Genomic DNA, 122,136 nt, shown 5'->3' with positions numbered 1-122,136 from the left:
CCGAATCACTATGCAAATATTTCCATAAATAGTTGATAGAAGACGATTGAAAACGTTGATTACATAATGAAATAATTACATGAAGAATATTTAATTCACTTTTTGTTCATCATCAGAATTAATTTTTTACATAACGAAAGAACAAAACTAAAATAGAATACAAATTTTCTTCATTTCCAATTGAAAATCTTTTGCATTCTTTATGAAAAAATCATTCTTCAGAGTTTCTTACAGGTTTCTTACAAATTCATGTAATTTACATGATTTTTCATAGGTAAATTACATGATGTAATATACGTAACTTTGATGTAATTTACATGGTCGAGTTTCTTACGTACCAACCCAGATTACAACATAACCTCACTTCTTTGAATTGAATGAGACTTTGATGCGAAATAAAAAATGTTGTGTACAATGTTTGGAGCAGATTTTTTGTGTTTGAATTATTGTTGTATGAATTTATCAGTAAACAAAAAATCTGCCTTAAAGCTTGAACGAAAAGTGAAGCGATTTTTATTCTTGTTATCGGCGTGCAGATATTGTGATGTGTATCAAATGAAGTTAAAACAAATTGATATTTTGAATATTGGCCTTAATGTGCACCTACAATTCCATTATCTGACATGAAGCTTGTATAGTAAGTACTTTGTTCAACAGCTCTTGGTCTATAATATTGGTGAAAGCAAATTTTGTGTGAGTATTATTTTAACTACCAATCGATTCCTCCTCTCAAATATTTGCAACAACAAAAAAAAAGAAGAAAAAAACATTCTTCAGAGGTCGTTCTACGGATCGTTGTATTACTTTCTTCTTTGTATTGCAGCTCGATGGAAAGTTTGACACCTCCATTTTACTATAGCAAATTTGCATCACAAGTAATATTGTGAATTAAGTTATCGTATATCAAATTCAAAAGAAAGTTTCCGTTGAATGAATAAAAGATTAGACAAAGCTTGAAAGCGGAATTTGTGATGATTAACTAATTGTGCATTTTAAAAATTGAATTTGTTAGATTAATTGGTTTAAAATGTATACAATTAAAAATTTTGGTCGTCAAAAAAAAGCAACAATTGACAGACACTTGGCAAACCTAATTGAATTTCTTTATGTGGCCACTTAGAATCGAAATGTTATTTTTCTTATCCCAAATGTGATACACAAACGGGTGATCAGCAAAGAACCAAGGAAGTCCACTTATTGAATGGACACGGGAGGCTTTGAAATATATTAGTTCAATATTAAAGTTAGTAAAATGACTTTCTGATTATTCAAGTGAAAGTAGTCAAAAATGTTGCTTGAATTCACCTGTAGCTGCGGCAGCCTCAGTTTGTTCTTCATTTATCTCAATAAAAGCTTTATGAATAACTTCGGCGATACAAAGTTGTTGTTTTGTATCAAGTATTCCATTCAAATCCCGTCCAAGTATAAACATTGCAGTCATCCCTAACTAAATGCATAAAATAACATTGATTGACTTTCAAATATTGGTGAAATTAAGATGTGTTTGGAAAGTTTTGAGACTTTTTCAGTCGTATGCAATTTAAACAACAAACACACAAAGTGAGAATTCCTCTTTATGGTCGTTTACTTCATTCATTAAACTACCGAGAATAAAATTTACATCGCACTTAATGAGCCGTTGTCTATGATTTTTCGCAGTATGACTTGAACCTTCATCAACATGCTCTGGACGACAGATATGTCAATTTCCTTCAACTTTTGTTTGATTCTTCCCGTCAACTGTTGCTCCGTTTTGGCTTCTCAGCCATTCTCGTACACCTTACGCTTGAGAACGGATCAAAAATGTTCGATTGGACGTGCCTGTGGAACGTTTGGTGGATTGTCCTCTTTCGGTACAAATGGAATTTTTTGTTGAGTGAGCCAATTCAACGTTTTTTTCGAGTAATGACTGCTTGCAAGATCAGGCCAAAACATGATTTTGTCTCGAGCGTGTTTTTTTTCAATAAACAACTTCAATTTGGGCAAGCATTGGCTGATATAAATGTCAGAATTGATCGCTTGGGCTTTATTTGGTCGAATAACTGGCACTGATACACCTTTCGATGACACCAACACCTTAGGCTCAAATTTTAATTTGCCGCCATATTTAACACTGTCTGGTGTCGCTCCAATGTTATCAGTGTAATAGCCATCATTCCCACTTAATTCAGGTGCGAAAATGTGAAGTATGATTCATCATCCAAAATGACGAACTTTCCATTTGCAAAGTGTTTGCGACGAAGTGCACGACAACATTTTGGTATTTTTTCGAGCTGCTGGGCTGTATATTGTGGTGCATGCTTACGTTTTCAGTAGAAAATATTGTTTTTCTTCAGAATGGTATGGACTGTCAAATTTGAAATTCCAAATTTTCGCGATAATTGCCGTGTTGATTGACCAACCTTGTTTTTGGCACTTGACAGCAGACTTTTCGTTGCTCTGGAACTCAGTTTTGGTGGACGACCCGATTTATTTTTATTTTCCGGTAGTTTACCTTCCCGACAATCCTTGATCACACGAAAAATGGTTGCACGTGGCATTGGCTTGTCTTTGAACACTCGAAGAATTTCGTTTGTACTTAGCCGTCCAAAAAAGTTTGCGACAGACTTGCGCAAATCCAGTTTATACGCCATCACGAATGAATTTTTCTGAATGGTTTGTGTTCGACAGTTCAGTTGCAGTGCCGTTAAGTCTGTTGTGTGCATTGGATGACATTTGCGTATTTGTTTATGCATCGCAATAATCGCCTGAATATCTAGGGGAATATCACGCTTCTAAATCTTGTGAGATTTTTGAGATATTTGAAATAAACATTAGTTGTATGACATATTTTCGAATATTTCGAATAAATAAATCAGATTTTTGTGGATTTTAGAGATATTTGAGATTTTTTGCATTAAATCCGAAAAAATACAATTAAATATCATTCATAATCACAAAAATCCACAATATTCTGCCGTATTCACAAATATCCACCATATTTCATACGACAGATTCTTAGAGATAAATTTGAATTTTTTTGAAATATTTAAAATAATTTAAGCGTGATATTCCCCTAGCTGAATATAGTCTCAAAACTTTCCGAACACATCTTATATCAATTGATATTGCAATAATTCAATTCAGTACATACATTTTTCAGAATATCATTCAAATGTATTGCACTTTCCACTTCGAATTTTGGAATTTCGACATTGATTTTTTCAATACTCATTTCATCAAATATTTTCTTTAGATCGTAATATTTCAAGCGAGCTTCTAATGCAGTCAATCCGGTCCGACTTTTAGGTAAAATAATTAAAAATGTAAAATTTGAGTTGTTATAACCCATTTCCAGTGCTGAAGCATCCAAATCTTTCAGATCAAATGCAACATTATATTCCATTCTCTTCATATGCAATGAGTCAACCAAAACGGAATCAGTTTCGCTCAAATAAAACCTAATTTGATACGGATTATTTCTAACAAATGTATGTCGCCATTTGCTTTTCAAATATATGGCGTTTAATAAATAGACCCTTGTCATTGGATTCAGCTTGTCTGGATTCACAATCTCCCCGACGAGAAATTTGCGGAATATCGCATTGCGACTGTTCTACGTATAGTCGCAATACGAAAAAGTCCGTCGAACGCAGCCAACTTCTCGTTGGTTGTACGAAGTTTCAAGTCGAAATGTCACACTCGATCCAGTTACAACTTCACATTTATCGCAGCGCGAATAGTCGCAGGGTATTCAGCGATAACATTTTGCGGCAACTTTTATTGTGGATACCTATTCGCATTGCGAGCATCCGCACTCAAAAACGGATATGCGACGGATAGTCGACGTACACATATTTTACCGCAAATTTCTCGTCGGGCTCCTTAATTTTTTGTTTTGTTTTTTGTTCAACAAAACTATTGATGATTTGCGCGGTTTCATTTGATGCTGCAAAATTCACCGATTCAATCCTAGATAAAAATTTCTTTATGACCACTTCTTCAAAATCTCTCTTCACCTGATATCCTTGCATTACATAAATTTGATTTACAATCAATAATTCCGATTCGCCGGCACTTTTGCGAATTAATTGATCCAATTCGTGGAATTGATCAGCTACAACTGTCTTATTGCTGTTCAAGTACAATCCGTTTCTTAACTCATCGAAAGTTCTTCCAGTGGTCCCTTGTGAGAGAAGCGTGAGCCCCATCGACATGCAGAATGGCGAAATGATCATATTTCCATCTCCAGCTGTCGATTGAGCGCATTGCTTTAAAAACATATTTATGAAATTGTTTATTGTTAATCAATGCCGTATATTGAATATATATCAAAGTTAACCTGATAAATATCTCCTGAGAATTTGGACATGCCCTGTATTAACTCTTCTACTTGAACCTTTGATGTAGCTTTTCAACAGAATATGAGTGGCAGTAGTAAAAAGAGCACTAAAAAGAAATATATAAGGCGCTTTCGAAGATATATTCATCTATTGTACATAGAATTTTGATTTATTTTCTACACTTACTCGTTTCGAATCGGAATTGTAAAATCCTATAGCATATACTGAAATAATTTCCGTGAATCAAGAAAAAATTCTTTAAAACAAATTTTGCATTTTAGAATAGTTTGTATTTGTATTCATTTTCTAATAAAACTCATTATTGCTAGTGATTGGATAAAATACAACTAACATAAAATAGTTGATTACAAAAACGACTAAAAACATGACAAAAACGACTACAAATGTGACAAATTCATCTAAAACAATGTTTTTAAAGTGACAAAAACGCCTAAAATTTGCCATTTTTTCAACATTTTGTTAAATGTGACAAAATCAACTAAAACGAAAATTTCCGAAAAAATTCCAAAATTGACTAAAACGTTGTTTTGAGGAAATCGTCATTTAAAATGACGAAATCATCTAAAATCCTGACAATTTAACAAAACCATCTAAATAGAAATTTTAAGGGAATGAGTCCAGATGCGTTGTAATTTGTTCTCAACAAATCGTTATTTATTTATTCGAATGATTTTCGATTACATTCGTTCAAGAGCTGCTGCGGATTGTTTTGACCGACCACGTGGTGGCTTTTTTTGATGAAATTCGTGGGTTGGCATCAGCTGGCACCGAAGTTTTCTTCAAAAGCAGTGGTATTCCGATTACATGCTTGCATGTAACATTCTTCATAAAATGAGGACATGTGGAAGTTGAATTCTTCCAATCATAATTTCCAAGGCAAATTTTGTACACGCGTGTATGAATGTACTTCATTGCAATATACATCAAAGTTCTCAATGAATGTATGAGAGTGTTCCCATGTCGACTTAAGCTCGAACAGGACAAGTCCTATGATACATTTTAATCACTTAGCTGCAGCGATAAACGTGGCTTGTCAGTTTCTACTGAGCCCAACTGTACTAAAAATATGTTATCCTCTAGCTGCAATCAAATTATTAACTTCAGTTGCCGTCTGAACACTTTGAATAAAAGTCCAGTCATGTTTTGAGTAAGTGCGATTTTCTACTATGACCTCGTTTCCATCAGGTTGCTGAAAGTTTTCAAAATCAATGTCACCGAAATGAAGAGAGAACGAATCGTGGTCGTTCAAATGAATCGACTGTTGAAAGATCTACCGAAAACTGTTCCATTAAAATAGAAATTTTACGTCTCCGTTTAGCAGGCAATGGGAAAGTACAAAAGAAATAAATTACGGCAACAAATGAAACACCATTACTCTGATACGTCATTCAAAAAAATTCTTTGATGATTTAGTCATTTTAAATTACAATTTTCTTAAAACGACATTTCAATCAATTTTGTGGTTTTTATCGAAAATTTTCATTTTAGATGATTTTCTCTCTTTTTTTAGACGAATTTGTCAGGAAATTATCAAAACTACATGCAACTATACTTATGTGTCATATGTTTGTTAATGCACACAATTCCCGCACACTGTTTTGAGTAATTTAATCTAACGTTTATTGAAACGATTGTGTACAATGTACGTCACATTTTTGTCCAAAAAATAATTTCATTACAGAAGTACGACGTTGAAACAGAGTCAAATTCAAGAAACCGAGCCGATGAATCGATAGTAGGGAACGAAACAAGCGAATGCATGATCGAAAAAAGTGTCCATGGTGCGTCTAACCATGTATATTTTTTAGATATTCACATTTTTGTCCAAAAACCTCCTTGCCGTCGGTAAGCTACCGACAAACAAATTAAGCTGCTGAAAAGTGAAAGAAAATTGAAACAACCCGGTCGTTTGGTTTTTATTTGGGTAATATTTTTGTATTTAAAGACAATTAATTGAATGTACAGTTATTTACTTGTTGGAATGGAGTTGCGCATCTGTTGCAATCTTAATAAAATAAATAGCCTTTTATGAATGGAACTGGCTCATAATAACACCACTTCTTCATCTTCGTTTTGGTTTTTTTTTAAATCTGGTACACTAACAAGATGTAGCACAATATTTCAAATGTCCATCTTCATTTTGGCTCGAAAATATTCCTGTTATAATAGTTTTTTTTTTATTTTGTTTAATTTATTTATTTTTTGGTTTGTTAGTTATAAAACTAAATATGCTTAAATAATGTAATTGTTGCCGTTTATTTATTTATTTTTCTTGTATAATTTAAATGTTTATCTCATTTTTGTTGAAAAAACATTGTCATCATTTAATTACAATTTTGCTCTCATTTGTTATTATGGTTTGGTTGGTTGAAGGTCGCAGCAAATTTTCTTCTTTTTTTCTCATTTTTAGTTTGGTTTTGTGTCGTACATTTTGGTTGTTGCCATTATAGAAACAGAGAAATCGAAATTTTTAAAAAAAAATCAAGACAATTTTCTTTCATTATTTGTTGTTCATTTTGAGTTGTGAAAAAATTGTGTATAATTAAGTTATAATAATCTGTTAAGTTGTTGTTGTTGTTGTTTTCTCGCACGCATTTTAGGCATAACGGTAAATGTGTATGAATGGTTTGGTGTTCGTTTTTTTGTTTGTTATAATAGTAATGACAGTAAAATGTCATATTTCATCATACAATGGAACCTAATAATTATCTAATATGCTTTTTTTGTGATTTACTTGTATGTCGTGTGTCCCAGTGTAAGTAAGCAAAGCAAAGCGCAAATCTATATATAAATGCAATGTGTCTCTGCTGGATCTGCCTCGATTTATCTTTTTCTCGCAGCTGAATGCGAATCGAACACTGTGCTGTCTTATGAGACATTATTCCAGGCAGATTTATTTTTTTCTTCTCATTTGTTAATAAATTGTTGATTGCGGTTTGATTTTCTCTAAAATTCTAGCGAATAATCCGCTAATATGAAATATTTGACATGATTTTGACATTGAATGTGTATAAGCTTGTGTCGTTTTGCAAATTGATACACTCTTATTGTGGTGAAGCCATCGAATGTGTGTATGTATGTATTTGAGAGTGACAATGATTTAAGCATAGCGTTTTCACGTGAAGAACATGTCACAATTTGATGAATGCCATTGATCAAACTGCGATTTTTAGGTGAACAATACACATCGAATTTTGCAACGAGAAAATTCGGGAAAGAAAATCGATTACACGATTTGCACTCACTGTGGAAATGAATGCACGACGAGGATCACTTTAAATGAACATGTGGGAGAACATTTTAGATCATTTCATTCAGATCACAATATTTACCATTTTTAATCATCTGAGATCATTTTAGATCACTTTAGATTGAATCAAAGAAAATAAGATCATTTAAATGGTGTAAATTTATATTGATTTGATATCGATCAAGTTGGATACAATTTTTGATAACTTACGAATTTTTTCATCATTTTTTATCTGTTTTCAATGATAGAGACCATCGAATTCTTGAAAGAAATCTTTGAATTTTTGGAAGATATCAGCCAAGCAAAAGAGAATCAGTTTTTAAGCCAAGCTGTTTGTGTTGGTCCTTTGAAGATCTAAATCATATATTTAGATCTATTTGAATTTCAGTTGGATCTAATTTTGTTTCATTAAAGATCTAATTTGGTTGATCTGCCCTTTTTTGATCTAAGATCACTGATCGCTGATCTTCCTAAGAAGAAGGTGATCTTCGTCATAAAAATGTGAAAATTCTAAACTTAACAGCTTTAAATATGTATTTTAGTTCATTGTTGTTGTTGTTGTTCTTTGGTTCATTTTAATTTTTCTGATTGAAAAGCCAATGTTCAATCTCCCATTGGGATTCTCCCAACAAAGAGAATTCCCTTTGCAAACTTGTTCATCTTTGCAGCCAGTTGCAATTTTCTGTACAAAATTCAATGCATTTCTGTGTATGGGTTTTGTGAATTGTAAAATGCATTTGTCATATTTCCACCAATCTAAACCGTGTGAAAAACAACGGAAATGATTCGTGCATTCAGTGTTTGAAGGTTTCAACTTGAAACTGTTGCGTTCATATTGCGTAAATTGTGTGCTCTTCTTAATGTGAATTGTGCCCCCCTTTCAATGTATAATTGGTTGAAGGGTGTGTTTGTTTTGTGGTTGCTGTTGTTGTTGTTGTTTAAATTCAATTCGGACGTAACGTTTTTCTTAAAATGTTAGATAATTAATCCGTAGTGTGTGTCGTACGTGATCTTTATTGTACTTGTTGTATTTTGATGAGTTCATTGGAATGGAATGCATTGGAGATTTGGACTGGCATTTTCTAAATGCGATTTTATTAGAAAATAGAAGAAGAGTCAAACTAAAATGTAGACTTATTTGGTAAGATTGTTGTTGTTGCCCACGTGTGTGTGTTTGTGTGGCTACGTATATCATGTTTTATTCATTTTTTCTGTTGTTGTATTTATGTGTAAATAAGATTTAGAGATAATTTATTTTCATGTGTTTATAACCTCTTTTGCTCGAGTTGTGTGAAAAGACGGTGTCAAAAAGAACTTGATATTGAGACTGTGACTGAGCAAACACTTTCAATTTGGTATGAATTAAGCGAGGCGACAACTAATGTTGCAAAAATAAAAAAAAAACCTGATGAAATTGATGACACATTCGAAATTTGGCTTTGATTCAATCAAATGGACTGGTTTGTGTGTGTGTTTTATTTTAATTGTCTAGTATAAATTAGAGAGATAGTAAAACGTCTCATTGTCGTCTAAATGTTTATTTATCTAAAAAAGGACATGCATGCGTCATGATGTTTGACAATGGGTCTGTTTTTATTCTGTTTATATCATTTCTACAAAATATCCTAAATAGAAATGGATGGATCTAATCATGTTCGACGTGAGATTTAATTTTTTTTTTTGGTTTAAATTTTTTCTTTCCATAAATTGTTATGCATTCTCCATTGTTTTGTGTGTGTGTGTGTTTGGCTCATTCGATATAATTTCCAATAATAACAACCACAGGACGTAAATTGAGTCGGTATTGCTGGGAAAATTCTTTCCGCATCAGTTCTCATTTCTTATTTTTTTTTGGATGATATTTTGTTGTTTAACAATGGACAGTAGTAAATAACGATTTGCAATTGCTTATTTTCTTCTTCTCTTTCTCTCTTTCTGGGGGGGACGTTTTGAAAACGAGCTTTTTCTTAGCTTTACCTATATGTCTACGGGCGGCTAATCACTTAATCTCATGCCACAAACGGTTTTTTTTACCTTGTTTGTTTTACTAACATTTGCCTCAACATCAAACACTCCGTCGAATTGTTTGGCATTTTCGTTCAATTCGAACAATCCAATAAATTATGAATCATTTCAATCTTTTTTTTCATTGCACATGTTTAATATGAATGAACTTTCACATTTGCAATGTGAATGAACGAAAATGATTCATTCAATCCTATATGGCTTCATAGAATTTTATGTGACAGTCAATTTTCACAAGTGCTTATCGAACCAAAAGAAAAAAAAAACGTTTTTGTGTTGAAAACAATTACAGTATTTGTTGTGCCTTACTTTGCCCTTCACTATGACTCAACCCTAATCTACATAGAATAAAGATAGACTTAACAATTCAGAATGGCAATTCATGGGTTTGATACTTTACACGGTAACGCATTTTTTCGTATAAAAATGCTTTTTTTCTCTTTATTTTGTGATGACATTCATGCATTTTTCATTCAATTACACACTGCAAGGTGGTAGAGAATGCCGTTGTTATGGGATTCAAAACGTTGTTATGGGATAGCATTTCAACGTACATAGTTGTCATAGATCATTGTGTTAATGTTCGTTTGCCTTCAGGAAGATCGGACTTTTTCTTTGATTCTTTGGAAAAATTCATCTTTACTTACGATCTTGAGGGAAAAACACAAATTTATCCTAAGACATTTTACCATTCAAAATTATTTTCCTTTCAAAGATCAAATTTTCTCTAGAAAATAATTCGGAAAGTTCTTTTTCTCGTTTTTCCTTTCACAAATGCCACAAATAACTTTTTCATGAACTGTGAACTAGGCTCGAAAGAATGAAAGAAAGAATTCAAGTGGATCGAAGTTGATTTTTTCTTCAAGAGGATCGACGTTGACTTTATCTTCACATTTGGAAATCGATGAATTTAATCATTTTTGGAAAATTATTAACCAATGGTTAGCTTCCAGACTTGGTCTGGGCGAGAAATTACTTTACTACTCTGCACTTTCTAATTGGCGGTTAAAAAATGAGCTTTAAAGTCAAAATTCAAATTGACTTACAGTGTGCCATTCTAAATATCTTGCTGTGTGTAATTGAATTGAGATCGATTGCATCTTTCGTAGCATAAAAGCAGAATACTCTCGAGGTATGAATGGGAGGACCAAAAGAGAACTGGCTTGAAAGATTTAATTTTGGAAAAAGATGGATGGAGGCTTCATCATAAAGCATACTTGAAAGAGGATCAGAACATAGAGTCACCCATGAATCCTTATTCTAATCAGAATTCCGTTTATAAGCGAAAAAAAACTTGTAAGCCTGAAACTAAAAAGCTACAAGAAGGTGGCGCTGAAGAAAACACCAAACATTTCCTTTTCGATGAATTTTTGTTGAAGAAAATTAGAAAAAAACCGCATTCAAAATCAACTTTACCAAATACTGATTTAAGGCCAAAAGTTTCTTCTTTCATCATTCCTTCCTGGGTATCAACTTGATACTATCAAGCACGAATTTAATCAACTCAAAAAGTTGTACGTTCACCTTAAAAAGAAAAACGTTGCAAAAAGGTAAAGTAATTGTTAAAAATTGGTAACTTCCATTTTCTACCTTTGTTATTTCAATTTTATCTTAGCATCATTGGTAATGTATCAAGTAATAAATTAGCCGGTTCATAGAAAATTGTTCTTACGGTAACTAAAAATGTGCATAAATTTGTGTATGATTAAAAAAGATCATGAGTCTGCTTGTCTACGAAGTGAAAGTCACCCTATTTCATTTTTATTTTCTAAATACGTTCAATATTTATGAAAACCATTGGAACTTTTCGCCATAAAGCCATTTGAACTGATTATTAAGTCTATTGAAGGGAAAGAAAAATCGAAGCGAAAAAACAGTAAGTGCGTCAACGATTGTGATAATTGTAGCGAGATGACGAAGGATAGTGTAAATATCATCATTGCATTTGCAAACGATGAGTTCATCGTATATGTCCTAACATTAATTTCCCACCAAGGAAACGACTACATTAAACATAACATCATTTATCCACCCACCGAACATTTTCTTTTTCATCATGACTCATAGTTGTATGGTGCGCGAGCATGTTTCTTCATTGAGAGAATGAAAATTGATTGGATTTGAAATGCATCTTATTATTCGAGTATATTTTTGTTTGTTTCATTCTTCTTCAGCCACTACATGGAACATGTAGAGTCTAAAATTTATGTTATGCAACAGTTTCAAAGGCATATCTTCGGCAGAAAGATGTGCAAAAATAGATAATTAAATGCTAAAAATAGTAGTTATATGTTTAATTTCAAGGAGGGGCTGGAAAGGACCTAATGAAAACAATACAATGTAAAAAATGCAACCGAAAAGGGAAAGAAAACCAATCAAAAATAAAAAAAAAACAAAGCAATTTCAAAAAAAATGGAATGTTGTTTATAATACAAATTGTCAATGTACAATGTCAAATCAAAAAGGCGAACATAAATTGCTCCCAAAGGGACGAACAGAAGAGAAGAAAATCTCCAAAATGATACATTTATATAAAAAAAATAAGGCAAGAGGCGTGCTTTTTTCGCCGCAATTTTTTCTCTCTCTCTCTCTCACTCTCACTCTCACTCTCTCTCTGTGTATGTGTGTGTTCTTATTCTAAAGGCCAAAAAAAAATCTAGAACATAAAAGATTATCAATTCTGATTTATCCCTCTTATTTCCAATTTCATAAAATATTCCTTCTTTTTCATCATTTTTTTTTTTCATTCTTTCTTTCGTCTCATTTTAATTTCTAAAAAAAATTCAGTTTTGCATTACTTTTTCCTAAACACACACATATATTTTCTTCTTGTTTACTTTATTGCTATCGATCAAAATGAATTAAATAATTTTGAATTTCTTCTTCATTCAATCTTCTCCTTCGTTCAATTCGTTCTCGTGTGTGTTTCATTTTTTTTTCAGTTTCGTCTTTTCTTTCTTCTCATATTTGGACAGTAGTAGTTTTACCAGTAAATTAGAATTTACTGCTCAGTAATCTATATATACAAACATGCATAATTTATTAACACCTAATAAATGTAACAAATCATCTAAAAAAAAATCGTATTCCATATTTGTTGCTCTTTTTGTTTTAGCGAAAAAAAGAAATGAAATATTGATTTTTTTAAAAATCCAACTAAATTCATGGAACCGAAGAAAAAAAAATTAACTAAAACTCCCTAAATTGGTACAATAAAAAAAAAGAAGATTTCTGCAGATCGATCGATGATATGGTGTGCATACGACGATCGTCTGTAACAGCACATTTTGTCTTTAAAACGTTTGTAAGCACTAGTTTTTTTTTTCTATCATTAGTACCATCCTGCACCGATACAATGAGTGATTTTTGCTTGCATTTCTTCATACATGGTGAAATTCGCACAGTTTCAGTTTGCATTTGGATTGACAATCAGTCAATCTGTCAGTATTAATGAATTTTTTGAGTTTAGTAACATCAATAAAATTGACACCCATAGAATGAAAGATAACTTATGAGTTCTTTATCCATAACTGAAACGGAAAAAAAACTTAGAGCAAAGAAGAGACAAATAAAGTTGCGATCAAAAGTGATACAACTCAGCATTGAGCAGAAAAGATGTTTTTTGCATTTTTCGCGCTACTGGAAAGAGATAGCGACTATGTGTCTTCGGTTTATTTGTAGCTCTTTTTGTTTTCTACAGTAGCGAGAAAAATGCAAAAAACAACGTCTTTTCCGCTCAATGCTAAGTTGTATCACTTTTGCTTGCAACTTTATTTGTCTCTTCTTTGCTCTAAGTTTTTCTCCGTCTCAGTTATAGATAAAGAGCCCATAAGTACTTCTTTTGTTTTGTTTTGGGTGTCATTTTTTTCTCTCATTTTTTCAGTGATTTTCGTCATTTGAAGGATTTTTTTGATTTTCCAAAATTTTTGAATGAAATTGAATTTTTGAAGACAAACATTTCAAATGAAATCAAATATTTTCAAAAATGTCATACTTTTCATTTGCACTGTGCGAATTTCTCATAATTTTCTTAAACCGAAAAAAGTCGAAATAATTTCGAAATAAGTCGAAATAAATCGTCAATATTTTGTTTTTAAAACTAACAAAACTGAACTGAATTTTCATTTTGTGTTGCACGGAAAGAGATATTTTTAAAAAAAAGTTGATATAAATTACCCTAATTAAACTAAAATCACACTTTGACACCGAAAGCGTTAAAATTCTACTTTCACATAATAATCTTAAATGTGTACAGTTTGTTATTTTGTTATGTCAGTATTTTTTTTATCTATCAGCATTTTGTCCACAGCAAGCGCATTGTCATCAACATAAAGTGTAGTGATTATGTCTAGATGTTAATAGTAAAAAAAAGGTAAATTGGGCTCGGAATTAATAAACCAACAAAAAGACAAATTGGTGTGACAAAAAGTGGATACAATCAGACGAATTTGGTTGGAATTTCGAGAAATGGTGTGTCATTTATCTTAAACGTAATTTTTGTTGCAAAATGCTCTAGTAAAATATATGTGTTTTTTTTATCAATAGACAGAGACCAAACAGAAAAAAAAATCAGACAGATCGGCACCAAAATCAATAGAACGATATGCTTTAATTTATTACTTTTAGGTTTCTACTTTTTTCTTGCTTTTTTGCCATTTTTTCATTATTATTTTTTCCTTCTCAATTTTCAGCATTTTTCTCCCTTTTTGCACTACACCACACGCATGTAGCGATACTTAATTCCCTTACTCATGCTTCTCTAATAGTTAGTATTGCATATAATTTGTTTGTGTTGAATTTACGTTTTGTTGTTGTTCACTTTTGTGCTCATCATACGCCCAATTACATATCTCTTACTTGCATTTTAACACTTTACAACATTTAGGTTTTTTTCTCTTTCTCTTTCACCACTTCAGTTTCATTGGTGCAGATGAATTAGTTTGTGTTCATTTGTATGTATGTGTTTTTGTGTGTGTGTGGTTTTTCTCTTTTAATTTCTAGTATTTCCATTTGCGATTCGTCAGCTTTGGAGACGAAATGTTCCCACTTTGCATTGATTTCGATTTGATCATTGGACGACGACTGATTTTTCGACCGGACGGCGGACGATCAGCGGTTGATGGATGCGTTAGACCGGTATCAATGTCATGGGAACATTTCCGATACAATCACTTGCGCGGCGTCCCAACTGTGTTCAACGAATCACCTCGGCTCTTTGAACGTGTCAACGAATTTTCACGCTCTGAAATGAAGACAGATTTGATTTAGTGATGGGACAAAATACAAAATTTTCACACATTTTCTTTCGATTGCAAAGCATTACCTTTGGCGAGTTTTTCCGCTTTATAGGCTCGCATGGCTTTGCCACGTTTGTCTTGAATCAGTTTATCGCCTCGAATGAAGATGCCGTGCTTGGGTTTGCAGGAAAAGTATTGAATATTTTGAACAGTACCATCGTTTTTGCCCATGGGTGTGTCGAGTTCAACGCCAATCCAGGTGCCGCTCTGCGAGAAAAGAATGTATTTTTATTAATCGAATCCAAGTTTAAATCGATTTTTTTCAATAATCATTGGAAATATTGAAATTTTTAATTAAAATGCCTCATGAAAAGGTTCAAGGAATTTGAACAAAAATGAAATTTTTTCCAACTAAAACCGACTTGGATCATTTATCAAACTGAGTGCCTACCGAAAAATGCGTTGGTCCAATGAAGCTAATGACACCACTGTGATTGTATGGCCGAATGAGAACGGATTCATTGAGTGCGATCCAGTCGGGCAATGGGGCTTCGGTTTGTGATGTGGTCATTTCGTTGGAATCGGAATCGTTGTTGGTGGCTGCCGTTTTTGCATCATCATCAATGTACTTTGGTGTGATTGTGGTTGTCAATGTCTGATTATGATTATCACTGTTTGGTGTGCTGAGAATGTTTTGATTGTTATCGTCATCGAGAATGATTATATTTTTATTTTCGTCGTTTTGCTGCTGTTGAGTGATTGTGCATTTGTGTATCGTTTTGTCGATTGCATTTTCCGACGGTGATTCATTGGCCGAAACGGGCGTTGGTGTGTCTTTCATGAATGGGTTGAAGCGCTTTTGACCACTGCCCGGTGTGTATGGCGTTGTTGTCAGTTGGGAATTTTGTTTGGGCGGCGATGAACCGGTGCGATCGAAATCTAGAAAAATATAATGTCCATAAATCAAGTTTGATGAAAAGATTGTCGGAGAATTGTGTTTTTTTTTTGGCTCAAAATTTCGATTTTGGGATTTCTCTGCTCGGAGGCTGATCAAGATCTAATTCTAGAGATTGATCGGATCAGTCTGATCCAAATCCAAAAGAATCTTTTGCCTCAAAAACAATCGAATTATTGATTCCAAAACATCAATTTCATCACGTAAAAAGCAATTAACGATCAAACTTACCTGGAGTTTCATCAACACTCATCGAGCGAAGCGACAAAGCATCATCGTTTGTGAGATTGCTGTTACTGACAGCCTGCAATAGAAAAGACGGGGTTTTAGCATTTTGAAAGGAAAATTCGTCGAAAAATTCCAAAAATAGACTCTCAAAAAGGTAAATAACGAAGTGTGTACCTGTGATCCATATCCACTGGACGTGGATGAGGTCATGCTGGGCGTGCCAGATGCTTGTTTATTCGAGGCGTTTGTCGCGTTTTTTCGCACGTTTTTTGTCACATTATTTGTGATGCTCGTTGAACTGCACATCGATTGGTAACTGCTGCCGATGTCTCGTAATGAGCCCATCGTTTTTGATGTGGGAAAACGGGATTTCAATGGTGGCTTTCGAACGGCACTCTCATCAAACTGATTCAATTCCGAGTCGCTGTAGTTCTCTTCAACCTCTTCGGTTAATGTGTGCCGTGACGATGGCTCTTCGTGCAGCGTTGTCATTCTTAAACCAAGTTTACCGCTCGCCGGCGATGCTAAATAAATCAAAAGAATGCGGTTAGGGATATTTCTGAAAAAAAATTGCTAAATTTACACACAAAGTGGCTAAACTATGACATGTAATCTATGGGGAGTCTATAGTAGAAACCCTATAATAGGGTACAATTCATGCAATTGTGTCACAAAAAATAATTTTTGTCAGAAAATTGTCTTGACTCAAGACTCTTGAGTAACAATTCTCCTACATAAGAAAACTCTACTTCTTCTAAAGAAAATAAAACATTTCAACAAGAAAAGACATTGTTTCAACATATTTAAATGGTTGTTTGTAGAAAGGTATATACTTGTTCCGTCGAATAACATACGTTTTGAGGACGTTTGTTGTAGACGCAGTGAATTCAAATTTAAATTTAGATTCAAGAATGTTGGTCGAGCTGCATGATCCAATGTTAAGTGTAAGCATGTTGTGAGAAATTTATTACAGGTATTCATTAGTGTCAGGTATTCATTGGATAAGAAAAAGTGGAAAATATTTATTTCGAGCTGTGGGCTCATTCAAAAACGAATCAATCTCATTCAAAAATTTGGCGAATATTTCACCAGAATAAAAAGGAATTATCGATTTTTTCTACCAATTCTGGGGAATGCGACATAAGAGTTGGGCAAATGTTCAGTCGATCATGGCGAAAATGAGTTTTTTGAATGGAAATTCAAATTTTTCTTCCATGGTTTGTTCAAACTATCTTTTTTTTTAATTCGTTATTCGTATTCTTCGGTTCTAGGACCGAAAAATTTGATTTCTATTGTTTATATATATTGTGTATTTGTTAGCAAGTTTTTCATCCGAAATTTCAAAAACATTTAATTTTTCTTCGAAAATTTACAAAAATTGTCAGCAAAATTGCCCAAATTTCAAATTTACACGGGCGATGATGTCATTTCATTTGGCCATGTACCGTCCATTTACCCAGAATCCTTGTCATTCTACCGCTACACACTGAGGGTTTACCCTCGCTACACACTCAGGCATAATGAAACTGAAAAAGCGTTATAAAAAAAGACTATTCGAAGCATTGAAAAGTGCATGCACTACATCTAAACGGCTAAAAATCACAAGGTTGCTGCAACAGCAATATACCACAGGCGATCCTGGTGGCACCGATTGTAATGTCTTGAAAAATACATTGTAACACATGGGATTTTACTATCGGTGCCACAAGGTGTCGCTAGTGGTGTATGCTCTTGCAGCAACGGTGTGCTAAAAATCTTGTGTAATTCTGAAATTTAAAGAAAAAAATGCAGCGATGAAATGCGACGAGGAATGAAAAAAAAAACTGATCGTGCTGTAATTCTCATCTATCTCGAGCTTTGCGAAAAAATTACGATTCAAGCCGAAAAACGGTGCCCAATAAAATGCATGCATGAACGAAAAAAAAAAGAAAAACTCAACGAAAAAAATGGCATGCGAAATGATTTTGAAACAATTTTGATGCAGTTTTTTTTTTCAAAATTTAATTCAAGTCAAGCCTCTATGTTCATTGTTTTTTTTTTCTTCTTGTATTTGTACAAAAAAAAGATCATTCTCTTCAAGTATCTAACATTTACGTATCCCGTTCAATTTCTTTCAAAGTCAAAAAGGTGAAACGGAAAACCGAAAGAAAAATCGAAATAAAAAACGTCAACAGAAAAGAGCGTGAGTGAAAGAGACAGAGACAGAGAGCGTCCGTAAACGGTGTGAAACAAGAGTCAAAGGATAAAAGGAAAAACAAATTAAACAACGAGTTCAAGTATAAAAAGCTAAACACAAAACTGAGAAATCATTCCATCGCTAGGGAAATGTTTGTTGAAAAGAGAGAAAAAAAGAACAAATGATGTCCGATTTAGGTAAACAAAATGTTGAGTAGCAAAATCATTGTTGAACAGAAAAAAAAGTAGAGTCGTTATTTTGCAAAAAGAAAAGAGGAAGAGACAAAGAAAATGACCGGGTTCGAATTGCCGAAAAAATACGGTTTTTTTTCCTCAAAGACAAAAACATTGTTTACGCCTAAGTTGGAATTATTTTTTTTTGGTTTTGTTTTGTTTTGTTTGATTTGTTGTTTTTTTTTTGTAGTTCGATTTGATGTTTACCTGACAGGATAGAGCCTTGACGATTTACAACGGAAATACAACGAGAACGAGTTTGATATGCGTTTGTATGAAAAATTTTGAATGGAAAAATATAAATTAGATATACAACAGATTTTTTTAGTTCAAAAAAACATTGATCTCGAATGTTTATTGCGTTTTTTGTAGATTAGTTTAGTTTTAAACGGAAAAAACACAACAAAAAGCCAGAAAAACATAAGGCCGAGAACAAACGAACGAACGAAATCAAAAGACCAAAAACAAAAATTATATATTGTCTTATATTTAATCCAGTATTGTTGTTTTTTTTTATCGAGAGATCCGATGAGCTTATTCCATCAATCAGTTCTTCTTAATTAACGTTCAAACATTGCCGATCTCAACATCAATGGCTTGCAAAAGCCTTATGGCTGCTTGATTCGAAAGGAAGGAGTATGAATTCTTCTTGCACAAACAAGCACAAATTTGAACAGCCAAGTTCTTAGCCAAAGTTTTGGTCAAATTGGCTACCGATTTGACACTTCTTTTAAGAAAAATTAAATATTTTGCTCATTCGACAGTTGATGTTGGTTTTATCAAGTTTCGCTTGCGAGTTTATTTGCAAAACGTTTTATACAAGCTAAAAAAAACTTTTCTAATGGCGTTCGCCTATACTTTCATCCAAAAACTTGTTCCGATCTTTCAATGAAGCCTTTAAAATCAGCCGCATTGATCTGTAGCTGGAAGCTATCAATTTTTGTTCTTATTGTTCATTTAATCAAGGATCAAAATCGAAAATTTTGTATGGAAAATCAGGCGCGTGGGATTAATGCGGTTCATTCGGTTTTGTAAATTCAAAATGACTCACTGACTTAGTAAATTAGAAATGACTCATTGGCTTATTTAGCAAAAATCGTGGAAATTTCTCAAAAAATAGTTAAAATCTCCCTGTATTCATATCGGTGTTTGCGTGTTTTAGTTCTGTTGCTAAAGGTGCCGCCTCTGATAGGATGATGAATATTGTTCAAAATTAAACGTCAAATGATCCGTATTATTGCTTTAAAGGCACCTTGGAAATGGTGGCTTAAGAAATCAATCTTGATGTTCGGGAATATTTTTATTCAGTAGGAAATTAATTGGGATTTGTAGAAAAGCTTTCGTCATACAAAGGGATATTGCAACTTTTTTTGACCAGAAAAAACGCAATCTTACGTCGTGCCCGTAAATTATTTTACTGTACATTTAGATGGTAGAGCTTGAACAAAAGTTCGACACTATGCATAAACTTGGAGAGAGCTTGATAAACTTGATGAAATACATATATTTTATGGTCGTTGCAATACGCCTTTGTCGTCATAGGTTAAAAAAAGCATTTTATTCAGTTCTGTTTCATCTAATGTGTGAGTTTGGCATCGTCGTTAGGGTAAAAAAAGTAGATTTTTCTTGTTTTATTCTGCCAATATTGTTCGGTTCTTTTTTCTCCTCCACTTGAGTGCTTCACTTGAATGCTTGACTCAAGCATTGCTTGACTATCTCCATTGTGGGTGCTGAACGAAACTGCCGATTCAATGATTCAGATGAGTTGAATGTAAAGTTAAGACTGTGATGAGGACTGTTATAGTCAATGAGAAGTGATTATTTATGAGAATGTAGTGAAAAAAAATTGATGAAAATTCCAAATGAAACAACGAAAAGAAAACAAGATGAATTGGCCGAATCATTTGAGCTACATATTCGTGTCAAACGAAAAAGAAATTCATCGATCGATTGCAAAGAGTTGAGGGTTATGAATGAAGTGGTGCGTGTATTCGTTTGGATGATATTGCACGATCGTGTAAAGTTCATGTTTTTTGGTTTAAAATCCATCGACTGCGAGCAATAAAAACACAGAAATGAATCGTGAGAAAAAAAGTTGTTAATGAATTTTTGCATGGCTAACGGCTACGTATTGAGAATGATCTATTGAGTCGGGTATAAGTATAGTTGCAGTGTGGGTGGTCATTTGCTCCAAAAATAAGTTCTAAGAATGCAATTTGTGTATTGTTTTCAATCAAATTTCGTTTTTCATTATTAGTTCGCTATATGAGGGGGAATTGATTATATGTTTTGGTAAATAAAAAGGTTTTCAAACTTGCGTTGCGAGTTTATATAAAATATAGGGCTATTCATTGGATTATATAGTATCGATAAATATTATGTGTGTGTGAGAGAGAATAAAATTGCAATGCAACTGTTCGACCTAGCTTCAGCCAAATGGAATCGATTTTTTTTTTAGTTGTTGTCAAATAAACCGATGGATTTGTTGTTATTCGGCGCTGATTCGGCAATGTATTAATCTCATGGTGGCACTCACATAACCAATTGTCACCTAATTTTGAACGTTTGACCGTTTTTCGATTGCATCGAATTCAAACTCAGTCAATTTTCAATTCGAGGCGATGCGATTTTAGGCGATTCCATATCCAATTCGATTCAATTTTCAATTTTCAATTTCACCCATTTAGTTTTGCCCATTTCCAATTCCAATCCAATTTCCAATTTTGTGCAATTCAATTTCTCGAATTTCAATTTTTAAAAAAATGAGCCAGAGGAAGGTCGATTGGTCTATGTTAGTGTTTCGGTTGTGTGGGATTTTAAATCGATTGGCAAATACAATTTTGTATATGAATTTCTTAACATTTTTTTATTTGTAAGCTGATCAATATCAACTTGAGACCAATAGGATGAAAGAAATTCGCCATGAATAACAATAAAATCCATTGGAACTACTGCGTTTTGCTGTTGGAGGTGGGGGTATTATATACTGAAAGATAAAACATTATTGCAGAAAACTTGTGCAAATCCATGTCAATCACAATTCAGATTGAATACAGCGTTACAGCCGCCAGCGGTATAATAATGTTTCATCTTTCCTCTTGAGAAATTGAGCGAACTAGATCAGTTGATTAATATATGATGTTTTGTTTTATTAAAAAGGATTTGGTTTTCGATTCCATTGAAAAATGATGTTTCGGTTATAAGCCATTTTCAGAAAGAGAAACAAACTGCAAAAAGGATTTAAGCAACAAAACAACAATAAAATATATATGTAAATGTTTGAACGCAAGCTAAATTCGCTGAAGCAGATATTTATGTAAATGGACAAACAGTCAACTGTTAATTATATATGATTTGGTTTTTTTTAAAGTTATATAATAAAGAGAAGACATATATATCGGTTTAAAATTGAAATTCTAAACTTAAAACGTGTTTTTTTTCTTCAAAAATGATTATAGATTTGTAAAACAATAATCAGAAGGATGGATGATTGAATCATCATCATCCTCGATTTTTTTATGATCCTTGTGCTTAACATCAATTCTTTGTAATTTGGCAAACGATTTTGTCGGAAAAAAATGATCTTATGCAAGAATCGATGTAAACACAGTGTTTTTGCCCAAATTCGGATTGAGTTTTTTTTTCTCGTGCGAATGTTTCTTCTTTGCGATCGTCTTAACGTCAAATGATCTACTTTCCTCACGCAATTTTGGTGGGAGTGACGGTGATCATCTTAGGAAAATATGGGAGTTTACAGCTCAAAGGAGTCATTTTGAAACTGGCAACGCAATTTTCCCTTTGCAGTTAATTAGAAAAAAAAATTTAAAATCAGGTTAGGATCGTTTTTCTAGATCACTATTAGACCACTTTTAGATCATTATTTAAACCATTTGCCAAGATCTTTTGTCAAGATCTCTTTTTTAGTTAAATTTTAAGCTATTTTTTCATCTTTTTCAAGATCATTCTTCAAACTCATTTTATAGATCATTTTTTGTGATCATTTTTCCACCAAAAAGACGAATTTCCAAGACTGTTGATCGCATCGAAACATTCACAACAATTTTGATAAATAGAATTTACCATCGAAAAATAAAATACTCACAAAAGTAATAAAATATTCTTTTTATATCCAATCACAAATAGAAAAATGAATAAAAGAAACAAAGAATTGACAACGAAAAATGAATGACTTTTTTTGGTCGTGATCGAATTTGTTCAAAACGGAAAAGTGAAAATGAAAATTTCCGTAATGTTGTATGAAAAAAAAAATCAGTTGAAGCTTTTGAACACTTACCGATTCCATACTGTTTTGATGATCCGCTAACCGATTCATCGTTCATGCCTTTGCCACCGCTATAACCGTGACCTAAACCGAAAATGAAGCAAAAAAGCGATAAAAATTGGACAAATGTTTGGAAATCGAAGTAAAATGACATGATACGCGTTCATATTTTGATTTAAAATTCCGAGCATTTATCGAAGGATCCCTCCTTAATAAATAGCTTCTTTTTTTTTGTAAAGGAATAAGGATCGTTAGAAGTGATAAGGGATAATTTCCCCTTTTAATTTAAATTTTTATATTTAATTGATAGGAAGTTTATTGAAACAATGGGTAAATTGAACGATTTAAGTTGGGCATTCGTGAAGAGCAAAAAATTTTTTGTCACAATAGAAACTCAAGGAAAAACTCAATTCCAAAAAAAGTGACCGCACTCCAATCTTTACCTTGAAACGAGATGAACATGTCACGTCCTTGATTGAGAACGGATCGTGATAGCGCCAAGTCGCTTTCATTGAGGTCAACAAACGATTCGGAGCGTCCGGTATTGATGAGCGATTCCATCGATGCATCGAAACGCATAATCTAAGTGAATGAAATAGAGAGGGTAACACTGTATTAAAATCCGCCTCGTTAAAATGGCTGGCACGGAATATCGCGCCAAATCGTGACCGAGCACAATATGCGAGAAAATTGAGAGGTATAAAAAAAAAGGTTGACAACAAAAAGCGATTATCAATCTGAATGAATTAGAGCTAAAAAGGTATACCAAGAGCAAAACCAAATGTCCATATATATGTATTAAAACAGATCTCGACAAACAAAAAACTAAAGTGAAAAGTGCTTAGGTTGGTTTTTATTTTTCAACAAAATTAGTACAAAATTCATAAAATAATGAGAGAAATGAAAAAAAAAATTAACAAGTACTTACTCCAATATTGTGTGTTGTGTCTTTTACAGCCTTTTTTATATATTGCAAATGATTTTTTTAGTTTGATTTTAGTATATGGTTTTGGTTTAGTTGTGATATTAGAATATGTGTATATACGTGCGAAGAATGGCAGCATATGGTTTTTTTAGTGCAAGATTTTCACAAAAATCGAAAGGCAGAAAGAGTTAAGAAAAAAAATATATGATTTAATTAAAAGAAGATTCTATTTTTTTTTTCGTTAAAAGATTGATTTTGAAAAAATGGTTAGTAAATAGTAAATATTTTGCAACAAATCCAATGGCTTTGTAAATTAGTCACACTCAAATCAAAAACCCTGTTGTTAGCGTGAATTAATTCTATGTTTCGTTATTTTCGTGAAAGCAAATGAGTGAAAACGCTAGTTTCATATGCGAAAATGAATTTTAAAGCGATTAAAATCAAAACGAAAGTTCTTTTTTTTTCTTCTCTCGAGTGAATTGCAATTGTGTCGGTGTGTGTGTGTGTGATAACACCACTCATGACATTGTTAGAAATGGAAATACACACATAAATAGAAACATGAATAAAAATGAACAATTTGAAGCCATTGCTTTATTGCATTGAAAAAAAAAGAGAAAAAAAAAACAAATATTTGAATAAGAAACATGGTATGGCTGCACGCAACCCAACCACATATACCTGCGAGAAATTTGGTACGCTGACGGTCTTTCGCATTGACAATGATTGACTTTGGCTTTGTTCCAGCTCTTTGATTGCAACACTTTGACGCAAACGGTCTAACGTTAATATACTCTCCACCGCTGACACTCCGCGCGTGTATTTCTCTGTTGGTTTTTCGGGAGGGATGAGAGAATAATTTTTTCGATTAGTTTTTTGTTTGCCAATTTTTGCATTTTTTTAAAAATAATTTTTTGGATCTTTTTATAGATTTTTGTAGGGTAATGTTGTAATGACTGGGCCACCCAATCGATAATCCTATTCATAATAGAGAAAAAAAAACCAACCGATATAAGTTTCTCCATCGCATGCGGAGTTATCTTCACCGCTGGCAGCCAATTGAGCCAATGATTCACGGTCTTCCAGTTCTTCGGATGCTTTTGGTATGTTAGACACCACCTCATATGTGACGCCAGTTTGTGTAATATTTAAATCGGCTCGGCCCAACCATTTGGATTTTTTCAACCGTTCCGTGATACTTTGTCGCTTATAAATATTCAAACTAATTCGCTTGCGAAGGACCAAATCCATTGGTGCGGGGTGTGATAAGCGTACGGTAGTTTTCAAAATTAAATATACCCGTTCATTAGCTGCAATGCAAAACAAAGAAAAAAAATTGTAACAATTTAGTTCATTAGCAAAACGCAATCATCCGCAATCGAAACACAAACAAATGGTGGGAAAAAAAGTAGCACGCATGTGGGCCGAATTGGATTCATTACCTTCGGTAACGCGATTGAGTGCTTGGCTATCGTGCATTGATGAATCCCAGCTGACAATGGCACACACATCCTTGTCCAAATGCTGTAGAATTTGCAATGTGTAGAATTTGTTGCCGTGCTCTTTGGGTAAAATGGAGTTGATTCCGGCAATCGGCACCTCCTCATTCGAATTTTGTGCACTCATATCATCGGCTAGAAGTGGGGAAAGAGGAAAAGAAGAGAAAAAATTGGTGCATTTTACTAGAAGAACAATGGCAAAAACTATGAATAATTCAGCAACATGTTTAAAAAAAACGATTTAGATTGAGCGCATTAGAAAGGTCGATTTCGCGTGACCTTTAGCCGTGACCCTGGCTAAAATCAACCTTAATCAATTTGCGTCAAACTGACTGCAACCGTGCAACAACAACCGCAATACTAAACCGAGATCCAAAACGACTCCGGCAAAGCACTGCGATCAAAAGGTTAAACGATAGCCAAACTCACCATTGAGATCTAAGAATAAAACTGGAACATGTGGTTCCATTCCGTGTGGCGGACACCAATTGGCCGGTGCACCGGGTATACCACAACCAGCGGCTGGAACAAGCACCGAATTCCGTTCTTCCGTCAACGAAATCCATTGATGCACCAAACTTAATTCACGTTCACGTTCCTCTTCCGTTTTGTCCTCTTTATTAATCAGCTTCTGTATCTGTTGATCCAAATACTTACGACGTCGGCCCAATGCTTCGCTCCATTTTTCACGTAGCACCGTCAAATCTTCCTCTTGATACGAATCCATTGGTTTTTGTAGCTTTGACCGTACGGTCACACTGCCAACGGCAATATTCAAAATTGATTGGCAAATAATGGGTAATGTGCCGGAATTTTGTACGGGCTTAACGCGCACTTGAATGCGTCGCTGTTGTCCTTGTCGCAATTGATAAATGCCACCCGTTAGCACATCCGTACGATTGGTAACTTCGACCGGTGTATATTCACCGTTATCGTTGAGCTCATGGATTTCCACCCAGATTTCAATTTTACGCGACAATTCAGCCCATCGATCAACCAGTGATCGTGCTTTGGCTTGTTGCTGTTCCACTTCCCAGCCTTTATTACGTGAAAAACCGGCCGAACGATGGCCCCATACCTCAATCGAGAGTGCACCCTCGGAACAATGCTCCAGAAATTCTTCATTTATATTAACCGTATATTCTTGGGTATGATCAAAATTGAAGGTCATATTTTGATTGTGACGCGGTGCTTCGGAATTTACCACCGGCACCACCGTTTCTTGATGATTCCAAAATGTGTACTGACAAAATACGAAATTCGATAGTGACAACGGCAAACCGGTAGCTTGTTTTATTGTTATGCGACACGATACTTGATTGTTGGTCGAATCATTCATGTAGTCATCGTCACGATAGTCAGACGATGAATCCGATGCCGTTTCACACATTCGATCTTGTGGCAATTGACCGGCCGTTCGACTGATTTCCAACTGTAAACGACCCGCCACTTCACCTTGCTGACTTATTATTGGCGTATGATAGTCCAGTTTGACGTCATGGAACAACACATCCAGGAATATATTCGCAACACCAATCAAATTGTGCTTCTCTTGCGATTCATAAAATGGATCCAACGCTTTTATCGATTCATCGTCCTGTGTGAGGGGAGAGGAAAGGAATGAAATTGTTTAGAATTAGCGAACGTGTTGATTGGATTTAGCAGGCGAAAAAAAAGAACGAGGCGTAAATTCTTTCAGATTTTTATACCATTGTGCTTTCAAGCAGTAGTGGAGAAGTTACATACTCAAATACACTGTACTTCAGTACTATTGATTGCTAAATAATCATGGCAGCTCCATATTATTGCAAAAACCACAAATGGTATAAAGTCTTCACACGTTCTTTGATCAAAATTCAACGTTATTCGAATGAAACCATGTATTCGATAATCGATCTTCGACCAAAATCAAATTTCGATTAAAATCAAATGTTTTTGATTCGAAACCTAGTTAATTCAAATCATAAAACACAATCAAACAACTTGAAATTCTACAAAACGTTTAAGCATATAAAAAAGTACGATTTAAAATCGATGACAACACATTTAAACGAAAATGAAACTCAGAATAAGGCAAAACAAAAGTCAAAAAGCGGGTGAAATGGGTTACATATCCATCTCTCTACATAATATAGGGTAGCAAAACAACAGAAACATTTGAGCCAAACCAAGTAAAAAACGGAACAGAAACGATTGTTGTAACAAATATTCATTGAGAGTCTCAATTTGGAGACTATAATTTGTACCTCGTCGTCGTCATTATCCACACGAGGATCCACGATAGGCTTTTTTTAGCATGATAGGGGAAAAAGAGTGATTTAAGTAGAGATTATTAGTTTTGAAACGTTTATTTGTTTATTTCGGAAAAAAGTGTTAGTTTGCATCAACTATCGCAATTGCGATAGTCGATGGATTGAGAATGAGTCAACGGGTGCGTAGCCATCATTTTTCTACTTACACGTCCGCTAATCAATCGTTCTTTGTATTCTTGGTACATATCTCTCATGTCAACTAATTTATTTTCTAATTTTTCCATGCTCCACACTTGGCTGCCCGAATTCACGCGTCGCACCAAAATGGCCGGTTCACTGACGAAAGCTCCGCGCTGAAAACGATCGAATGAAAATGAGATTTTAATTAAAGAGAACGGAAAAAACAATAAAAAGTGAAAAGAAAACCTCCCAAGGAAAAAGCGAGTTTTTTTTGGAGCAAACTTTGCTCAGAAAATCAAGCTCACGGGAAAGAAACATGCGTTTTAAAATCAAGATCAAGGTTAATCCCACTGTATCTCACTTACTCTTCGATTGGGGCTAAGATTAGCCGGTGGAATTTGCAGTGTAACACTAAATTTGGTTTGTTTTTCCATTTCTTCGGCAAGTACGTTGGCCTCTTGTACGAGTGCATTGGCGCGTACAATGTCAGCCTTGAGTTGACCGAGCGAACGTCGAAACATTTCATCGCGTTCTTGTGCCCATTTTTCCATGCGTATTTGTGTCGTCGGTGTACTGGCCACTTTGCCCACTTTCAACGGATCATATGGTATATATGGAGCGTATGGGGTGGTTGGTGATAAAATGTTACGCAATTTTTGAAATTGACGCTCATATTCGAGACGCTGTTGTTCTAATGCCGTTTGTTTGTCCTCTTCGTGTTGTCGTTCCAGCTCTTCGATGGCTGCCTGAATTGGATCGTTGCTCATTTCATTTTGCATCAGTTCTTCGCGTGCAAATTCATAATCAATTGTTTGTGCTGGTGTTTGTGGTTCGGATGAATGATTCGGTCCGTTGGTTGCGGTTTTTGGGCAATTTACACGGAAAAAATGATGATTACCCCATAGGATACGGTCACCGTGTCGTAATGGTGTTTTCGATGTAACCGCCGATCCATTAACAAATGAACGTGCATTATTTATTGGCTCCATGAATAGGCTACCATCTTCAATGGTCAATGTACAGTGTTCATCTTGAATGCCCAATCCGTTGAGTTCAATATCAGGCTGTGGTATGGTACTACTTCGGCCACCGACCAATGTGTGATCCTTCAAGTAATACACCAATAGCTCATTCAACGATGGATCTGCATTCAAATTCACCAAATAGAATTTATTCTTTTCCACTTGAATGCCACTCGCCTGAACGCTTATGCCCATTTTCTCCAGCGCTTGTTGACGCTCATTTTGAATTCGTTCCGTTTTTACCAGTTTCTCTTCCCACGTTTGTGACACTGTGAATTGAAAAAAGAGAAAAGAGAAGAAAATATGAGTGATTTCATCAATGCTGTAACGAAGTGCGTCATGACAATAGACATGTCTGTGCATGAACAGTATTAGTCAACACAGTAGCAGTCAATATTACGTACAGCAATAAATGCCATTCTCGTTTCATACTTTTACCGAAACTGACAGTACATTTTTATTTGGTGTTCGGATGAAAAAGCAAATCAATCATCGCAATGAATAATTCAACTAAAAGGCACACAATAAAACTATCGCACCCCAAATCGGTGGCCAATACAAAATCAGCTGGAATTGAACCACAAGAGACAATCGAATTTTAATCATCCGACGATGAAAGCAATGACAACGATGCAAAGAAGTTGCGTTTACAGGTTGAGCCAACTGAAACATATGGTAAGAAGACTTGAACTAATACAATTATGAGAAACAAGTACGGAAAAAAATGCGGAGAGAAATTTCGATTGGGTAAAGAGAAATATGAGAGAACGAATTGATTTTTCATAATTTATTTGTCAATTTTTCAGTGATTGTTGCCACTAAAGAGCTGCGTATCGTGCAATCAAAGCAAAGCGTCGCAAAGACAACCAAGTAGGTGTTCATGATCCGATGTACACAAAGCTAGTTGAATCGATCGATTCCGAAACGTATCCGAACAATGTCGAATGTACCGTCTTGCGCAACATGAAAATTTCACCAACTATTGCCGAGGCTTGCATTTATTCTGCGTTGAAAGATCGTCCCAATGGTGTTGAAATTCGCAAGCGATTGTGTATAGCACGTTCAGAAATAGTAACCAATCAGGATGCAATCGATATATTGCAAACACTTCAAGATGAAAAAGATCTCGGTGAATTCATACTCGAGCGCATGCAGAAAGAAAACATCGCAGAGGCAGATCGTGATGTTATCAAAAAAGCAACTGAAGTTATTTCTCTTCCACGTACGGCGAAGGATGCAAAAGAGCAGAACATTGCTCCAGTATTCTGTTTGGTTTGCAAGAGAAATGGATAGAGAAAGGAATTGAGTTGTCTGAAATACATTTCAGAACATTTCAAACTGAATATAAATGATGGACAACACAGAGATTTGTATTTGCAAAATTATGGTGAAAGACACCAAACGGACGGTGAAACATTCCGCATGAAGTTGGTCAGTCAACCACCACCTGAACAAACACCAATAACTGCGAAACAATTCGAATGCAACCAGTGCAAAACAAAGTTTCGAAAATAAAGGAAACTTAAAACGTCACGTGCAAGGAGCCCACGACAAGATCAAGTACGGATGTCAACTTTGTGACCAGCAATTTACTCAGCAAAGCAATCTTGATAGACATGTTACCGAAAAACACAGCAACCAGAAGAAGAAATTCAAATGTACTGAATATAGTTATGAGACATGTCGCAAAGATCACATGGATAAACACATAAAGTCACACGTCCGAATATCAAAGGTCAACGCAACAACTGGTCGCGTGCAGAAATTCCAGTGTTTCATCTGTCGACGCAAGACAACAACCACGAAAGTTTTAAAGCAACATTACAAATATTGTCATTAATTAACAAAACTTAAATAAATTGGTATTAGGTTTACCTTGTTTCATGAGATTTTCACTTTCCGCCAATTTATCGTGAATGTCAATGTCACCGACCGGTGAACCAGTTGCATGTTTTAACATCTCACGCAATGCTTCCACTTCCATCCGTAGTTCGCGAATGATGCGAGCATTTGGATCCTCGTTGATAACAGCATGATTGACAATTCGCTTCGCACGATCCGCATATCTAACGACACAAATTTAGAGGAGAAATAAAAGTCAGTAAAATCAAAAAAGACCTTCTTTGGCCAGAAAGGTATTTTTTATGCAAAAAAAAATGAGTCTTCTTCTGTGAAAAAGACTTTTTTTTCCCTCGGAGAATGAAAAATATCCAATTTTCTCAATGGAAAAAATGTAAAACTTTCAGGATAATATGAAATTTTCGTTTACCTCAACGTGGACAGTGTTTCTTCGTAGTTATCGGCGGCTGGTGAGATCGTTGCAACCATGACAGTTCGTGAGTTACCGCCCAAATTATCCTTGAGTAGCCACGTGAGTACTGAATCTCGATACGGTACGAATTTATCGTTGCGCCCTTTTCCGCCCGATGCATCGGCCAATTTGGATATCACAAGGCCGAGCGTTGTAAGCGATTTATTGATGTTTGAGCCCTCTTTCAGCCGATCACCGACCGCACCAGTTTTCACCGCTCGTTCGCTGCCAGCCAAATCGACCAATGACATTCGCGCGACTTTTTCACCCGTTACACCGGATCTTCGATCGCAAATCGTTTGCGTTAGCACCACCGAGAAAACGGCATGCGATCGTGATGATTCGGCATTCATATTGGTTGCAGCTACCGTACGCGATTTATTACCCTCGGTCATTAAATTGTCAATATCTTCGAATGCGGTGACCGCTAATTGTGACAAACCATCCACATAGGGCCCGAGTAAATTATGTTCACGCACCCGTAACGATTGCTTATTTGGCTTTGGATCCAGCAGATCGTGCACTTTTTCATTATAAATTTCCATATACGATACTTCCACTTTATACGACAAATCCTGTGTTTGTTTGGTTGAAATTGAGTAGAAAAGCTCATCACATAATCTTGGTATGATTCCTTTATTATCTTGTGAACCCATCATCGTGTACGATTTACCAGAACCTGTTTTTAGTTGAAACATTTTTTTAGTTTTTCGTTTTTGGTTTTAAAAGTTTTGTCGAATTTATGGTAAAGTCATTAGAATTGATATTAAACAATTGACTTTATATGGTGTTTCTATTAATAATGAATCTATTTCATTCCATGGTACACATTGTACTGCAGAAGAATTAGATTCCACGTTTCGAAATGATAAACTCGTTCTTTTGAAACACGTTTCTTTGTGGAAATTAGATTCGAATAGACAAATAAAAGACGAATAATGCATTTTCTTCATCGACACGAATCCTTTTGTCCATATTTTTACTAAATATATTCCAAATTTGTCCATTTTTCAAGGCCCTTGAATCAAGAGAGCATTTCAAAACAGCGAATTGAATCATCATTTATTCGACGACACATTTTCAAATTCAAATCACGTCTTACATACGATAAATATTCAATGATTGACAATCATTGATTGTAGAGTTTTCTTCCAGAAATTTACCTGTCTGTCCGTACGCAAATATGCACGCATTGTATCCTTGGAATGCATTCTCCAAAATATCACGGCCAAGCGAATTGAATACATGCTCCTGCGATGCAAAATGTGGCGCATCCTTGTCCGTTGAATAAAAGCAATGATCGAATGCAAATGTTTTTGGCTGTTTTCTGTGTTTGTCACGCAACGCGGTGACATGAAAGTAAAGAAAAGAAGACGTGTTCGTTAATCATTTAATTTTTGACATGTAATAAGTTATAACTAATATCAATTATCGTTAATAGTTCATCATTTTCTTGGCTATAATATGCTAGTTACTAGCAGCTAGTAGCTTACTATCAAACATTTCATCTTCAAAAATGATCAAAAAAATCCAAATGAATACAGTGGGCCATCGGAAATTACAACATTCAAAAATTAGAAGAAACAACATACATTCAAAAGAGGTTCTAATTTCAGAGGATCTAATGCATTGCTCGATTGACAAACTACTTCTTATTTCCGAGCGCTCGCTGTAATAATTCTATGAATGATTTTAATTTTTTTCATCGTTGAGAAAAATCAAACTAGCAAAATTGGACAAATTCAAACAAGCAGTAATTTTTCTTGATAAAGAGTGGAATGTGAAATTCCTATCACTCTGCCCATTTCGCATCCACGCATAAACATTTTTTTTATCCTTCTTCTTCTTCTTCTTCTCTTTCTTTTCACGTTGAACTGAGTGGAAGTTACAATCAACAGGTCAACATTTTTGAGAAGAGTCGATTCATAATCTGTTTTTCGTATTAAAAACCCATAAAACGAGCTTGGAAATTGTTCAACATAGAAAAGAAAAATGAATTTCATAGAAAACTAAAGGTTTTTCAAGTCAAATTTCGAATAATTTCTCGTTTCGGGTTTGATGAAATAAAGAATTGATCCGGAAATCAATGGATTACGTAGAATAAAAATAACCTCCGATGTTATTATTGTGTCTGTATTTCTGTATTTCTCGATTTCATGGCTTTCAGGATGGAGATTTTTAAAAGGTGTGTCCAGAAAAGTTGTTGCTTGTCTCAAAAACTCAAACTTTTCCGAAACTTTCAAACATTTTCAAACATATTTACTTATCAGAAATCTTTTAGGCAATCTCTAACCCATAAAGAACAAAGTTACAACATACAGGAACTAAAAAAGTCGTCGTAGATCACTTTTTTCCTAAACGATTCAAATAAAATATTAAATTCGTTAAATGAGAATGTCAGAAAAACTATCGTTTTCAATTGTTTTTAAGTCAAATTCTTAATTTTTCCATTTTTCTAGCTAAAAGTAGGGAAAAATCGATATTTTTTTTATTTTTTCAAGGAACAACAAACTCATTCCCCTACTAAAAAAATATCGTTGTGGCTTTGAAAACATTCCAAAAAATGTTTATTTTTCCTGAAATCCAGCAAAAATACTTGAAAACTGGAATTCCAACGAATTTATGTTCAATAAAAATGCCCATTTTTCAGCAATTTGTAAAGTTAATCACCCGTCATAGAATGTCTCGGTGCTTAATCAATCGCAAATCGTAATTCTTATCAAAATGTTAGTCAAATCAGCGAACAAGGTGTTCTAAATGTTAAACACGTTGCTTCGTTATTTTATTATTATTGATTGTGTTTGATAAATTAAACATTTCTTGCTAAAAATGATGTTAATCTCGTCGAAATAAAGACCCAATAAAAACACAATCACGGCCATGCCAATTAAATTGGTGTGCATTCTAATCGTTTATGTGCTGTTTTTGTTGTTGTTGTTGTTGTTTCGTCTCATTTTTATGTTGTTTACAAAATGCAAACTGCATGAAAGGTTCAATGAAACGGTGCGTGGCACGAAAAGCAATGCAGTCGTTTGTGCTGTGGTCGATTTAATTAGTGTGCGAATGCCGATTCGCATAATGCGATTAAAGTGATTCATGGAAATAACGTCTCTTTGGGAGAGAAAGAGATTGTGGAAATATGTTCCGTGTGAGGCATTTGTTTTTCTCGCTTGAGATAATTAACGATTATTTTTTTTCTGCGTTGTTGCTGCGAGACTAAACGATGTGAACGAAGCCTAAACTGAAGCTGTGATGTAAATGAACAGAACGAAAATTTGTGCGTATTTTAATTTCGGGCCTATGGTTTAAAGTACGGCGTGTGTGAATGAATGAGTGTCAAAAATGTAGGCCTAAGTACGCAGAGAACGAAATGAATGTGTGTTTGTTCTGTTTCTATCTGTGTTTCTCTTTCTCTCTTTCTCATTCACACAGACGAATCTCTTTGAATGAGTATGTGTGCGCTTTGGATTCCTAATGATGTCTGAACGTGTATTTGAAGTGATGCAAGCGTATGCGTGAGTGTGTATGACTTGTGATTGTATGTTTTTATACTACATTACATTTTTTTTTGCTTCTATCTTCTCGCGAAATTTGTATCATCGTTTTTGTTGGTTTCGCGTGGATATTACGCGCCAAATGAATGCCACGGATAAAATCATCATCAAGATAGATGTGTTTTTGCCGATTGAAAAAAAAAATGCAAATTGAACGTTGGCCAGCCAATTTCGTGAGAAAGAGCATTTTAAATATGAATAGAGAATCAAGAAATGAATGAACAAGTGATCCTTCTCAAGAAAAAACAAGGGAATCACATATTCAAATGGGTGCCTAATATTTATATGGTTCTATTTCTTGGTAACAAAACAACGACAAAAAGGTAGCTCCAGAGTCCACATTTGACTATGTTTTCTTTATATTCCTTCAATTTGAAAATGTTTCTTTGACCCCGAGTTTATGGTCTGTACATGAGTTCTAATCGGTTTTTTTCTCCGAATTCATAAAACATAATCGCTGATGTTTGACTACAAAGCGAGAAAGAGCATTGGTTTGGAAGAGAGAAAAAAGTTGAATAGCATAGCTTCAAGTTTTGGCATGGAGTTTAGGGAATCGCTTTGAAGTTTTTGGCAACCGAGAATCGGCTTGATGATATGGAGCAACAGTCAGAAATGTTTGATTTTAAATCGAATCGAATCGATATTTCAAAATTCCGTGTAATATGAACGCAATAAACGGAAAAAACCGATGATAATCAAATTAGGTGTATTTTTTTAGAGAAAAAAAAACCAAACAGATTAAGAATCGTAAAGAAAAAAAGGCCGAGCACATTTTCAACATTGTTCGAAATGTGAACGAGGAAGCGAGAAAGGGAGTGTTGGTCGGTCGGTCGGTCGGTCGCACGACGCTCATTTTCTGTGTGTATGTGTCAGTTTTGCGTGCAAAGTATGTGTGCGCGTAGACAAAGCAAAGGAAATGATTCAAACAGAGAGATTGTGTGTGATTTTCGAATGAAAATCGTCGTCGCTCGAAAACAAGGGTTCGAAAACAAAGAGAGAGAGAGAGAGAGAGAGAGAGAGAGAGAGTGAGCGAACGCATTTGATACTAAAAAATTTACTCTCTTTTATTTTTGTGTTTTGTTGTTGTTACGTTGGTATGGAAGCAGCGTCATAAACGTACGCCACCCATACCAATCGAATGCGCATTCGTTTGCCTCTCTGTGCCTCATTGAATGTCTCTCCCTCGTTTGTATGTTCAATTCCAATTTGGTTGTCGTTGTGTGAGTGAATGTGTGTGTTGGGTACAAGTACGTACGCGCGGCGTGTGTAAAAATATCTTTGGTGTGTTGAATGAAGTAGAAGAAGACGACGACGACGACAAAAAAAAATATATCGTATTATTGAAGATCGGTTGTAGGCTATTCGGTGTGTGTGGATGTATGTGTGCGCCATTCTTTGTCACTCATTCGGTTTGCCGTCAATTCAAATTTTTTTTTTCTTCCGAAAAAGCATTCGACTGTGAGTCGTTTGATTCGCTTCGCTTTTTTTACTCTCTTTCTCTCTGTCTCTCGTTTTCCGATTCCCGTATATACGTATTATTTTGGGCTAGCAATCGTAGTTCGATGTGCAAGAGACAAATACGACACTATTCGCATCTAGCATTATTTTTCGGTCACGGTGTGTATGTATGTAAGTGAGTGTCTGCGTTTGTATCGGTCTGTGTGTGTGTGTGTATTCGTGTGTTCGCACAACTCCATTCAATTTTGAAGCACGACGAATAGCAAGCAATGTTCAATCGAGTAACATCTGGAAAGTGAATAACATCTTTACAACAAAACGCGTAGGTTGAGTGATTTTAACATCTTTTCACATCACTCGTAAAATAAGATCATCTAAGAACAGCGAGAGTCCGGGATAAGGATATATACCATTCTAACAACAAATATTCTTTGAAAAAAAGAACAAAAAACAGCTTTTTTTTTGCAAACAACCGAAAAAAAACAAATTTTTTTTTGAGAGAATATGGCTGACACCGAAAAGGCACCAGAACAACAACAAGCCCCAGCCAAAACCGAGGGCACCAACAATGATAACGCTTCAAATCCACCAGCAGCGGAAGAGCAAAAGCCCAAGCAAATCATTGGTGAGTTTTAATCGAACACAAAAAAAAAAAAAAATTAAAATCCACCCCAGAAAAGCGAAAATAATAACCGAAATTCAATTAGACACCGAGAGAGAGAGAGAGAGAAAAGCACACACATGCATCGTAAAAGAATTGTGTGGTTGAGAATCGAAAAATTCATTTTGTTTTTGTGATTGATCAGTCGATGTGTCCTAGACAATAAAATGCCAAGCCAAGCAAAGCAAAGCAATGAACCGAGAAAAAAAAACCAAACTACGCGCATTTTCAAGTTCCAGCAAATCGAAGAAGAGAGCGAGAGACGCACTCTCATTCTCCGAATCAACAAAACGAAAACTTTCGCATCCATCCAAAATGTTTCAATAGAAATTCGTGCATCATTTAGTTTTTTTGTTCTTCGTACATTTTTTTCTTTCGCGCGTGTATTCTGAAATAATTTTGACTCGTTGACATGCTTTGATGTTGATTTAATCAAATCAAAAGTGTGAGCACTAATCATTCTCATACTTTTTCGTTTGCTTTCATCGTGCACATCTTCATGCTCGACGGTTGTGAGTGTGTTTTTCTTTCTACGTTGCTTTGCATCGTGTGTCTTGATGGGAAAATTCGACAAAAGTTTCAACTTGCCATGCCTTCAATGAAGGCGCATGAATGAGAGACAAAACACCCGAAATGGATGTTAAACTCATTTCCATGATGAAATTTGTTGGATTTTTTTTTTCTTTTTCTCTCCAAAATGATGCCAAAACGAATCGTTCAGAAAAGAAAACAGTGTGTTTAATTAGAGATGAGAGGAAGAAAAAATGAAGAACGAAGCAGCGATTAGTGAAGAATTTCGTGTTTAGAAATGGAACGTGCACGCGATGCGCGCCTCGATACGTCGTAGTTCAGAATCATGGCACATTGAAAAATGATCGACCAACGAACGGCAAAGAAAAGAAAAAGAAAAAAAATTCTAGTTTCTGCAGTTCATCGTTTCGAATTTCGTCCATTTCATTCGTTTCATGTGTACGGACTGGAATCGATTGAAAATATTGAAAATATGTGTTTATTAGCTGTTAACGGAAATAGTTGCCGAAAATTTCAATGGAAATTCATTTCGTTCATGGATGAAAAAAAAGCGATTGAAAAAACGCCACAGCCATAAGAACTTGAAGTGCACGTGAATGAACGAAAGAGAAATATCGATGAGACGAACAAAAAAGCCGGTAGCCATTTTGAATGCGAATAGTACACACATTTTTATCGTTCAGCATGGCGTACGATGTGTTCCTCTATTACACACCAGAAAGACGAACGAACGAACCAAAAAAATAAAATACGTTGCTCGTTCGTTCTCTCTCTAAGTACTAAAAATTCTACACACACTCTCTCTCTCTCTCTCTCTCTCTCTCTCTCTCGTGAGTAGTTCTTCATTCGCGCGCACCGCTGCCTCTCTGTTTTGCTCGCTCACTCGCTTCGTCGTGTCGTTTGTGCTGTGTGTGTTGCTGTGCTTCTTCTTTTTCATTATGGTATTACACTACGCTCGTGGAGTAAAAACACACTTGCACGCGAGAACAACAGAGACGATGGCTTACAAGTGAGAATGAGAGATAGAGAGAGAGCGGTACAATAAGTGCGGCAATGTATGGAAGAGAGCAAGAGAGAAAAGGAGATCATGACAACGACGACGACGATGTCGCCTTGGAAGCATGTGTATAATTTGGTTAAAACCTCGAAATTTAATACTGAATGACAAATATATGCATGGAAATTACTAGGAATATTTGTCATTAATAACATTTTTTTGTTGTTATTAGATTTCGAGTGTATTTTTTTTACGTGTGCGTGTCGTGCGTGTGTGTGATGGGGTGAATGTGAGAAAGTTGAGGAATCGTAGAAACACCATAAAAAAAACCAAAGAACACACCAAATATTCATGAACAATTCATAGACACACAATAGATAGATAGAACAAACAACAACAACACCAAGCCCTGACTATAATATATGCATGCGATGATTCGTGCCGATCGAAAATTCAATTTCTATTACGCATCATATTCATTTCAATTGGCCATTGGTTGATTTTGTTTCACTGTTTGGCGACCCGATGAATTGCTTGCATTTATAATTGTGTTGTTTGCATTTTTCTCTTTCCCAATATATGTTTATCGCCATGTGATTGAGGAGTGGAGAGAGAGAGAGAAAAAAAAAACGATGAACGCGAAGAGAGATAAGTCACATTGAGTGACTGAAAAAAAGGCAATGAGAAATGTGTGCAAGAGAAAGCAAGCCACTGAGAGAGTCACCACAAAATAGAGAGCACAAGGAGCGAGCACATTTCATGAAATTCTTTTATATCGATAAAAACAACAACAACTGCAACAAAAACACAAACGCCGCAAGTGTATGAGAGACGATATTGGCATTTCTAATTCTAGAAAATGTGTGTGTTTTCTCTCTGTCTCCTTGCCTCGGCTGACCGTATCGAGTGATTTTCGACGTTTCATCGTTTTTGGAGTTGGATGAACAAGAGAAATGACTTGCGAAAAATTGATCACACTATCAAATTTTGCTCCATTTTTTCTCCGAAGATGACGACGAGTTTGTTTTAGCCGTTGTTTGTTGTCGATTGGGGCGAAACGGCGATTCATTTTCATTGAATTTATGAACAGAAATCATTTCAAGGTCCTCTCAATGATGATTTTCATGATGAATGACAGAGCACAAAATGCACACGAATTTCGAAAAGCAAGTTTTTCATTAATCATTCAACCCCCGAAATCACAAAAAATAGAATCGAAATGAAAATGAAATAGAACGGCTTTTTTTTTTTAAAATGCCGATGACATCATCTCATCGATCACAATTTGTGTTTGTGTGTTGGTCGAATATAGTTTTTCTCTTGCTCATTCGACCAACCAACCGACTGAACGCTAAAATGCGCTCGTCTCAACGATGCACGACCAATTCACGCGCGTTTTTTCTCTCTCTCTCTCTCTCTCTCTCTTTGTCAGCACACAAATATCCATCCAATCGATGTGTGTATACAATGGACGAGAAATGTAGTTTATTCTAAATATAGATAGTTGGGCGTGCATGTGAATCGCGCGCGCGACTCAACCAACCATCGAAACACACAAAACTATACACAAAAAACATGTGCTCTTTTAAACGAGATTCATTTCGGAATATTTCACATGCTGTCAGTTTTATCTTCTTTTTTTTTGGGTCCGAGCACATTTTGGACTGTGTATGTTCATTTTGGATATGAGAAGAAATCCAAATCTTGGACATTCCAGCCATTCAATTTTTCGTTCTACAGAAAAAAAAATCGCTCAAATATGTATTTGAATCAATCGGTCGGTCATTCAACGGTGTGCAAAAGAAATACGTTGGCCCAATAAAATGGTATGAAGACCATATTTGCCGCAACGGAATATTGAGCACAATCACCAAAAAACCGCGATCATGCCAAATTCGAAATTCATTAGACACTTTTTAAATGATTCAGCTGAATCGATAGATTCAATTGCAAAGCAACGTGTGTGTGACTCAATCAGAGTGTTTTTTTTTGGTGTTTTGTAATACACCGGCCACAACTGACCAACCGCTGAGAATATTTTCTCGGTTGTTTCTCTTTTTCTTGCGTTGTTTACGCCATCATTTAAAAAAATCTGTAAATATTTGCCTTTCCAATCCTTCTTTACTTCATATTAGCACAGCTGAACACATTTTTTGTACACTCTCTCTCTCTCGCTCTCTCTCTCTCTCTCTTCGTTACTATTGACCGTTTTCGATCATACGCAATTGTGATGCTCGATTTTTGTATCGCAACGATATCTTGCAAGGGATTAACTTGCTGTAAACGATGATTTCAAGAAGAAATTGAATTTTTTGTTAAATTATTTTTTGCTTGAATTACTTTTGACTTAGGTGTTTACTTTTTGAACTTTTTTTTCAAATTTCAATTGATTAATTTTCTTCATTTTGGAATTCTCCAGCCGAAAAAGTAACCGGTACCGTTAAATGGTTCAATGTGAAAAGCGGATATGGCTTCATCAATCGCCATGATACAAAAGAGGATGTGTTTGTTCATCAAACCGCTATTGTGAACAACAACCCAAAGAAGGCCGTACGATCGGTTGGCGACGAAGAAGTCGTTGAGTTTGATGTCGTTTTGGGCGACAAAGGCAATGAGGCCGCTAACGTAACTGGCCCAGGCGGTGAACCTGTGCAAGGTAGCCCATTTGCTCCTGATAAGAGACGTGGCCGCATGTACCGTCCACGTCGTCGCACCCAACGCAGCGATGGTGGCGGTGAAACTGGCGGCGAAGGTGAAGGTAAGCATCACTTTTTTGGATTTTTTTTTAAACAACAAATTTTTTTCGTACATTTTTGTGAATAATTTGTTATTAATGTGAAATTTTTGTTTGTCATTTGGCTTCTGCAGAAGAACTAGGTGAAGGTGGTGAGGATGGTGACAAAAAGCCACGTCAACGCCGTTTCAGAGGTAACCGCCGTTTCGGAGGTAATCAAGGAGGTGGCGGTGGACCACGCGGCGGTGGCTTCAGACGCGGACCACGCAGAAGCGAAAACGGAGATGGAGTGAATGGTATGAATGATGTTTATATCGACTTAAAAACAAATCAGAATTTTGCATTTCATTACATTTTTCGCAAGCAATTTCATCAAATTTTATGATTTTCTCGTAAAACTCCATGGTTTTTGAGTGAAATTCGAAAAGTGTATGACATTTTTATGAAGCTTTATGAATTTTGTGTGGAATTTTTTTGGATTTTGTGTGAAATTCGTCGGAAATTTCATGAATTTCAAGGAATCCACACGAAAGTGTTTGCAATTTATCAATTCACATGTGAAAATTTTTTTGTCCATGTTTGTAGGTGATGAAGGTGGTAACACCGAGGGTGAGGATGGTGCACAAAATGGTCGTCCAAACCGGAACCCACGTCGTCCACGCAAATTCAACCAACGAGGAGGACCACGCAAGCCACGTGGCAACAGCGAAAATGCTGGTGACGGTGGCCCAGTCGAAGGTGGCGAAGGCGAGAATGGACAAAAAGGTGGCCGACCCCGTGGCAAGCGTTTCAACCGCAAACCAAGAACCAGCGGATCCAACCAAGTAAGTTAATTATTTGTCAAACAATTTGTCATCGTTTCGTTTTGATTTCATCGCTCGATACTAAACTTGAAATGTTTCTCCCTTTTTTCTCTATCTAGGACGGTGGTCAAGAAGTACAAAACACTGTCACCGAAAGTACAGCGTAAATTCTAACAATTCTTCGCAAATAAAAAAAACAACAACAAACAAAAGTTGACGCGCTCAAGAGTACCATCTCTCTATGAAACAACAACAGCAACAAAAGAAAAGAAAAAACTAAACAGAAAAAAAAAATTAAAAAAAAAACCAAACACCCACACATCCAAAGTGTTGAACATTGTTTTCGAACAATCGGCCGTGTTTTAAAAACCATCAAAACCACGAAACGACACACTAAAAATTTTACAATAAACCTTAGATTGTTTTGCATGGTGTTTTTTTGTATATGTATATCATCTTTTTTTAAAAAATTTACTTTATTTTTTTTTTTTTGTCAACTTGTAACAACTTGAGAAATTTTTAAATAAAAGGAAATTATTATACATATATAATAAAAATTATTATTGATCAATGTTATTTAGAATGGGGAAAAGTGTATAACGTGATGAAAATTGAGATTGGCGGCAATATGGGTCGAGTGCACGAGAGAGAGAGAGGACATGCCACTTTGACATAACGACAATGACATTTGACTCTCCGCATGCGGAGTTCAATGCATATTAATGAGTCGCAACTAGAAATTGCACCCAATACACTCATTCGTTTTGTCTTTGGCCACTGGCCACCCTTTCATCCATCACCTCGTATATTTGTCACAGTGCTCTTTAGCCTACGTTTTTATTTGACTCTCACCTCGATTATTTGCATTCACTCTGCCTCACTCACTCTAACACTCTTTCTCTTTCATTCTCATCCTCCTTCTTTATCCTTCTATCTCCCTCTGTTATTGTCAGCCGCTCAGCCCACGGCACTCATGTATGCAAAAGCTCAATCAACACTCGCAATAACGATATTTTCTCACACAAAAAAACTTTAATTAAAATTCATTAGCTTGTGCGTTCACTTACCGTTCGAGTTTTTCTATTGACGCTGCATTCCTTAGGATTGTCTGTTGGCCATCCATGTCCACAACGCATTGTGTGTTCAGTTCTAGTTCTGTTCGGGGTTAATCGAAACCACAAGCAAACACCAAAAAAAAAGAGAAAAACAAATGGTTAATGGTTAGTTTGGGGTGTGATTATTTTAATATGAAGCGCAATTCAAGTTATTTGCAATGCGATTAGTATCAGCTGAAAGAACGTTCTCTCTCTCTGTGTGTGTGTGTTCATTTGTTATTTTTAATTTGTCGATAATGTGTGAAAAGCGGAATCGGTGGCGAGTGTGAGCGGCTTCATCAAGCATGCATATCAAATTGAACGAAAAAATGAACATTCTCATTCTCTTTCGCTTGTTCTTCATGCAGAATTCTGGGTCAATAAATTGTGTGCAGTCGTTCGTTACACTAACAACTGCATTTTTGATATCGCACGATCTCCGGACAATTGCATGGTTTCATTTCGGTGTCGTCGTCGCTTCTTTTTTTCTCCCTTTCTTTAAATAAAGTTCAAAATGCGTTCTTTTTCTTTGTTCGTGTCGTTCGCATTGAACGAAAACAGCAGCAGCAGCAGCATCAGCAGCAGCAGCAAAAGAACAGAAACAGAGAAAAAAAAAATACAGAATCGAAAAAAACAAAAAATTGACAACAAATTGCTCGGGCTAATGGTTCGAAAACGGGCCTGAATTCAATCAATAAATCGCACAGCAATGTCTTCAAGGATATTGGCATGATATTTTTTCGTTCTGGATGAATGTACCGAGTAACACACTCCACTATGAAAAGTGTTGAACATGTTCTACATCACTGATTTTGAATTGTGATAAATGGTTGTTGTTCGCTTTTTTTGCTTCTTCCTTTCATTTGCAGCCAAATAGAACATACGGACACAGTGGCTTCGTCGTCGTCACTTCTTTTTCTCTACGTTTGATTCAGTTTTGTTTTGTTGCGAATGTGTGTTATTTTGCTCTGTTGGTTGGTTGGCTTCATTTTTCGTCAAATTTATGGCTCACTACTTTGCTACTTCACTATGGCTCGCACTCTTTTCGTTCTCACGCTCTATGGTCTGTGTAGACAGACTGGAGGCGCAAAATCGATAATATTTAGGCATTTTTATTCAAACGCTGGACAAGAGTTCATATCGCAACGAAATGAAACTGTGGCAAAATGGCAATAGCGGTTTTATTGCCCAAGATTGAAACTGGACTCGGAATCAAAACTGCATGTTGCAGCAACAACACTAAGCGATAATTTCTTTCTCATTCCCAGACTTCCGGTCTCTCACCATCGCCTGTGAAGAATTTAGACCAATCGTCCAATTTATCAAGTCAGTGGGGTGGTGAGTGTGTGTGTGCTAAGTTCGTTGGCCACTGCGACTTTAAAGGACTGTATATAAATTTTCCGCTTTCTTGTTCCGCTTCTCTTTCATTGCAAAAGGAACCAAAAAATTGGTTCATATTTATTTGAAAAAAAGGGTTGAAAATCGTTTTTTTTCGCTTACAAATGGGAGGAAATCGGATAAAGTTGAGTGTCGCTTATTTATTTTCTTTTAGCAAAGATGAAAAGCAAAGAGAAAATAAGAAAATGAAGTAAAAGCAAATCTAGACGCAGTGGAGAACTGAGAATCATGCCAGGGAAGTAGTTATTCTGATTCGAATTCTATTGGCTCAACGATAAATCTGCGAACATCTCTTGTTCGTTCATTGGTTTATGAGGCTCTCTGTTCGCTCTGCAGTTTTATGGGGGCGAGATTGTTGTGTAAGTAAAGGATAGATGGTTGTTTTGAGCATGAGTTGTGTGCCGCCGTACAGCGGCTTCCATTGTTTGCATTCGGCAGCCTGCTGGCAAAATGACCGAAAATGAAATTGCAGCCGCATATTTATCGACATTTTGCGGCGACAGAGAACAAGAAACGATTCCTTTGAATAGAGTTTAGATTGATATGTGCCGCGGCATTCGCTTTGTCTTTTTTATGTCAAGCTTGTTACTTTTTATGCACCCCGAATGCATTGTCGTCGTTTCGTTACTCCGTTACATGTATTCAGTTTGAAGCTCGTCGTCTTTTTTATTCATATGTGTCCAACGTTTGGTTACTCACCGACCGTCCAACGTTTGGTTACTCATAGACCGTTTATCGGCTGACAGTAACTACATACTGATGACCTGTTTGTCACTCATTCGAACGCTTTGGGGTTCGGTATGTGTGTCAATGTGTGGTTGCTGGCGTGCGCTCTTTGCGCCAAACGTGAACGAACAGAAGGATTTGTGACTGTTCTGGTGTTTTGTTTGTTCTTTCTATTTCAAATCGTGATAGTTTTTTTTTCCTTTCGATTCCATTGTAATGCATGACTTCATTATGCGATAGTTCCATGCAAGCACGTTTTTGCGAAAATAAAAAGAAAACACTCGCACACATCAAATAGGAGGTGTATGAGTGTGAGTAAGAGGAAATAGAACAAAAGTTAATCCCAGAACTCGAATTCATGAAAAGAGTGAATTCACATAAATTTTCATCACCTGTCCTCGCATTTCAGCTCTACGTTTCTCTCTTTTCCTCTATTTTCTTTCTCAATCTATCACGTTATTTTCTCTGATTTTTTTCTGCTGCTGTTTTTCACTTTTATTTTCTCTTTTTCCATAATATTTTCCCTTCATTCTTCTTCAGCTTGCCTTCGTTTCTGTCTTTCAAGCATTTCCATTCAGTGTGTATAGTTCTATTGGATCAAGAAACCATATTCACTCACGCTTGCGAGCATACACACATAAAAACATGCACATTTTTCTATTGTCACCGGAATAATTCCGACACTTATTACCACTGATGAGGTTTTTCTTTTCAGTGGTGAATTGCGTTTTCTTTTCTCTCTATTCGGAATTGTTTTATACATATCTATCGCCTTGTACGTGAGTGGCTGAAGCAACAATACACACATTTTCGTTCTTTGGATTTTCGTGCCTTGGCATAGACGATATCACATATCGTATACACATAGCATGTATCTCGGCCTCTATCAGTCGTGTATAGTAAACAACGATTTTAATTCGAAATTTTCCGCTATTTTATCCGTAGCGCACATACCATCACATAGTAAACAATGCATAGAGTAACACATCGCGAACGCGATATGTGTGTCTCTGGATAAATGTACAAAGTGCGCGACGACAACCACACGATGATAGAATGCTTGTGTGTTATCTCACGTGGTGGATATACGTCTATATAATCATATATTATTGTGTACGTATTAATGTGACGGACTAAATGAAAAGCCCGAAATGCGCCCATTCGTTATGATGAATAATTACGAAAGGAAATGAATGAGTAATATCGGTGCGTAACACATACGTGCACATATACACACACACACACAAATGCACGCTAAGTGTTTCCTATTGAAATAGTGTTTAAACTCGTTTATTTGCACTTGGTCATGCCTCATTCCTGATGATGCGTATTTATTTTTTGCTCCAGTCTTCTCTTCGATTTGCATTTCTCATTTCTTTTTCATCTTTTTTTTTTCTTTCTTCTTCTTTTTCTTCTCCTTTTTCTTCTGCTTCGATTCCGTTCATTGCATTACTTCACTCGATGTCGGTGTTTGCTACTCTTTCTGTGTGTAACTTTTCATTTCAATTTGATAACATAATATTGATGTTTCATTTCATTTTTAAAAAAACTCATCATTTTCTTCGTATGTTTCGTTACTCTCATATGTTTTGTCGGTTACTCTCGCACACGCTGCATGTCTTTTCGCTTGTTTCGACTTTTCTGTGTGTTGTTTCTGACGAAGACGACGACGATGACAATGCTTCGCGCAATCTTATCGGATAAATTAAAACAAATGAACACACATTGCTTCCTCACTCGCTGATTCTTCCATGACACTTATCACATGAACATGCCAAATTTGACAAATAAATTCGTTTTTTTTTAGTGCGATTCAATTCCGAGAACAACAATGAATGAAGAAAAAAAAACAACAACAATCAAATGGAAAAAAAAAACAATCAAATGCGAAAATGGTACTATCTAGGGTACTATTCGATACATCCAAAGAGAAATGTACTTCGTTTTGTTATTGAATGAAAAAAGTGATTAAAAAGCTAAGATCGAAAGAGAAAAAAAATAAAACATATAATACAAACCTCGCCGATTGAATGGCCGTACTCGAACTGCAACCTTTATTTTATCCGTTGCCATGTTTTCGGTGAAAATTCGCTAGTTTTGTATTAATTTATTATTTTCAATTCGGTTTGGTTAAAACGTTCGCAAAATTTTATTCTGTTGTAGTTCACACCGTGTCGAAAATCAGCAAAAATAGCAAAAAATACATATAGAATAAACAATCGAAATGGATTTATTTTTCTTATTTCTTTTCACTTAAAACACTGTTTGGTCGACGACCGACAGAACGAACAAAAAAAAAGTCAGTATCTGCAAAACAAAAAATCGATTCATCAAATTAATCACTCGATTGACACTTGTTAGTATTTGCTTTTTTTTATTTTCAGAAAAAAAAGAAGTTGCGTTGGTAAGCGCATTTGTTTTAGTTGCACACGCACACACACAAAACTCTTAGTTGGGTTAAAATTTCGAGAGGCGGGAAATGAACGAATCATCGAAATCGATGCAATTGTGGTGCATCGACGTTAATTCAAACCAGAATCCATGCCATTTTATCAAGTTGGATTTTTGTTGTTGTTTATTGTCACGAAATGTCAATTAGAAGCTACGACAGAGTGAGAGAATATCAACGACACTTTGTTCACATTCAACTTCCACTCTGTTCCAGTTTTTTTTTCTCTGTCGCTCGTGTTCACATTGGCAAGAGAGAGCGTTGGCTTGGGGGGCGATTGTTGCGGATTCGGTGGCCAGTTTGGAATATAGAAATTACAATTTACTTGAACTAACGACGTGGATTTGTATACACGAAAAAAAACCGACCGAAAAAAAGCCAAATCTGTATAATACAGATCATGTTTTTTCGGTCGAAAGATTTATTCATAATTTGTTGGTTGTTTGGAAAGGGAAGAGCACAATGGAACACTAGCCCAAATCAAGCGAAGATTTGATCCACAAAACACACACACCGAATGAGACCAAAACAACAATAACAACACAACAAACTCACAACACAATTCGTTCGCATGAAAGTAACAAACAAAAAATTATACTTTCACCATCATCATATTTTCTTGGTTTTTCTCTATTTTGCGTATTTTTTCTTCGTCGTGGTCGTTGTTATTGTTGTTGTTGTTGTTACTGTTGCCAAAACTCAGCTGAGAGTTTGTGTAATGTGAGTGAGAGACAGCGCGAATGTGGAAACGTTTTGATACACATTTTAAACATGAAAAACAAAAAAACCACACTGTCAAAAAAGCACACTGCGATTTAACCGAGTGGAAATGAGCACGATGTCTGTATGAGTGTGTATGTTGAACATAATAATAGTCCTATGCTTTTGTTTCCATATATCCTTTTGAAAAATGTATCGGAATGAATTTAAATTGTTTGGTGTCCCTCTTGTTCTGTCTCTCTCCTTGAACATACACACAACCGCTAGAAATGTTTTTCCTTTTTTTCTTTCAATGAACTCTTTTTTTCCCTCAATTGGAAATGATTCATTTGCTTTTGAATGACAAACACACACACACACACACACACAAAGTGGCTTTCAAAAACAAAATCATTGGATAGCGATATTAATCGCAATGGAGTCGGATTGATAATATTTGACTAAAATGGCAAATTCTTTGAGTTTGAAGAACTTGATGATTTTGACAATCGTTCATTCGTTGTGTCATTCTTTCGCCGTTGTTTTTTTTTTTTTTCATTGCCATATAGATTCATTTGTTGTGTTGAATTGCTTGTGTCGTGAAGCGAAATCTCTTGTCGCAGAGGTCGAATCATGGACTTTTTTATTTCACCGAAAATGAAGAAGTAGAAGCAAGAAAAAAGGAAACCACTTTGTCTGCATTTTTAGACCGTATATTTTTCTTTGTTGGTCTCACTGGACTTGTACCGAATCCACACACAAAATCACACTTGTTTAATAATTCAATAAATTGCCAATTTTAAATGCGCTCTTTGCTTGTTTTATATATATATATATATATATATATTCCCTTCTTCTTCTTCCTATTTCACCCAATAAGCCAATTGTTATGTTGTTTTCGGGATAGAATCACGGCTGTTTCCCCAGTTCTGCTCTCTATTTCGCATTTACTCGGGTGTAATTGACACGCGATTTTCGCTTTTTTATTTTCGCTGAATATTTTATACAAATCATTTTTCTCTTCTAATTAAAATGCATTTTCACGAAGGTTAACACCTCTCTTTCGGTCGAATCGTTTTGCTTTTATTTTAGTGTTTTTTTTTCGCTCACATTTCGTACACAATAGAACCCGACAAAAAAAAAATTGAGAAGAAGTTTTGACTTTTTTCCTTTCTCCTCAACAATACACACAGGCAGTGAAAGAAAGCGAAAAAAAACAACTCTGTGCTCTTTTTTTTTGATCCAAACTAATCGAAAAAAAGGGTAACAAAAAAACTATGACTATTCTCTTCCATCACTTGTACATCAGAACGAAAACGTCACAAACACATTTCAATACAGACAATATTCGCGTTTCCTTCATTGATTTTTCCCCGTGTGTTTATTATTCTCTCGCGACTCGAAATGGAATACCCGTACGTAAGAATTGTGTGTGTTTTATTTTTTCTGCTGCTGTTTAGCTGACATATATATACACTATGGGGTTTTCTTGGCCCGTGTTCCCCCACAAGAACAGAAAGAAAATATCTAGAATCGATTCGAATTTTTTTACCACCGAAAAAAACAAATTTTTTGGTTTTTTTTTTTAATGGAAAATGAAAGAAAAAAAATCTTTTTTTATTCCGTTTTTTTTCTTAATAGTTGGTTCGACACGTACGAAATATAATCAGCGTGCACCACACACCACGGTTACACGATTTGGTTTGGCCTGTTGTGTAGTCACTCTCTCTGTATATATTTTTCTTGTCTTTGAATGATTTGCTTGCTCTCTCTCTGCAAAAAAAAAACTATATCGTCGTCGTCGCCGTCGTCGTTGTTGTTTTTTTTCCCTTTGCCTTTTCTATATACACTTTTGCTGTTACTGTGTGTTGTGTGTGAATTCCGAATGATTTCAGCACTGAAAACACTGGTTGGTCGACAATACAAGTGTTCCAGTCATCGAGCGCTCAGTGTGTGTATATTTGACATTTAACGCCATATTGGAATTTGCTGTCACAAGGCACATACATAGACGCGCGCGGTCGGTGAGTGTGTTTAGTCAAAGTGGAAAAACAGCTATATGTGCCCAGTTGTGTTAGATGGTATTTGTGGATAACACAATATCTAATACACGAATAAATAGACATATCACGCATACATGGGTATGAGTTGCCACCACCACATGAACAACAACACGAGCGACGACGACGCAAGACTTGTACGAAGTAATCACAGCAAGTGCTTTTTTGTGTGTATATACCCAATTGTATATATGTAATAACAATAGTTAATGCTCACATTCAAATTGGACTGGCTTTTTTTTTTCTGTCGCTTTCTCTTTTCCTCTGTGCGTGATTCTCTTTTGCTCTTTTGCTTTCGTCCAGTTGTGATTATTCGATAAAGTGAGACGGAATAGTTTCGATGGTGCGCGCAATATGCGTAATTGTGTGTTGTTTTGATATCAGAAAAATAGCAAGAGTCACACACCAACAGCACACAACAGCGAATATCTTCAGCCGCAAACTATCGACACATTCCGATATATGGCTTATATGAATCTCACGTCATGGCCAACAATCTATTGTGTCATGATGTGAAAAGCACAGCATAAAAAATTCACACGTTTTTTTATGACAATTTTTTTTTTTTTGGGAAAAATCAATCGATCGAATTTGCCGGGCGTGAGCACTAATAAATCGTAAAAATAAAAAAAAATCATACAAAACAATTTCATCAATTTAAAAAAAAACCGCGCCTTTTTCAACAATAAAAAACGTATCATATTTGGTAAATAAAACTTCCACCGATTTATCGGTTTCGACACAGTGTCGCATAGTGTCGATTCGAATCGACAGCTGATTGTCAAGCTGCATTGAATGGTTTGTTCGTTGCTCTGTGCGAGACTCAACTCTGAACGGTGTGTAATTTTTTGCACCATCCGCATCTCGGTCGTTCAGCGTGTGTCGGAAGAAGACAGTAAAATCTCTTTCCGTTCTCCTTCGAATCCGTTGATGTCGCAGCTGCGAGCGTTCGGTTCATGTTCGTGTCTAATGTTGCTTTACCTCAAACATCGGTGTGTGTGTTTGTGTGTGTGTGTGTGAGAGAGAGAGAGAGAGACACACAGAGAGAGAGCGTGAGAGATTTTGTGGTTCGTGTTTCATTTTCAGTTTCGTTTCACTTCCAATTCGTCTTCAACATGGGCATCATACGAACAACAGTAACAGTAACAGCAGCAACAAAGTTATGATCTCGTGTATTTGCCGCCGTGTTTGCCGTTCGCATTGACAGTGTGTGTCTTTCAATTGGACGTGAATTGACGTGCCAAACTGCGAAAAAACTTTCGTGTTTTTCAATCTCCCTATCTCAACCAAATCACTCACAAACTACACAATTTTTTATGTGCACCAACCGATCGACGAACTAATTTTTTTTACATCATTTACATTTTACCATATGCACATTCGCTGAACCGTTTTTCTTAATCTCGATGTAGTATTTTTCAATCGTTCACGCGATTTTGTTCACAAAGTTTTTTTTTTGTCGTCGATTCTAAAGAAATTCGTGCCTTTTCCGTGTCGTTCATTCAATTGTTTTCAATTCGTTCGAAATCATCATCAATTTTTTATGTGTGTGGTACGATAAACACCACGATCTCATCATACTAAATAACAAAAAAAAGGAAGAAAAAAAAATTCGAAGCATAAAATCTAGTGTATCAATGGTAATACCGTGAGAAATATGCGATAATTGTGCATAGTGTAGAAAATATTCAGCAGAACAGAGAGAAAGAGCAGAGTTCGAAACAACAACAAAAAATTAAACGGAACCACAAAGACGACAACGATTCCGAGCTCGTATTAAATGACATTAATGCACATTAAGTTGGTTTGGTTTATGATTTCAAAAACATACGACAAACGGATTGCGTGGATTTTTGCTGCTGCTGCTGTAACAGTTAATTAGAAAATTTTGTGCGGCTATTCGTTCCGTCTGCGCACGGTTATGGATCGTCTGGATCGTTGTGCGATCATCAAAGCAGCAACGGCGCACGGATTGCTGTGAGATTTGTTGTGTATGATTCGGCTTAGTGCGACGGCAACGACACACAGTAAGAAACACACAGCGGCCCAGCCAACTACAACCGATTGACGGACCAGTTTCATTTTGCATACAAATTCAACAAGTCGTTCAGAGCTCATTCGCCAATTTTGAGCTGATTTTTTTCCGCCGAACAATTTTTTTTTCATTGGTAACCGTTTCGTCGTCGAATCGTCCAATATGCGAAATTGCTGTGGTTGTGTCAAAATGCAAACCGGAGTGATGACCATCGGCTCAATTGGTATGGTACGTTAATAATATTGTTTGCTTGTTTTCTGTGTGCTTTTGTTGCTTTATTTAATTAAATCAATTAATTCAATTGATGCGCACGTCGCAGGTCTACGGGGTGAAAACATTTGAATGAAAACTACTACCAAAAAAATATGTGTGATTTGCGACGCACATTGTGCGTTCTTAGAAGCTATACTTCTACTATCGACTTAATAAGTTGAACTCATTGGAATTTTGAAAATGAAACGAGTCCATCATCAATGATAACCTTTTGACACACATCACAAGGAACACATTACACAACTCCAAAAAAAAACGTTCTTTTTCTGCCATTTCGGTTGAAAATGCTGCATGCAGCAGCACTTTTTTACTGTGATCATCAATGTTTGTGTTCACTCAATGTTTTTATTCTGTCACACACACACACACACACTCACACTCACACACACACACGGCTGTTGTGACAAAAACTGCTGACTACTTTGTTACAGCTCAATTACAATGGGATCTATTTATTTTCTGCTTAATGATTATTGTTTTTTGTTTATAGATTGCATCCATAGTGGCGTTGGTGTGCCAATTCCTGTTTATGGCCTATCAGAAAGTTATTATGAAAAATCACGACGATCAAGTGGGCATCAATTTATTTACATTCGTTCTGATAATGGGCATTGTTGTCTGCTTTTTCAAGCTAATTTCCGATTGTTTGCTGATTTACGGCGCGAGCAAGGTATTTTTTCGATTCGATTTTCAATTTTTCATATTGTAAAGGATATAACCTACAAACAGAGGATCAAAAATGGATAATAAGCTCTTTTTTTGACGATAAATGACAAATTGGAATCGATTGAGGCAATTCACTCAATCGAATACAGTTTTATCTAGAAATGTACGGAGTTTCTGATTGAAGTTCATTTTTTTTTGTTGTTGCTTTACAGCAAACGACACGAGAAGTTGCCGTTTGGCTCGCCATCAATCTATGTACAATCATTTATGTGTTCATCATCATGGTATTCATTTACGATTTGCTGGCCAATCACGATTCAATCGTAGAACATAGGGATATACTCAGTTTCGAAGCATTTTTGTTCATTGTAAATGGTAAGTCATTGATTTTCATTTTGAAAAATTTTCTCACGTTTTCTTGCATTTATTGACTTTATTTCAAGAGATACAGTCTCTGGCGGGTTATTTCTGTAGCCATTCTTGGCTTTTTTTCAAAATTTTGGGCCATTTTGCACACTTCTTGGCCGCTTTTTGCGACTTTCGATAACTCTTTTTCGTCATTTTGTAAAAAAATTTGGTTTTTTCTCGATAAAAGGTTTTTTCAGTTTTTTTTCTATTGGCTAGGCCAAGGACTATGACCATGCAATGATTATCAAACTGGCTTTTGTTGGTAACTTTGCTAACGCCGGCTTATCAAGTCAATAGTCCAAAGCGATATCATCACAATTCCGAATATCTTCTCTTTTTCTGCGTAAATCACATCAATTTTGATGCTTCATGTGTTAATTTCGGTCTTAATTGGATTTTCGTGAAGGTGATACAAGAGCAGTTCTTCTCTTATGAATATTAGTTCGGTCGCTGCTTAGTTTTGCTTTCAATTTCAAAACTTCTTCCCTTTTTAAATAATTCTTAAATGATTTTACCTCTCGAAAAATCTAATTTAATTTATTTGTTAATTTTTTTTTTGCAGCGTTCTACATCTACATGTGGTACCAGGTGTACATCTTTTCGCGTCAATTGGACTTGGATGGACGAACTTCATTGGAAGGAATTCTACAAGAAGTAAACGCAACAAGACCATAAGCATCTGCACGGTGTGTGACTTGGAACTTCAAAGAAAAGTTCCGGCAAAGTTCGATTTTCCTATCTAAATTTATAAGAATTTCCAAACTATTATGACCTTATTTCGAAATATAAGATGAAAAAAATTTAGTTTTAGGTTTGTACGGGTTAAGCCTTAAGGAAATTATTCGTCGTTTTCGCAAAAATTGTTTAAGTCGCTAACCAAATAGTAAGTGTACAGCACGAGATCGGTTAAAACATTCGTTTTTTTTCTCCATTGGTTTCAATGTAGTACAATAGTTTCGTGCCAATAGATATATTCATAGAAGTGTCTAGACAATTCCAATCCAATTCTCGCTTTGACCGGCCAAGTTTGAATTTTTCCATCAACACATTTTGGGCCGTAAGCCAGTTGAAAACTTGGTAATTTGATTGTTCTATTACATTTTTAACATCAAATTTTCAAGACCTTTCCAACAGTGTAACGTACGGTTGGATCAAATGGCCAAGTAAAATAGTCGAATATCGGTCATTGAAACTGTGACAATTTGAGCATGAGCCGTCCAACTTGATCATCCGGACCTAGAATTGAATTGAATTTATCCAGATACTTCTACAAAAAGTTGCATTTGACAAAAAATCCAGTAATTTCAACAAAAACGAACATTTTAACCGTTCCGTTTTCCTTTGTCCTGTACTATATACGTCGAATGACTGTATTTGTGCCTTATTCAATCGACTTACGCCAAAAAAATTTAAAATAATATCCAAATAACGAAATTCAAAAAGAAATCCAACTGAAAATATCAAAGAAGAAGAGAGAAAATTCTGTGAAAAAGAAAAAAAAATCGTTGAAAAAAATAAAATCCTCGTTAAAATGGATAAAAAAAACGTTGTAAAAGAAGAAATTTCTCGGAATAAAAAGCAAGATGTTTCATCGAAAATGAAAAATGAAGCGCTTTCTCGAAAAAAAGGACAAAGAAACGAAAAGAAACAATTCATTTTACAAACAACATTTGAATGAAGTACACACAATTGTGAAGTTGTGCAGCTAAAGAATGAGAACTAATCAAAAAATAACAAAGAATAATAATAAAAACAAAGACGAAAACAAGTCTGATGAAAACATGAAACGAAGAAAAACAAATCTCGTTTACAAAATTTAAAATATTAACGAAGAAAAAAACGTCTCTTAAAAGGGAAAATACGAAACTCCTCCAAGTTGACCAACCCATGACTCCCAGTGAGATACGGTGATGCCTTTTGAAGCACAACCAACTGAAACACAAACAATAACATAAAAACTAAATGTAAAACGAATTCAAATTTGTATTACCATTTTGAACTTAATTTACAACGTAATAATAAGTAAATGATAAAATAAATATTTTTTACAATATTTTACAATGAAAAGAAACAGACAATTCCATCGTTTTTGCGTGTTTATTGTTATCATCATTCAAACGATCAAATCATCGTATCGATTTCTATTGAAATTGACCTATCGAAAGAAAAAAATGAATCATTTTCTTTTGAGTGTGTGTGGCTTTGATGCGAAAAAAATGAATACGTAAGTATCACTTTGTTTGAACTGCGTTCACATTCTAACGACCAACGGTTTGACATTAGACGATGATAAATATTTCATCCGAAAAATTGGGATTTTTTTCTGTAATTCGTAAGAAATGGTGATATTGCCCGTTCTCCTTTATTTATTCAAAAAGAAACCGTCTTCCGTCTTATCGGTTTGTTGGTTTTTCTGACTGTAATCGGTTATTTAGCAAAACATTTCGGAAGAAATAATTTTTACCAGTTACCGCGTTATCAACTAATACAATTGTAAAAAGGAAGACGACTGATGGTCCATCAATCATTCTATTTTGCATTCAATTTCAATCGGTCAATCAGAGCAGAGCTCCTTCGTCAGTTTCGAGTTGATTTTTTTCTGTTTCTGTTGAAAATTTTTATCCATTGGAAACCGTTTCGTCGTCGAACCGTGTCCAACATGAGAAATTCCTGTGGCTGTGTCAAAATCATCGGCTCAATTGGATTGGTTTGTTGAAAATATTGTTTGTTTGTTTTTCTGTGTGCTTTCGTTGCTTCATTTAATTAAATCAATTATTTCGTAGCGACACTTCCAAATAAACGGTCGACTATTTGAAAATGAAACAAATCTGCTGATTACTTTGTTACAATGGGTTGCATTTATTTTTCATGGGTTGCATCATTGGCATTGTTGTCTACCTTTTCAAGCTGATCTCCGATGGTTTGCTGATTTACGGCGCGACCAAGGTACACACAAAGAAAACAATCAAACAAAAAATATTTTTGATTCGATTTTTAATAAAAAAATTGATTTAAATTGTAAATGATATAAACTCTAATTAAGGGTTAAGGAAAATAATCTCTTTCTTGACGATAATTGACACATTGGATCGAATTGAATTGACTCAATCGAACACAGTTTTACCTAGTTTTTGAAGAAATGAACGGAGTTTCTGATTGATTTTCATTTTTTTTTATAGCAAACGACACGAGAAGTTGCCGTTTGGCTCGCCATCAATCTATGCACAATCATTTACGTGTCCATCATGATGATGTTCGTCTGCTTTTTGTTGGTTAATCACGAGAAAATCGGAGAATTTGAACCTACGCCCATACACGAAGTGTTTTTGTTCATTATCAATGGTAAGACATCGATTAACAATGTGTATTTAACTCTTTGAGAAGATTTCTGGCGTCTTTTCCATATTTACTGTCTACATTTCAAGAGAATTTGTGACGGATTATTTCTAGGGCCATTCTTGACTTCTTTTTTTGCATTTTGCAAAGTTTTCGGCCGCTTTTTCAAGACCTTTGTTACTTTTTTTGGCTTTTTGTGCTTTTTTGCACAATTAATAAATAAAAAATGAAAAATTGATAATGGCCATGCCACGACTATCGCACTGGTTTTTGTTTGTAACTTTGCTAACGTCGACCTATAAAGTAAATAGTCCAAAGCGATATCATCACAATTCCGAATATCTTCTCTTCAATATTCAGTGTAAAAATCACATCATTTTTGATGCTTCATTTGTTAATTTATTCGGGTCAAATTGGATTTTCGTGATGGTGACACAAAAGCAACTCTTTTCGGTCGCTGCTTAGTTTTGTTTTCAATTTCAAAACATCTTCCGTCAATCCTGCCTAGAATCATTGCATTGGAATACAAATTTGATAAGCTTTCATTTTATCAACAGTTTATTTTTTTCCTCACAATTTTGTTTCATCATCTCTCAGCCAACATAAAAGCAAATCGGCTGATTTGATTTTTTATTTCGAAAATTAATCTAATTAGATTTATTTGTTAACATTTCTTTGCAGTGTTCTACATCTGCATGTGGTATCAGGTGTACATCTTTTCGCGTCAATTGCACTTGGATGGACGAACTTCATTGGAAGGAATATTACAAGAAATTTACGTGCAAACACCATAAGCAGCCAAATGTGTGATTCGGAATTTCAAGCAAAAGCTTCAACAAAGCTCAATTTTCCTACCTCAATTTGTAAGAAGTTAAGTGATTAAAATTTAGTTTTAAGTTAAGCCTTGAGGAAATTCTTCTACATCCCCGCCAAAAAATTGTTCAAATCGCTAGTAAGTGTAGAGGAACGGTCAAAACATTCATCTCCTAAAAGGGAAAATTCGAAACTCCCCCAAATTGACCTACCTCATGACTCTCAGTGAGATACGATAATGCTTTTTAGAACACAACCAACTGAAACACAATCAATAACATAACAAAATAAGCGTAAAACGAATTCAAATGTGTATTTTACAATAGATTTTTTTTTATTATTACCATTTTGAACTTAATTTAGAACATAATAAGTAAATGCTAAAATAAATATATTTTACAATGTTTTACAATGAAAAGAAACAAACAATTCCATCATTTTGGCGTGTTTCTATTGTTATCATTCTTCAAACGATCAAATCATCGTATCGATTCCGATTCAGGCGAGAGAATTAAAATCGATTATTCATTATCTGCAACAGAAAAGAAAATTGCAGTACCGTCTCTTTGTGTGTTGAATTGTCGTTTCTTGATTTTTGTGCTTAAATGAAACATTTTTTTTTAAATATAAATAAATATAATAATAATATAAATAATTTTTTAATTAACATTTTTTTTTAATGTTAACCTGGTGATGTTTTGTTCTACAGATGAATTTTCGTTACGTAAATATGTTATCTGTCCGTTGATGGAGAGGAAAACCAATTAAAATGTTTTAAAAAAAAATGTGTATGTTTTTTTTTTATTTAGCCGCATTTCTTGAACAAGTAGCACGGAGCACAACAACAATATCCTGATTAGTTACACTTTTTGCCTATATTCTAATCAATTTCTCTTAAACACAACGTATCTTAAATGCTATTTTGTGTATATTTATTGGTATGAAGAATATTTTGATGAGAGACATTTTGATTTGGCGTGCGAGCCCATAATTTTGTTTGTTTGCATGCGATTTTGTTTCTTCTTTTTTGTTTGTGAATTTCAAGCGATAGTTTTGTGAACAATTTCATTAAAAAATAATTATTGTGAATTTTTTGTTTCAATTCTGAATTTTTGGTTAGCATTTCCTTATAGAAAAACAAAATGAACCATTTTTATTTTATGTGATTTTGATGTGAATAAAATTAAAAATACTTTGATGCGTTTTAAATACTGACTTTTCTGCGTGACTTTTGCGCGTGTGTATGTATGAAGGCACTCCATTAACAAACAAAAAAACATCGAGCAACATTTTGACGAAAATGTAAATTGTATAGATTTGCTGTTATCAAAAAATGTCGGAATGCCATGAAACCGAATGTGTATTAAGCTTATATCCTATAATTTTTTGTTTTCGTTATACCTGTTAATCTTTGAATGCAAGGCCATTTGAATTGTTTTTTATTGTTGTTGTTATTATTTGCAATGACGAAAAATGAAGGCAATTTATGTTACGTAGAGCGTTGTTTTAGAATTTATTTCGTTCGCTGATTCGATGTTGTGCTGGCTTCACCAAGCACTTGTCTTCACACACTTTTATGCAAATACCAACCATCACCTCACTACAAAATAATTCGAATTGATAAGTGTGCGCATATGCAACACTTTTAAGTCACTCACGTTCTGTAGCAGAATGAAAAAAAAGAACGAATTGAGAAAGAGATAGTGAACTGAATTTGAGTTAGAGAGAGAGAGAGAGAGATGGAGTGAGATGGAGCTAGAGGGAGGGAGAGCAAGAACAAGAGAGAAAGAGTGACAATAGCAGTAGGAATATGAATTAATTGAAGTTGCTAGTGGAATCAATGTTAGTATCACTGTTTTTAAAACCACGTTTACTTTCAAATCAAACGATATCAAACAAATCCGTTTTTCTTTAGAGTTTTTACTTCATTTTGCTTTGGTATTTCCACAACTGAATCCAAAATTTGGATTCCGAATCAAACGATACCTGATTTGCTCTTGGAAGGGTTTTGTTTCCTTGTTCAAAATTGGTTCGTCTACTAAATCATCGATTGGACTTTATCAAATTTCTTTGGTTTCAGTCGTTGATTAGACGGTGAAAAAACCAATAAAAGATATTTCTTTCAAAAAATTGAAGAAAAAAATCGGTTTTACACCAATCGTTTGCCGAAATTTTCTCAAAATTCCCGTCGTGACCATTTTTGATAGGGTTTTTGAACAATTTTAACTCAAGTCATATTGACTTTAATCTTTTATTCAGTAAAAACCCCGTTTGCTCATGAGTTATTTTAATTTGTAGCAATAAGTTCATTTGTTCGATTTGGTCAAACAAAATCGCAAAACACCACTCGCAAAGGCTTGAAGGAGCCCAAAAAATCTACAGTTTCAAATATAGATAGAGCCATGAATGATGGCCTATGATGAGCTTCAAAGAAAAATGTTACTTCCAAACCGAAACCGAAACCGAAACCGTATTCTAATCCTTATAAATTCGATTGTTCTTTTGGCACAAGAGTTGATGTCGTTCGATTCGTTCTTCGGCACGGTGTGTGTATGCGTGGAGAATGCGCCTTGTGTATGCGATTCAGTGGTTGCTACGCATTGACCTGAGTCATCGTTTGTTTGTTTTGACTATAACGGTTTGTGAAAAACAATTTCCAATGAAATGAGATAATTTGCCAAACATCCGCTGCGTAATTAAGGAAAACCAAACAAAAAGTGGCAGCGACAGAAAATTTCATCAACAATCAAATCAATTGGGATCGTTTTCGATCAATGACATTTGCAATGACTGAGAAAACATGGTTTTGTTTTGACAAAACAAAAATTGAATTAAAACAAATGTTTGTTTCATCGTTGATTCACGATGAGGTAGAAAAATGTGGAAATCAATTCGAAAAATTCGTATTGTGCGAATGTGTCTGATTAAAATAATTCGCCTCAATTAATGGCCATGTATAAATTTTGCTGTGGGCCGACAGACAGCAACACGTTCCGTTCGCAACGAATATTTGCATATTCTACACTCTGCTGCTGGTGTACGTGTATATAGAGATTTGTAATCAATTAGCGTTTGTTCAGCTCATCTTAAATAGTTGTTGTTAGCTAACAAGTGCGAAAGCATATAATTTGTTCGGCGGTGTGTGCGGTGAAGAGAGAGAGAGAGAGGTGGGGAGGAAGAGTGAGAAAAGCCGGATCAAAATACGGACCAGAGCGGCGATAGTTGAGGTGGTATAAATTGGTTGGCTTAATTAGCACTCATTATTATCGTAAGGCAATAATAAATCGATTGAAATTTATATGTAAATCAAAGGTAATTTCGTGTGCGTTGTCTACAATCTAAAAGCTATCTAGCGAATACTCAATTTTTTGTTTTGTTTATAGCACAGAAAAGTCATGCAACAATTTTTTGTTTTCGTTTTCTTCGATTATAAAGCACAGTGAATCCACAGTGGTGCATTTTTTCCCTTCTTCTTCTTCTTCTTCTTCTTCTTCTTCTTCTTCTACAAATTTTTGGTTGATTTTTTTAGTGGCGCTTAAAAATGGCGCGTATGTTTCATTTATAATGGGACATCTGACCTAGATTAAGTGGTTTTTTCAAATCGCTGTTCCCTTAAGTGTTTAAGTTTAACGTGTACAAATTCAAACGGTTGAATCGGTCTGGCTAAATTGAGATAGACGTGTATATGTATGTGTGGCCGGCCGCGAAAGGTGTTTGGAAAGGGAGACGCGCGCGTGCTCAGAGAAAATCCTTAATACTGTTTTTTTTTCTTCTTTTTCATTTTGTGAACAATGTTGAATAGATATCACAGCACAAAAACCTATTTGTTTTCATTATTTGAATTGGCTAAATGGGGGAATAGTGTGTCATAGGATGGCGGATTATCGTCTTTATCGTCACTCGCCGGCACTGTTGGTCGACCGGTGTGATGTGTTGATGCCGTAGCCGATGTATAATTATCGCCGGGCGTATTGAATGCCGTCGATCGTGTGTTATTCGCATAGCGACGATCATGTGCTGTTTGACCACCATTCGATGTACCACCATTTACACTAGACCTACCCTGAGTATCTTGTTCTGGTAAAAAGCAATCCTTTATGTGCCAGCACAGCCACAGACATGAACCAACACCAACCAGTGTGAAGATCAACGATGTTAATGCACTGATCACAATGTCTGTGTTGTTGGCCGTCGCTTCTTTTGATGCCACCACAATGGGTGGCTTTGGACAGCGGCCACCCTCATCAAAACAATACGGTGGCGGACAATTGTTGATGCCATCATTTTCCAGTGTCTTCGATATGCACGTATTTCCATAGCATTTTATCAAATTTGGTTCGCCACAATCTAAACGTAGGAGGAATAAAAATGGAAAGAAATTTAAATGAGATCACAGGATCAAAGGTCAAAGTAAAATAATGGAGAGTCGAAATGCACATTAAGTGTGAGTTTGTTTAAAATGTCGATTTGAAGGTTGTTGGAGATCGTTGAAAGGTTGAAAGAATCACAAGCAATTCGAAGCATAGATGAGTTGAAACCATAAAAGCGAGTGCACAGAAGAGTGTATTAACCAAAAAGACATTTAAGAAAGAAACCTTGAACAAATCATTCATCAATCTTGATGAATCTTCTCTCTTGAGAGAAGGAGTTCGAAGAAAGAGTTTGAGGAAGGATTTCAAAAAAAGGAATCTTGAAAGAAACTCATTAATTCGAAATTTTCTTCCAAAATGGAGACATTCGAAGGAGAATCTCTTGAGAAAAAAACCAGAAAAAAGAAGATTTTTCAAATCGCTTCAACTTTTCTTCTTTCCCTGTTCTTCAAGTGTTTCCTTCCAACTTTCCCTCCTTCGCCCCGTTCTATGTTTTCCTTGATCCGACTCACCTTCATTGGCAGTAAAAACCAATTCCAAGTCAAGTGTATCGTCAATGTGTTTGAATGGTAGAGTTTTGTCCAATTTCAAGCGAACTTCAATCACACCGCCACCCTCACCAAAATAGATTTTCTTCACATCATCGATGGATGCATTCAACTGGCCGCAATATTTGGGTGATTTCTCATCGCCAAATGTAAAGCGAATATAATCGATGCACTCTTCTGAATGGAGGCTTTTCCGTAGATTTAATCGTCGTATCGATACGAAAACACCACGATTTCGTGTTTTATCATCGTCAATGCTGGACACCACTCTGAATCGACAATCGTCGTAGCGCTATCGAAAAGAGATTAAACAAAATATTTTAGTTCCAGGAAAGAAAAAGAAGTTCCAAAATGAAAGAACGAAAAACTCGTTACTCTCGAAATGGTCAATTTTCTATTTCCAGAAAATTTTATTCCGAACAATCTATCCAATTTATCGGAACTCGGATGGATTTATCGACATTTTTAATTACATAGTGACAATGGGACCATAGTGCATAGTGATAATCCGATAAATGGGATGGATTGTTCGGAATCGGAATGAAAGTTCCGCTAAATTTTCTGACAGCACAATGGAAAATTGACCATTTCGAGATTTTATTATATCTAGATTGTGTCGATGATCATAGAAAATACCTTGAATGTGGATGAATTCCATGTGAATTGTACCAATGCTGCCGATTGATCATTCTCGCCCAGCTTCACCTCTTTCATGTTGCGAAAAATTGTGTTGAAACTTTTCGTCAGACTATCTGATGACGGACATAGTTCGGAGACAAGACCTACCACACCGAAAATAGAACAAAAACAGAAACGAAATAAACAACATCAATCCGGAATCAGAAAAAAAAAACAGTTCAATTTGATATTGGCATGATCCATGGTCTGCCTTTCACACTTACGGGTTTGGTAAGCAAACACTTCGCTCAATATAAATAACAATATGTTTAGAACTAGTATTTTCAAATTCATGGCAACTCAATTCTTTTATTTTCACACGCACACACTGGCACTTTATATTCTCGATGCAATTCACTCGGTCTCTGTCTGTCCCGTGATGAAGGAATCGAACGAAACGAAAAAGATGACGATCTAAGTGAAACAATGCGAATTTGCGTCGATTGTGTCGCCTGAGTTATCACTTGTGTCTCCTTCAGAGAAAAGAGATAAAAAAACAAACAAACCAACCCGAACGAAGATAAAGAAACCAAATTAAAAGAAACTAAAAATAAAAATGAAGAACGAGTGCCACTTATTCGATATACACAAACAGCTTCGATACATTCGGCTCTCGATATTTAATATGAAAAACAAAATGTACTTTGTGTCTCTCTTCTGAAGGTGCAGATATTTCGAAGATCAAAAAAATGATTCACGATTTTGGCGAACACACACACACACACAGAGAGAGACATGCAGTTTCGTGTTTCGTTGGGCAAATAATTTTTCTATTCACATGTTCTCGATGATGGGAAAAAAAAAGATTAAACCACACAAAAACTAAACTCGATATTTAACTCGAAAATCTTTTCAATTGTTTTGACGTTTAATTTTCAGCGAGCAAACGAGTCTCTATAATATTTGCTGGGTACTCTTTTTTTTCTTCGATGTTGTGTGTTGTTGCTCACTGCGACTTTATTTTCATATTGCTTTTATTATTGTTCTTTTCGCTCTGTGGTTCAGTCTTCCTGACGTCAGTCAAATCGCATTTCGTATTTTTACTTCACTTCTCTTCTTCGTTCGTCGCTGCTCTCTCTCTCTCTCTCTCTCTCTCTCTCTTTGTCTCGGTCGTAAGAGTGTAAATAAACGCTACTTTCAATACAAACACAATTTAACGAACGAACGAAGAGACAGAACACAAAAGAAATCACACAAATGAACACAACCAACTGCATGAGCGCGAACGTTTCATCGTCGATGACACCAAAAACATGTCGTTGCAATTTTTGTGTGTACAAGAAAAAATTGATTGAGATAAAAATTTGTAAAATTAAAATGGGATTTGATGAGTGATGACTTTTTTGCTTGGCTTCGATTTTCTTTTGTTTGATTCGAAATTGCGAAGAGAAAAATCCGTTTGCTTAAAATGGGTGCGTTCAATGAGGGTCTGTCGTGTGAGAGACCATTGACTAACTGTCATTAGCTTCAATTTAGATCTACCATATTGAATTTAATACACCAACACACAGACAGAATACCTTGTCGACTTGTCACTCCAGCCTAAATGTATTGTGTATATCATACGACAGCTCAGCCAACGAAACAAGAAAATACACAAAGACAAAAGAGACATTGTCGTCGTCGAATTATTATTTTTTCTATATCCATCGGTGCCGATAAACTTTTTCGTTCGCCTTCTCTTCTGTTTCGGTTCTGAACAAATTCTCTCGCTTTAATTAATGTCAATTTTGCTCTCATCATCGTTACTGTCGTCGTCGAGTAAATTGTGAGCGTAGAAATTTTTTTTCCTGTTCAACGTGATTTTGCCAACACAAAAAACATTTGCGTGTCAATTTTTTTTTTGGTCGGTTCAATCGGCGTATTTTCCGCAACGCATCTGAGGCTACACAGTAGTGAAAGAGAGGTGACAGAGGACGTGAACTATAGCGAAAGAACGAGAAGAAGACGATTTGCAGTGTAGAGAGAGAGAGAGAGTGAGAGTAGTGAGCAGAGGGAAATTTTGGATTTATTTTAGTTCCCCGTGCGGTGGTGAAATTCAATTAGATTTTATCGACAACGACTACCACTAACACATCCGACCAAATCGAATTTACGGCAAATTCGTTACGAGAGAAGAAAGAAGCTGAATATTATTTATTGATATATCATCATTATCACCAGGCGAATAAAACATGGGTTTAACAATATCAAGTGCATTGACGCGTTTGTTTGGCAAAAAGCAAATGCGCATTCTGATGGTTGGTTTGGATGCGGCCGGTAAAACTACAATCCTGTACAAATTGAAGCTGGGCGAAATTGTGACCACCATACCAACGATCGGTTTCAATGTGGAAACGGTTGATTACAAAAATATTTGCTTCACCGTTTGGGATGTGGGTGGTCAAGATAAAATTCGACCATTGTGGCGACACTATTTCCAAAATACACAAGGTTTAATCTTTGTGGTCGATTCAAATGATCGTGAACGTATTGCCGAAGCGGAAAAAGAGCTAAAAAGTATGCTAAAAGAGGATGAACTACGTGATGCGGTCGTATTGGTATTTGCAAACAAACAAGATCTACCGAATGCAATGAGCGCCGCCGAACTCGTCGATAAATTGAATTTAAATCAATTGCGCAATCGAAATTGGCACATACAAGCCACATGTGCTACACAGGGCAATGGGCTGTACGAAGGGCTGGATTGGCTATCAAATGAATTGGCCAAAAAGTGATTCATTTTCTCGGTGTGTGTGTGTGTATTGATTGTGTGTCCGCATTCCAGAAAAACAACAAACGAAAAAACAACAACAACAACAAACAACCAACAACCATCGCCAGCAACGCCAGCATAAAAACAAACGAAACAACATGAAAATTAAATAAGAGAAAAAACGATTCCAGAGTGTAATTTGTGCGTGTATGTTCGTGCGGCCACCACCAACAACAACTTCATCATCATCAATAGCAAAAAGCAAAACTATGAAGAAAAAAAATAATCTAAAATTTATTTTTTTTCTGTTCTTTTTTTTTGATAATCTAAATTTTAAATCGATACACGTAGTAAAACAAAAATTGTAAAAGCTAAAAATTATTGAATGAAAGAGAAAAAAAAAATAAAAGAAAAAATTTGAAAAGAGAAAAAAAAAATGTATCAAATACGCAAGCTAAGGGAAAAAAACGAGTATGAAATAAATAAAATGTTCCAAGAAAGCAAATAATGAAGCGAAAAAAAAAAGATTTTGTCTTTTTCTCTCTCTGCTCGTTAAAATCGGCCGTTGGCGTCAAATCGAACAGAGACGAAGAAGAAGAGAAGAGAAAAAAACACCCGAAATCCAACTAACGTATGCATTATTCGACACTTTTGTTCAAGTATATATGAAGATAGATAAAGGGCCCGATTTAATATTACCGATTCAAATGCATTTCATTTGTTTACACTAAAAAAAAAAGAAGAAATAAATATAATAATAATGAAAAAGAAACATTTATATAGATAATTCCATGATGATAAAAAAGAAAAATATCGAAAAAAAAAACCAACACATCACACTGGCATTTTCATTGATTTCATCACAAAACGGGATGATTTTTTACCTCTGATTATCATTATTGTTTACATTTTTCAGCCAATTTCGACACTTGCGAGTCTGTTTTCTTATATATTTAGCCTATTCACATGTATATGTGGTCACCAGATATTTGTTCGGCCTCTATCCTGCATTTTTCGTTTCAAATCTCAATAAAACATCGTCACCGTGTTTTATTTAAGAGCATTTGTTTTTTCTGTCTGTTTATTCATTTTACATTTAATCAGTTTACTTTGTCGTACGTGTGTTAACAGTACACGTTTCTTTTCAGTTCGTCTGCTTCGATTTCACAACCGATCGATTCGTAGCAAGCGAGCGAGCGAGAGAGAGAGAGAGAGAGAGAGAGAGCGAGAGCAGCAGTAAATCGAATTGCTAATTCAATAAAAAAAACCGATGATGCAGTCCTTTTTGACGATCACATTAAATGCGTCGACATTCCATGCATATATGTATGACCGCTAAGATGAGGGTCTCGAACATGGAATTCTGTCCATTATTCATGTTTGCCTATTTCTTCCGTTCTCTATCGCTCTTTTTTTTCAATATCTTTTGTTATCATGAGTTTTTCCATTGTCGTTCCTAATTGTATACCGTCTGAATACACCAAGACACATCAAAGCAAATAATAATGCGATATGTCAATTGTATTAACAACATACACACAACCTACTCTATCTATCATCCACTGTCGCTATTACCGATATTTGGAATTGAAACAAATCGTTTGGGTGACATGAGTAAGTATGAATTTGTGAAACATTTTGAAGTATGAAGCGATGAGCTAGTTCCCGGAGGAATAGAAGAAACGGAGCCTATAAAACTGACAAGTCTCAAGAGTTGGTTCCAAGAATCAAAAGATTTCAAAAACCATGACTAAAAAGAAGCAAAAGCCTTAGAAGCCTAAGAAAAAGCAAAAGTCCAACCAAAATTCAGTGGATAGTAAGAAGAGGAAGCCCAACGAAGGTTCTAGAACAAACGAGTTCTAAAATGCAAAGTCCCGCTCCGAGATTTCAACATAAGTCGAAAATAATCGATTTCATCACAGCTAATGAGTCAAAATGAGTCATAATTACTAAGCTATGCTGGCATTAGGACAGGATGAGATCATGGAAAATTCGTTGAATTCAAAACGCAAAAGATGGCATCATTAAAACGACTCATTGACAATTGTCGTTCACTGTCGCCGATTTTTGTTTTGTTTTCTGCTTCGCTCAACAGTTTACGAGCGGCAATGTTTATAAACAATTGACTCAGATAGTGTTTGTGAGTGAATTGTTTTTTTGTTTGGGCTTCATATAGGCAAGCTCGGTATAAGAAATCGGTGATTGTTTATTCTGCATTGTTTTCTGTCAAGCAGACGCTATATTTTCGTTGACACAAATAAAAATCGAACCATTTTTTCATTGCATTTCATTCTTTCCCGTCTCATTTCAAATCCAACGCTGAATTCCGGTAAACATCGCCCCGTGCATACGTTGTTTATTAACATGTCATTGTGTGGCCGTCAGCAGAATCAAGTGCAATATGTCAACACACAGCAACGTATTCAATGCGTTGAATAGTATTTAGTGAATACTATACACATGTACACTGTCACGTGCTACGCGACGTACACCGTTAAAAACTATGCTTTAAACGTCACAATAATCACTCGTTGTGTTTATGATTATGAACCGAATAGAGAGCAAGAGCAACGAATCAAATATATTACACATATTACCTAATTCAGTGGATGGTGTTGTGACCGAAAAACAGCTTGGCCGAAATGTCGCTGCAAGACGTCCGTTATTCGAATTATTTTGTGGCTGGTGTGGCTGCGATGGGATCCACGATTTTTACAAATCCACTGGAAGTACGTATCGTGTGTGTGTGTGTGATGACAAATTGACATTGAAATTTATTTAGATCGATCAGGCCCTAAACTGTGTGTTGTAGGTGATAAAAACACGTCTACAACTTCAAGGTGAACTCAAGAAGCTCGATCCAAATGCTCGGATTTATCGTGGTGTACTGCATGGATTGTACCAGATTGGTCGATATGATGGCATCAAAGCATTACAGAAAGGCCTGATTCCAGCGTTCGGATTTCAATTTTGCCTCAATTCGATACGGTATGTTGTAATACACTCATATGAAATCTACTTGACAATGAACACGATCGAATGATTAGACGAAAAAAAAAAATCTCAACGAAATTTCGGTCAAGGATTCATTTGTCGACGTCAGTTTTCATTTTTTTTTCTTTCTTGCAGTTATTTTTCAAGTTTTGTTCAGTTTTTCATATAGTTTTCTTTTGGCTAGCCTTTTGTTCTTCAATTTTTTCGATTTTTTTCATTTTCTTTTTTCATTCTCGAGCCATTGATCGAGTTCATCCTCAACTTTCAGAAAATTTGATATGAAACATTTGACTTTTGCCTAGACTTTTGCTTTTTGCTTCCATTCTCGTTGCGTCGGTTAATTTTCTGTTTCAATCTTAGTTTAGGCATTTTCGACACGGTCACAACGTTTGGTTGGACAAAGGATAAAAATGGTCATATGTCATTTTGGCGCGGCTATTTCTGGGGCGGCCTTTCCGGATCGATAGGTTTGTATCGGATATTTTTTTATAGAGAAGATCAGTGTCTTTTGAACAATTTTCCATTTTTCTTCAATTTATTTCTTCTCAAGTAAAAATGTAATCAATCCGTATCTACCGTTGTTGTTTTTTTAAGGTTCATGTTGGGGTTCACCGTTTTTCTTGGTAAAAACCCACATGCAATCATATGCGGATGTGAAGGTGGCCGTTGGCTTCCAACGCAATCATGAGGGAATGATGGCTGCATTCAAGAAAATCTACAAAATTCGTGGCATTCGTGGCTTATATCGTGGCGTCATTGGTAAATTACCAATGTTAATAAAAAATGTGTATAATTTTTGGTTATAACAATTTTCTTTTCAATTCACAGGTAATATTCCCCGAGCAGCTCTGGGTAGTGGTGCCCAACTGGCTACATTCGAACCGTTGAAAGATTATATGGCACGAAATGATTTAAGTTTCTCCAATAAAACGTTCAATTCATTCGTGTGTTCAACGATTGCCGGGTCGACAATGGCCGTTGCCATCACGCCACCAGACACAATTCTAACGAGACTCTATAATCAACCGCTGGACGAGGCTGGCAAAGGGAAATACTACAGCGGTGTTTACGATTGCTTCGTGAAAATTGTCAAAACGGAAGGCTTCTCTGGATTGTACAAAGGATTTTGGCCATCATATATGCGGAGTGGGTTACTAATACAGTATTTTTTGAAGTTTTTTTTTAATTGATCCCTTCATTTCGTTTTTTTTTTATTCAAATATCAATAGTCGCACCACATTCCACACTAGTATTGCTCTTTTACGATGAAGCCAAAGCGATGCGAGACAATTACTTCCCACTGGAATAGCAAAAACAATTTTTTTCCTACTAAATTGTAAATAGGTGATTGAGTACAAATATCAAACAACTCTTTTTGGGTTGGACACCCAAAGAAGACACTCAACGAAGAAAAAAACAAAATGTAAATAATAAAATTCAAATGTAAAAAAATAAAAATTGAAATAAAAACCGAAATCGAATTTCGCAACAAGTCCATTGAATTCGTTTAGTTCAGTGTCAACAGTAGGCATTGAACGTGCTTCGTGTGCACCCGTTGACATTTCACAAGGCATGTTACAATAGCACAATAACAGTCCAGTCATCAGTCGTAAATACGCAACTTACTTTTGTATTTGTTTCATTTGAAAGAGACAGCGAAAAAAAGTCAAAAAATTTGGATTATTTGCATTTTGCACGCAACGATCGATCGAACAAGAAAAAAAAACTATTGCACTAAGGTGTGTGTGTGAGCGTGTGGGCGATTTGTGTGAAACGACATTTAGTTGAAGAAAAAAGAAAATATGTCGCATTCAGATAGTGAAGGTTTTGAAAGTGCTGAAGATGATGATTTTGCTGCAACAAAACCAGCAGCTAAGAACACAAAACCAGCAACGAATCCAAAAGCACCATGTGCCAGTGGTCAAACCACAAAAAAAGAAGTTGAAACGTTGGATAAATTCAAAGCATTAGATGTAAACGACGAAGGGAACGATGGTGATAATGATGATTGGGGTTGGGGTGATGATGATGAAGATGAAGATAATTTTAAGTTTGAATCAAAGCAGCCAGCAACGACAGTCAGTGAAACACCAAAGGTTGACACCAGTGTGACCGCTAAACGACTAGTACAATTGGGTAGTCGTCAAGAATCGGCTCAACAAGTGTCTGGTCAGGAAGAGTTTAGTCGACAAGAGCCAGTTCGACAAGATTCTACATTGCGAAGTCAACTCGATACTCCATCAGCCTGGAGCCCATGGTCAGGCATGGTATCATTGTTATCTACGGCCTCGACTGGTGTAGCATCGTTTACATCGCATGTTTCGTCTGTGATTGAATCGAATATCGGTATTCCGGATCCGGAGAGGTTTGCCCAGCAACAGCAACAAGAGAAAAATGAAACGGCCACACAAACAACAGGTGATCAAGCCAATGATACACAGTCAATCGATAGTAGACAACAGAATGAGGAGAAACTACTGAATTTGGGCAGTTTTGTGTCAAACGTAACATCGATTAGTAATCGAGTGATTGCTGGCGGTTTGGACACACTCGAAGGTATTGGCAAAAAAACAATGACAATCATCCAGGAAAACGATGCTGGTCTGATTAGCAAACGTAAATTACTCGGTTTGGACAATGAAAAGCCAGTATTGTCACAGGTACTGCGTGAGGCCAAAGAAAAGTCGGAAGAAAGTGAAAAAACCATGAAATTGACACAGAAAAAACTCTATCGAAAGCAATTGCATTTTGAAACACTGTTCGATGATTATCATGGCCTTGTTCATTTGGAAGCTCTTGAAATGTTGTCCAAACAAGCATCACTCAAATTACAAGCTCTACTTATGCCACTCAGCGGTATTGCACTGAATGAACTGCAACAAACCATGAATTCGGTGAACGAATTGTGCGAACTCAACGAATTGGATCAAGATGATACACCAACGCATTTGTATGATGTGACCGAATTGGAGGATAAACTGAAAACAGCCACCGAAGATTTTGATATTCCCATCGATTTTACGGATATTTTGGAGTAAGTCTATCCTATCTAATTACTTGCTTTCCTCTTCCTAAATACAATTCCCTATGTCATTTTCATTGCAGTACATGGAAAGAGAATCGCGATTGGTTGGATACAAAAACGGATGAGCATCAGCCGCAGCAAATTCACGATAATGCATTAAAATGTTTGGCCAAAACGTCGGCATTGGCGATCAATAAATACCATAAATTAGCGGAATTACTTCTAATTAAAGATCATCACAGTACGGTTAACGAATCCGATTGTCTACTGCAGTAAGTTGTGCCTCTTTCTCTCTTCCAAGCCCATCATTTCGAAGCACAAAACAATTAAAAGTCATGTTTTTCTTCCAATTTATTTAGATTGACGAATACATTCTGCTGGCATTTGAGTGGCATTGCAACCTTGTACAGTGACAAATTAACCAACATTACGCCTAGTGATCCAGAAATTCAAAGCAATAGCCTAATTACAAACATTTTCTTAGAGGTATGTTGCTCAAATTGTCAAAGTTACAATCGAATTGTTTCTAACCATGAATGTTCCTTCTTTTCTTTGCAGGGTTCAAAGAGTACGTCATACATTCAAAATGGATTTCAGTTATTTATTCCGATTTTACAAGTTGGTGCCGTTTAAAACCTCACCCAAAAATTTGATTCTTCATTTCTCTGTTTCCGAGCACCTTTGTTCAGCTTCTTTTCCACATCGATCTTACTTTCTATTGTAATAGGGCAAGATATGAAAAAATTGTAAAAACAAAATCCAATTTCAAGCGTTTTTTTTTTATTGAATAAAATTTTTTTCGAACATTTCAAATAAATTACACAGGTTGTTTTGATATTTTGTTCGGTGATAAATTTTGGATTACATTGGTTATTCAACTAAATTACTATGTTACATTTACAAAAATAAAGAAGAAGAGGAAATAGAGAATCGCCATGGAATTAGCGAAATTTGATGACGGAAATTGACTCCGATCCAAATTAGAAGCTTTTATTAGTTGATTGATGGGTGACATTGAAAATAACCACCGTTCACGATCGACGACCAATTGCAACGGCATGGAATGCTTAAATACACGCACCCGAATGTAGGTAATTCAAATCTGGAAAATAATAAACGAAATTTATGAGCGTGGATTATGATGACTTTGATGATATTACTATTATTGATGACTTTATGAACATGGAATAATTCGTTATTAGTTGGAAAACCCTAGTGACGTGTTGGAATGAAGAAGAAAAATGAAAGACTCAGTCGAATAGAAATAATAAATTCTAATAAGAAAAGCCCAATCAACTTGAGACTTAACGTTCTGGTTTTTATTTTGCAAATTTAGAAGAAAAAAAAATATCATTCGTTTACCCAATTTTTCAATGTTGCTCTTTTTCTTGTTGGAAAAAAATGTTGAATTTTCTTTAGTTGTCATTGACAACTTGACAACTTGACAACTCAAGTTCAAGTTGAATTACTTTTCAATTTGGTTCAGTTTTTTCCTCTTTTTCGCCGTTCTTTTCTTTCAATCTAGCTTTTAATGTTGTATTAGTTCTCAATTAGAATAGCCGTTTCATTGAGACTATTCGTTTTTCCAAGATAGAAAACATTTAGAATCTAAATTTTAGATGTAAAATGGGAGATTTTTGCCTTCAAATTTTTTTCTCTCTCCAGAAAATTCCAAACGAGTTTACATTCCATCTGAAAACGTTTTTAAAAGTTTCCTTAAAATGAGCATGGCTTGATCACTTACTTTTGTTCATTCTGTATCGAGCGCAAAGCAGTGCTTCGAATGTAATGTATGAATGGCCATCGGTTCCGCATACTTGGAATTGCATCAGAAGACAGAAGAAAGAAAGAAATGATATGAATATTAATACGTTTGCACCCACATATGGTATTATTTATGCATTTATTTCATTGTTTTATTTATTTATCGGTTTATTTGGTATCGATCGAGGGCTTTGATTCGAAGCTTTAAATTTTTTGAACAAAATGAATGGTGAATTGAGTGAATGATGAATGATGAGTTACCAACCTGGTGATGCGACTGTAATGTACTTTAATTTCTCGGGGCAAATGTCAGCATAATCATCACAACGACCGAAATGAGACAAGAACAAATCTGCTTAGAGATCAAGGGAAAGAAAACTCAATTTTTGAACATTTGAGGCTGGTTTTCTTTGACTGATTTCCAACGTAACTTTTTACCATTTTACCAAATTAGATCAAAATCTTCGATGGCTCTCTTTTAACAATAAATGGACGAATGAGATTTACATACGATAATTTGTACTGACTCTTTAGACCGATACATTACATAGTTGTAAAAAATTCTCTCTAAAGATTTCGACTTCCTTTGGTAAAACGGTAATTTTTTTCTCTCGAAAAAGTCAGCTAAAAAAAAAACAAAAACAAAGAAAAAAACAGCGAAGAAGTAAAGCAATCGACGATTGGGAATATCAAGTAAGGTAAGTAGTCAAAGGTAAAACAAAAGCTATTAAGCATAGAACGGGACCTACATCGATTATATGGTCTTGAGCAATCGAGATGATGTTCAGATCGATAGGTGCGTAGATCGCTGCCGCAGGCTAAAAACTTGGTACGTTCAGTAATCGATGCGGTTTTGAGTGATTCTTGCATTTTGCGTACTTTTTCGCAGCTCTTCTGTACCGGATTTCCGCATGCACCGCCAACCTTTTCTCGCACATGTTGCAAACCACCGGCCGAGCAAATGGTCTGAAATGGATTCTCGTACGTGTGATTGTAGCTGGTGCAAATTGGGTTTTTCTCAAATAATCGACGTGACGATGAGCATGCTTTCACATGGGCATTACGGCCTAGCGATCGATACGTCTCATGTAATGTACAACCGCCTTCGTGAAGCACTCGAATATCTGTTGAAATGCAACAAAAGTGATTTAGCCCTGGAGTGTATGGATTTGATGAAGGGGAATAAAGTATATTTTTTGCATCATTCAATAGATTAAGAAGCAGTAGGAAAAAATTAAATTAAGAGCAGTAGAAGAATAGGATGTGAAATTGATCAAAAGTGATAAAAACGTTGTTTCTTCGAACGAAGCATTTCATTCACAGAAGGCACGAAAAAATGATAATACAAAAAAAAGCTACAAAGTTCTCACCTGGTTGTAAATCGCGTAGACATCGCACCTGATGAATGTGACCATACGTGTAACCGTTACTCGCACACACTGGCGCCTGTTCAGGCCACGGTCCTTGCAAATCGCTATAACTCGGACAAACAAGCGGATCACACTCACGATGATATATGATTCGAACATCTGCAAGTACAACAACAAAAACAATGCAAAATCAAACGTAAACAACATGCGAACTTTATTCATTTACACGCTCAATTGCACAATTTATTTACGCTCGACTATACAACCACTTGCCGATTTACAATTTATCGCCACTTTTTTTTCGGTATGCTCCGTTTCTCTTCATTCATTTTGAAACGATGACTTTAATCTAACACCAGATTCTTGTGATTCATCGCAGAACTATTCGAATGAGAATTGAGGCAAGAGAATCTAGGGGCTAAAAGAATATTGGTGAAGGAATCTTTACTGAAGATGAAATTTTTTTTTATTGTAATCGATTAACTTTTGTCATTCGTGCAGACCTTTCGTTATTACTGGCCCATTTTATGATACAATTTTTATTTTTTGGTATATTAATTGGGATTCTGTTCTTTCTTAAGTAATAAGATTTTTGGGCAATTAATTAATGAATTCCTATGAATAAACATATTTTATTGCCTTTTTCAAACATTTCTCCTTCATCAACTGGGTGAATGTTCCACTTGAACTAATGAATGTTCAAGAGCAACGCAAATGGTGTTAAATTTGCTTTGAAATGACTTTCCTGACTGTTATTTTTCAGAAAAATAAAAGATCTGAGCTAGAATTTAGTCTTCACTGAAGACTTTTCAGAGAGGAAAGGCCAACTTAGTCTAAAAATAATGATAAGAGTACAAAGTTTTTAGTAAAAACAGCAACCGCGAATAAAATCGCCGCTGCAAATATAAAAGAAGCTCTCATTTGCTCGATGTACCCAGATTGTGAAGCTTTAGACCTTGACATGATAAACGAATCCGATTAAATCACCCTCAAGCGATTTGCAATTCTCACGTTAATCTTGATCGTAAAAAACACGTTTTTATTCACGGTGTTAACAACTCAATTCCCTCGAAATTATTAATCATGCATAAAAAAAGAGCCCATCTTCAAAGACTATCGGCATACAATGGAGCTCTTGAACCGAAGTCTTGTCTTGAACTCAATTTGTTCCGCTGATCGTAATGCAAACGGCTTTTTGACGCGAGAAAATCGTATTTTGTTTAGAATTTATTGATTGACTTGCAATATCGAGAGTTATATCGGCCAAATTAAGAGAATAGACCCTGAATGACAAGCCCCTCGGTGTGAATGCAACGCGTGCGCCGACGATCCTGTGAAAAAGCGCAATTGTTAAATTCCATTTAAAAATTACGATCGAAAATTTAATTAATTGTGAACACTGAACACAACCAGATGTATTTTCATGACGTCGCAAACCGCATGACGACGTCGATGCACTTTGGTCAACAGCAACAAAATCTCTAGCTTGATTCCTTTATCGCACGCGAGCGTGCGGCCGTTACTTATGCAGGAAATGCATTGAAAAACTCTTCGCTCGCTTTCTTCGCAGCAAATAGCTTAAAATGAGATTAGAAGTGTAAATAAATAGCTGAATCGTTTCCAAAAGTTGCTACTGACTTGCAAACGATTTAAAAACACAGTTCGTTCATAAATTTAGCCAAGCTAATGTGAGCCGCTCTCTATCTGCGCAATTTTATCATAATGAAATAGCAAAGATTTCAATTTCAACCTATATATTTTCCAATTGTTCGGCGCATTTTATTGAGTCATGTCGAAAAATGCGTTTATATGCCCCGCTCGCACTGTGAGTGAAGCGGCTGATGATGATGCTGCTCACAGTCGGTGCAATTTCAAGCGAAATGCAGCCAATGTACGATTGAATGACTTCACATGTCTGTTAATGAATAGATTTATTGTAATGATGCCATTTATATCAGATTAGTTGGTATTTTATCTAATCTGTAGTTAAAAAAGGCGAGAATGCGCTATTCGGTGCACATTTTTCGATTGGTTTCGCGAATGGAGCGAATGAGAGAGGGAATTTGGTTTGTCACGGTGGCGAAAGAGAGAGAGAGCGGGGAATCAATTCCATTGTGGAACAGCATGAGTGGATAGCGAAAGCTCTGAGTAGAGAACGATAGAGAATGATAGAGAACGATGGACAACGATGGACAACGAAAGAGATCGAGAATGATCAAGAATGATCAAGAACGAGAGGCCGAGAAGGAGAGAGAAGAAGCTAGAACTAGAGAGGAAGACAGAGACGAAGCAATAACTGGAGAGAACGATAAAAAATGAATGAAAAATAGAGAAGGAGTGAGCGAAATAGAATGAGAGAGAGAGCGACGGATCAAGAGAGATAGAGTGACCGAGAAAGCAAATTTGTGAAGCAAAAGAGAGCAATAACGAGAGATAGAGACCTGGAAAACGGTCAGAAATTCTTTAAAAACAAGCGATGTGATTGATGAAAAGTGATGGTACGCGGAAAACAATCACAAAAGAGCACCAACCGAAGAGTTAAAGCAATTCTGTGTATTTCGTGTCAAATGAGCTTCATCACTCTACAGTAAACTCTACATGCACGATGCAATCGTAGCTGAGATATACTTACGTCGATTTCGTGGCCGTTGACGATTGAAACAGTCCAATAGGTCTTTGTTACCGTAGGTTTTCATATCGCTGCCGCAAATTGGATGATAGTATGGATTGAGAACACATTTGTGGCCGTTGGCAATCACACTCAGCAAACCTGCAATACGTACGAAGGTATAGTATCAATTACGGTTGGTTGTAAATGCTTAACAAGATGATTATTGGCCTCTGAAACGTTGGGAACACGTCGTTTTGAACGTTTTAAATACGTTGTTTTTCCCTTCTTCCCCTCTTTCCCTATTTTCGCAACGTATTTTTTCCTATTCTGTCGGCATCTTGTCGCCCAAACTGCTCGGGCCAGTCTCTTGTAACGATTTTTTCCCTTCTTATTGCAAAATGCCTTTTCCCTTCGTGAATTCCAACCATCGATTCAGTGACGTGATAAACACATCGTTCATAATGCTTTTTTTTCCTCTTCGCTCCATTCAATTGGTATTAATAAATTCGCGAAAAAGTTGTCAGCTAATAAGTCGATTACATTTTTATGTGATAGAAAGACACCGTGTTTTTTTTCTTCTCTTCTGTTGTTCGCTCGTTGCCACTCAGCGCGTAACATTAAATCATCGATTGATGAATAATAATAGCTGAAAAACGATACACAAAGCACCGATATACATGTTACTCACAAATCACGGCAATCGATTAAATTATCGACGGCAATAGGAACAAGTGCTACCACATACAATAAACACACAATATTTTTTGTGCGTGCGTACGAGTGCGCGCGAGTGCGCCAATCGATCAAGCGCCTGCATTTAAAACATCAATCGAATCACGCTGGTGCATGCTCGTGCGCGCGCTCCGGTTCAGAGAGACAAAGTAATTTGTTCCATGCAAAACTTAATCAGGCAGCGAGAATACACACAAATTTCCAACTTACATAACAGAATAATTACAGAAAATGATTGATATTTCTTGACAAACATTCTTTCTTGATTCGTTTTGCACTGATGGTCGTCGTCGTCGTCACCACCGTCGTCACCGTTGTCGTTTTCGTCGGCAAAGTTGTTTGACAAATTTGAATTTGTCGCGATCGCGAGATTTATGTGATTGCTTGCACTACTTTGTGTTGTGAATGATTTTGGTTTTACGGGGAAGGCGAGGGGGCGCACCGTCGTTTAAATCGGATACGATTTCGCTTTGTCTGATCAAATTCGCGAGTTTAATCGGTTAAGATTGCAACCAAAATGGCACAAAACCAAGAATTCTTTTTTCTGCTTAACAAGAATCGAACACGGCAGAAAACAGAAAAAAAAACAATAAGAGAGAGAAAAATAAAATAAACAGCCAACGAACGAGATCGAAAAATGATCGCGCACGCGGTCACACACAACAACAGCAACAATCAAAATCGAATGAAGCGATCTAGCGCCAATCGCTCACAAATTGATCGAATGTCTAACTGTTTGGTTTCGATCACACACCAAATTCCATCTGACACACACCGAATGGTGTTTGGCTGTTGTTTCGCGAAATCGGTACGGCCGTTTGTAAAGGAAACAATGTTCGGTTTGAAACCTATCGCTCTAACGGTTCGTAAGCAACTGACTCGAGATAATTGAAAATTTTCGCTTTAAAAAAAAATCTAACGATTCGTAACAACAACAAGCAGTACAAATCAGTCGCTTTGGCTTGAACTGGCGGCGGGTGCTTTGCTCGCACTCTCGCGAGCGCGCACATGCCATCACACACTAGATCTTACTCGAGTTAATATCGATAATGAATAACGATATTATATTTTCTATTCTGTAAACATTATGCACAAAAAAGAAATGAATTCTACATTGCACAATATTATTAATCGAAATGGAATGACGAATTGAAGTTGCATTACCGAATCCAATCGTACGTTTAAACATTTTCATTACAAAATGTAATTTGCACTTTTAATTAAGTTCTTGTTCTCTTTCATCTAATTCGATAGTCGATTTAATGATTCCAAAGGGTATAAATAACACAAAGAACAACTTGTAATCAGTTCAGTTTTTAACAGAAATCAATAAATGCACATAGTGCTTTGATATAGAAACTGTTCTCATAAGTTTATTTGTCTTCATTACAACATGTAGACATTAACTGGGGGCTCAACAGGGAAAGTTTGAAAAGATCTGTGTTATTCTCATAAAAAGGTGATTACACATTGAGTCGAGTGTAATAATAAAACAGTGAGCTTACTTTCCTGAACCGAAAACGAGCAAATGTTTGATTAAGAGATCGAAATTTTGAAAATTTTGTGAGAATCAAACGACTGGAGACAGTATAAAAATAAAAATTGTGATTAACTTGTGTGGCTGAAAAAGAGCTTATTCCAATTAACAAAGACGGAACCTTTACAGGTCAACGCTGGGAAAAACGGAAGGCAACTCGCTTCAACGTTGAAAAAAGTGAAAATAAACACTATAAAATTAAATGTTTTGTTATGAGATCAGAATTACGAGAGTAATTTGTGATAACAAAACGACTCAAAATGAATATAAATAAACCAAGCTAAAAGCTTAAAATAAAATCAATATAATGAGTATTCAACGTGAAAATTGGGTTCAAATAAAAATTTGAATAAAAAAGAAGAATTACAAAAAGTTTAGTTTGGATTTTAAAAAATTGTTAGAATCATTGCCACTATTCGTCTTAACCTCTACCGTATGACCATGTACTAAAAATTCAATCGGGCAATTCATCGCATGACATTAACATAGCTGTCAAATTATCAGCCATATTGACGCTCATTTATTTCAGTTGTGTCAAATGTGTTTGAGTGTCTTTATAAATAAAACACAATACAGAACGAGAAAATAAAAAAGAAACAAAAAAAAACAGAAACATTTCGACCGTTACCTTTGATTATTAACTTCATTTATAGTATTATCAAGTGATTAAAATAAAAAAAAGGTTTAGCAAAACTATTTTGTGGAGTTTAGAAAAAAAATGCCAAAAAGTAGCGATAGCAGTGACGATGTTGAGGTTGATGCCATAGAGACGACAAACATATCACCCAACGTGGAAAGCTATTGCAAACGAACGTTCAAATGGACTTCTTTGTTGTTAGCTGAAATCAACGAAATTTCATTCTGCCCATGTGAAGATGCACAGCTTTTGAAGGAGTTGGAAAATGTATTAGCGGCACTTGACGATGAAGGGCTCGTCATGAAATGCCTCACCATAATTAAAGAAAAATTAGAAGAAGCAGACGTTGAAAATAAACTCGATACTACGCCACCTAATCCATCGAAAAAGCGCAAAACGGCAGATGTCCAGCTGCCAATAAATAAATCAAAAGGCCTCACATACACAATGAAAAACATTATCAAATTTGTAACTTTATTTAAAGCGGAGGCGATACGTTTGAATGAAAAGCAAGGGTATGGATCAGCAGATGTGACTAACATGTATCAACTGGAATCGGATGCAAAATTGTCCAAGAATTTACTGCTGGAAGCTCGTGAAAATCTAAAAAACATTATAAATACGATGAAGGCAAAAGGAATTTCATCTGTCGCTAGTACATGATTTTGTCGAATCAACAACCGAACAGAACATCGAGTGCGAACGAAAAACCATTTTTTTTTCCATTAAATAAATTTATCGTCACACAGCTATTAAAAATTTATCTGTTCGATTCCATTCGAGTTTGCTGCCATGTCCAATTTTCAACTATTCAAAAGTCAAAAAAATAAAAGTCAAAATTAAATTAAAAAATATTCAATAAAATGCACAATCAGCACAGAACACAAATTTAAACATGTACTGATCAACCGAGGACGGTCAATTTTTTTCGAGGGAGAGAGTTAACGTAACGTAATATTTGATTTCTATTTTACTTTTTAATTAATACACAGTTCACCATAACATAGCTTATCAATTTGAAAATCTCAATAATAGAACAAAGAACTTGATTCATTTCCAATTAATTTTAATTAACACAGAAATATCATTACACAATAAATGCACACCGAATCAAGTTATTCGTTACACCAGAAATGCACATCAAATTACATTTGTTATAAATACCAAATTGTATTTAACGTTTTCAGTTCAGTTGCAGTAGAGAAAGATCAATAAATATACATAGTGTTCGAATCTTACTATTTGTAGCTGTTCTCACTTGTTTTATTCCATCGAAACATTTTATCGTTCCTACAATCATACACGATTGTTAACTGGGGGCTCAACAGGGAAATGTTAGACAAATGGACAAAAATAATAATTATTCAGTAACAATAAGAGCAGAAGAAACAGATGATAGACCATCAAGTATGTATATTTGACAACATTGTTAAGGTTTCTTCGAAGGTGTGGTCCCTTATCGTTATCAACCGCACATCGAGAGTGTGTGTTTGGTTTCTCTCTCTCTCTCTCTCTCTTCTGTTCTATTCTGCAGTCGCCGTTCTCTTGTTCACTCACACGATGGACGCAATCAGTCTTTCCCTTTTGATTGTGCATGGAATCACCTGTCTCTTTCTAACTTGTGAGGGGAAAAAGGGAGGGAGAGAGAGCGTATAGAGAAAGAGAGTGCATGTGTCAGAAAGTCACAATAGAGTCGCGAACACATGTTCCATGATATGTGCAATATATCAAAAGATATCAATATTGGTGGTGAAGCGCACAAAATTGGAAGAAGACGGACATTAAAGTTGGTACTCACTGTCAAATTGTGCCCAAAACCTAGAGAACGACATAGAAGCCGCCACAACAAACAATCTTCGTTTGATGAGATGGAATCTTGATTCGTGCATGTACGCGCGATGCACTCGACTCTTTGCTATGTAGACGGATCTTTCATTGCCTACAAAATCAACTATAGCTTGAATCAAGCAATGCTTGATGCGCTAGAGATTTTCACTCCATAATAGCTATGGAATCGTTGACATGCTAAAGTCTTCACTTGATCGAGTCGATACGCTGAGCGCTCTCAGTTGGCTAAAATTGGCCGAAAGCACAGTAACTGTAATTGAACTGGTTGCATGCTCGTTTCAGTTTGCTCGACTATGTCGTACCCTTTGAACTTATTTGTGACAACCTCTTTGTTTACCAACAATGACCACCGCAGCGAGCGAACAGTGTGTGTAATGTGCATGGTCATAAATTAGATTTGCCATTTGACAAATTTGTGATTGGTGTCTGTTGTTGTGACAATCAGTATGAATTATGAGATATTCTTAGTCAACTTACCGAGCTGCAATTTCATTCGTCGGTTCATTCATCAGTTTTTCGTCTTTTTCGTCATCATTTTTCGGAGCTCGTCATTTTTGCACTTGTTGGTGCTTTTTTTTCGTGTTTCTAGTTCTTTCTTCGTTTTTTCGTTTTTTTTTTTTAGATATTTTCAGATCTTTTCGTCTTTCAATAACTGTTGCGTTGCGATTGTTGTTTGAAAAAACTCGTTTCATCTCAATGGCTCCTACATAGCGACTACTGTTGGCCATTTCTGTCCAATTGCCGTTGTTTTTTTTCGTTTTGTTGTCGTTAACTGCATTCGCACGCAAGCACATTAGATGCTTCATTTGACGCATTACTTTCATACCAACGAACCGAGAGTCAATATTGCTTTGTACAGCATCGAATCGAGTCAAATGATGCTTATGATCGGATTAATTAGTAAATTAAGCGACCTTTAACGGTTGTTTGCCGGTCAAAATATTTGAATGGTAATTCTATTGACTAGATCGAGAGGAGAGTAAGTTCATCTGACTTTGTTATTGAAGAGAAGAGTAAATTTCTTTCGACTCAAAAATGGTTAAAGGCGAATATGTTCATTTTTGGCGGGTCCTTGCGGTTTTCCACGGTTTCCGCGGAACTGATAAGAGATAACAACTTGATGTCTTCGGCAAAGTTGTAGCACTCGAATTCTTCTATAACATTGCTGAAGTCAGTTATCTCTTATCTCTTATCAGTTCCGCAAAAAGCGCGAAAAATGATAAGAAAAAAAAAGTTCTATATAAAATTTGCTTTTTTATGTGCGCGATTTGCGCGCAATTGATATGAGATAAGAGATAGATGTCTTCAGCAATGTTATAGAAGACCTCGAGTATTACAACTTTGCCGAAGACACCAAGTTGTTATCTCTTATCAGTTCCGCGGAAACCGTGAAAAACCGCGGAGGCTAGACGGGATGCCAACATACTTCCTTTTAACGCAGATAGAATCAACAGTAAACATACTCTCCTCTTTCAAAATGTATTAGAATTTTTTCACATACTCTCCTCTCGATCTAGTCAATAGAATTGATGGTCTCTTTCTTCTTACTGTACATTTCAATCCTCCTGCTGTTCGCTCCTCTCCTGCTTTTCGCTCCTCTCCTGCTGTTCACTCCTCCCCTGCTGTACACCTCCCTTCTCGTCTGCCCATTCATCGGTCAGCGCGTCTCAATTGACTGAATCATTTGCATTGGAATCTTGGTCGAGATTTCATAAAAACAGTAACAAACATTGAATAGAGATAGTACACCGAATCGAACTGCATTTGTTGTTGCTTTTTGTTTTGGTCTTTGTGTTTGTTTGTTTTTTTTTTATTCATTTCTCAACTTCATTTATTTAATATCTTTCAATAATAAGTAATGTACAATGTTCTTTTCATTATTATTATGATTATTATTATTTGTTTTCCACTTGATTTGTCCTCAAACTCATTCTGACAATGATGAACAATGGAATGATAGTATAGCATTTAAAATAAGACAAACTTAATGTACGTTTTTTGTTTCATCTTCTTGAAATCGGTTCATTTTTAGCACTACATCAAATGTAGTGTTGTTTGTTGTTGCTTTTAGCTAAGATTTTCTTTTTTTTTTATTTTGTTAGCTTTGTTCAATTTGTTGTTGATTTTTTTTCCTTTATATTTTACTTTATTGCAAATAAACTATATGTATTAACAACTCGATGAATGTCTACGTTCGCACACACGACCAACGAAAAAGAATTTCAAAAATAAAATTAGGCGAATCGATGGATATTATTCGAGAATTCCAGCGCGATCGTAAATCGATAATATCGAATTGCATTGAAAATCAAATGATGACGATGATACACATGAACGTTTTGCACGATGCCCTCAATTTGAATTTAAATAAGAAAAAAAAAACTAACGAAAAAAAAAATCGATTGAAAATAGTCTTTATGGCGGGAAATTCATGAGAATATCAACGCGGTGGCGATCGATTTTATTTTCTTTCGGTTTTCAACTGAAATTTTGCCTCAGTTTAGCTTCAACAACATTGTTTACAAATTAATTAAATGCATGATTTTTTTTTATATGTTCAACATTCGAGAGAGAGAAAAAAGAAGTAAACTAAAAAAGGGGGGAAATGAATATGGAATTTTATGCTACATTACTGGTGTGTGTTGGTGTGTGTGTGTGTGTGTGTGTGTGTGTGTGTGTGTGTGTGTTTATATATATTTTTCTTCTTCTCTTTTTTTTTGCTTTATAAACTAAATACACTCTAAATTGTTGTGCAAGAGAAATCTAGAAAACGCAAAATAAAAACAAACAACGAAATTTTGTGTTGTCGTAAAGGACTAAATCGCCAGCGAACATTCAATCTCAACTCAGAATTATGTACTGTTGCCGATTCAGGCTCTTCATTGAAACAAACAAAAATAACCAATTGTGATTTTTGTTTTGTTTTTTCTTCATCTTCTATCGCCTTGTCTAATCTGGTTTCCTTTTAAAAGAGGACCCTTTCTTTGAAAAGCATTGCCATCGTCTACAGAGAACATTTCGATTGCATTTGTTTTTTGTTTTTTTTTTTTACCGGCGAGAGATATTTTGTCTTGTGAAGGACATTGGCCATAAGATCATTCGCGCTTTTTGTAGTGGTGGTGGTGGTGGTTGTTGTTTGTTAGAGACACTCTAACATATTAATGATTCATGCAGTTGTTTGATTCAAATAAAATTGTGTATGTGTGCATTGGGCATGTTTCAATCCGAGAAAATTCTCTTCGAAAATGACGACCGTGGACCGTGTTTGATCTCTGTTCTAAACTTTTTTCTTCTTCGGAACTTTTCAGCTCTTCTATCTGTTCTACAATCGTCACAATTTCCACAGGCATCAACTTCAACACTCAAATCCTAACACTCAATTTGGTGCGTGCAACATATTCTAAAAAAAGCCATCTCATGCAGGAAATTTGTCACATTCTTTTCTCACCCATCTCATACCAAAGCATCACACTACTATTATTAAAAGAACTTTTTTTTTTATTTTGTTTGTATGGAAATTCGGATTAACAACTGGAACATTTTGTGGGCTTTTGTTTTCATCATCTGTTTCATGTTCTCAATCCATTCTCATGCTCTTTCTCTCTCTCTCTCTCTCTCTCTCTCAACCCTCCGCTATCTCGCAATCTGTTTCTCTTTCTATTAGTGATAATTTCTCAATCACAGCGCGCGCATATCATCTAAAAAGTCATTTTTATATACTCAGTACATCTTTACAATTATTTTCAATTTCATATTTATATAATATATATATTCTTGTTTTCTTATGTTGTTGTTTTTGTTGTTGTTGTTTTCTCATTTCATAGATCGTGTTAACCATTTATAAGTATGTTTCTTTGTTACTTTTTTTCATTCTCTCTCCCTCTCTCTCTCTCTCTCTCTCTCTCTCTCTCTGTTCACATCTCTATGTCTCTCCTGCTTTCGCTAACTCACTTTCACTTAAACAGCATTTCGGGCATATAACAGTTTATAGTATTCAGCTCGCCTAGAATTGCACCCAGTTGGCGTTCGCTTTTGGTGATGCCTGAGGCTGTGGTGTTGACTGGCTACTAGAAAAGAAGACAATTTTTGAATAATTAATCATGTTTCGTTTCTTGACAATTAACCTATTTTCCAAAATTTCATTACGATTTATAGATAAACTAATAGAGATAACTTTATTAAGATAATTATTATCTTGGATTCAAATTTTACGGGTTGAGTGATAAAAAAAAGATAAAAATGGAGATAAATTAGAAGATAAAATGCGATAAAAAAATGCAAATTTTATTTTAGCCCAATTTATTCAAAAATGACTGAATGAAAGGAAACAATTGGAACAATTTAAAGAAACAGGATTGTAGAGTGGATTCGTTTCAGTTTTTATAGCTCCGAGAATATTTTTTATTCAAAAAGTTTCTTCCCAAGATTTGATCCATTAAAACAGTTCCCTTGTAAACATTAACTTCAAAGGAAACTTTTTGCTCATGAAAGTCGAAATGATTTTAGAAAAAATTGGAAAAAAAAAGAAAAAAGAAAGAACTCACAGAAAGAGAAACGCAAGAAACGTTAATAAATTGTCGAATTTCGATAAATTTGAATGAAAAAGGAATGAAAATTGAACAAATTTGATACAGCAAAATAGGGAAATCTGAAGAAAAGCTGAAATTTTTCAATTTTTTTTTGGAAATATTGATAAAATTTACAAAATTTAAGGAAATACATCGAAAAAATGGATAAATATGGATCGAATATGAGTTTGACAAGATCAACAATTTTTGTGAAGACACCAATTCGATATTTTTTGTCAATAAAATTAAAATCGCCAAAAGCCACGAGTGAAACATACTTTATCAAAATATAAGTCGTCAAAAAAAATATACACTACTCTCAATCTCACCCATAGAAATGAAAATACCCAAAATAATTCAATATGAAAAACGAAACAAATTCGAGATAAAAAGTGGGAAATTTTTAAAAAAAATGGAATAAAAAGTCAAAAATATTGAAAAAATTAATAAAAATAAAACAAAAAGTGGTTTCAAAATTCACACACCTGTTGTTCGATGACGGTTCCGTTGGATTCGATGGTGGTGGTGCCAATTTTATGCCACCTGGTGGCGGTGGAAACGCGCCCGTTGCCCCGGTACGTGTTCGCCGTGACGATTCGCTGCCATCTTTTTTCTACAAAATGAAAAAAAAAACATATCCCATTAACGAAACTAACAACGCAATTTTGAATGTTGAACAAATAACAAAATCTATCCATTGAATCATAATGCACTTTATACCATGTACATCGCAAATGCTATCTAGTTTTTATCTAACTGTGTGTCGCAATTACAGCATATTTGCTAAACAATGTTCAGTAAACATGAATCCGATTATAAAAATAGAATACAGCACCAAATCACATAATTTCATACGTTGAGCAAAGATTTCAAATGTCGAATTCGTTCTGGCAGAGAAATCTCTTATACTAAAGTGATTTGCGGACAATTTTGTGTCATTTCCACCAGAAGAATGGAAATACTGCTCATAAGTTATAGTGAGTCATAGCATGAGGTATTCCGAATTAGAATTTTCAAATACTACATTTGCTGACAACGTCAATTTTTCAGAGTCAATTTTTCAAACAGAAAATTTCAATGCGTCTTCCGAGAAATTAGCGATTGGTTATCGCTATTTATACGAAGTTGTCGGTCGTCCAAATGGTCAATGTATACATTCGTAAAGATCTGAATGCAACGACACCATTTAGACTTGAATTTTTCAATTCAATCTCATAAAAAAAAGCGTTCGGCTCAAAACTGCCGCATGAAACCTCATTCAAATGTCGATCAAAACTGTGCAAATAATCCAAATCCAAAAGCGATGTTCAGACCGCTTTCAAATCCAAACAATGTTCCGAACAATGAGATATTGTTTATCGCAGTTGTTTATTTACGCCCACATTCAGTGTACGTGTTAAATGCTGAGTGTGTGACTTACGGTGATTTTCATGTTAATTTTGATGGTTTCGCCTTCTTTGAATCCTAAATCAAGCTCGGGTCGCGGTGTTACTTTTTCTTGATCGATTTTCTCTTGGTTTTTCACCCATTTAAAATGATCCTGTAGGGCGACATTCAGGTCAAATGAATCGGATCGATCGCCAAAGCCGAGACCCAAAAATGCCGTTCGACCTAAAAAATAAGGACAAATTTATTTCCGTTTAATCATCATCAACAAGTTCGTTGTTTGCTACGATTTGAAAAGAGAAGCATTTTTTTTTTCGTTGAATGAACGAAAAAAGAAATGTTTATAAACATTGTTATTATAATAACAGAGTGAAAAAAAAGCGCTGTCTGCTATCATATTGTCATTGGAACAACACATATTATCAACGCATATCATTCAGTGTTGTGAGAAAATGAAAACAATGGAAAAAGTTTTCTGACAACAGTTGACCTTCGTACTGATAACCGAATCTCATATGTAAATGAAGCGAAATGGAAAGTGTGTGCCACACACGATTTGGTGCGAGATTCAATTAAAAACTTCAACGAAGGAGAAGAAGTAGGAGGATAAGAAGAAGAAGGAAAAAAGAATCCACTCATATTTACCATTGTCATCGACGACACGAATCACGAAATACCTGGAACTGTCACTGACTGCCTCAATAGCAACACCTATAAGATAAATCGAATCACAAGAACAACAACAAATAAGAATCGTTGAATACAATGAATGCTGAAATTTTTGAAGGTCACCATACATACACACCGAGAACGGTATCGGTGTGTGTGTGTGTGTGTACGTGTGTACCATTGCATCAAATGGTCATTGTTATCATTCACCAAAATTTTAATTGGATCAAAGCAAATAGCGATAGAAAAAAAAAATTGAAGAAAATTTTGGTCGAAATTCCCACCTGGATATGTTTCAACTGGACAATTGGCATACAATGCGCCCGTATTTTTATCCTCCAATTTGAGATTGACATTAATACCTTTGGCCACAAGTTTCATGCGACCAGTCCACAGTGGTTCACTTAAATTCCAGTTTGCAGCCCTGCAAAATTTGAAAAGAGAAAAAAAAATTCATACACGTACACAAAATCCATCCACATGAAAATCAATTCCGAATTTGTTCGTTGTGTCATTTTGGCGAAATTGGTTTTTTCTTCCTTTCAATGCTACACACTCGCAACTCTCTCTCTAACTTGCGGAACACAGAGTGAAGAAAAGTGGATTCCGCAAGATTGAATTACACGACACAGTAAATGAAATATCGAGCAAAATTTCGTTCTTAATACCTGTGCTTTCTATTACTACCAGCTGGTGGTATTTTATAAACAAACACTTCTTGTTTAATCAACAAAATGCTTTCGTGGTCATCCATTTTTTTTTCTTTTGCTTTTCTCGTTCTTTAAACTAAATCAACCAAAAATAACTAGAGTTATGTTCGTTGTTTGGAAACTTCCGAAATATGATGGTTCGATTGCAGTTTTCTCTGTTCAAACAAAAAAAAAACCCCTAAGCACAAAACTCTCGCACGATATACACAGAGAGAACACAACGTTGTTGTTGGTCAAAATTGATAAATTCCTTGTCTTGTAGCTCTTGCTCTTGTTCTCTCACTCTCACTCACTCTACCCGTTTCGTCGTCGCTGCTTTTTTTTTCTTCTTGCTTCCTATTTGATTTTTTTTTATGTGTTACAAGCACTAATGCTCATAAATTTTGACACACCACATACACACACTGTATGCGCGATTGTAGGCAAATAGATGGAAGAAGAAGAAGAACTATTTCGTTCACTGACAGTTTGCCATAGTATCCACCACGCAAATATGCACGCACGAGAGAAACAGAGAGAAAACATCTTGTATTTGACTGCAGCATATTACGATACGTGTATGACTTTTTGTTGCCATATTCGAGTCACTTGGATGTGGTGAAACGTGTGTATGTGTATGTACTTGTCGTGTGTTTTTTCTGCTTTATAAACACATTCGAGCTAACAACAGATGGCGCAATATGACTTGACATTTTTTTTCGCTGCTTTTCACACAGCAGACTCACTGACGGACCGAGGTGATTCATCCGACTTTCCAATCTGCAATACTACGATACTTGTGACTACTTTTTTTGCATTTTTTCGGGGGTTTTTCTTTTGGAGGTGAAGAATTCTGTTTTTTTTTTCAGTTATTTTCCAGTTTTATTTCTTCTTATTTTTACTCGTTTTTCCTTATTTTTTCTTCAATTTTTCTTTCTTTTTCTTTATTTTCACTATTATTGCCTATTTTTCCTTCTTATTTCCTCCATGTTTAACCCTTTTTAATTTTTTTTTCTTTTTTTTCCTTTTTTTCTCCTTTGAGAAGGTCTTTAGACGGAATGAAATCTTTTCTTTCTTGAAGAAGAAGCAAAAGTTCCTTCGTCCAAAGAAAAAAATCTTCTCCAAATTTTTTTTCGTCGAATTCTTCTCTGAAAAAAAAATTCTAAAGAAAAATCCTAAGAAAATTTCCTGAAAAAAATTCCTGGAAAACAAATTCACCAATAAAAAAAGGCCCACTAAAGCATGTTTATTCCTAATTATACATGTGCATTTTATTTAATGTGTTGTCATTTTTTTCATCATTTTTTCGTGTGTTTTTTTTTTAAATTTTAAATCTTCATTAATTAATAGTAGTTTGTTTTTCTTTCATTTGTATTTAAATTGGGTTTTGTTGGTTGTTGGGTTTGTTTTTCCTCTCATTTTTGTTTTGTTATTTGTTTTTTTTTTTCATTAAATATTCCACTCCGCACGTTCCTGCCTATATGCGAACCATTTTTTTGCTTTTTGAATTCATTTGTTGATCGTTTCTAATTGAGTTTTTTTTATTCGATATTACATACACTTACGTATTAATAATTTAGGTATAAATTATAGTTGTTTTGTTATTGTTAGTTAAGTTAAATTTTTTGGGTTTGTTTTCTTTCTCAAAATGTTCCACTTAAATATACGTTTGCTATTATCATAATATGGATTTGATTGTTAAATGGTTTTTTTTTGGCCAGAAGAAAATTGGGGATACATTCTATGTGGTATTGGTTATGGAATTCATAAAAAAAATCTCCTTTTAGTTTGGATGATTATTATCGTTGGAGAAAAAAAAAACGTATAAATCAAAATAGGTTTGATTAAATCAAACCGAAAAAATCCAAATTTCATACAATTTTGAATGAAAAACGTGTAGAAAATAAACTCGGTGCTCAAACGGAGATTCCAAATTGGTCGGACGTTGTGCGTCGGTGAAGCAAACAAAAGAGATGAGAAAAAATAAGTTAAACCATAAAATGATGCACTCTGAATAAATTTCTCTCACAATAAAACGGTGCATATAACGTATTCACTTAATCAATAACAATTCTAACGCGATAAATAAATAAAATGTACAAATATATTCAATATGCATGGTTGACTTTGTGTTTTAAAAAAGAAAATCATAAAAAAAACAGCTTCATATAGAATTAATATTGGCTTAAAGTCAAGAGTGACAAATAAAACATGGAAATGATTTTCCAAAACATAGGAGGCGGCAAATATTAACACGTTTAACGCATGTGTGCAGCATAACTAGCGACGAATTTGTCATCTCGGTGACACAATATTTTTTTTCATATAGAAAAAAAGAGAAAACAGGAAGAGAGAGAAACAGACAAAAACAAATTCCAAGGCTACCGATATATCTAAATATTATGTTTCAACCTGAATTTCGTGTGTGTTTCTCTTAAACAACTTTATGATTTGTGGGTGAGTTGATTACCAACTGTAATTGACTGATGAAAGTCGACTGAATGGATGATTTTGACCAACATGACTGCGATCGGATGAGTTTCTTTTCGGCCAAATCGAATCGATTTAGCCCATTTTCATTGGTTTTTTCTTATACATTTTGGTTGTAAATGAAATTGTGAAAACTGCTTTGAAGGAAGAAGAAATGTCAACGATTCCTTTTTTTTGTTTCGCTTATGTCTTAATCAACATGTGAAATGATTTTTTTTTTTTGAAAATTCGCTTGATATGTGCTATTTAGACAATATTTTCATTTTGGACCTTTGCCGGCGGCGCACTCATTTTCTAAGGAACGTAGAAAATCTACATTTTAGGGATGAAGCCGTTTGCTACCAAGTTGATCATATTTTTAAGGAAAATTCTATTGGATGGCAAAATTAATAAATTTTTTTTCTTTCAGATTTTTTGCATGGAAATTTTTCCATTGAAAATCAAAGTTCGATTATAATCGAACGCCTGGTAGAAAATGGGTCACCAGATTTCGTAAAATGGAATATATGGAAATTTTCGAAATATCCGACGTTCCCTAGAAAATGAGTTGATTGAACCTAGCATCCATTTTTATCTTCCGACTGATTCTGGCCCAGAATTGAGGTGATCCTGTGCTAGCTCCGATTCTGAGTCATACACTTACTTGACAGTCGTCTGGAAAACGTCATTTGTCCATTTCACCCGCAAACATTTTGTTTTGTTTTATTCATTTTGGATTTGTCATGTTCAATGGTAAACGGTTTGCACCTTGGTCAAAAGGGATTGATATGAATTTCCATATAGACTCTCTAAATTTCACTTTTATGACTTTTTCTTATCCGTTTTTTTTTTCGGCTATATGCTTAGCTGCAATTATCTACATTTGGGTCTCAAACAAATTGGCAATTTCAACTTTTGAATAGTGGTCATTTTTTATATCGAAAAATGGTGATCATCAAACCTAAAATGGTCAACGAGCGCTCGCATTTTCTACGGATATAATTTGTCATATAAAAATGAAACACTTTTTTCATGCAATTTTATTTTGTATTTCCTTACGATGGGTTTAATTTCTTTTCCAAAAGAAAAAAAAATTATTGAATGGATTTCCATTGAATTCCCACATTTTTTTCCTCATTTGCCTTAGATTTTCTATCTTTGTGTATTTTTTTTTTAAATATTCTCCAATCGAAAAGCAATTTGCATACTTCCATTTCAAATTTTTCCCATTCTTCCATCATGAGAATCAGTAGAATTTTCTATTTCCCTCGCAATGTCTCTTTCGACCGCATATGTTTGGATTTTTCTAAAAGATTTTTTTTCGCGATTCAAGGGACTTGTGAAGAAATTGAAAAATTTAAGAAAAAAGTATTTTAGTTCGGAATTTTGGAAAATTGTTTGAAAATTAAAACAAATCGATGGAAAAATATGGAAAATCAATTGGATTTTTTTCTGCATCGATGCAATGTGCATAAGAAGCATCGCTACTTTCCATGAAAAAATGAATCACTGTTAAACGTAATTATTTCCAATTTGTTTGAGCCAAAAACCAATAGCTGTTCAGGTCATTTTGGTTTGAGTATTTTTGTCAGTGAGGATATTAAGTTAATGTTTTCTTGAAAAGAAAAACCGACTTGTAAATTTTCTCATGTGAAAATTTGGATAAACACACATCTCATGGTTGGTTTGTCACAATTAAACAACTCATTTCATTAGAATTATCACTGGTTGTAAATGTTCCTCTATAAATGTTAAAATTAGGAATCCAAATTTTGGATGTTTTATTATTTACGGAGAAATTTGGGTATTTTCTTCAAATGCTTCGATCCAAGTCGTTATTTTTTTCAATTTGTATATGTTCAGGTGACTTTGTGTCATAAATTGTCAACAGATTGTACAAAATAAACTAAAAATCTACGAAAAAGAATTTAAAAGTTTCAATATACAAGAAAAAAAAAACGTTTTTTTTTACCCAAAAAAGTAAATTCAATAAATAAAGAATTTTGAAACAAAACAAGGGCTCAATACAATAAATCACTAGAGAAAATTGGCAATTGGGGATGTTTTGGCCATTCAAAAAAAAAATTCAACTAAATAATAACAACGAAAAGTTCTATTCAAAATAGAGAGATTAAATTCCATGTGTGCGAAAGGAAAAACCGAACGCTGATACAATCTACATATACAAATCTAATCCAAAACCTATTAAATATGAAAAAGAAGCCGAATGCGATTTGGTTTGTCCATTCCATTGTCTAAATACGTGATAATTCGTGTACATCATGCATTTTTTTACGTTTGACGCAAAAAATCGATGATTTTTTTTTTTAAATATTTTATTCCTATATAATTTCTATCATTTTTTGTGGTTGTTTATCAATGTCATCTAAAAATTGATTTTCGTTAAAAATGTGTTTTGCTTCGATTTTAATTTTTCTTCTGTTTTTTTTTTCCTTAATATTTCGGCTTGTCATTCAAATATTGTTGTATATCGATCGAAAAAGTGTAATTCCATTTTGAAAAGTATTATGTCGAAATGTACTGGTGCACGGCTTGTGTATCCGAATGTATGTGAAACAGTCAGTTTAGACGAGTATCGCGTTTGATTCATTTTCATTTTTAACTATATATCTTGTGTGTGTTTGTGTATGTGTTTAGCTACTGAAACACTCAGTTCAATTTTATGTGGCAAGTATGTATATCTCTCTCTCTCACAATAATTTCATAACTTAATTTTAAATTTAGAAGCTAAAGTTCTAACGAAATAATTCTTTTAGTATTTTCGGTTTTTGTTGTTGTACGTGTTTGAGTTGAGTTTGTCAAGAATTCATCGGTTTAATGCATGAGTTGTTTGGTTTTTCCCGGTTAATTTCCTTTTTTGTGAGATGTGTGTGTGTGCGAGAGACAAAAAAAACTGTCATCATCATTCGGTTTATTGTTTCTGTGATTAATGTATGATTTTCTTGCGGATTGGTACAAAAGTGTGTTCAGTTTCGGTCTCTTTCACAATTCGCAGTCATTTGTTGCAGTTTTTTTTCATGTTTGTTGTTGCTGATGTTGCTTAAACAAATTCAAGTGATTTTTCTTTTGTTGATACTTATCTCCTATATAATTTATATGTATAAAAAATGAAAGAAAAAACTCAGCTTAGAGAACGACATCTGGCAACGCGTTTCGTGGCAGGGCGTGCGATCTGGCCTAGGTTTGTAGTTGTGTATTGTGTACGATTTTACGTTCTTTAAAGTAAATCTCTTCCGATTCTTTATCGCATAACAATAAAATAACACCACCAAACAAAAATATAGCCGCACCCCAACATACACCGTACGCCCAACCAAACTCCCAAATTGGACGATTACCCAGGCTTAGCTCGCCGGAGAAACAGAGCGGATACATGATGAGCGCAACTAGAACAGCTATTACTGCACAGCGTGAAGTGCGTAAAATGAACAGCGATTCAACAGGACAGCGATGGACCAGGAAGGAAAATCGCACCGAAAAACAGCCACGTCAGCCAAAGGCAGCAGCAACAGGATCAACGGCCACAGAAGAAACAGGATCAACGTTAAAAATGAAGAAAAAAAATCACGTTATTTCCAGCCTAATTTTAAGTACCTTTAGGTATAGGCTTATATTTAAATACGAAGTTTCTTGTATACAATTCCCTATTTTGAGTAGTTAAAAGCCTTCGTTTGCAATTTTCTTCAAATTAAATCGATTTATTGCACAATTTTTGGCAACAATTCGAGATATTTCATTCTAGAAGATGAAAGTGATTCCAAAAAGTGAGTCATTTCCTCTTAAAAATGAAGACGAGTTCTATTTTCGATGAGAAACGTAACTCGCATCCATTTCCTAGGAAAGAGCTCACTTTTTTCAAGAAGGTTTTTTTCCGGAAATGAATCATCTTCGATTTAAAATGGAACTCTATAGCGAGAGATGAGACTCTCTTGCTCTATAGACTTCGTATATGGAAAATTGAGCCGGATTCAACTCTTTAGAAAACAATCGATCTCGATTGAACCAGATTGAAATGTAGGCTTTTAAAACCAAATGGAAAAATCGTCACTTACATGCTACCAACATAATCAGAACAGCTCTTCGATAGAACTTGTACTTTATGTTTTGATTTTTTGTGTGTAAACCAATTCCCGTTAAAATGGTGGCGATCACGTCTGTAACCAGGCTGAGTATACACAATCCGGCCGTGGCTTTAATGTAAACTGCAAAAAAGTCGAAATATTTTATCAATTCGTTGGAAATCGGAATTTACAGAAATCGAACATTTTCAACGAGTTTATATTGATTTGAAGCACGTTCGACACGATTGGTCAGCAAAAAAGTGTTTATTCTTCACTGCAGTGGAAATCGATTGAGCTTGGTCAGAATTTAAGTAGTTTGATTACTCATTCACTAATGTTTTTTTTTTACTTATTCTGGTGCATTGGCTATTTTCCAACAATAAACGAGCAATGCAAAAAATGATATGAAAATACAATTTCCGATAGGTTTTTGATTTCCTTTTCAACACATATTCTATCTTCATTTTTCCACGCTTCAAGCATTTAATATTCCATACGCAATGAGTTAATTTACAAACATCCAAATAGTAATTTATTTTGCGCCTGCTTTTTTCTGTGCTCAAAATTCTTTGAGCGCAAACAAAAAAAACATTGAAACATTTTTTTTTTTTGACTCTGATCAACTTGATTATCATTCATTGCAGTGAAGAATAGCAATTTTATTGTGGAAAAAAAAAGTTTTGTTATAAAAATAGAGACAAAACCCGTGTGAAAAAAAATGACTGACTGACTATAACTTCAGTTGACTTTAGTTGATTGAATTCATATTTTTGTTCTAAGAAAATCACTTGGTCCCAAATGAAGCAACTTAGATTGACTTGTAACTTCAAATGATTTCAGTTAACTATCGTAGATTTACACTGCACTTTGTACTGAAATGTCAATAAAAGTAAGTCATTTTTGTCCCAAATTAGTTAACTGACTGCTCAGTTACTATTTTTTTCACACGGGAATGCATCGAAATGTGTTTATTTTTGGTATAAACTCGGATCAACATCAAGATGGTAAATGAAATAAATCAGTTAGAATATGAGTAGATTGATAGTCATAGACTGCTTGACTTAGCGAATTCCTCAATTGGTTTCAATCACATTCAATTGAAACGCAACAGGACTGTTCCGCCACACATGCACCACCACCGTATGTGTGTGTGTACATAAAAGCGTTTTTTTCAATGTGTTAAACTTACAAACATCTCGGCTTGGGTAGCATCCTTCTTCTTTCGCTTCATAATTAAACGGTATGGGCTGGGTGAGATCTTCGATGCAATGTGTGAATAGACCTTGACGCCAGCCCGATGACAATAGCCAATCGGTGGACGTTAGCGCCATAATCAGCAGGATAACAACGATATTACCACAAATGAAGGCGATTACCTGCGATAGAGAGAGAGAGAGAGAAAAACAATCAGTAAAACGTTCAAAATTGAAAAAAAAAATTCACATGCATGCTGTAGTGGGATGGGTATATATTGAGAATGCACAAACAAACATAAAACATTAAGTTGCCATCAAATTCGTTTCGGTCGATTGCAATTCATTAGTCTAATTAATGCATTGTTGGGCTATAAATCAATCGTTCAATTAGCGAAACATAGTGGTCGAATGATGTCAGCTAGTATGTGTGTATGTACCTGTGCTATATAATTGGCAGCCATAATTTTTTTCGATTATTTCGGAGACGACTACGACGATGACGATGACGACGACTACGATGATGATGATGACAACAACGAGAGCAAACAAAACGTTTGAACTACATAGAAAATGCACGGCACTCCAACGAAAGAAAAAAAAAGAATTGGGAAAAAAACAACCGAAAAAAATTCAGCACGGCGAAAACAAAAGGAAGAAAAAAAACAATTGGCTGTGAGTTTTTTTTTTGTTTTTTTCTCTCACGCGCGCGTTCGGAAATATGTCACTCAATGTATAGAATGATGCTTGGTTCTCCTATATATCTACTTTTATTCGTTTTGTACAAATGAAATCTTTTTTCTCTCTCTCTCTCTCGTGTTGTTGTTGTTGTTGCTGTTGAATATCAAACTTTTTAATCGATGCTATAATTATTCCTCTTTTTTTTCTTCGTTGAGGGTAAATAAATTTTACCTCTCTCGTTTCCCCTTCGTTTTTTTTTTTACTTCTTCCGTGTATAAAAAAAAACCGTGAATTATCTAAAACAGACCAAACCGATGTCTAAATAATGAAGCAATTTTTCCCGATAGTTAAAAAAGTAGCATCGAAATGCTTGCCATTCGCTTCAACTGGTACTACGAGCAACAATTTTTCTTCGTTTCCATTCGATTGTGTGTGATGTTGCAAAGATGGTTCACGTGCATCACCACCATCCAATGTTCAACAAAAATCACACATATTTTGCCATAATTTTCGTGTTCCGTTTTCCTCTTTCGTCACTTTCAGGCTTCCGCTCACTTTTCAAAAACAAAAGCACACAAACACACACACACTGGGATCCACTTGGAAATTTCGCTCGATTTATTCTCGCGCGGACAATTTCTAACGAGATCGTTGACCGATTCTTATGTTCTCTATTGATACATAGTGGCAATTTGATACATTTCAATTTTGATACATGGTTTCTTTTATTTTCGGTTTAGTTTTTATTCGGAAGAGGGTTGTTTGGACGATTCACACAAATTTCATGATGGACAAAACAATGAGACAGATGCGAATCGGAATGCGAATATGAGCGCGATTTTAGTTGCTTCGATATTCGATGAGTTTGTCGATTATTTTGGCATCACCACCGAAATTGCCTTTGTCGCGTTTTTCTTTTCCTTTCTTTTCTGTTTGTTTGCCACCATTTAGTCTGGGACAGGCCACACGCATGCGTTGTAAATTCGCAACGGATTTGATGCGTTTGTATTGATGTGAGAAATTTAGAATTGGTGCGTTTATGGTGATGGAGGTGTTGATGTGTTGGTGTGTGTGTGTGTGCATCTGTGAGACAGTGAGAAGTTTCTACAGATCCAACAGAGGGATGAAGTTTCATTCATATTTCAAATGGGCTCATAAAATAGCGCAAACTTTAAAATTATTCGCTATATGCATGCAATGTTCAAACGGTGATGATGATAGCTATGTTTAGAGTCTGAACTGTTGACACCAATGACAGGTATATAGCGCTTATTTCCAAACGTTTTGTTGCCCATTTTCAGGCTGAAACACATTATTCACACTAAATAATTTAAGTTTTGCATTAACCAAACTTTTCGACTAGTTTTAGCATGTTTAAATTAGCGAACCGAAAATGCACTTTGTCAATTCGACCGAAACACTCACTGTCGACTATGATGATAAAATATTTACCTTTAATGGCCTCGTTATGGTCACCGTTTCGATTGTTGTCATCGGTGCAGACATTCTTGCGGGCTGTACAAATCTTCGGCTGGCAAAATATGGCAGATGAAAAGAGAAATACATGAAAAATTCATTAAATTCACCAAAATTGTTTAAGTGGATACAAGTAAAACCAAACAACAACCCAAGCAAAATAAAAAAACACCAAAACAAAACAATAAATGTTATTCGATAAAAATTCACCATATCAAAAAAAAAATTGTACTCGCAAAAGGTCAGTCAAACAAAAACGAAGGAAAACAAGTATTGGCAACTGGCGAATTGTTACGGCAACGGCAACGGCAACGGTGGAACGTTCACACACGGCGGCTATTAGTTGTTTTTAGACTAATTTTCGAATCGTGTACATAGTTCACGTTTCTATCGAACGGCACAGAGAGCAGCAACGAACAACCCAAGGCATAAAGAGCAATAAAAACGCCACAAAGAGGTAATAAAAGTGCAAGCACAGCAACGAAGCGTCGACAGGCCGATGCGATTTGGCCAGAAAAATCAAATCTCCGCACACAATTACCTTTCTCTGCGATAGTCTAATACAACCGATTCCGAATCGAATTCACTGTAATCGGGCAACGAATCATCTTCGTAGTTACTGAAGCCATCAATCAGCATGCGATGATGTTTTCGCACCGTATTATTACTCCGTTCACTCGATTGATCGCTCAATTTTGGCATTTTGTCGGTGCCCGTGTTTCTTTTCACTCCTTGTACTTTGTTTTTTTTTCTCGGTTCAGTCAACGAACGGGGAGGGAAAAAAAGAAGACGAGAGCTAGAATTCTCGTTCGGTGCAAGCAAATTCAGTTTTATTTCTCGGTGCAAGCAGCAATGACAACAACAACAAAATAAATCGTAAATGAATCGCGGACACGGTTAATGTGTCTTACTGCTAATTAGAATTGATCAGACCCCACTGAACGGCTTAGTTTTCTGGTTTTTTTTTCTTCATCCAAATCCCCGGTTGATATTCGATATAATTACCTATTATTTTGTGTGTGTTTATTTTCGTCGTCGTCGTGCTGCTTCTGTTCAATACATTGAACTGTTTTTGGTTGATTTCTTGCTGGCTTTAGCCTCACTTGCTTTTACAATTGCTGAATCGTCGTGCTGCTTCTGTTCAATACATTGAACTGTTTTTGGTTGATTTCTTGCTGGCTTTAGCCTCACTTGCTTTTACAATTGCTGAATTTTCTTCACTTCCTACAACTTTCACAAAGCATTTCTTCTTCACGGAATTTGGCACACACCACCAATTATTTTTACATATTTCTTTCACGTCGTTCCTCTCGTCCAAACGACGCAATTTTTAATGCAAATATTTCCGTCCAAATCACACACTCAATTTCTGCAATACTGAAATCCTTTTGACAAATATAGCACAAATCACAATCGAATATTTTTATTACTAAATAAATCAACAGAGAGAAAGAGTGTGTGTGTTTCTGTGAGTGTGTGTGTGTATGTGCGACAAACAAAAACAGAGAATGAATGCACGACGGCGAGCGTAAGAGAGACAAATTGCCTACCCGGATCAATGAGTGCAAGACTTTGTGAATACGATCATGCTTAAAAATAACAACGAATGTCAAAAGAGAAAAAAAAATGCATTGCAACACACAGACGAATCGAGAGAGACAGAGAGAGAGAGAGAGAGAGAGAGAGAGATCTATCATTGCGATCCCTATCGGTGATCTCATAGCTCATGACATGACATGAACTGTCATTTACTAACTCACACACATACACGCACTTACAAAGTATTCATTGGCCCGTCTTTTGAATGTCTACAGAAAACATCACCATTGCTCGTTGTGGCATGAAGCTAAAACATCAAAACAGCAAAATATTTTGAAAAAATACGAATGACATTTATTTAGACTCAATTTTACCATTCCTTTTTTTCAGCTGACAAACAATTCTTATTAACTTCATTTCAATTTTTTTTTCTCTGTGTTTTGTGTGTATAATTAAATTTTACTTTACAATAAAAATTCAAGCAATTATCATGGGTCAATTATTTCTTAAAAATAAATTGTTTTGGAAATATTTCTAATAAACATTTTGTGTGGTTTATGTCTGGTTTGAGAAAATAACACATCTATTTTCGGGGCCGACCGGCCGCTTTTTTCGCCATTTGGTTTTGCTTGTCTTTGTTACTTCGGTTCAATAGCAGCGGATGGATTTCTGAAATAGAAAATTAATGATGATTTGGTGGATAAAATTGATGATTTCAGGTTGCTTCTGTGTGATTTTCTTGATTTTAATGGGTTTTGGTGGAGTTTTTGACAATTTTTTGGGTTTTTGGCTATTGTTCAGAAGAAAATTGAGCATAATTTCCAATGTTTTATTTAGATAAACGAAATTACTGGAAAAAATATGAGCGGTCACCAAAAATTGTTGGCCAAATAGACGATTACCAACGAACTTCTGTCCAACAAACAGACAACTTGAACAATACGATGCTATGTTTGGCTCATTTCTGAACAAAATTCGTATATTTCACCATTTTCATATTTTTATGTAGTTTTGGTGCATTTTCACGCGATTTTTACGATTTCAAGTCATTTCTAACTTTAAAACAGATTTAAACTCAACTTGATCCACGTATGACTCGGAATTGACTGGAGTTTTCCTAAAAATTGACTCAAAATCGAGTGAAACTTGCCTTAAATTTGGCTAGAAATTGGCCAAAAGTCCCAACTTTGGCTTCGATGAACCCAAAAATTTGTGTAAAGTTCCAAAAATTGTCCCAAAGAAAATTTGAGCCTATCGCAAAAAATAAAACTCACCATCTTTAGGCGGTGCTTCGAGTGTGATGTCGTACGTAGGTATTTTTTTGCGAACGCCACTTTGTGATGACAGATCGTCGGTGTCCATTTGTTCATCGGCGTCTTTCGATGTGTTCTTCTCTTGGCCGTTTGCATTCTCTTGGTTCCATCCATCTTCGGGATCTTCAACTTCGGGTGCCATTGGCAGAAATTGTAGGCCGGCATCTTCTTCGTATTCTTCATCGGAACTACAAAATGCGGCAATCGGATCAACTTTAACCACATCCACTTCGATTTCTTCGTCTTGTTTTGCTTCGGCCGACAAATCCACCGATTTATCCTCATCTTCAATATCAAATTCCGATTCTCGTTCTTCGTATTCCACATTTTCGTCGAGTTCCTTGAAATCGGGCGCGAATGCCGACCAATTTTCCACTTGATTTTGTGCCCAAATCGATACCAGCCCAGAACTAATACTCGTGATGATCGGTCGCACCGGATGCCATACCACATCCAGCAGTAATTCACCTTTTGTACCATGCAAAATTTTCACTAAATTCCCAACCGACTTTTCCCACACGTACAACGCATGCTGACGCGCACTGCCCGCACACACGTACTCACCATCGCCCGAGAAACAGCACTTTTTCCAGGTCGTTCTGGAATACGGAGAATTGTGTTGGAAAGAGAGAGAAAAAAGTGAGATTTGGAATGAGAAAGTTTGAAGAGAATAAGAAAAATGAGATTTTTGGAATAAAAGTTTTGATTCGAAGCAATTTGCGAATCAAGCCAGGAATCAAACTTCAGGCAAACTGCCACTTTGAAGTTTTGTGTGAATATTCTTTTTTAAATTTGAAAAGAAATTCAATTTTTTTTAATGTGACAATGTCTTACTTATTGACCAAATCCTGCAGCTTTTGAATCGGCTCCGGCTCACCATCTTTACCGCATGCAATCACTTCCTTCGCATCATACACTCGTATTATTCGATCGGATGTATTAATTAAAAATGAACTGTAAAAGCAAAAATTGACGATCAATGATTGAAAATCCATTTTTTTCAGCAAAAACGAAAAAAAAATTTAATTTTCGAGTAAAAACGAAGAAATCCATTTTGTCAGTACAAATTGAAAGAAATCCATAAAGAATCGACAATGTATGACAAATTCTGACTTCAATGTCGATTTTTCTATTTGAAATCACTCTCAACTTACTCGCTACGCCGGGCAAATTCGATACTTTTGACAGCCGTCGCACTTGATGTTCCCACGACAATCCTAAAGCTGGCTTCGATTTTTAGCGTGTGTGAGTTAAGCACTAGAATTTTCCCCTTTGCATTCCCCGTGTAAATGTATTTGCCGCGCCGATCAAATGATGCAATTATATTCAAATCTCCCTAAAAATGGATAAACAAATGACGTGTTTTTATAACTTTTTCCATTTTCCCGCTTCAACGAACTTCAACTAATACTAGAAATTGGCCAAACAATTTTTTTTTTCAATTTGCAGAATTTCTCCAAACAAAAAGCAACTTCCACAAAAATTCCAAAGAAATTTGCAATTGAAAAAAATGTCTAATCAAAATTCTGATCCAAAAAAAAAAAAACAAATCCAACCACTCACATCACTGTCATACGGCAAACATTTATGTGTTCCATTGATATCGACTAAAACGGCGGCATATCGCATGGGACAAACAAGGCACCTGGCATCGTTCCTCGGATCGAATTGTACTTTCAGCACCGGCGATGGAAACCGAAACTTTTGCTCACAATCGCCCGATAGAATGTCCCAAATGCACACATTGTTATCGGTGGACGCTGAAATAAGCTGCAAATTAATGGAAATCATTAGTAAACCGACGAAATTGCATCGTTTGATTTGTTCATACTTTGTGCCCGTTGCGTGACCAGCCAATACTGCAAACGGGATGCACGTGTGCCGATATGATTTTGGCGATTCCTCGTGTCAGAAAGTCCCAAACGACAATCCGGCCATCGTTGCAGCCAACAGCCAAAAGTGTTCCGTATTTATTGAACGAACAAGTGACGGCTAACGATATACAGTCGAGCGAACCATCGAATTCTTCAGGGTAATTTTGCCCAAATGATTCTACCAAAAAAAAAAAAAATGAAATCCAAATTAAATCCAAATTGAAACGAAAGAAAAACCACATTTACACTCAAATAGTCGACATCAAAACAATACCCAATAATTCCAAATTCATGTCGGCTTATGCAGCTCACACACTTTTGTCGATAGAAACAAACAATGCGATAAACCTAAATATTTCATCTGTCAAACAAATGTTATTCGCTTGCCGCTCTATGTGCAGCCATTGTTTTTAACACCTAGCGACATCTCACAACAATCAGTCGCACTACCACCGTCGAAGCGGTTCTGAAAATACGGTTTTATAATTGATTCACCTTTTAATGGATTGAAAAATGATTTTTTTTTCTTCAATTCAAAAAGGAAATATTTGGATTTGATAAAATGAAGAAATTTAATGAAATTTACCAATTTTGTATGTTTTTCTGTTTATTTCAAATAGCCACTGAGATTTTTACGGATTTTCTCGTGTGTTCATGCATTCGATACACGTATTTATTAGAAAAAGCATGTCTCGTTCAATTTTCTAACGAATAACTCGCACTGACATCAGACGGTCATCCATGTATTCGTTGACATGAACACAATATGTTTTTGTTTTCTAATTAAATTTTGATCCAAGTCTAAAAAAAATATTAGAAAAAAGAAAAAAAATATTTTGTCAGAATGGGGATTTGAGCCCAAGCCTACAGATGTAGACCAGAAGACTCATTCTACATGAGCAAGACGATTAATCTTGAGTCTGGCGCCTTAGACCGAATTAATAACGATAAATAAATAAATAATAATATATATAAATCTTATTCGAATAGACCGCTCGGCCATCCTGACACTTGGATGCATAAAGTTTGTGCAATCACGCACACTGCCCAAACGGCTTTAGAACTGCCCGCAAAAATACCGCTTATTTTATTCCCTTCATCGGTTGGACATTGTTTTGTTTTGTACATTTAGTAATTGGTTTGATTGTTAGCATCATCTTTTTTGGAATCTAAAACTTGTGATTGATCGGTTGTTTACGGTGTTTGAAAATTTCTCTTGTGTTAAATTAAGCCCACGACCCTGGGCCCATGAATTCACCATTATGTTTTGCATTGCCATCACGTTGTCCTAACAAACACATATTGTTTATACTTTATTGTCCTCTAGTTTGTACCATCTACCAAACGAAACGTTTTTAAAGTAATTTATTAAAAAATGACTGAATTTTTATACATCAAAAACATGAAATTTCCATTAAAATTTTCATAATCTCTGTGAATAATGAAAAAGCGATCATCGTGCTCATTCAAGCCATCTTTTCTATGCCATTGTTTTCAACTAATTCCCTTGCGAAATCCATCAACAAATGCTCATGTAATTACCATGAGACGCTAGTGGTAAGGCATTATTCTCTGATTCATCATATGTATTGGTAAGGCGTAGAAAATCGTTTAACTTTTTTTTTAAAATCAACATTCTTTGAATGAAAAGTGTATTTTTAAATGCTGTCTTTCTCGATGACGCTGCTGATAATAAGGGTTAAGCGGACGGTAGCTAGATCATCAGAGTCATGAGTTAGTTGGAAAAAAATGATAAATTGGATTGATTGGAATGCGTCCATAGCTAGATTTCTGTTCTGATTTTCTTACTTTTTAAGCTGATATGCCATCCAACGGAGATAACACATCAAACTCGAAAAATGGCTTACGTTCTTTTACGTCTCACAATGTGATTATAAATAATGTGCCGACTAGCAAGTGACCTCGCTGATTGGTTGAAACTGCGAAAAATACAGCAAAAAAGAACTAAATTGAGGCTAATGAGATTGAATTTATTACTGGGAAAGTATGTAAATTGAGTTTATTCTGTAATTTACATGAGCAACTGAAATTGATATGGGACCACTCTATCATTCATTCACTGATTTATCAGCTGTCGTTGTTAGATCGATGGATTGATTTTAAGAGTTGAGTTTAATTATGGAAAATTATGATCAACAATCCTTGAAGCTGAAACATCATCCTATAACCGTTCAAAGTGGATATTGGTGATGATTCATTCAGGTTGCAGACTTGATTTTGTCACATTATTCAAAAGCCAATTGTTTCTTCGCTGAAATTAAAATTAACATTTTTCTTCTTTTCAATTTCATTCAATTTTGTTTGATTCAAAAATAGAGCTTAAATCTAAAGTGGTAATCATGATATTTTGCGCTAGAAAATATTAAATTGTTCGAAAATATTTTCAAATAATGAAAGTTTTCAAATAAATTGAGCTTGAGTTCAATTAATAAATCTATTTAACGGAATCGTGAATTGATTTCAAGCTTTAGTAACTTTTAAGAAATGTATGAACTATTTCTTCATTGAACGATGAACTGTTTTCATATGTCGATTGGCATAAATTTTCCTGACGAAGCTTGCTGCACAGGAATTCGATCGACCGCTAGGCTCCGTGTTTTGATTGCATGTGTTCCTTCAAACAGTGTTTGTGAACAGTTTTGTAATGACACTGATTACATGCAAAAAGACTTCGTTGGCAGCGCCTTTCGTGTGATTCTTTCTCTTGTGGTGTGGCAAATCGTCGACCACATTTTGCACAAGCATTTGGCAGTTCATCTTTGTGAGTCATCGAATGGCTTCGGAGATCAATGCTTTTTGCAAACGACTTGAAACAAATCGAGCACACGAACGGCTTTTCCTGAGTGTGAGTTCGCATATGACTTTCTAAATTTGATTTTTTCATTGTTTTATATCTGCATTGTGTCACATTCGAATTGAACAGGATCGCACAACACTTCGTGGTCGATCTTGACTGATTCTTGTTCAAATCCTTGATTACACTTCGCGCAACGGAATTGGCCATGCATTTTCTTATGACTGTTCAGATTACTTTTCACGGCAAAGAATTTCGAACAAACATCGCACCGAAACGGCTTTTCCCCAGTGTGGGATCGCAAGTGTGCTAGAAGGTGAAACTTTCGATCTGCCAAATGATTGCACACATTGCATTTGTGTTTCTTTTGCTTTTGGCTGATCGATTCCTGGGTCGATTTCAATGCAGAGTTGAGTTTGCCAAGATTTCTTCATTTTCTAAAATCATTTGTTTTTTTTCACTTGCCGAGAAAATCGGCAGTGAATTAATTAAAAGCAAAATTGTTCTTCCTCTTTTTATTTCGGTTCCAATATTTTTCTGTAATATGTTCTTTTACAGTTAAAATTGGGATCCTAAATCTAATATATTAGACACTATATATAGTGTTGATGAATATTTTATGATGAGAAATGTTGAATATTATTTTAGAATAATTTTGAATTGTTGTGAGAAAAGTTTTTGGAAGTCTTTCAAATGGATCAATTGATGCACGTGTCTATTAAAGGAAATCAGGAATTTGAAACTTGACTACTTTTCAATTAGTGGGGTCATTGGTTAATTATTTCTTCGAACGATGTACTGTTTTCATGTGTCGATCGGTATTACTTTTGTTGGTGAAGCTTGCTGCACACATCTTGCAATGAATCTGATCTCCGGTGTGATCTTTTCGCATGTGAATCTTCAATTTGTGTTTGTCTCGACGATACTCCTTACACAAATAGCATTGATTGCGACGGTAGCCACAGCTATCTTCATGAACCTCTTTTACATCTTCGGTCGCGTATCCTCCGAAGCATTTGGAGCAGTGGAATGGGAACCGGCCGCTGTGTGCTGATGATAGATGTTGATTTAGTTTGGTCTGTTGGACGAACTGTTTGCTGCAAATTCCACATTCGATCGATCTTTTGGCTCCGTGTTTTGATTGCATGTGCCGCTTCAAATCATGATTGTGAGCAGTTTTGTAATGACACTGATTACATGCGAAAAGACTTCGTTGGCAGCGCGTTTCGTGTGCTTTCTTATCTTCTGCAGTGACAAATCGTAGACCACATTTGGAACAGGCATTGGGTAGTTCATCTTTGTGAGTTCTTGAATGATTCCAGAGTTGAGTGTTAGTTGTGAATGACTTGAAACAAATTGTGCACTCGAATGGCTTTGCCCCGGTGTGAATCCGCATATGAACTGTCAAACTGGATTTCACTACAGTGTGATATCCGCAAATATCGCATTCGAATTGGCGTGGATTACATAACGCTTCGTGGTCGATCTTGGTTGATTCTTGTTCAAATCCATGATTACATTGTGAACAACGAAATTGGCCATGCGTTTCCCTATGACGATTCAAAGCACCTTTTTGTGCAAAGGACCTCAAACAAACATCACACTGAAACGGTTTTTCTCCAGTGTGAATTCGCAAGTGTTCTTTGAGGTTAGACGTGTGACGTGCCAAATGATTACACACATGACATTTGTGCTTCTTTTGCTTTTTGGCCACTTGATTCCTGGGAATCGATCGTTTGTTTCGTCTTTTGGCGCTTCCATTCCGTTTCTTTCTGCTGCTGACCGGTTGCGGTGGTTGCACATCGACTGCATCACCCATTGGATCTTCATTGTCATCATCGTTGGCAGCTCCGTCATTCGATCGTTCACGTGGTGTCGAGTCTTTCTCTTTACCCGTCTCTTCCCCTTCACATTTGACTTCATCCTTTACTACATCGAAGTCACAAACAAAGTCGACCGGTCCTTCGTAATTCGCACGATATCTTCCATTAATTCTCGGCCGTGGTATGTTCATGACATCGTCACCGTCGTTGGGCTCTTCCTTAATCACCGGCTCTTGCTTGACTTCAACCATTGCCGAATTTGGCTTGCGCTTGCTGCATCCACCAGAACCACCCTTGAATGGGTTCATTTTCTATTGGATTCGTGAGAAACATAAAAAATCAAACATTCATAAATGGATCAACTCCATGCAGAACACGTGTTTGCCGCGTGTGTGGCCAAGAAAAAGTGCATACATGTACGCTTCTGTTTTATGTAAAGTTGTTTGACAATCTTCATGAATACCAAATCGATCTGTCATTTTTACAACAGAATCGTAAAATTCTAAACCGAACATCAAAATAAATGAAAGAAATTTTCAACACTTACGTCGGAAATGTTCTTCCGATCCCTTCTTTCTGCTGAACGTGGAATTGTTTTTTCTCTGCGTATCGTCTTTCAAGATGTCTGCCTCATTGTGTGACTCAGTGAAAAAGTGCAAGCTCAGCATATCGTATAGCGTTGATACTGCGATTCACACGGTTGCTATTCGTGTGACATTTCGTTAAGTTGACAACGTCCCCACATGTATACACTTCGTCTCGATGGGTAGCTCTCTTTTGAGCATATTCATTGAGTTCAATTCAAAAATGTACGTTAAACTCACGAGAATCTCTTTTTTATTGCCTTCGTAGGAGTTAATGCCACGATCTTGTCAACTTGGATTGTTATCCACAACACAGTGAAGCGCAATGGTAATAAATTCAGCAAATCCAAAACCGTTCAGAGTTCAGTTTGCATTGCTTTTGTCCCTATCGCAAGATCACTGACTTGAATCGTGAATGACGTTTATCTGACAAATGCCATTTCCAACATTTGAGTAAACCTTATGACGAAAGCATTTCCTTATACTTCCAAACTATACCGTATAGATGCCGTAAGAGCATTCATTGCTGATTATTTTCCATTTACAGTGCACTTTGTTGGTCAGCGATGTGAATTGAAAAAAGACATTCTAATATTCCGAAATTTCATCACATGTCTTTGAAATTGCGCATTGAGAGTTGATATGAAAACATACAGTGAAACCCCGCAACAGTGAAATCGCATGGCTCCAAATTGTTTTACATTAGCTGTTTGTATATTCCACTATTGGAAGCGTCTCTTATCGGAAGGTTTCGCTGTGTAATATAAACAAACTGTTGTCGATCAACAACAAACTCATTCGTCATGTTTTTTTGTCAAAATGTAAACAAATTAGGATTGTAAGGTATCAAATGAAAGCTAGTTCAATTCCCTACATTTGTTTCCAAACAATATTGCAGAAATATTTAATTATATTTAAACTAAAATGACATAGAACCGCTCTGTATCATTCAATCATCTATCGAGTATCCTGGCGAGTATTATTGCGAGAATGTTGGAAATTGTGAAGAACATTACACTTTAAAACTGTAACATCATCTATCAACACGTGTAATCTTGATTGCAACGCAACGCATTGGATTTTGTTTCAGTCGTTAGACAAGGAGAAATTCTTGCAAAAATATACTCTGAAATTAAAGACAACTCTCCTCTTTTTATTGCTTTTTCAATTTAATTCTGTTTTGTTTCATTTAAATCTAAAGTGGTAATCATGGGGTGTATGCAATGACACAAATATTTAATGTTCTTTCGATATGATTTTGAATTGTTGAAATGAAGTTTCTGAAGTGTATCAAGCTAAGTGATCAATGTAAGTGAGCAATTTATAGAAATCATGAAATATTTATGTCAAAGTTAGCTACGTTTTATTCAATCTATAGAATGTGCGACCTATTTCTTCTGCAAACGGTGAACGGTTTTCATGTGTTGATCGGCATTACTTTTACTGGTAAAGCTTGCTGCACACACTTTGCATTGAATTCGCTCTCCGGTGTGATCTTTTTGCATGTGAATCTTCAATTTTTCTTTGTCTCGGCGATACTCTTCACACAAATGGCATTGATACTGACGATGACCACAGCTATCTTCATGAACATCTTTTGCATCTTCGGTTGCGTATCCTCCGAAGCACTTGGAGAATTGGAATGGAAATTGGTCGCTGTGAGCTGTAGACAAATGCTGATTTAAATCAATCCGTTTGACGAATTGTTTGCTGCAAATTTCACATTCGATCGATCTTTTGGCTCCGTGTTTTGATTGCATGTGCCTCTTGAATGTAGTCTTGTGGACAGTTTTGTAATGACACTGATTACATGCGAAAAGACTTTGTTGGCAGCGCGTTTCGTGTGCTTGGTTATCTTCTGGTGTGGCAAATCGTCGGCCACATTTCGAACAAGCATTCGGCAGTTCATCTCTGTGAGTCATTGAATGACTTTGGAGTTCAAAGTTGGTTGTAAACGACTTGAAACAAATTGAGCACACAAACGGCTTTTCCCCGCTGTGAATCCGCATATGCAATGTCAAATTGGATTTCACCACAGTGTGATATCCGCAAATATCGCATTCGAATTGGCGTGGATTACATAACCGTTCATGGTCGATCTTATCTGATTCTTGTTCAAACCCATGGTTACATTTTGAACAACGAAATTGGCCATGCGTTTTCTTATGACAGTTCAGATTATCTTTTCGTGCAAAGGACTTTGAACAAACATCACACTGATACGGCTTTTCTCCAGTGTGAGATCGCAAGTGTCTTATGAGTTCAGACTTGTAACCTGCCAAAAGATTGCACACATGGCATTTGTGCTTCTTTTGCTTTTTGGCCGCTTCATTCCTGGGAATCGTTCGTTTGTTCCGTCTTTTGGCAACTCCATTCCGTTTTTTCCCGCTGCCGACTGGTTGCGGTGGTTGAATGTCGACTGCGTCACCCATGTTGTCTTCGTTGTCATCATAGTTGGCGGCACTCTCATTCGATCGTTCGAATGGTGTCGAGCCTTTGTCTTTGCCCATCTCTTCTTCTTCAAATTTGACTTCATCTTTTACTCCATCGAAATCATAGCCAAAGTCGACCGGTCCTTCGTAATTCACACGATATCTTCCATCAACTCTCGGCCGTGGTATGTTCATGACACTTTCATCGCCGTCATTGGTAGCCTCTTCTTTAATACCAGGTTCTTGCTTAACTTCAGTCTTTGCATATTTTGACTTGCGCTTGCAGCGTCCACTAGAAATACTTTTGAATGGGTTCATTCTCTGTTTGGTAGAACATAGAAAATCAAAAATGAATTAATTGATCTACTTCATACAAAACACGTGTTTGCCACGCGTGTGTGATAATTACACACCAAATGCACACTTCTGTTTTATGCTGTTTTTTTCACAATTTTCATGAAAAACTTAATTCATATGCCACTTTGGAAACAAAATGGAAAATCCCATCTAAACAAATAATAAAAAATGTTCAACACTTACGTCGTTAAATGTTCTGTCGATGCTTTGTTTTCTCGCTGAACGTACAATTGATTTTTTCTGCGTATCGTCTTTCAATATGTCTGCCCCACTCTGTGACTCATTGAAAAATGGCAAGCTCAGCATATCCTACGGCATTGATACTGCGATGCAAATGTTTGCTATATGTGCTGATGACATTTCGTTAAGTTGACAGTGTCGCCACATGTATACACTTCATGTCAATTAGAAGCTCACTTTTGAGCAAATTCGTTGAGTTCAATTCAAAAATGTCTGTTAAGATTCATGCGTTACTGATGATATTTTACCAAATCAAATGTTGAGCACGGCTTTTATGAATTTCGGATCATTCAAATTACAAATCTGGGATAATCGTGTAATGTTCAATGGACAACAGACATCGAAGTAGAGAAATGCCGCAAATTTTTACTGTGAAATTGCATAAAACAGAATAATTACTAAATATTTGTTGATTCTTCGACAATGAAATAGAATACAATCTCAAAGATCGCAGTCGATGTGAATTGAAAAGGAAAAGAGGCATTTTGGTTCTTGTATTCCGTTTAACACTCAAGCATTGTGTTCGAGTAAAAAAACTATGAAAAAATTGGCATTGAAAAATCGAAGATTCCAAGCACGGTATCGGAATTGCGCATCGAAAGTTGATATGAAGAGATTCAGTAGCATATGTCAGAGGGATCGCATGGTTCTAATTTTTTTATGATTATTCATAAGAGAAATGCATGTGTGCCACTCATTGGGAGTGTCTCTGATCGGGAGATTTCTCTGTAACAAAAACACACAGTTGTGAGATAGCAACAATTTCATACGTTCGTTTATTTACATTTGAACAAATTCGTATTTAAGATCGTTTATTGTTCATGTCTCGCGATCGCGAATGTGATAAATTCATTTTAATCTTATAAAATTCTAATAGGAATTTTATTGGGTTTTCTTGTAATTCTCACATCGCACTGAAAGTACTGCATTATTGGGCACATTTGCTTGAGATGAACGTCAAATGGGAGAGTGATATGCATGTATGAATTATGTAATCAAATGTGATTCGAAATTATTTGCTGAGTAGCGACTAACTTATTCGTTGACAATCTTGAAAAATGCTACAGTTCAGCAGAAGAAAATTGCATCAAGGCTACTGAGATTGAATTTATCATGCGTTTATACTGAAAAAGTAAGCCAATTGAACTGATGCCCAAATGGTATTTGAGAATCAATTAAAACCAAACATCCAAATATTGGATATTTTGAACGATATCACACTTTGAAATTGTAAAATCATCAGAAAAATATGCAAACTCAATTAGAACGCAACGTAGTGGATTTTGTTGATAAAACACTTTTGCCAACAGAGCTTTTGTTTCTTTCGTTAGCTAAAAAGAATTTTCTGCAAAAAAAAATTTCAAAATGACAACACTCTTCTCTCTTTGTTCCAATTTATTTAAGTTTTATTTCATTCAAAATAGAGGTTAAATCTAAGGTGCTTTTCATGAATTTATGTCAGTTAAAAATGCAAAATTTTAAGTTCAAATAACAGAAACAAAGGTTTTCCAAGCTTTTAAAACAAAAGGTAATGTCTCCATTCGGAAAAACTATACTATTATCTCTACTTTCTAATAAATTCATGGAGTGTGTGACTTATTTCTTTACCAAATGATGGACTGTCTTCATGTGTTGATTGGCATGACCTTTCTGGACAAAACTTGCTGCACACACTGTGCATTGAATCCACTCTCCGGTGTGATCTTTTCGCATGTGAATCTTCAAATCTCGTTTGTCTCGACGAAACTCTTCACATAAATGGCATTGATACTGACGGTGGCCACAGCTATCTTCATGAACCTCTTTTGCATCTTCGGTCGCGTATCCTCCGAAGCATTTGGAGCATTTGAATGGGAACCGGTCGCTGTGTGCTGATGATAGATGTTGATTTAGTTTGGTCTGTTGGACAAACTGCTTGCTGCAAATTTCACATTTGATCGACCGTTTAGCTTCGTGTTTTGATTGCATGTGCCGCTTGAAAGAAGTCTTATAAACAGTTTTGTAATGACACTGATTACATGCAAGAAGACTTCGTTGGCAGCGCGATTCGTGTATTCGCTTATCTTCTGGAGTGGCAAATCGTCGGCCACATTTGGAACAAGCATTCGGCAGTTCATCTTTGTGAGTTACTGAATGCTTTTGGAGATTAGTGTTGGTTGTAAACGACTTGAAACAAATTGAGCACTCGAACGGCTTTTTCCCCCTGTGAATGCGCATATGAACTGTCAAACTGGATTTCACCACAGTGTGATATCCGCAAATATCGCATTCAAATTGGCGTGGATTACATAACCGTTCATGGTCGATCTCAGCTGATTCACGTTCAAATCTTCGGTTACATTTTGAACAGCGGAATCGGCCATGCGTTTTCTTATGATCTTTCAGTAGATTTTTTCGTGTGAAGGACTTCAAACAAATATCACACTGAAACGGTTTTTCTCCAGTATGAGTTCGCAAATGGACTTTGAATGCATACTTGTCATTTGCCAAATGATTTCACAAGTGGCATTTGTGCCTCTTTTGCTTTTTGTCCGCTTGGTTCCTGAGAATCGTTCGTTTGTTTCGTCGTTTGGAGCTTCCATTCCGTTTCTTCCCGCTGTCGACTGGTTGCGATGGTTGCACATCGATTGCGTCATCCATCAAGTCTTCGTTGTCATCATTGTTGGTGGCACCCTCTTTCGATCGTCCACATGGTGCCGTGCTCTTGTCCGTCTCTTCTACTTCACATTTGATTTCATCCTTTATCTCATCGAAGTCATCGGCAAAGTCAACCGATCCTTCGTAATTCGCATGATATCTTCCATCAACTCTCGGCTGTGGTATGTTCATGACATCGTCACCATCGTTGGGCTCTTCCTTAATCATCGGCTCTTGCTTGACTTCAACCTTTGCGTACTTTGATTTGCGCTTTCTGCGTCCATCAGAACCACATATGAATGGGTTCATTCTATTGGATTCAGAAAAAAATGAAAATTTTTACAATAACAAATGAATCAACTTCACGCAAAACACGTGTCAGTCGCGTCTACAGCAAAGACGAAAAAATGCGCACCATATGTGCTTCTGTCTTAGGTTATTTGTCATTAATTTCCATGAATATCAAACCGATTTGTCTCTTCTGAAACAGAATGATGAACAGAACATGATTTTGAACCTGACATCGAAATAACTAACCAGAAGTACTCAACACTTACGCTGTGAAATTTTCTGTCGTTTACTTTTTTTACTGCACGCGGAATTGATTTATTTTCGCGTGTATTTTTTTTTCAAGATGTCTGCTCAACTCTGTGGCCCAATGAGCAATGGCAAGCTCACGACAACCTACAGCATCGATGCTGATATTCACATACTCACTTTTGCGTGTGTTAGTGATTTTCGTTGAGTTGTCAACGACGTCACTTGATCTCGATGAGTAGCTGTCTTGTGAGCAAATTCTGAGCTCAATTCAAAATTATCGATTAAATTCGTGCGACATTTTTTATTTTTAAATTGAAATTCGTTTTGATTGCGAATAAATTGATTGAAAAAAAAAACGATTTGTTTGGAATTATAAACATTTTGTCATTTAAATTAAAAGATGATTGATTGCTATATTTGTGCAAATGTGAAAATGACACAAATTAACCTAGAACAAAATTCGGAATACTTCAATATTTAAATGCTAATTTTTGACGTGTGAAAGTCACTCCAACTTGTCGTTTAAAGTCTGTTCTGCAAAAACTAGATTTTCTTCTGAGTTTCGGTAATTGATCTTTGCTTTGACTAGGTTCAGAAACTTTTGTCAACGGAACGAAATAAATAACATCGTTTTGCAACATAAGCAATGCAAATCGAATGTGAAGAAAAGAAAGTTTAAAGAAATTTCTACTAAAATCCCATCTTTGGTCCAAAAAGCCTACAAAAAAAAGCTAAATAAAACAACGATGTTCGTCATCATTTGGTTTAATTAAGTTCATTTTTATTTTGATCAAAGTTTAAACAAAATTGTTTAACACTAGTGAGACAAGGGTGCGAGAGATGATTTGCATGTTTTACGTAATTCTCCCGTCCGAAAGGAATATTTTTTTGCGGTGATTCAGATTTACTTTTGTTTGTTCGTTGTTTTAGTTTTGGTCAGGAAAAGAAAAGGTCAACAGAAGAATTCAAATTCAACCGAATAAATCACAAAAGGGAAATAAATCAATAAATTAATGCTTCGAAAAAAGATCGGCGTTAAATTATTTGGTGTATGAAGATGGAAGTGTAGTGAAAAAGTTTCGTATCATTTCCAATGAAAATGATGTTGACTGGCGCTATAGACAGGAGAAGTGGTCCACAGCTAATTGCTTAAATGCTACAGTTGGTATAATTGCTTTGTTTCTTGTTGTTGTTCATTGATAGTTTTGGAATGAGTTTCAAAAGCAATGTGTATGTGTCATGATTAAAGTCGTTTCAAGTTTGTCTGTGTCATACAAAGAGTTCTGTGAGTTTTTTCCGTTCGGAAAATTCGGCAAATGAAACAAAAACAATTGAAAAAAAAACAAAAGATGAAAATGGAAGAAAAAACAATCGTTTAGGAAGCACAAATTGAAGGAAATCAAGGTGAGCATACCAAAAATATTGAAAATTGATTCAATACTTTCTCAACAGAGAGAGAGAGAGAGAGATTCACCCTCTCTGTCTATCTAAATCATGACCATTGCTTGGATGAATGAAGCACATGTGTGACCTGTATGTGTTTCGATGACGACGATTTAATCAGAAGACAAAATTAAAGCTGGTTGAGATTGTTCTACTTGTCACACTTTGTTTTACGTTTGGAATCGAAATGCCGAAAAGATTTTTTCTGAGAAAATTGGTTTAAAATTGTTGTTTTTTTTTGGTTGTGTTGAGACAAAAGTATAAAACAAAATCAAAACGTTGATTTTGATTGGAAGCTGGACGATGCACGAGCGCGTATGAGAAAAGAGGCAAAGTTCATTGAAGCATTTAGCAAAAAAAAAATCTTATTCAAATAGATGGAAATGACTAACGATTCCTTGGTGTGTGAGTGTGTGTGTGTGTGGGTGTGATCATCGATTCATTTTGAGCTTGAACACGATGATTTTGGTTGATCGACGACAATATTTCATTAAAAATGTCGTGGTCGGAAAATATTGTGTTTCGTAAAAAATGTCCTTCTTCTTCTTCTTCTTCGTTTTCTTTTGTTCTTGTTAAACTGAATGTTTCTGTATTTTTGACTCTTGCAACAATTATTAACGGGTAATATTCAAATTTGTTTGGTGCAAAAAGTGTGTGTGGTGCTTCACACTTTGGAAGAGCCATTTTTGTTTGGTTCAGATCCAAGAACGGCGTTATTATCGGTGCGTTTATTGGTTGCGACTCTCATTTGACATCACCGTAGCTCGGAAATCTTTCGCTTGAACACAGAAAACAGGATTATGCTGAGTTGATTGATGACGTCTCAATTGGAACGATTGGAGAGAGAAAAAAACTTCCATTCAACGATTGGATCAATCGAAGTCAACTATGGAAAATGAATCGTTCGGTGAAAATATTCGATGGTCTAAGTAATGGGAGCCTCGGTCGCGCTGATGATTTCGATGTCTATCTCTTTCCATATACATGATCGTTGGTGGTGGTGAACTGTCCTGCAATGGTAATACGTTGTTAGTTTATTTGTGTCACAAAGCTTTTTGAAAACAAATAAGCGAAAACTCTTCGAAAACTCATTTTTATGTAACTTTCTATAGGCTGACAAAATGTTGTTGTTTTTTTTTCTGCTTACAAAATGTTTCCTTTCGAAAAACGAATTTTCTTTGGCAATGTTTTTTCTTCTTACAAATTTTAATTAGTTAATTGAGTATGTCACAACTTTTTTTGTTTGACCTAAAACGATTTTTCGTTTGATAGAGATGTGGGAGGTAGTTGAAGGTAAACTTACTCGTCGCTCGTTCCTGGTATTCCATTTGTTTGGCATTATACTATCGGTACATACGGGAGATGCAATAAATGAACGTTGTGATTCTAGGACGGTTTGTGGGTGCTGCTGTGGCTCTACATATGAACTGCGCCACGCCGCCCACCGAGGTTATTCTTCAATCAAATCCCAAATCATTAACGATGCATCAGTGCCACCCACCGTAATCAACGATCGATCACCATACAAAAATCGTACACTACCAATTGCACCCGAATATGTTTTCGTCTCATGATATTCACCGCGATTACTGATGCACGGATATCTGGAGTGTTTTGGAGAGGGTGAAAGAGAGAAATAAGTGTAGAAGGTTATTGGAAATCAAGAGAATTGACAATTTGAAAGAAAATGAGAAAATTATTGAAAAATACACAGTAAACTATCTCTAATTGTGCCATGTGAAAGTTGACAATTCAAATCAAATCCAATTTTACTGTTTTTTGTTCTGAATTTGAGTTGTAGGCTTATTTTTTGAGTATTTTCTACTCTTATTAGCCTTTGTTCATGGCATGAAATTCATGCATGTCGTTCTAGTTGTGTCTTGAAAAGACTTTTCAGAAAATCTTCAAATAAAATACCTGAACAAGCGAATGTAGCCTTCTGCATCACCAGACGCCAGCATATCGTGTCCAGAAGCTCGATTACATGTCGTAATTGTTGTTGATGAATTCGAATAATATCGATTGTTCCACATACCCGCAACCAAAAATCCGACCGTACAATTTTGTGTCAACCATTTGATATCCTTCATAGCGATTGGACTGCGTTCAGGTGACAACGATCTTACATCCCCTGAAAATCATGAAGAAATCACCACCGTTTTTATTCACAAATTCAAATGACGCGTTGTTTCCAGAAGAATTTATGTCAAGCAAAAGGTTTGGAAAAACTGAAGCAAAATTTGAAAAAACCAACCAAAATGAACGAAAAAAATGCATGTATGTTTGTTATTACGGAGGAGTACTCATTATTATATGTAATACAGAAGCATAAAGTTGAAGCCAATAAAAAAATTAATTCAAAAATTTTCAAAATCTCCGCAAATTTCTTTAAAAAACAATTTTATTTCGGAGATCGAACGAAAACAACCAATGAAGCAACAAAACAAATCGTTACTGAGCTTGCTGGAACTTTATTCTGAATTAATGTGTCAATTTTCATGGTAAAAATCGAACAATAACAAAGAAAAATAGGAACAGATTCGATACGTACAGAACAGAAGATCAAAATCGACTGTAACCGATTGCAAGTAGAATGCGTCTATGCTCCAATCCAAGTGCTGTAAAGGCTGTGATCCTCGAATTTTATTTAGTTTTTTATAAGAAAATCCATCTCTCGAAACCCGGAACAGATAAATGCAACCATTTTGTGATCCCAATGCAATCATATCGCCAACTGAAAACAAACCTCATTATAACATTAACATTTTATTAATGATCGAATGGGTTTAACAATTAAAATTCACTCATTAATGGATTCACCATCAGCTTGATTATAGTAATTTAATTGCATTGAATAAATCAAATTGCAACATTTTTTCATCAAAAAATCGAATCAAACCACCTGTTCTCGCTCCACAAATTTACCTTGATTATAGCTAATGCAGTTCAATGGCGAGCCACAAACTCTCAATGTGATCATAATGGTGCCATTTTCTGCGTTCAATATGAGTAAATGTCCTTCGGTGCTGCCAACCGCCAGTGCTGATCCAAATGGATGGAATGCCAAGGATACGCATTCGTAACCGGAATGGCAAGTCCATAAAAGTTTTTGTTTACGCCATAAGGCAATGTTTTTGTCACAACCGGCTGTTGCGAAAATCTCCTCCTCTGGATGTACGGCCAAGCCAAGCAATTGTCTTCCATGACCAAACACCACTTGGCTAAATCGTCGTTGGAGTGAACCTTCAACGATGCTATTACGCGTGGTACCAACATAAATGTTGCCATCATTGCGACCCGGTCGAACCGGATAAATTGTGCGTACTCCACCGGCCGATTCAGGTAGTTTTGTGTCTGTGATTCGTTTGTAATTTTGTAACGAGTCCCAAGCGGCAATTTTACGATCTTTTTCACCACCCGACAACAATGTTCCCTCGGACAACATTACCAAGCAACTTATGCCTTTGCTATGCGCTTCGAATTCCATTCGTATAAAATAACTGAAAGTAAAATGAATTTAATTACTTTGGTGGATCTCTTTATCGTATTCACTCTGTCTTTTACTTACGCTCCATCCGCGTCAACACTGTAAATTGTGATGAAGCCATCGGTGTCGGCTGTAATAACATCGCCATCTGGCTCGAATTGAACGCTTGTCACATGCGTTCGCGATGGCTGCTTTATGATATCCGTTCGCTCAAAGAAACCATCTTTGCGACGATGCCAAAATGATAGGTGACCCCGTCCATGACTTATAATCAAATTATCATCCAACGGATGGAAAACTGCACCAGATAAATTCTCTTGCAATGTCTAAAAATGGGGAAATTTTGAGGTAATAATAAGCTTTTGGCATGGTTTGGTATTGAAGAATATTTTAAAAGATTTTTCACATATAATTGACCAATAATATAAACCAAATTTTCTTTCTTCTTATGACTTAGAAAAATTCGGAGTCACAATAGAATAGAAAATTTGGTGAGTTACAAGAAAAATTCTGCTTGAAATTGTGGGCTTGGAAAAACAATGACATCCAACGTACCGAAACTTTTCCCAATAAATGTCCCCATTGCCACTGCCACACAGATAGCACACTCTCCGGACTGGCATCAGCCGCAAGTATATAGCTACCACCATTCTTAAATGGAAAGAATACATTTTTGAATAAGAAAATGAATCTTGAAACAATCAGTTGGAAAAAATAATAATTCAACAAAAACTGTTCTTTCAAACGTTCGATTTTACGCTTAGAAATCAATTTAAAGAAGTTTCGAAGTATCAATTTGCACTTACCAATTGAGAGAAAGCAACTGCCGTGACGCCAACATTCAGTTCGCCCATTCCGAAGACGTAAAGTGTTTGAAGTGATTCAGTGCTCCAAATGCGAACATGTGCTTGTGATTTACGGTCGGCACCCGCCCGTTGACCTGATGCTACCAGTTCACGTGAGGGATGCACGTCCATGCTGCGGGAAAGAAAAAAGTGACAAAAACATTGAATTCATATTGAACAAGAAGAAAATTTAAACTGATTTATTTCATAAAGTCTAAAACAAAAAGATTAAAGTTCAATAAACGAAAGCAGAACTCGAATCGAGTTAGAGCACTGCAACTAAAGCGAACGTTTGCAAAGTTGCACGATCTTCCCAATCGTATACGATTGTTTTTATATGGCAAAAATCGTCCACGATCGTATCTTTTTGCTATTTTCAAGGCAACCATTTATGGAGGATTTCAAAAGAATCATACACGATTGTAATCATGAGCCTTGGAAATAGTTCCTTTACTCGATGCCAAAAATTCAAATTGACCAATCTCTCTGTAATAAAGAGCTGGTATGCGAAAATTTAATGCTTAAAGTCCCAAAAACTGAACTCACCTCATAATATCTTCTGTGTGCCCAGT

At 35.6% G+C, this 122,136-nt stretch overlaps 12 protein-coding genes across 51 annotated transcripts in view; 5 read left to right on the top strand and 7 right to left on the bottom strand.

Annotated features, from left to right (window-relative positions):
• Window positions 1-14,196: 14,196 nt before the first annotated feature.
• Window positions 14,197-50,888, bottom strand: LOC129574346 (kinesin-like protein KIF13A). 30 transcript variants are annotated; one of them, XM_055456217.1, is made up of 23 exons: window positions 49,680-49,976; window positions 49,133-49,549; window positions 46,893-47,181; window positions 42,724-42,811; window positions 32,082-32,245; window positions 30,877-31,597; window positions 30,483-30,673; window positions 27,951-28,876; window positions 27,612-27,758; window positions 27,400-27,438; window positions 25,583-26,750; window positions 25,097-25,288; window positions 24,662-24,964; window positions 24,336-24,481; window positions 23,658-23,687; window positions 23,173-23,311; window positions 22,742-22,813; window positions 16,893-16,961; window positions 16,213-16,562; window positions 16,042-16,114; window positions 15,307-15,794; window positions 14,942-15,122; window positions 14,197-14,860 (listed from the first exon to the last, which is right to left on the bottom strand). In XM_055456217.1, exons 3-23 carry the CDS (start codon window positions 46,945-46,947, stop codon window positions 14,787-14,789), a joined length of 5,616 nt encoding a protein of 1,871 aa, XP_055312192.1. In that variant the 5' UTR covers window positions 46,948-47,181; window positions 49,133-49,549; window positions 49,680-49,976; the 3' UTR covers window positions 14,197-14,786. The 30 variants fall into 30 exon arrangements, with proteins under 30 accessions (XP_055312192.1, XP_055312188.1, XP_055312187.1 ...); XM_055456213.1 differs by lacking the exon at window positions 49,133-49,549 and having other exon boundaries at window positions 49,575-49,976; XM_055456212.1 differs by lacking the exon at window positions 49,133-49,549.
• Window positions 35,696-42,213, top strand: LOC129574353 (Y-box factor homolog). The gene is made up of 5 exons (XM_055456256.1): window positions 35,696-36,555; window positions 40,539-40,877; window positions 40,988-41,149; window positions 41,439-41,677; window positions 41,776-42,213. Exons 1-5 carry the CDS (start codon window positions 36,435-36,437, stop codon window positions 41,821-41,823), a joined length of 909 nt encoding a protein of 302 aa, XP_055312231.1. The 5' UTR covers window positions 35,696-36,434; the 3' UTR covers window positions 41,824-42,213.
• LOC129574357 (uncharacterized) lies at window positions 50,537-58,315 on the top strand. 2 transcript variants are annotated; one of them, XM_055456261.1, is made up of 5 exons: window positions 50,537-52,345; window positions 52,881-53,060; window positions 53,269-53,431; window positions 54,027-54,150; window positions 57,482-58,315. In XM_055456261.1, exons 1-4 carry the CDS (start codon window positions 52,280-52,282, stop codon window positions 54,137-54,139), a joined length of 522 nt encoding a protein of 173 aa, XP_055312236.1. In that variant the 5' UTR covers window positions 50,537-52,279; the 3' UTR covers window positions 54,140-54,150; window positions 57,482-58,315. The 2 variants fall into 2 exon arrangements, with proteins under 2 accessions (XP_055312236.1, XP_055312235.1); XM_055456260.1 differs by lacking the exon at window positions 57,482-58,315 and having other exon boundaries at window positions 54,027-55,069.
• Window positions 58,316-58,383: 68 nt separating this feature from the next.
• On the bottom strand, window positions 58,384-64,666 carry LOC129574350 (uncharacterized). Of its 3 annotated transcripts, none has more exons than XM_055456246.1 (5): window positions 63,720-64,480; window positions 63,434-63,623; window positions 63,168-63,313; window positions 62,496-62,823; window positions 58,384-61,960 (listed from the first exon to the last, which is right to left on the bottom strand). In XM_055456246.1, exons 2-5 carry the CDS (start codon window positions 63,501-63,503, stop codon window positions 61,434-61,436), a joined length of 1,071 nt encoding a protein of 356 aa, XP_055312221.1. In that variant the 5' UTR covers window positions 63,504-63,623; window positions 63,720-64,480; the 3' UTR covers window positions 58,384-61,433. The 3 variants fall into 3 exon arrangements, with proteins under 3 accessions (XP_055312221.1, XP_055312222.1, XP_055312223.1); XM_055456247.1 differs by having other exon boundaries at window positions 63,434-63,578; XM_055456248.1 differs by having other exon boundaries at window positions 63,434-64,666.
• A 79-nt stretch (window positions 64,667-64,745) lies between these two features.
• Window positions 64,746-66,944, top strand: LOC129574356 (ADP-ribosylation factor 2). Its single transcript, XM_055456259.1, has one exon. It carries the CDS (start codon window positions 65,384-65,386, stop codon window positions 65,924-65,926), a length of 543 nt encoding a protein of 180 aa, XP_055312234.1. The 5' UTR covers window positions 64,746-65,383; the 3' UTR covers window positions 65,927-66,944.
• A 420-nt stretch (window positions 66,945-67,364) lies between these two features.
• On the top strand, window positions 67,365-70,379 carry LOC129574351 (solute carrier family 25 member 35-like). 5 transcript variants are annotated; one of them, XM_055456252.1, is made up of 7 exons: window positions 67,365-67,518; window positions 68,293-68,633; window positions 68,745-68,892; window positions 69,259-69,365; window positions 69,493-69,657; window positions 69,727-70,044; window positions 70,128-70,379. In XM_055456252.1, exons 2-7 carry the CDS (start codon window positions 68,444-68,446, stop codon window positions 70,205-70,207), a joined length of 1,008 nt encoding a protein of 335 aa, XP_055312227.1. In that variant the 5' UTR covers window positions 67,365-67,518; window positions 68,293-68,443; the 3' UTR covers window positions 70,208-70,379. The 5 variants fall into 5 exon arrangements, with proteins under 5 accessions (XP_055312227.1, XP_055312226.1, XP_055312224.1 ...); XM_055456251.1 differs by lacking the exon at window positions 67,365-67,518 and adding an exon at window positions 67,676-68,102; XM_055456253.1 differs by lacking the exon at window positions 67,365-67,518 and adding an exon at window positions 68,075-68,089.
• Window positions 70,380-70,460: 81 nt separating this feature from the next.
• LOC129574348 (protein FAM114A2) lies at window positions 70,461-72,740 on the top strand. The gene is made up of 4 exons (XM_055456245.1): window positions 70,461-71,932; window positions 72,004-72,195; window positions 72,283-72,409; window positions 72,482-72,740. Exons 1-4 carry the CDS (start codon window positions 70,701-70,703, stop codon window positions 72,554-72,556), a joined length of 1,626 nt encoding a protein of 541 aa, XP_055312220.1. The 5' UTR covers window positions 70,461-70,700; the 3' UTR covers window positions 72,557-72,740.
• On the bottom strand, window positions 72,682-79,713 carry LOC129574352 (serine protease inhibitor dipetalogastin-like). The gene is made up of 7 exons (XM_055456255.1): window positions 78,611-79,713; window positions 77,690-77,827; window positions 75,058-75,216; window positions 74,437-74,811; window positions 73,953-74,039; window positions 73,668-73,739; window positions 72,682-73,025 (listed from the first exon to the last, which is right to left on the bottom strand). Exons 1-7 carry the CDS (start codon window positions 78,654-78,656, stop codon window positions 72,991-72,993), a joined length of 912 nt encoding a protein of 303 aa, XP_055312230.1. The 5' UTR covers window positions 78,657-79,713; the 3' UTR covers window positions 72,682-72,990.
• A 5,736-nt stretch (window positions 79,714-85,449) lies between these two features.
• On the bottom strand, window positions 85,450-90,336 carry LOC129574354 (NECAP-like protein CG9132). Of its 2 annotated transcripts, none has more exons than XM_055456257.1 (6): window positions 89,714-90,336; window positions 89,330-89,469; window positions 89,022-89,087; window positions 88,411-88,601; window positions 87,476-87,603; window positions 85,450-86,489 (listed from the first exon to the last, which is right to left on the bottom strand). In XM_055456257.1, exons 1-6 carry the CDS (start codon window positions 89,797-89,799, stop codon window positions 86,426-86,428), a joined length of 675 nt encoding a protein of 224 aa, XP_055312232.1. In that variant the 5' UTR covers window positions 89,800-90,336; the 3' UTR covers window positions 85,450-86,425. The 2 variants fall into 2 exon arrangements, with proteins under 2 accessions (XP_055312232.1, XP_055312233.1); XM_055456258.1 differs by having other exon boundaries at window positions 85,450-86,486; window positions 89,714-90,290.
• A 643-nt stretch (window positions 90,337-90,979) lies between these two features.
• Window positions 90,980-100,733, bottom strand: LOC129574466 (transmembrane protein 47). Of its 2 annotated transcripts, XM_055456524.1 has the most exons (6): window positions 100,641-100,733; window positions 100,177-100,431; window positions 99,612-99,690; window positions 97,475-97,661; window positions 96,277-96,426; window positions 90,980-95,625 (listed from the first exon to the last, which is right to left on the bottom strand). In XM_055456524.1, the coding sequence occupies exons 2-6, from the start codon at window positions 100,335-100,337 to the stop codon at window positions 95,402-95,404; spliced, it is 801 nt and encodes a 266-aa protein (XP_055312499.1). In that variant the 5' UTR covers window positions 100,338-100,431; window positions 100,641-100,733; the 3' UTR covers window positions 90,980-95,401. The 2 variants fall into 2 exon arrangements, with proteins under 2 accessions (XP_055312499.1, XP_055312500.1); XM_055456525.1 differs by lacking the exon at window positions 100,177-100,431.
• A 772-nt stretch (window positions 100,734-101,505) lies between these two features.
• LOC129574465 (retinoblastoma-binding protein 5 homolog) lies at window positions 101,506-104,768 on the bottom strand. The gene is made up of 7 exons (XM_055456523.1): window positions 104,636-104,768; window positions 104,319-104,539; window positions 104,051-104,257; window positions 103,642-103,823; window positions 103,322-103,441; window positions 102,449-103,086; window positions 101,506-101,843 (listed from the first exon to the last, which is right to left on the bottom strand). The coding sequence occupies exons 1-7, from the start codon at window positions 104,652-104,654 to the stop codon at window positions 101,758-101,760; spliced, it is 1,473 nt and encodes a 490-aa protein (XP_055312498.1). The 5' UTR covers window positions 104,655-104,768; the 3' UTR covers window positions 101,506-101,757.
• Window positions 104,769-116,548: 11,780 nt separating this feature from the next.
• LOC129574426 (echinoderm microtubule-associated protein-like CG42247) overlaps window positions 116,549-122,136 on the bottom strand; it is a 17,572-nt gene continuing 11,984 nt past the window's right edge. For both annotated transcript variants that reach the window (XM_055456442.1, XM_055456444.1), the window contains 9 exons: window positions 122,111-122,136; window positions 121,526-121,697; window positions 121,275-121,370; window positions 120,801-121,045; window positions 120,158-120,732; window positions 119,784-119,966; window positions 119,150-119,363; window positions 118,536-118,836; window positions 116,549-118,242 (listed from right to left, as the gene is read on the bottom strand). The exon at window positions 122,111-122,136 is cut by the window's right edge and continues 645 nt beyond it. In XM_055456442.1, coding sequence (XP_055312417.1) covers window positions 118,683-118,836; window positions 119,150-119,363; window positions 119,784-119,966; window positions 120,158-120,732; window positions 120,801-121,045; window positions 121,275-121,370; window positions 121,526-121,697; window positions 122,111-122,136 — 1,665 coding nt within the window. In that variant the 3' untranslated portion in view covers window positions 116,549-118,242; window positions 118,536-118,682. The remainder of the gene's footprint in view (window positions 118,243-118,535; window positions 118,837-119,149; window positions 119,364-119,783; window positions 119,967-120,157; window positions 120,733-120,800; window positions 121,046-121,274; window positions 121,371-121,525; window positions 121,698-122,110) is intronic.

Source organism: Sitodiplosis mosellana, unplaced genomic scaffold (assembly GCF_009176505.1).
Source record: "Sitodiplosis mosellana isolate CC-2019 unplaced genomic scaffold, AAFC_SMos_1.0 Smas_scaffold_6162, whole genome shotgun sequence".
Lineage (NCBI taxonomy): Eukaryota > Metazoa > Arthropoda > Insecta > Diptera > Cecidomyiidae > Sitodiplosis > Sitodiplosis mosellana.
This window is presented reverse-complemented; position numbering and strand designations above follow the sequence as displayed.

Excerpts from the sequence above, each read along its gene's own strand:
- LOC129574353 (XM_055456256.1), top strand. The coding sequence starts at position 36,435 with ATGGCTGACACCGAAAAGGCACCAGAACAACAACAAGCCCCAGCCAAA. Across the intron at positions 36,556-40,538 it reads AAAGCCCAAGCAAATCATTG|CCGAAAAAGTAACCGGTACC; the intron begins GTGAGTTTTAAT and ends GGAATTCTCCAG. Across the intron at positions 41,678-41,775 it reads GAACCAGCGGATCCAACCAA|GACGGTGGTCAAGAAGTACA; the intron begins GTAAGTTAATTA and ends TTCTCTATCTAG.
- LOC129574346 (XM_055456213.1), bottom strand. The coding sequence starts at position 46,947 with ATGGCAACGGATAAAATAAAGGTTGCAGTTCGAGTACGGCCATTCAAT. Across the intron at positions 24,965-25,096 it reads ACTCAATCGCGTTACCGAAG|CTAATGAACGGGTATATTTA; the intron begins GTAATGAATCCA and ends TTTGCATTGCAG. Across the intron at positions 23,688-24,335 it reads GCGTACCAAATTTCTCGCAG|GCTGTAAAAGACACAACACA; the intron begins GTATATGTGGTT and ends TATATAAAAAAG.
- LOC129574357 (XM_055456261.1), top strand. The coding sequence starts at position 52,280 with ATGCGAAATTGCTGTGGTTGTGTCAAAATGCAAACCGGAGTGATGACC. Across the intron at positions 52,346-52,880 it reads CCATCGGCTCAATTGGTATG|ATTGCATCCATAGTGGCGTT; the intron begins GTACGTTAATAA and ends TTTTGTTTATAG. Across the intron at positions 53,061-53,268 it reads TGATTTACGGCGCGAGCAAG|CAAACGACACGAGAAGTTGC; the intron begins GTATTTTTTCGA and ends GTTGCTTTACAG.
- LOC129574350 (XM_055456248.1), bottom strand. The coding sequence starts at position 63,503 with ATGAATTTGAAAATACTAGTTCTAAACATATTGTTATTTATATTGAGC. Across the intron at positions 62,824-63,167 it reads GGAATTCATCCACATTCAAG|CGCTACGACGATTGTCGATT; the intron begins GTATTTTCTATG and ends TCTTTTCGATAG. Across the intron at positions 61,961-62,495 it reads GGTTTTTACTGCCAATGAAG|ATTGTGGCGAACCAAATTTG; the intron begins GTGAGTCGGATC and ends TCCTACGTTTAG.
- LOC129574356 (XM_055456259.1), top strand. The coding sequence starts at position 65,384 with ATGGGTTTAACAATATCAAGTGCATTGACGCGTTTGTTTGGCAAAAAG.
- LOC129574351 (XM_055456252.1), top strand. The coding sequence starts at position 68,444 with ATGATTATGAACCGAATAGAGAGCAAGAGCAACGAATCAAATATATTA. Across the intron at positions 68,634-68,744 it reads TTTTTACAAATCCACTGGAA|GTGAACTCAAGAAGCTCGAT; the intron begins GTACGTATCGTG and ends TACAACTTCAAG. Across the intron at positions 70,045-70,127 it reads TTGGCCATCATATATGCGGA|TCGCACCACATTCCACACTA; the intron begins GTGGGTTACTAA and ends AAATATCAATAG.
- LOC129574348 (XM_055456245.1), top strand. The coding sequence starts at position 70,701 with ATGTCGCATTCAGATAGTGAAGGTTTTGAAAGTGCTGAAGATGATGAT. Across the intron at positions 71,933-72,003 it reads GATTTTACGGATATTTTGGA|TACATGGAAAGAGAATCGCG; the intron begins GTAAGTCTATCC and ends TTTTCATTGCAG. Across the intron at positions 72,196-72,282 it reads GAATCCGATTGTCTACTGCA|ATTGACGAATACATTCTGCT; the intron begins GTAAGTTGTGCC and ends CAATTTATTTAG.
- LOC129574352 (XM_055456255.1), bottom strand. The coding sequence starts at position 78,656 with ATGTTTGTCAAGAAATATCAATCATTTTCTGTAATTATTCTGTTAT. Across the intron at positions 74,812-75,057 it reads TCTACGCGATTTACAACCAG|ATATTCGAGTGCTTCACGAA; the intron begins GTGAGAACTTTG and ends GCATTTCAACAG. Across the intron at positions 73,026-73,667 it reads TCGATACAGAATGAACAAAA|ATTTGAATTACCTACATTCG; the intron begins GTAAGTGATCAA and ends ATTATTTTCCAG.
- LOC129574354 (XM_055456257.1), bottom strand. The coding sequence starts at position 89,799 with ATGGATGACCACGAAAGCATTTTGTTGATTAAACAAGAAGTGTTTGTT. Across the intron at positions 89,470-89,713 it reads GGTAGTAATAGAAAGCACAG|GGCTGCAAACTGGAATTTAA; the intron begins GTATTAAGAACG and ends CAAATTTTGCAG. Across the intron at positions 86,490-87,475 it reads GAACCGTCATCGAACAACAG|TAGCCAGTCAACACCACAGC; the intron begins GTGTGTGAATTT and ends CTTCTTTTCTAG.
- LOC129574466 (XM_055456524.1), bottom strand. The coding sequence starts at position 100,337 with ATGCCAAAATTGAGCGATCAATCGAGTGAACGGAGTAATAATACGGTG. Across the intron at positions 99,691-100,176 it reads TTAGACTATCGCAGAGAAAG|CCGAAGATTTGTACAGCCCG; the intron begins GTAATTGTGTGC and ends ATATTTTGCCAG. Across the intron at positions 95,626-96,276 it reads TCTGATTATGTTGGTAGCAT|TAATAGCTGTTCTAGTTGCG; the intron begins GTAAGTGACGAT and ends CACGCTGTGCAG.
- LOC129574465 (XM_055456523.1), bottom strand. Across the intron at positions 104,258-104,318 it reads GGTCACGCAACGGGCACAAA|CTTATTTCAGCGTCCACCGA; the intron begins GTATGAACAAAT and ends ATTAATTTGCAG. Across the intron at positions 103,087-103,321 it reads CTGCAGGATTTGGTCAATAA|AACGACCTGGAAAAAGTGCT; the intron begins GTAAGACATTGT and ends TCCGTATTCCAG.